We start from the raw sequence: 144,179 nt of genomic DNA, 5'->3' as shown, positions 1-144,179 counted from the left end.
TCCGGATGGACCTCTTTTGGGTCCTTGCCGGATGAATGCTAGATGCAAAGGATCATTTCTAACGGCTGCAAAATTGTTTTAGACAAATGCCGTTGAGTTATTGGATCGCTAGAACAATGTTCCACCCAGAAGGGAGCTGTTCTCTCCAGTGATTCACCCGGATGGACCTCTTTTGGGTCCTTGCCGGATGAATCCTAGATGCAAAGGATCATTTCTAACGGCTGCAAAATCGTTTTAGACAAACGCCGTTTGAGTTATTGGATCGCTAGAACAATGTTCCACCCAGAAGGGAGCTGTTCTCTCCAGTGTTTCACCCGGATGGACCTCTTTTGGGTCCTTGCCGGATGAATCCTAGATGCAAAGGATCATTTCTAACGGCTGCAAAATCGTTTTAGACAAACGCCGTTTGAGTTATTGGATCGCTAGAACAATGTTCCACCCAGAAGGGAGTTGTTCTCTTCAGTGATTCACCCGGATGGGTGTCACCGGATGACTGCTCTTTTTGGAGCAGTGGTTTTAACAAGTGTTCTTCCATCTGTGTTCTTGCACTAGACAGGTGCAAATACAATTGTATGAATGGAAATTATATGCTTTCACATTTCAATCCTTAGAAGTAGTACTTTTTCAAGTTATCTACATTCCAGGTACGAGGCAGCCGCATTCCGTCTGGGGTTTCCAGGCGGTATGTGCCGTTTCTAACTTCTTCAAAAATCCGGTAGGGTCCCTCCCAGTTTGGGGTTAGTTTCCCTTGTTCGTATGCCCTACCGGTTGCTTCAAGCTTCCGTAATACAAAATCTCCAACTTTGAGGGGGCGTTTAAGCACCCTTTTGTTGTAGGCCCTCGTCATTCGAAGGCGGTAGATTTCATGACGCAAGGCGGCGTTGCCCCTTCTTTCTGGAAGAGTATCCAGAGACAGGCGCATGGCTTCCCAATTTGCCTCTTCATCATACAACATGATTCGAAGTGTTGGCTCATATAATTTAATGGGAAGCACCGCCTCTGTGCCATATGCCATAAGGAATGGAGTTTCACCGGTTGACCCCTTCTCAGTAGTTCTGATGGACCAAAGAACGTGAGTTAACTCTTCTGCCCAAAGCCCGCCTGCCTTCTCGATCTTTTTCTTTATGCCGCCTGAGATGAGCTTGTTGAAAGCTTCAACTTGACCGTTTGCTTGCGGACGGCCAACGGATGCAAAGTAGTGGGAAATCCCTTGATCTTGCAACTAAGTCTTTAGGACAGGCGTTTCCAACTGGGGGCCATTGTCAAAGACCATTGACATTGGTACACCGAACCGGGTGATGACATTTCTCCAAATGAAGGAGATGACATCCTTAGTTTTGATGCCCTTTACCGCCTCGGCCTCAACCCACTTGGTGAAGTAATCAACAGCCACTAAAATGTATCTTCTGCCGCCTGGGGCAGGAGTGTATGGCCCCAAAATATCCATGCCCCATTTTGCAAAGGGAATTGGGCTGTGAATAGCTGTCAAATCAGTTGCCGGCTGCCTTATCAGCCGGCCGAACCTCTGGCACTTGTCGCATCTTTTAACCAGATCTAATGCATCCGCCTCTAGTGCAGGCCAAAAGTATCCTTGCCGCCGGGTTCTTTTGGCGAGGGTCCTCCCGCCAATGTGAGATCCATAGAAGCCGGCGTGGAGATCTTCCAGTATTTCCTTGCCCCGTTCTGGGGTAACACACTTGAATAGCGGCTGCAAGTAACCCTTCCGGAACAGTTCACCTTTGTGCATTGCGAAGCTTAATGCTCGTCTTTTAAGAGCAGCTGCTTCGGATGAGGTTTCCGGTAGAGTGCCGTCTACCAAGTAATTCCGGATGGGGTCCATCCAAGTGGAGCTTCGATCTAGAACTCCAATGGGGTCATGTTCAATGCTTTTCTTTTCCATGACTTCCCAGAAGACTGATCTAGGCGTATCACATGTGGCGGAGGATGCAAGTTTGGATAGTGCATCCGCCTGATTATTCTCGGATCTGGGTACTTGACTTAGGTTGAATTCATCAAATGCCCCAGCCTCCTCTTTGACCGCCTGTAGATACATAATCATCACCGGATGGGTGGCCTCGTAGTCACCGTTGTACTGGCTAACGATGAGTTGGGAATCTGAGCAGGCATCAACTTTCCTTGCCCCGACTGCCTTACACATGCGTATACCGGCTAGCAGGGCTTCGTATTCAGCTTCATTATTCGAAGCTTGAAACTTGAATCGTAGAGCATACTCGTATTTGTCCCCCTTCGGAGAGTGAATAATTACACCCGCTCCGCAACCATTCAGCGTAGAGCTCCCGTCTACATAAACCCTCCAAACTTGATCAGTTTTATCCGGCTGTATTGGCCTTGTCATTTCAATGATGAAGTCGGCAAACGCCTGACCCCTCACTGCTCGCCTGGGTTCGAAAGTGATTTCTAAGCTTTGGATTTCCACAGCCCATTTAATCATTCTTCCGGATGACTCTAAAGTGGTCATAGGCCTTTTGAGCGGCTGATCAGTGTAAACGGTCACCGGATGTGCTAAAAAATACGGTTTCAGCTGCTTGACTGCTTTGAACAAAGCCAGACCGAATTTTTCGATCATGGGATAACGAAGTTCAGCATTCCGGAGGACATGGCTTATAAAGTATACCGGGAGCTGATTGCCGTCTCTCTCAGCAAGGAGGACGGCGCTCAAGGAGTGATCCGAGACGGCCAAGTACATGTAGAGAGCCTCCTGGGGTAGGGGACTCACCAATCTTGGCAAAGAATGCAGGTGTTGCTTCAGCCGTTGAAATGCCGCCTCAGCCTCTTCACCCCATTCAAACCTTGACCTCTTTTTGATTGCTTGAAAGAAATACAGGCACTTGTCACCTGACCGGCTGAGGAATCTCCCCAATGCCGCCAGGCAACCGGTAAGCTTTTGAGCCTCCCTGACGGTACGTGGCGACTGCATGTCAATCACCGCCTGTACTTTGTCCGGATTGGCCTCTATGCCCCTCTGATCAATCAAAAATCCAAGAAACTTCCCGGACTCAACTCCAAAGACGCATTTTTTTGGATTTAACATGACTTTATGCCGTCTGAGGGTGGTGAGAGTTTCTCGGAGGTCGGCTAGATGATTCGCCTGCAGCTTTGATTTGACAATCATATCATCAATGTACGCATCCACGTTCCTTCCAATCTGATCATAAAAGACCGAGTTCATCATTCGCTGGAAAGTAGCAGGCGCATTCTTCAACCCAAACGGCATCACCGTGTAGCAATATAGCCCTTGATCTGTGACGAAAGCCGTCTTCTCTTGGTCTTTCTTCCACAAGGGTATCTGATGGAAGCCGGAATAGGCGTCCATGAAACTCATCAGGGCATGGCCGGCTGTAGAGTCTACCAAATGATCTATCTTTGGAAGCGGGTAGCTATCTTTTGGACAAGCCCTGTTGAGGTCCGTGTAATCTACACACATCCGCCAGGTTCCATTCGGCTTTTTCACAAGGACGACATTGGCTACCCAATCCGGGTAGTAACATTGCCGGATGAATCCAGCATCCAAGAGTTTCTTGACCTCGGTTGCTGCCGCCTGGGACCTTTCCTCGCCATGGTTCCGTTTCTTTTGCCTAACCGGCTTCTTCTTAGGATCCACAGCGAGTCTATGTACAGCAAGATCCGAACTTACACCCGGCATCTCTTCTACTTCAAAGGCAAACACATCTTTGAACTCCTTCAGCAAAAGGAGCAAATCTGATCCCAAACTTTCAAACGCAGCCGTTCCAACCTTGACGGTTCTGTCTGGCCGGCTGTCTTCAAGGACAACATCAATTATTTCTCCAGCCGGCTGAGGGCGAAGGACGTTTGTCCTCTCCCCGGACAGTGATTGCTATTGTTTCTCCTTCACAGGCGCCAGTTGGTCCGCCTTCCTCTTTTTACCGGCTGGCTTTGTAGCCGGTAAGCTTTGATCACAGTCGTCAAGTTCAACAATTTCTTTCTCTTGACCGCCTGTGTCAAGCGTTGGTTTGATGTCCGAGAGGTAACACTCTCTCGCCATCTTTTGGTCCCCACTCAAGGAACCGACTGTGCCATCATCCCTTTCAAACTTTATCAACATTAGAGATGGGATGATGACTGCCTTTGAGAGGTTAAGGGTTGGACGGCCAATAATCAGATTGTAGGCAGTCAGCTCTTCTACAACAAGAAACTTGACAACCATATGCCGGCCCTTACCCTTCTCTCCGAACCGGATGGGTAGATCAATCATGCCCACCGGATGTACTACTCCTCCCCCAAAACCTACAAGAGGGTATGAGGCCGGAAGCATGCTACTGGGCTTATACTTGAGTTTCTCCAAGCACCGGTAGCTGATGAGGTCGGATGAGCTCCCGGTATCAATCAAGATCCGGCCAACTCTTTGATTGGCGATTTTGCACTCGATGACTATGGGGTCATCATGAGGCCGCCTGACCTCGCCCCTATCTCTCTCGGAGATGTTAACTTCCGGAAATGAATATTCAGACGACTGGCCCTCATCCACTGAGTTGACCAGTTTCCGAATGTTGTCTTTTGTGCCCCGGATGGTAGGCCCACCTCCCGCAAATCCACCAGCTATGGTCAGGATGTTTTCCTCATCCGTATCCGATTGAGTAGCCGTCTTCTTTGGGGGTGGTCCTCTTGCTTGTTTAGGAGTACCCCTTGACTTGGAAAGATAAGATTTGAGAGCCCCCTCATCAGCGAGCCGGTCGAAGAGCCGCCTGAGGCTAAAGCAACCCTCAGTGTCGTGGCCAATTTCCTCGTGAAAAAGACAATATTTGCTCTTATCCCGGGCTCTTAGAGGACTCTTCATAGGAGACAGTTTTTCAAGATTCAACCGGTCCTTTACTTCGTTGAGAATGGAGGCACAGTCCTTGTTGAACTCGTACTTTGGCACATACGGATCCGACCTCTTCCTTTTCTGGAAAGGTTGTCCGGATGAGTCTGCCGCCCATACCCCCTTTCTCTTGTCTTCCTTTTTGGCCGACTGGGTAGGCCGACTCTCTTTTTTATCGGATCTTTTGTAATCCGTTGGAAGTTTAACAGCACACAATTCCACTGCCTGAATGTAGGCCTCCGCCTTCATGAGCGCCTCGTGAAGAGTGGAGACCCTCTTCCTAACCAAGTCAAACTTAAAAGTTGATCCATCTTTTAAGCCTTTGAAGAAATCAGTATAGGCAACGTCATCAGACAATCCATGGATTTGGATCCTCATCAGGTTAAACCGCCTGTCATATGACCGGAGCCCCTCTTTGTCTCCCTGTTGTATTGCCCCTAGATCAAGGCTTGTTTTCTTGGCAGGGATGTTCATAAAAAAGTTGGACGTAAACCAGTAGGCCAAGGTCATGAAATTATTGATGCATCCGGCTGGGAGGTTACCAAACCAACGTTGAGCAATCCCTTTCAACGTAGCCGGGAAGCACCGGCACCATGAGGCGTCATCCAAACCCTGCAAATACATCAGGTTGGTGTATGCCATAAGGTGATCTTCCGGGTTGGTGGTACCGTCGTAGGCGCCTACCAACACGTTTTTGATTTTAGACGGCTGGGTCATCTCGGTGATTTCTCTGGAGAACGTCGTTGGCTGTTCCCCAAGGTTGAGCAGCCGGAGCTGCCAGTCCATAGGCTGGACGGGCGGCTGATGCTGCCCCCCGAAAATACCTGCCTGTGCATAGGGGGATCCAAAGGGCGTATACGGTGTTCCATGCACTGCCGGTTGGATCATATGGGGTCCGGATCGAGCGGAAACCTCGCTCGTCCGGCTGTCATTGTTTGTTCTCGAGTGCCTTCCTGAGGTGGCATTGAAGCTGTCTCGAAAGGTCGATGTTGATGCCGACTCGGATCGCTGAGTCTTTTTATCTTGGATGAGCGTCCGGGCGTCAGAATAGACTTTCTTGGTTCCATCCGGCTGAATGTGCCGACGGGCTTTCTGACTCCATCTATAGGAGTGTGCATCTTTGAGAAATCAAAGATCCTAGCCGGCATGTTTGACTTCGGATGCGGGGTAGATGCTCTACCCTTTACTGTTTTGGCTGTCTTTTTACCGTGACGCCTTTCTTCCGCCTGACCCTTACGGGGGCCGGCTGTATAGTCCAGAAGGCCTTTGATCTCTCCTTTGAAGCTCATCATCATATTCATGAGCTCATCTCTGGAGACTGGGGAGTCTCCAGCGGTAGAGGTTAACCCAAGCGGCCCCCTAGTTGGCTTGCTAGGAGCCGCCTGGTTCCCTTCCCGTTCTCTCTTATCTTTGGAACGGGTGTTCTTGGTCCTTAAAGAGCCATCCGCAGCAGTGTAGGCTTCCAAGTCATAGTTATCGGCTGTATCTTGGTCCGAATGGACCTCAACCTCCCCAGTAGGCAGATTGCCTTTACCAGGTAGTATAGGCTCAGATGTCATCTAGAAAGTACTCTCCCCACAGACGGCGCCAGATGTTTGGGGGTAATTTATGTCCTTCGGGAGAGTTACAATTTCCTAGCAGACTTCCTTCTTACGCCTGTACCTGCACAAGTAACGGAGACTCCGGATGGGGGTGGGAGTTCCGCCTCCGAAGATTAAGTTAGTATCTTTTCGAAGTGGAATAAGAACAATAAAAGCTTCTTGGTTCGAGAGCGTTTCAGTAGGTTTGGGCTTTGTTTGTTTTTTGTGTGGTTGCAATTAATGTGTGTTTTTCATAAATGAGGTCTACCCTTACTATTTATAGTAAGGGAGAACTGTACCTCAATTAGGGTATAAGGGACACGTGTCGCAAAGGGATTGGGCCTTTGCAGACCGTTGAAAGATTGACACGTGTCAAGCCTTTATTGGGCCACGTGTCTTAGGGTATTTTCACCCTAAACAACACCCAACGCCACTAGTTATAATTGTGTAAGGATGTGAAAGAAGTGTGTGGAAAATTCTACACACATGCTCTTTAAATTGCTCATAAATCTAGAATCTTTATGACTATTCACCAACGCTAACGCTAGATTCTTCCACAATTTTCTGTAAATTTCTCAACGTATTATAGTTTTCTAGAAACCTTGATATGTAATAAGTTGGGTTATGGAATTGGGCACACTAACCCAACAATCCTTCTTATTGGGTTTTCTAATTTAAGACGTATTTGTTACTTTGCTAATGTGATGGATATAAGATTTGGTCGGGCTTCTTCGATCATCATCACAAGAGAAAGTGTAGCTCATAAGATAGATCAAAGAAAATTCCACATATATAGCATTTAAGGCTCCTAACAATTTTATTTATTTATTTATTTTCAATGCTAGATGTTAACATATAACTTTTTTCTTTCTTTTTTTTATTATTTTTTTAATGGAAAATCCGAACAATTATTTTTACTTATTTTATGAATGTGATTAAATCCAAACTATTAGTTTAACTTATTTTTCTAAATAGTTCCTTTATCAATTAGAGAAACACCAAACACCCAGTCAAACTAGAGGTGATCATTGAACGGGTCAGATTGGGCCGAAGTCAAAAAATTAAGCCCACTTCTTGGGTTGGGCTAGGTCGGGCCGATTTTTTGTGTCGAAACCCAAACAAAATGGTTGGGTCATACGGGCTTTTCGGGCCGTGCCTAAAAAAAACTAAATATACATTAAAACGCATTTACAAACCCGCCCAAAAAAAGGGTCGGGTCAGATCCAACCCGATTTTAGACTGAACAATTATGTCCGAAACTAGCCCAAAATCGGGCCGGGCTACCTTTGATCACCGCTAAGTCAAACATACATGTTTTCTACCCAAAATGGGAAAATAAATAAATAATACTCCGTAATACTAATAATAACCTTACTCAATTTATCATCCGTGGTTATGTGAAAAACTTTGAATTGGTGAAATTTGTTAACCTTAAGCACACGTATTTTCCTAGTATTATTATATATTTTTATAATGTACAATATGGCACATGCACGTTATTTAAATTTCATAAATTCAGGTGCGTGGATGACCAGATAGGCTGATTTGTTTGATACAAGAATACGAAGTATATAGCCTTACTTCGTTTAACATTTATAACTTGGGATTCAAGGAATCAAGGTTGGTACATTGACTGGGCTATCAATGCTCTTTTAAGCCAATGGAATTAGATTAGTTGACTAATGTTTTGAGATGATTTCGTGATACTGAAAATCTCAGATCAAAATTCTCATTGACATTACTTGTCCGCTTGAATATAAACTTCATATATGCGCCAAAAATTTATACGAATTATTCAAGATTGTGTAAAAGCGAATTAAACCTTTCTTTATTCCTTATTTGTTTTCTTGTTAAAGGTAAAGGTAGGGGTTTTTTTTCCTTCTTTTCTGATTGGAAAAAACGATAACCAAGAGTCATTTCACATTTACTGAACTGAATTGAACTAAACTAAACTGATTGGAGCTGAACTGAACTGTAATAAGCTGAAATGAATATTTTATGAGAGAAGGAAATTAGGAGCTGAATTGAATTGATTGGAGCTGAACTGAACTAACTAGAATTGAAATGAAATTAAGTAAATGTGAACAGGCTCTAAGAAAAGTTATGTGACCAAACCACATATATAATTAGTGTGATAGTAGAGTTGTGATATGCTACAATCAAAATTATATAGAGAAAAATATAAATAAGAGGATCGGATAGGCTAAAAGAAAAGTGACGCAAACATTATTAAAAGACGAAGAAGTAATAAACAAAATACTCTGCCCCACGAATGAAGGCTATATATGGTCTCTCAGCCCCACAATAAATGCCCTTATTATGTAATTACGTTGCAATTCTTCAAAACAAAAAATGTAATTACGTTGCAACAGTGTAATTTCCTATATTTGGCAATAAATTCTATAGGCTATAGCAGTTGAAAAAGGTTCAAATTAGATGACTACATAAGGCTAAATAACAATGGTGAGCTAAGAATTATTTTTATTCAAAAAAACGATGGTGATAATGATTTTTAATTAATTATAAATTCTTGGTATTTGACTCGGACTACTTCATCTTTCAAACTTGTGAGCTATGTGAGTCCACATAATATTATTTTATATGTACAACAACTATATTATATTATTAATAATACACAAAGTATTTAATTTATCTATATATAAGCCTAAGGTCTAGAGCTCAGAATTATAACATAAATTTATAAACTAAGCTATAAAAACACATGCATGCATTTTTTTTTTCTCTCCTTCATTCAACAAATATAAACTAAGGACGACTAATAGATCATCTTCATCCCTACCAATACTACTACATATTACGATTACGATCATCTTAATGTCGAAAACTCGATATTCAAGGGTATGTCGTGATGAAGTTGATCGTAGAAAACATGAAGTGAGAAAGGGGTACGTGCCGGTTATGGTACGGAAGTGTGTGGAGGAAGAAGAGAGGTTTATGGTGCCTCTTGGATGGATGAACCATCCTTGCATTGTTAATTTGCTTCAATTATCGGCTAATGAGTTTGGGTGTCATCAACAAGGTGTAATTCAAATTCCTTGTGAGCCAAGTTACTTTAGACTTGTTTTGGAGAATATTTCTTCCAATTCAAAGGGATTTTAAGATTTGTATTAGGTTAGTTTAATTTAATTAAATTAGTTATTTAATTAGTTACTAGTTTGTAAAGTTGAGATAATTAGTACTAGACTACTAGTGTTTTGTATAAAAGATGGGATATATCAATCATTGAATTGAAAACCATCTTTGTAAATTGCATGTTGTATCATTATACATACATGCATATATGTATTCCTATAGCTAGTCATATGTGTAATTTATATGGAAACAAATTTATTTATTATTATTGTTACTATTTTATTTTTCTCTTTCAATAATTTAATTTCTTTTAGTTTGTAAGGCTTGTAACATATATATATGATGGCCGACCTGGTGAGTCTTTTCTCTTATAATATTAATATACGAGTAATAATTAGCTTATTTTACATCCTGCGTTTCTAAATAATTGATACGCACGGTTTTCAAGAATTAATATATTATTAGATGTATTACTAGGCAACTTTATAACTTAGAAGCTGTTTGATCGGTCTTATAAAATTTTAAAAATTTTGACCACAAATTCTTAAGTAATTATACGAGTACTATATATATATATAATATTCATTTTAATGTTACTTTTTATCATATTACATTAAAAATACTTATTAGTACTCCGTATATATTAAAACGGGTTGTCTCGAAGATGATGAAGACAAATGATACATCTTTGAAAGATGGAGGGAGTAGTACTAGGGAGTTGCCAGTCTTGCCACACATTTGTCAGGTATGTAGCAAATTTCCTAGGTTTAAATTCATTAAAATCTTTGACTCTGACTTCAAACTTGAAACAAGAAATACATATATGCATAATATTACTCCATATTATACTCCGTAATTAATAATTAATTATATAATATATTTCCCCATATATTTAATATGGACAAGATAAAGACAACAAAGAGACTATTTTGACGGCTATATGACAAAAATTCAAGAAATTTACATTAAGCTCCTTATATAATACTCCACTAGGAAGTAGGACCACTACAAATGCAAATACATTAATTTATACTGTAATAAATTTGGAAACAGCCCAATAGGCCAAAATAACCTACCCATTCATTCTTCCTCTCCTCCATTATTATCAAGGTGTGCATACTAAATCTATTCTCATAACGGATTCAGGAATTTAGGTATGGGAATTCGAAATTAGGTTTGTTAAAAAAAATTTATAAAACATGATAATCGAAATTTGATCATGACAATCAGACATGAAGCCCGAAGAGGGTATATATATGCCTATTATTTTAGGCAAGCTAATTAAGTGTGAGGAAGAAGAAGAGAAGATCAGATTAGTGGTGTCTCTTGAATTTAATAAATGAACCGTCCTTGTATTATTGTTAGCCTATGCTAGTTTGCTTCCGTGTCATGTGGCCTAGCTAGCTGACACACACCAAGTAACCCCTAACTGACTTAGGAACCCAGATCGAATGAATAACCCCTAAACGATTGAGTAACCCCTAACTGACTAAGTACCCCTGAACGACTCAATAACCCCTATACACTAACAAAGTAATTAACCCCATAATGATTGGCCACATATAAAAGTTTGTGTTTTGCAACAATTTTTTTTTTAAAATCTTTATTATCTAGTGTGATTGGATAATACATATATATATATATATATATATATAGAGAGAGAGAGAGAGAGAGAGAGAGAGTATGGATCATGTGAAAACAAATGTTAGGGTGAAAACTGAAAACGATTCATCCTAGCCGTAGATTATAATCTAGCGGATGACGTCTAACGTTTATATACTAATTTTCTCTCTCCTCCCACGAAAACAATTTCTCTCTCCTCCGTTATTTTCTTCTTCCTCCACTCTCTTACTTTCTCTCTCCTAATTTCTCGACATTTTTTTCCCCAATTTTCACGCTACTTTTTTCAAATTCAGCTTCAATTACTTTGATTTTCAGCAATTTTTCAGCTCTACGATCTATTATCAGGTGAGTTCTTTGTGTTAATTTCGCTATATTTTGCATGATTTGAGGTTTTAAGGTTTCTGAAATTTTCATCAATTTTGTTCGATTTTGTTTGATTTTGCGATTTTCTGTTCGATTTTGTTCAATTTAGTTCGATTTCCTGTTTTACTAATCGATTAATTTTAGTTTTTTCCTTAATTTCATTGATTTGTTCGGTTCAATCGAGTTTTTCCACCATTGTTAACTAATTTGAAGTTCAACTTGTTGATTTGATTGATTTTTGCAGTGGAAGAAGAAGCGTATGAGGAGATTGAAGAGGAAGCGCCGAAAGATGAGACAGAGATCTAAGTAGAAGAAGATCTATAGCTTTCATGATTTTTTCAGTGTTGTTGAAGCTTTTTTCTGGCGCCCATGGCGAATCAACGGCGGCGCCACCACCACCTCTACCACAGCAACACCAGCATCAGCCGCCTTTCTCACCGATTTCTTCCCGCTGTTACCTCCATCGTCGACGTCTTCGTCCTCCGCTTCTTCGCTTTCTCGCTCCTCGTCCTTCTCGCCTCCTTCACCATGGCCACTCTCGCAGCTCATCTTCTCTTTGGTATTCTCTCTCTTTCGCTTTCTCTCTCCTCTGACACTGTAATTACAACAATTTGTTCTATAATTTGTTTAATTACTATAATTTCTTCATATATGAGGTTCTGTTTGTTTAATTAAGTGATGAATTATTGTCCAATTGTTTTGTTTTTGGATTTTACTTTTGTTCAATTGAAATTAATGATTTTTTTTTTCTGAATCATTGATTTGTTTTTCGATTTTTAGATCTTTGATTTTTTAATCTAGAGTTTTGATTGTTTTAATGTTGATTTGTCTCTGTATATGAGAGATTTGAGTTTCAGTGATGACTATTTTTTTAGAAATTCTAAATGTTTGATTTAGGTCAGAAAATGTATGATTTGTTAATGTTGATTTTGTAAATTTGGTTGATAATTACAAACTCACGCTTAATTGGAGTGTTGTTTTTTTTAACCCTTTGGTGATGTTGTGACAATTAATTGAAGTGAGTTGATTTACTGTACATAGTTTGGTATTACAGTAGATTGATTTAAGATTGGATCCAAAATTCTCTTGTTCAGTTTGTTTATAGAATCACCATGTTTATGGGATCACCATATTATGAAAAGTGATTTAATCAACATTAATTTATTGTGACTCCAACAGTTCCCCTTAGGAGCTGTGAGAGGGGTACATGATAGAGGCGAGTAAAAATCTTACTGTGAGTAACAACACCCTGTGTTATGCAGTAAATGGCTAATGTCGTTATATGTCATTATCAGCTCATGCTGTGTTTTAAGATCTAAATAATATGCTTTGTTTTGCTTAGGTTTTTGTTGTTCTCTTTTACTAATTATCAAGGGTTTATGCATATTAATGAATTAGTTGTTTTTATAGGACTTAATAGACGTGGTAAGAGTTACATGCTTAGGTGTACTAACTACCTGAGGCCTGACCTTAAGCATGAAGAATTCACAGAACAAGAAGAGAAGCTCATCATTCAGTACCATGCAGCTATATATAGGCAGCAGGTGGATCTAAAGTTTAATCTAAAGTTTGTCGCATTGGATCAATTTTAGTTAATTGATTACTCACATTGATTGCTCTAGTTGTTAATTGATTTTTGGTAGTTCATAGTGTGATTTAGTCAAAATTAATAATAGCTAATTATTTTCTTAGTGTAAATTTTAATGAGCAGGAAGTTATCTTATGATAAGGAGCAGTAGGATGACAAGGAGGAGCAGGAGAAGTTATCTGATGACAAGGAGGAGAAAGAGAAGTTATCTGATGATAGTTACCTTATTTTTGTAAATAGTGACTTCTATATCAATGTGGTCAATGTTGTCAAAATTGATATAATTACCTAATTTTTATATATAGTGACCTTCGTTATTTTTATATATAGTGGCCTCTGTAAATTGATGTAGTTACCTTATTTTTGCATATAGTGACCTTTATGTAAATGTAGTCAAAATTGATATAATTACCCTATTTTTGTATATAGTGATCTCAAAGTAAATATTGTAAAAATTGATATAGTTACCTTATTTCTATATATAGTGACCTCGGTGTAAGTGTCATCAAAATTAATATAACTTGATATAATGACCTTATTTTTGTATATAGTGACCTCTAGGTTGTTTCACACCATCAGATGATCTAGTGAACATTCAATGGCTAAGATTGCTTGTTTTTAGTTTTCACCATAAGCTCTGTTTTCAGCGGAACCTCCCCGTATATATATATATATATATATATATATATATATATATATATATATATATATATATATATATATATTTCAATTTTTTTTTTTGAGGGATTTTTTTTTTCAATTAGTGCTTTGCGATATAATCTACAAAATTATATTTGTATCATATAATTTAATGTATTTGGTTGTATATGTATAAATTACAACAAAGTAAATTATTATGAAAAAAATACATTGAAATGAATACAACAAGATCTTATATAATGTACTGTTGTAGGTATTATTTCATTGGTAAAAAAGAAATTATAGTTAAAATGTTTTCAATTATGACCTAAAGAAAATCCAATGACAAAATAGTTTAACGATGATGCAGGGAAAGAAAGACAAAGACCATAGGCAACTTACATATACTTCACTCCGTTGCTATTAGAAGAGGGTCCCAAACCCTAGCTAGTCCAGTTTGGAAGGAAATGGGAAAGAGTTCGAAATAAAATAATTTGATGATTAGCAGTCGAAGCATGTTATTTATGACTAAATTAGGAGGAGATGTTTGTATAAACACTTTCTATTAATAATATTCTAAGTGGTCCAATCTTGTTTCATGAAAAATTATTAGGATCGTAATCAAAGTGGTCCTGTCGTGTTACAATACAATATAATCTGTAGCCCGTCTTGTGTCTGGCTGATCACATCGTGTGACCATTTATAAAATACGGATTAACAAATTAACCTCTATAATACTGATAAGTAATAGCTCCTGTAATAGTAAATGGGTAACCCCTATAACATCGACAGAGTAACCCCTTTAACACTGACCAAATAACTCTTATTACACTAACGAAATAATCCCTATAATAACGGCTGAGCACATCCACATATAATTAATCCGGATTCCAAGATTTCCAAAGGAACAAAAGGTAGAGTTGGTATCAAGATTATTTATTTATTTTAATTTTGTGTGTAGATAGAAGGCAATTGTCGTCAATAATTCAATTAAGTAGACACATTGATTAAGATTTTATGCACACCTTGAGTTCTGATCTTGAATCTTGACTAGTCCCCAAAACTTGGACAACTAATCTACTTGATATTCAATATATATGACTATGTATTTACATATTAACTAGTGTTAACGCTTTGACTTTTTTCAACATATTGTTCACCCATCTAGTTCATTTTGTGGGTTGTGGACTTGTGGTTATATACAACACAATAAAACTCGAAATTATTTCTCAAAAAAAAAAAAAAAAAAAAAAATCTAATTTAACTCAGATTTATTTGTTCAATAGAAATATTCCTTTTGATTGTTTATTTATGCTAAGTTGCTAACACACCATTAGTAGTATAACGAATTGAAATTAGAAGTTTCTATTTTAGCAACCGGGATACGACCCTTGTCTTTTGATTGGCTTCGGTAGAATTTTGTTGACTATATTTCAATGCTCTATCTTTGACTCAAATATATATTTTCAAACTAACTTTTAACCCACACGTGTCCACTAATGCAAGAAAACGACAACCGACTATCCAATAAGGAGATACATATCTAAAACCCTTATATATATACATGTACATAACTTGCATTATTATTCAAGCAATCTAAAAAACATTACACACAATTACTTTCCCTCTTTCAAAATTATTGTTAATCCACAACAATAATAATAACAATGAAGGGTTTGATCGGAAAGATAGTAAGGAAGAAGGAGCAATCTTCATCGTGTTCGCCCCCTCGATACTCAAGATTATCATCATGTTGTGAGGATGATCATGAAGTGAAGAACAAACATCAAAGACATGATAAAGTGGCTAAAAAGAAAGGGTACGTGCCTATTTTGGTAGGGAAAAGTGAGGAAGAAGAAGAAAGATTTATGGTGCCTCTTGGTTGGATGAACCATCCTTGTATCATCGAATTGTTACGAGTATCTGCTAACGAGTTTGGGTATCATCAACAAGGTGTTCTACAAATTCCTTGTGAACCGCAACATTTTAGAGTTGTTATGGAGAGTATTTCTTGCAAATAGAAGTTAAGGAATCTTTAATGTAAATGCTTTAATTTTTACAGTATTATTCTTTGTTACCTTGATTGAAATTAATTTTAGAAGATGTAGTATCATTTGTTTGTTGATTTAGGTACTTTTTGTGTATATAAAGCATTGATACATGTATAAGAAAGGATTTTAGTTTTAGAATTGAATTTTAATTAATACTATGTACTACAAGAACGATACAAGATTATCGGTGATCAAATTATATATATATATATATATATAATTATTTACAAGTAATTTTGTTAACTTTTCTTTGATTTTTATTTTATACATTGAAGCTGAATTAATTATTCATTGACTTTTTTTTTTTTTTTTTTGGTTCTTTGAAGAATCTGACCTATACGACATGGAAAAACAAATCCCTTTGTTTTCCGATTAGTTGACTAATTTAGAATGACTAGCTTATTTTGACGAGCATTGGTGATCAATCTTGTTTTGTTTTTCCTTTTTTGTTTTCTAATTTTTTATTTGTAAATTGAGGATTATTATTTACAAGTAATTTTTTTAAACTTTTCTTTAATTTTATATTAAAATACTGAATATTAAAATATTAAAATACTGAATAAGTTTCTTTATTTGCTAGTGGATTATCGATCTCTATTATTAGGGCAAGCTCATCCAAAGCATGACTTTGTGTAATTGCGTAAGCCTAAGGCAACTTTAATTTAATTATACACTAGCCCCAAATTTTGAACTTAAAGGGAGAATTTAGATTATATATATACAAGCTCAAAGGACCAATAACTCTAGCTTTGAGCTCATACTAAGTTATTTCATACACCTCTAGACGACTAGACGACTCTAGTCAAATGTGCGTGGCTTGATCATGGATGCTAATAATCAACACTATCGATATTATTGTAGGAGCATAAAAAGAATTAGTCGTAGTATGACTCGACGATTATGCATCGTAAAATCTGATGAAGACAATTGAGGGGGGATATACAATGAAATTATTTTCATTATGAAATTTCAATTAATACTCATGAAAATTTAAATGATTAATTAAGCTAATTGACGTAGGGCAATTGTCAATAAATCAATTAAGTAGCACATACATTAAGATTTTATATATGTAACCTTGAGTTCTTGAATCTTGATTAGTCCCTGAAACTTTGCCAATTAATCTACTTGATATTCACCATTATTTACAACATAATAAAACTCGAAATTATTTCTCACAAAGTTAACTAATTTAGTACCAATGGCTCAAAATTAGAAGTTTCTATTTTTAGCAACCCTTGTATTTTGATTGGCTTCGGGAGAATTTTGTTGACTGTATTTCAATGCTAAATCTTTGACTCAATTATCTTTTCAAACTAACTATTAACCCACACGTATCCACTAATTCAAGAAAACGACAACCGACTATCCAATAAAAAAAACCTATCTTATTTTAAACCACTATATATATACATGTACATAATTATTGCATTATTATTCAAGCAACCAAAAAACTAAACACATACTTCGTAATTACTTTCTCTCTTTCAAAAATTATTGTTAATCCACAACAATAATAATAATAATGAAGGGTTTGATCGGAAAGATAGTAAGGAAGAAGGAACAATCTTCGCCGCCTCCTAAATACTCAAGATTATCATCATGTTGTGAAGATGAAGTGATGAACAAACATCAAAGACACAATCATCAAGCTAAAAAAAGAGGGTACGTGCCTATTTTGGTAGGGAAAAGCGATGATGAAGAAGAAAGATTTATGGTGCCTCTTGGTTGGATGAATCATCCTTGTATTGTTGAATTGTTACATGTTTCCGCCAACGAGTTTGGGTTTCATCAACAAGGTGTTCTACAAATTCCTTGTGAACCACATCAATTTAGAGTTGTCATGGAGAGTATTTCTTGCAAATAGAATTAAGGAAACTTTAATGTAAACGTTGTAATTTTTTGTTTTTTTGAAATTAATTTTAGAAGATGTAGTATCATTTATTTGTTGATCGATTAAGGTACTTTGTGTATATAAAGTATTGATATGTGTATAAGAAAGAGTATTAGTTTTAGAATTGAATTTTGATTTATTTTTTTAAGGAAGAATTGAATTTTAATTAGTACTATAAGATACAGTGAGCATTGGTGATCAATTTATTTATTTTTATTATTATTTACAAGTAAATTTTTTTCTTGATTTTCTTTAAATTTTATTTTATATATTGAAGCTAAAATAATTACTTGTTGATTTTTACTTCAAACTTCTTTGAAGATTTTGAACTATGTATGGAAAAAAAGTTCCTCCGTTTGCAAATTAATTAACTAATCAAGATTTCTAAAAAAACCTAATCAAGAATTATTAGCTTATTTTGACAAGCATTATTTTTTTATTAGGTTCTTTATTTGCTAGTGGATTATCTTCATAAGGGCAAACTTGAAGCTCAAAATTTGGGGCTAGTGTATAATTTAATTGCCTTGGACCAACGCATAGTCATGCTTTGGATTTTTTTTAAGCCCTTGAGCTTCAAGTTCGCGAAAATATTGAAAATGGACTACCAAAAAAGGATTCGGAGGGGGAGAATTTAGGTTATATTGTGTTTTTTTTATATATATACAAGCTTAAAGAACTGATTTTATTTTCACGTTATAAAACCAATACATAAATCTGTATTATCAATTTATAGTAGTTATTTCCAACTAGAAATAAGTAAATAACTGACGTTTTCCCAATTCCCAACTAAATAACAATCAAAATAATTAAAATATATAGCAATACAAAAATGGAGTAATTTTTTCTGGCTCGCGAAAACTGATTAATTAAGGGCTTGTTTGACATTGTTTTTTGTTTTCAGTTTTTATTTTTTTTAAAAACAAAAAACCAAAAACAGGAAACAAGAAAAAAGTGTTTTCACTTTTTTGTTGTCAGTTTTCAATATTATCATGATTTTCATGAGTTTGTCTAATTTTTGTTTTATTATATGACATATATCATATGAGTTTGAAAACCAAAAAACAGAAAACCACAACGATGCCAAACGAACCCTAAGTTAATTAACATAAAAGTTTCTAGTTAGCGAGTCAAAACTTGGACCCAATCAAATAATAACGACTTTCCATAATCAAAAGCAGTTGGTTTCAAAAGAAATATCACATGATAATCATTTTCTACTTGACAATATTATATTAGTATTAGTATCTAAAAGGTTAACAATTTTAAAAAATATTTGTAAACTTAATTCCTACTTCCTAGTATGAAAAGAAAAAGGAGGATACGTCAATAAATTGATTAGCAGTCGAAGCATGCATGTTAATTTTGACTAATTATGAAAAGATCTACGGAGTACTACGTAAACCCACTTTATACTGGTATTTTCCATAAAGCTACACTTAGAAAAAGTCTTAATTCATATACGAATCTTGTTCGGAAATATCATGATTACTAGATGAAGATCGTGCGATGTACGGTTTGTTTGATTTTTTTTAAATAATGTTTTTTTGTATTTATGAGCCTAAAATTTGTTATATATTTAGATAAAATTCCTAATATTAAAAGATAATATATAATATTTAATTAATTTAAACTTAAAAATCTCATTCGCCAATTTTGCTTACATGACATTTAAATTATTTAATTCTAAAAGAAATTAATAATCTCTTATTTAATTGGCTACTACTAAGATTTATAATCCTACATGGCGCGCTGAGAAAATTAGATCCTACGTGGCTCTCTAAAAACTCGGGAAAAAACTCCCCTTTATATATATAATATTAGATTATATATTAGTAGTATGATTATTTGTTTAGTGCACCATATTTATCTAATTCAGGGCCGGCCCTGAGGGTTAGGCCTCGAGTGCGACCGCCTAGACCCACGCTAGAAAGGGGCCCAAAAATTTATTTAAAAAATAATTTAGTTTGCATAGCTGTAGAATTTTACTATGTAGTTTTTCTCGTTAAATAAAAGCCCTCCGTTCCCTAATGTTTTTTAGGTTTGGAATTATGCGCGCTTATTAAGAAATTGTGTAAAGTTGAGGTATATTGGAATATTTCAATGATTGAAAGTACAATTTTATTTAAAAATACAATGTTGAGCATGTGGGGTGAAGAAGTTAGAGGAGAGAGGAGAGAGAAAGTAATAATAAGTGTTGAAAAACTATTAAAATAGTACAAAAAGTACAATAGCACATGATAAAGTAAGGACTTTTGAGTAAAAAATTATAAAACAAGGGCAATTTTGTCCAAAATTTATGACTAAAATAGGAAAGATACTAAATGTAAAGAATAAAAAGGAACACCCTAAATGGAAACGTAAAAAACATTTAGGAACGGAGGGAGTACGTACTTTTTATAAAGATAATTACTGCATTTAGTTAACAATTAACATTCCCTCAAAAAAAAAAAAAAAAAAAAATTAATTACTTAGATGTCAATTAGGTGGAGATATCAATGCAATATAATCTCTTCACTTCTTCTTCTAATCTTCCGATTTCTATGAGTATTTGCTCTAAAATATTAATCTTTTCAACTACACCGTTTCACATTAATTCAATTATCAAAATATTATGCAAAGTTATTACTCCAGTATTGTGTATGGAGGCTTACCATTCAAATAATATAAGCTATTTTCATTATCTTATATTTAAGTCTATTGCGTGTAAAAAAAATTTATTATGTAAGGGACTAAGGGGCCATTTTTTTACATTTTGCCTTGGGCCCATAAATTTCCAAAAACGGCCTTGATTTAATTAAGTGGTAGAACACCAATATATATTAAATTATGTTGTAGGGACGTATGCATGTATAACCTAGAGCTCATATGGAGAGTATGATTAGAATATAAGATTTTCTTCCAGATGGTTTGACTAATGTTATATTGTTAGGTCATCTAGAAAATAGACAAATACTACAAGTAGCTAGAAAAATATTTTTATCCAAATGAGCATAAGGGCAACACAAATTAATTATTGCAAATAGGTCAGAATAAGGGAATTTGAATTTGTGACTTATCGTCCAACAAGCTTTCAATCTGCTATTAAAAGAAAATTAAATTGATACAACAAAAATTAAAATTATGTAGTAATTAGTAGTGTACGTAATATTGAGTTGGATAGATTCCACTTTCATCAAACTTTATTAAAGGTTTAAATTAAATTTTGTTCAATTCAATTTTATAATAAATCATGCATCATCTTTGACTAGGACTTCCAACCAAAAGTTAATAAACCACGAGGGTTCACATATAAAATGCAACCAATGAGCTATATTATATTAGGACGGCTATATATAAAAGCGTTATATTGTGAGCATATATATACACACACTAGCTCCACTAGTCCACTACACATATAGAAGCAAATATTTACAAACAACCCAATAACTAATTCAAACATAAATTTTCTCATCTTAGCTCCCTCCAACTTTATTCAATATCATCTCCATACTACTAAATAAAATGAAGGATTTGTTAGGAAGAATAGTTAGGAAGAAGGAGGGATCTTCATCGATGTCCCCTCCTCGATATTCGAGGCTAGGTTGTGAGGAAGTGAATAATGATGATCAAAGGAAAGAAGCTCAAAAAAGAGGGTACATACCTATTATGGTAGGCAAGTGTGAGGAAGAAGAAGAGAGATTTATGGTGCCTCTTGGTTGGATGAAACATCCTTCTATTGTTGATTTGCTTCAATTAGCCGCTAATGAATTTGGATATCATCAACAAGGTGTCATTCATATTCCTTGTAGGCCACATCAATTTAGAGTCGTTATAGAGAAAATTTCTTGTAGATAGAACAGAGTTAGCTTAGGGTACCGCGAAATCCTATAGATATTAAAGGAGTAGGGATATTTGAACTTGTGATTAGTGGTGAAATAATATACGTATTTTAGTAGATGTTTTGTCCTATATAATTTTAATTAGAAATTATTTCAAGCTTTACTGCAATTTTGTAAAGAAAAAGATTGAATTATTTGTAAACATTGAATATACTATGTATGATCTATGGTGGTACCAACAACAATTGAAACAAATGAATAATAATCACTTAATTTTTATTTTCGGATTTTACTTATACTTTTAATTTTCATCAATCTCTTAATTACTATTGTAATTGAAATGAAGAAACAATCAATCATTTTAATTTGCATTTGCAAATTACAAAAGTAACGAAAAGCTACACAATATTGTGATAAAAGAGGAAAAATTTACTAATCAAGTAGTACAAGAAATAATCAGGCTCATCATCCATGCATGTCATGTAAACTCTTCGCTTGAAAGGGCCGGGTTTAGATGATGACTGGTTAAAGTTATTGATCCTAGTGATTAACCCGGGCTTGCTCAAATAAAATCATGAGATTAATTCAGATGTTGAGAAATTTGAGACTAAACTAGAGAGCACTGTACTACTAATGATAAAATTACTCCATTTACTACAATAGAATGACGGACAATTTGCCAATTCATTTGCATTCCACTTTGATAAACACCGTAATTATTTGATAAACCCATTGTATATTTTATTTAATTTTATTCATTAAAATGCAGCTACTCATCATGTCATCATTTGACATCACATTTGGATTTTGTATTTTTATGTGACAGTTTCTTACTACAAATCATACTTCGTCTCATCTTATGCGTCACGAAATATTTTAATATAAAATTAAAAAAAAAAAGTAGAGAGAATATGAGGAGGGAATCTACCTTGGGAGTAAACATGAATTAGAGTATTTAAAAAAATTACCATTAATTATAAATGTTGTAAATTTATTTGTATATACGACAAATAATTTAATTAGAATGAAGGAAATAATAAAAACCAAGCATTATTGGTTTAAAGTTGATTCATTCTCTGAATTCTCATTATTATGACTGACGACATTATCATATAATTAACTTTAAATCTCCTTTTTTATGCTGGATTATTGTCAAATTAGGAAGGCTACTAGATTAATTAAGTAGTTTGGATTATATAAATTGCTCTTTAGTCAATCTAGAAGAGTGTAGGTAAAGGAATTTGGATCACTTGTGTTGGTATGTATAGAGATTCACACAACTAAAATCGAAAAAGTAGCTAGACAAGATGAATTTTAAGTCTTCAATGTCGTCTTTAAAATTTAAAACGTCAGTAATTTTAAGGTTATTTCAAAGGTTGGTAAATTTAATTATCATCCTTCACTTGATGCATGGTAGCGTAAATTTTGGCCAATTGACATTATCTATAGCTATTATTGTTTGTAAGAGTAGTCGATGAGGGCATGTAAAGTGACCAATAATAGTAGACCCTTAATTTATCAAATTATATATTAAGAAACCCCGCGGCCCAATCCAAAATATACTCTGTTTATAATGTGTGAATATTAGTTATATATGTATGTCCTAATCTCCTAAGCTAATCTCCTAAGCATAAGTTACTCACTTACTTATAATGTCGTAAATTTAATAATACAGCATTAAATTGATAATCATAATAATGTGTAAACTAGGAATCATCAACAAAGAAATGAATGATCATCTCATGCTTCCTGAAAAATGGTTTCTAGATTAATTTTAGAAAATTGTATCTTTCAATTTGCATGTCTAACTAGTCTTTAAGTACTGTATTAGACAATGAAGGTACCCACTAGTGTAAAACATGGACATTTATTTACAATTTCATTGAAATTTCATAAATTGAGGTGATTTGGTGTTTAAGAATATTAAGATGACATGATAAATTGATGCATTATTTCATAATTTATGTTGAAAGTACGTCAAACACATCTATCCTATTTCGCTCACTAAAAAAACTACTTCGTAGATTTTTATTAAATTCTTGTATCAATAAAAGTATTGTAAAGATGTGGAAAAAAAAAGGATCATTTTGTTTTATATATGTCTATATCCCTAGAATTGAAAAAGGATCGTTTTGTTTTATATATGTCTATATCCCTAGAATTGTTCTTAATAAGGGTGCATAATTTGTGTTTATGAAAACTGATTCACTTAAACTTGAACTAGAGAATTTAGAGAGAGAAAATGTAGAAATTAATTTGGGGATTTATTATTCTGATATCTCTCTCAAAATAATGTACAGCCTGTAATAAATATTTATAGCCTAACTCCTAACTAACTTGCTGACTAGGAAAAGCTATAAATATAAAATACAAATAATATCTGAGCTGTACAATTCTGTTATACAAGCCTAACAGAATATAGAAGCTTCTAGTGGAAGCTGTTGTGTATCCTACATCCCCCCCTCAAGCTGAAATGGTGTGACAGAGGAATCAGGAACAACAATTCCAAGCTTGAGAGTCAAATTCAGGTGTTGTTCTGCACCAAGGGGTTTTGTCATAATATCTGCCAATTGCTCTGCAGAACAAACATGATGAATCTTCAGGAAGCCAGATTCCACATTTTCCCTTACCTAATGCACATCAATTTTCAGGTGCTTCGTTTTGTCATGTAGACAAGGATTTTCTGCAATTAGCTGAGCAGAAATATTGTCACAGAACAAAGGAATGGGCAGAGGTAGAGGTACTTGCAAGTCAGAAAGCAAGTTATATATCCAATTAAGCTCACTAGTAGTGTGACTCATGCTACGATATTCAGCCTCGGTAGAGCTTTTGGAGACTACCTTTTGTTTCTTGGTCTTCCAAGAAATCAAGGAAGGACCTAGGAATACACAGTATCCTGTAAGTGATCTAGCAGAAAAATCACAGGAACCCCAGTCTGCATCACAGTATGCCTGTACTTTCATACTTGAATTTGCAGAATAGAACAGTCCATGATGAAAAGAACCCTTCAGATACCTCAAAACATGCTGAGCAGCCTGGAAATGAGGAACCCTAGGATCAGCAAGAAACTGACTTAAATGTTGAACAACATATGAGATGTCAGGCCTTGTCATGTTGAGATATAACAGTTTGCCAATAATTCTTCTATAAATCTCAGGATCTGAAATTTTCTCACCAACAAGCTTGTTGAGCTTCAAACCCTTAGGTAAAGGAAACTTAGCAGGCTTACAGTCCATCATACCAGTATTTTCCAGTAAGTCTAGAACATATTTTCTCTGATTAAGGAGAATACCAGAAGAAGATCTGGTAACTTCAATGCCAAGAAAATACTTAAGTGGTCCCAAATCTTTGATAGTAAACTGAGAATGCAACTGATCCTTCAAAGCTTGAATCAAAGACAAATTTGTACCAACAATGAGTAAATCATCCACATATGTGACCACAACTGTAAAATCAGAACCAGAAGAAGTAAACATTGAGTAGTCATACTTGGATTGTGTGAAACCAAGAGACTTAAAAAATCTGCTAAGTTCCATGTTCCATTGTCTTGAGGCTTGTCTTAAGCCATATAAAGACCTTTTTCAATTTGCAAACCTGTCCAGGTCTGGCTTTAGAATACCCAGGAGGAGGCTGCATATATAATTCTTCATCAACATACCCATGCAAAAATGCATTATTAATATCCAATTGATGCAATTCCATGCCACAAGCTGCTGCAAGAGCAATAACAAGTCTAACAGTTGTGAACTTTGCAACTGGACTGAAGGTGTGCTTATAATCTTTCCCTTTGATCTGTCTATCACCCCTGGCAACAAGTCTCCCTTTGCATCTTTCAACTGTTCCATCTGGATTAAACTTGGTTTTATAAACCCATTTACAACCAATAGGTTTAACATCTTTGGGACAATCAACTAAATCCCAAGTACCATTCTTCTCCAAAGCATCAAGTTCCTTGTTCATTGCTTCAACCCAAACAGGATCCTGTTTAGCCTGATTATATGAAGCAGGATCAACATGAGACAACAAGTTAGCCAGACTAGGAAGTTGATCTTTATAGAAGGAAGAAATAACAGGACAAACATAAGCATTGAAGCTTGAAGAACCAGAAGAACTAGCCTGACCAGGCAAACCAGTAGAAGGAACAATAAAACCTTCCAATTTAGAAGAAAGATTAACAGGCCTAGAAGATCTTCTCAATATAGGTGGATCAGAATGAACTAGATCAGAAACCTCAAGAACAGGAATAGATACAGAAGAATCACTAAGATCCTTCAGATTATTCTGAGTATTAGAAACAGAATCTGAGGAAGAAGAAACAGTAGCTTCAGAGGAATCTTGAATTATAGGGAAAGGTGGAATATCAGGATGATAAACTACAGGATTGACCATAGATCCATGCTGAAAAGAATCAGAAGATTCTATTAGACTTGAATCTCCAGATTTGAAAGGAAAAACCTCCTCAAAGAAAATAACATCCCTGCTCAAAATAATCTTCCTACTTTCCAAATCATAAAGTTTGTATCCCTTTTGACCATAAGGATACCCTAAGAAGATGCATTTCTTAGCCCTCCTAGCAAACTTGTCTGAAGTCTTATGAGCAGCATAACACAAACAACCAATGACCCTCAAATGATCATAAACAGGTAACTTCTTCATTAGAACTTCATAAGGTGTCTTCCAATGTAACACTGAACTAGGCATGAGATTAATCAAATATGTTGCAGCAAGAAGACAGTCACCCCAAAATCTGATAGGTAAACTAGCATGAAATTTTAAGGCCCTAGTAGTCTCAAGAAGATGTATGTGTTTGCGTTCCACCCTACTATTTTGCTGAGGTACCCCAGGAAAACTTCTATGATGAACTATGCCTTTATCAGAAAACAGAACAGAACAGGCATCTTGAATGATCTCAGTCCCATTGTCACTTCTAATAGTCTTGACAAAAGAAGAGAATTGATTTTCTACATAGGCTAGAAAACCTTTGACAATAGCAGGTACTTGAGTCTTATTATGAACTAGATGAGTCCAAGTAACTCTTGAAAAATCATCAAGTATAGTAAGAAAGTAATGAGCACCAGATAAAGTAGAATGCCTATATGGTCCCCAGAGATCAACATGTATTAACTCAAAGGCACAAGAAGCATGAGAAGAAGAGATAGGAAAAGGATGTTTATGAGCTTTAGCAAAAATACATGATTCACAACCAAAATCATTGATTTTATTTGAAGCAAAAGGAACTGTCAATTTGGAAAATTCTGTACAGAGATATGACCTAGCCTAGAATGAAGTAAACTAAGCTTAGGTCTAGAAGAACTAACATGACAAGAAACAGAAGAAGAGTCTTCATACAAAGGTTTATTTGAACTAGAAAAAGAAGGTGAAGTAAATTTGTACAATCCAGCTTGTTTGACTCCAACAGCTTTAACTTGACTAGTGATTGAGTCCTGAAAAACATATGAATCATGCTTAAATTTTGCAACTAATGTAGGATACACAGTAGGAAAAGGATCCATATTGATGATATTAGTCTTAGCAGCATCATAATCTCTATCTAGACCAGCTAAAAACTGAATTAACTTCTGCTTTTGATCAGCAGCAAGAATTTTCTTCAGAATTCCACAAGTACAATGAGCTAAAGCTCCACAATCACAATCTGGAAAACCTTCCAATAGTTGAATTTCATCCCAAACTCTTTTCAATTTAGAGTAATATTGGACAATTGAATCAGAATCTTGTTCTATAGAAATCAACTTCTTATGCAAATCAAATAACTGAGGCGCATTAAATTGGCCATACCTTTCAACAATTTCTTCATACAATTGATTAGCCGATTGTTGAAGAATGAAGCCTTCAGAGATTATCTTCTCCATAGAATTCAGCAACCATGACTGAACCATATAATCGTTTCTAATCCATTTTTGCAAATCCGAAGAATCTGCATCAGGTCGTCTACAAGTTCCATCAATGAAGCAGAGCTTGTTCTTCGCTCCAAGCACAAGTCTAATCGCACGATTCCAGGTAAGGAAATTGTCGCCATTAAACTTGTGAGCTCCAAGATGTTGATCAGGTTGATCACCAGATCCAAGGAAGTACTTATCAGTGTAACCAGCAGCAGAAATTGATTGTTGATTAAGAGAATCTTGAGCCGCCATTATAGTATAAGAAGAAGAGGAAGAAGAATCAATCAAACGATTGAAATAATCGATGAATCAAGTTCGATCGATCGCAAAAAATTCGCCTCAATTTCAAGAAAAATTGAATCGAATTAAGGTAATTTGTCAGCAAAATGCTGAATCAAAACAAAATCTAGCGAAAAACAAGCAAATCAAACCAGAAAATCAATCCGAAAGATCGAAATCCTTCTGCTCTGATACCATGAAAATTGATACACTTAAACTTGAACCAAAGAATTTAGAGAGAGAAAATGTAGAAATTAATTTGGGGATTTATTATTCTGATATCTCTCTCAAAATAATGTATAGCCTGTAATAAATATTTATAGCCTAACTCCTAACTAACTTGCTGACTAGGAAAAGCTATAAATATAAAATACAAATAATATGTGAGGTGTACAATTCTGTTATACAAGCCTAACAGAATATAGAAGCTTCTAGTGGAAGCTGCTGTGTATCCTACAATTCACTTTGACATTTCTTGCCATATTTTACCAATAAGTTAAATAACTAGTTACATTGTTAGGAGATTTTATTTTCCAGATGATACGACTATACGAAAATGATTGACAATAATCTATATGATAATTTATTATCATTACTTTGAACGGGATGTTCATATTGTTGATCGATAATTTTTAATCAATTGTTTGTGTTCATAAATTCTTGATTGCCGTTGTAAAAAAAAATAAAAATAAATAAAGATAAAAATAAAAATAAAAAATAAATTCTTGATTTGTCAATCACGTTTACAATAGTGAAATCATATACCAAGTTATTGGTTTTTCGCTCATTCTCAACTGATCATCATAATTCGAATGAATGTATCCTTGCAGAAGAAAAATGGCAGAGCGGGGATAGGTTTCTCTACAAAGTTCAACACTTTATTCACCACCCCTTTGGGCACTCTTGTCTTATTCTCGATGTACAAGCTAGCTAGTTTAAGTTTCGAAAAATGAATATTTCTTATACTTTTTCCGTTCTTTTATTTTAGTATTGCACCTTATTGACTTTTACGTTTTTTCATATGCTATGCCAATGACTATCTATTGTAATTTATAAGTAACGAATAATATAGTCATGCGGAAAATTGTTTGAACCGTCTTGATTTGTACTTTCAGTATATCATTTTTTTTAAAAAAATTATTTATTAAGAGTTAAACATATAAACAATTAAAGATTATGTGTATTGACATGTTGAAACTCATTTCATCCCACTTGTGAGTGTTCTATATTGAAGAAAGAGAGAGGTGTTTGCACTTTATAAGGTAGAGAAGTAACCCATACTATTGTCAATAATTAGTTTTAGTATGGAAGCTCATAAGTCTTGTTTGTGGACCAAACTCTCTTTCTTATTATTTGGATTGCCCAGACCCATTTCATATTGTTTCGAAATTTAACATGGTATCAGAGTCACCTAGATTTGTTGGGCCGTTTATAGTTAGGTATTTGTCAAACTACATATTGAACAAGTCAATAAGTCATGCCTATTTAGGACATGTGCATGATGATTTGATTTATAGAGATCGACTGATATGCTATAAGGTTCGTTGATTATTATGTCTTATGCTCTCGAGTCTTGAATGTCTTAATTCGTCATCTTTGACTTTGAATTATGTTGAATCTTCAAATGCATGTTCTTTTACATACATCATATTATGATAAAAATAATATATACTTCGTGCTTCGTTACATTTACTTGATAAAATAAAATAAAAAATACTCACGAAAAAGACAGCCGAGGAGCAACAACGACTATATAAATCATAAATTTGCAAAATATATATGCAAAAAATAGCCATGCATATATAATATTTCTCTCTATCTTCTTCAATGTTAACCAAAAAACCAAGGAGTAAATTTTACGTACTACACTACTCTTTACAATAATGGGGTTGATAGGGAAGATAGTTAGGAAGAGGGAGCAATATCTATCGATGTATTCACCATCTCGATACTCAAAAATATTTAGTGACGAAGAGAGTATACATAATAATAATCATCATAAACGTGAAGTTAGACGAGGATATGTGCCTGTTTTGGTAGGCAAGTGTGAGGAGGAAGAAGAGAGGTTTATGGTACCTTTAGGATGGATGAAGCATCCTTCTATTGTTGATTTGCTTCAATTATCCGCTAGTGAATTTGGGTATCATCAGCAAGGTGTTATTCAAATTCCTTGTGAAACACTTCATTTTCGAGTTGTTATGGAGAAAATTTCTTCCCAAAAGAAAGGTCTAAGATTATGAAATTGTTGCAGACTTGATCCCTAGATTTCAGGGATACGAGGTGGGAGCGATGTCACTACTCCATCACCTCAACCTCAAAAAGTGGGATTTTTTCAGGGTGAGACTTGAACCTTGCATCTCGAGGATGCGTGGTGACCCTTAGGCCACTTCACTAGGTTGTCTTCCTCAATTGCCTCCTTGGTTCTTGGGAAGATCATTTTCATAAAATATTTTGTGTAGGACGATATAGTATAGTAAGTTATATTAGTTGGTCTTACTTAAAAGAGAGAATTTTGTTATTGTATTTTTTAGTGTACAGAATACAAATAAGATCATGATTTTCACCTATTAAGCTAGGCCTTGTTTTCTCTACAACTTCATATTATGTATGATAAACGACAATTATCATATCCATTGTTTCACCCTTTAAAATCGAGGAGAGGTGTAATATATACAATATAGAACAAGGATATGTATGATGGTAAATTAGAATCAAATTTAAATCCCTTAGTTATCGGATGAAGTACTGTAATGGTGTATTCTACGGATAATGTAAATATTGGTCTTAGCTTGTTACTTATTGGCTAGCTTGGAAGTCAATTTTAAAGATATTCAGATTACTAATATCGTTTATAAGTACTCCATCTGTCCCCTTTTGATAGTCTCTTATGAGCATTTTTCACAGGAATTAATAAACACAAAAAAAAATAGTTAAAGTACATTGAAAAAGTAAATTGACATTGGGTATGCAAAAAAATAGAGAATGAAAGTAATAAAAGTACATGGAAAAACAAAATTTACATAAAAAAGTTAGATTTGCACAAATATTGTTGCAAATTTGAGGGAATTTTGGTAAAAAATTAATATTAATGGTGGTTGGAAAAAGCAAATGGGGTGAACATTTTTGGACTAAAATTTGTCCATAAAGGATTATCAAAAGGGGACGGAGAGAGTATGTTTTAAACTACCTCCGTTTCATATTATTTGTAACGATTAGACATTTTTTTCTATACTTTATGTCAAATCATTATAGATAATATAAAACGGATGTAGTAAGTGAGTTTGGACCGTTGGAACTTTGGATGTAGTAATTGAGCCACATGAAGACTATATGATGTTGATTTATTCAAATTAAGATAAAGACTCGATCATTATGATAACTTTTTTTTTTTTTTTGCTTGTAGGAAGTATGTCTCTCCTAATTTTCAAATTTATGTATTAAAATATTACCCATTCCATTTGAAATGTTAAAATCTTCAATAATGGTCATGTTCATGTGATTTGAAAATCATATTCTTGTATATACTACATATATCATCTATGATATGATATTTTGCTACAAAATATCTATCGCTAGTCACTAGTCAAGCCAAGAGTGCCACGTGGCATATGATGACTTTGCTTGACAATTTTTTTTTTTTTTTTTGGTCCTTTGTTGCATTATTATAAAGATAAAAATCCGTTAACCCAGAGAAGTATTTTTTATGTATTTGGGGAACTGGAGTGGCTACTTACAATTGTTATGCTGATGATTTATTATCCTCGAATTATTTTGACTTTCAATACATATAAGTTTAGGATAAAAAAATGAATTTAAATAAGGTATGTTCAAACAAAGCAAGTTTCAATATCAAACGCATTAAAAAATTCATCAAAAATAAATTTAGATTAGAAAAATTCAGCTCATCAAAGCAATTACAAACTTAAAAAAAAAAAGCAAATACAAACCTTAAATAGTCCATATTTAGGCATTTTTTTTTAAAAAAAAAGGGGAGGGGTGTACAACTAATAAATGATTTTACCTCGCCAACTCGTCATGTGCCCTATTGGCCTCATTTAGCACTTAGCAAATGAGAATGAATAAATGATCACTTTTGTAACAAGTACAACAACTATAGTTTTCCATCTATTAGGGCTCACAGTCTCTTTATTTTATCTGCTTCAAGGAAAATCGTTGTTAAGAGAAGAAGTAAATAAAGTAACAATTGACATTTAAGGGCCTAAGCTGAATTGAACTTATTAGAGTTAAACTGAACTGAATTGAAATTATTAAAGCTTAACTGAACTGAAGTGAAATGAATATTTTATAAGAGAAGGAAATTAAGAGCTGAACTGAACCGATATTATTAGAGCTGAACTGAACTTAATAGAGCTGAACTGAACTGAACTTATTGCAACTGAAAATAATCGTATGAGAACAGGCCCTTAGCCTAGATTTTAAACCGATAATAAATTTCCTCTTTAATTATCAATTCATGTTACAGTTTATTTAAAACTATGTGTCAATATTTTTGCAATGAATGATGAATAAAAAACAAAAGCTCTGAACTTGCTCTTTAATAAAAAACAATAATAATCACTTCATTTCATCATTTTCATACCTTGACTTGATTAATCTTTTTTTTTTTTTTACTTGACTTGATTAGTTGATTGTTTTAAACTTTGTGAGTTGCTACACTTTTGTACTACTAGACGAAGAAGACTAGACTAGAGTAGATCATGTAGATGGTAGATGTTCATGTACATGTGTAAAACATGTTGCTAGTTATGGAGGAGTATTTGTTTGACAAGCAAGTTAATAATCTTATTTAGTCTATGTTCGCTTCACTTTATTTGGATAAATTAATATAAGAAAAAAAAATATTATGCTTCGACAAGTTTAGCTATGAAAAATGGAGTTCAATTTATAGCTAAATATGTTAAGATAATGCTATAATATCTTTATGTCAATGACATTATAATTTATAAGCTCCAAATAAATAAAATTAGATGATTCAAATTAGTTGATTATACAATGAATACACTCTTAAACCCCCATTTTGACTTGCATAGTTTATAGACAATACTCATTGTGCCTAGCTTGAATGATGTCCATAGACCACACATAATACTCATGGAGATGGTCCATCAACTACCATGTCTCACTCTCACATGCCCGTGCAGGGTTATGGTGAGCTCAAGCTAGCTTGATTGACTCATGCCAACTGCATCATTAATGCATTAAGGGCCTGTTCTTATTGACTGAACTGAGCCGAACTGAACTGAATATTTTGAATGAAGTTAACAAATGAACTGAACTAAACTGAAAATAAGTTGAAGAGAAAAGTTTTAGAGCTTGTTCACTTCAACTTAATTTCAGTTCAGTTCAGCTCTAATCAGTTCAGTTCTTAATTTCCTTACTCGTAAATATTCATTTCAATTCTATTCAGTTCAGTTCAGTTCAGTTCAACTCCTGTATTATCCAATATTTTTATCGAGAGGCAAATCACGCAATAAATTGAATTACTAATGTGGGTCATTTTGTTTCTTATAGCATGAATATTATTGTTTCTAATAATTCTAATTTGTTTTCTATTTTTTCAACTAATACATTAAGATTTAGGAATATCCTGTGCCTGTTTTGGACGATAGAACGGGGGGAGGAGGAGGGGAAAGGGATTTCGAAAAGAAATTCGAGCCGTGCAAGGACGCGGGGATATAGCAAGTAAGCCGAGTAGTCATCCGATACGACGGATGGCTGACCCCTACAAGAAGAGGAGGCGGGCGCTCAACCCAAAAGGTTGGGGGGTGGTGAGGACTTTCCTAATTATCACTATATACAGTAATTTTTTTTACCGACGTACGGAAGTATAAAGCAATTTATCAAAACACCTTCTCAAACATCTCGTATAATAAACCATCAATTACAATTTACAATCGTCGGAAAACCCCAAACCCTACTCCTAGAAAAATCCCCAATTTCTCTTCTGCAATTCCCAATTCTTCACAACCCTAACCCTAATAAATGTCGATCAGCTTGAGGAAAGCCAACACTCGTCTTCCTCCTGAGGTGAACAGAGTTCTCTACGTTCGTAATCTTCCCTTCAACATCACCAGCGAAGAGATGTACGACATTTTCGGAAAGTACGGAGCAATTCGTCAAATTCGCGTCGGAACTAACAAGGATACTCGAGGAACAGCCTTCGTAGTGTACGAGGATATCTACGATGCTAAAACTGCTGTCGATCATCTTTCTGGGTTTAATGTCGCCAATCGTTATCTTATTGTGTTGTATTACCAGCCTGCTAAGATGAACAAGAAGATTGATTTCAAGAAGAAGGAGGAAGATCTTGTCAAATTGCAGGAGAAATATGGTGTTTCTACTAAAGATAAGTGAATTTTTTTTTTTCTGGGTTTTAGGCTTTTTAACGAATTGTATGTAAAATGCGGTTGAATTGATGGTATTGTATTTTCTGAGAATTAATACTGGTAATACTTAATATTTTAGTGTTATATTTTCGAGGATTGTTAATTTCTGTGTTATTGTTTGATAATTCTTGTTTTGATTAAATCAGTGACTTGCGGCATTATAATTTGAATAGTTGCAAACTAAAGTTAAGGAATATTAATGATGAGTTTTAGGAAAAAAGTTGAAGACGGAGGCAGTCCGATGAGAAGGGAGAACTGTTATTCTCTAGTGAAATCACCCCTGTAGTTTGCATTAAGCTACTATATATTTGTTATTGTACATGATGTCTTTTAGGAGCGTTTATCGCGTTATCTCTGTTTTGGGATCATCTGTTTTATTTTTGTTCCTATTTAGTTTTTGTGGAGTTTGATGGGGTTTCGAACATATAAGCTTTGTTTGGCTGTGATTGCTTATGGTTGTGCAAGATGGTCTAGCATGTCGTGTGTTATTTTTCGGGTTATAATTTATCAAGTGATCAATAAGTGATAGAGGATGAGGTTAGGATTGAATGGATTCATTAAGGTACACCATATGTTTGGGTGGACATTTTGCATTGGTACCTTATGGCTCATGCTAGTGATTAACTTTATCGTTTATTTTGTTGCTTTTGTCTAGATTGTTTCATGTTTTATATTCGAGGCATTTTGAAGTGATATTATTTTGAGGGCTTAGATCATTTTTTGGTATCTCTACTCTTTTGGGAGTAAATCTGTATGAAATTATCGGATATTTAGCTTGATATAGTTTGTGTGTCTTTTAGATTTAGGCTATGTACTTTACTTAGGAGTAATGAGTGTACATCTGGACCTCCCTAGATCTTGGTTTAGTGAGACATGAGAGTCATGCTGTGTTTTTGTTGCAGTAGTTAGCTCAACATTAGTTACAGAATTCCTAGTGCTTCTGAAAGAAGACTAAAAGGCTTACTTGTTTGTCCAAGTTGGGAATTTCAATGTTTCTGGAACCAAAAACAACTTTTTTTTTTTTAAACTAGGGAAGATACCTTTTCCCCTCTGTTTTAGGATCATGTATAGTATAACATATCTAATTCAACCTTTGAAATCTCCAAACAAAAAGCTTTGCATTTTAGTGGGATGGATGACACTTTGTCCCCGTGAGTGTTGGAGTTCAATGATGATGATAGTTATTCACTCTTGTTATATAATTATTGAGAAGTGTGAGAATGGAGGGAATAGGGTTTAGAATTGAAGTACAAAGCATCATTTTTGTAGTGATGTTCGAGTGCTCGACCCCATGATGCCAAGTTGGTGATTTTTGGCAACATAGCTAAAATTCATACATCTATTTGTAGACTAGTTATGGACTTATGGTTCAAAATCAATTTATATGGCATCAAGGGACACTCCACACATTCATGTCAAATTTTGGAAAAATTTCTTACAATTGGCCAAAAAGCGTGGATTATAGCCTTCAATTTTGGATTTTTTTGGATTTGGAAAGAAAATTTGTCGGGGTGCTTCCTATGTACCCTATGTCACCCCAGGATGCCATTTGCCTTCAAAAATTTAGCCATTTACAATTTACGCCTCCTTTCATAACCTAATTACCTAAGGCCACCATTAGACTCTATATGGTGGTGATATTGAATTACTTTGAATAGTAAAGATGTTTTTACGATTTAAAATGATATCGATATTGGCTTTGCCCTCATCAAGAATTCGCAAATGAAAGGAATATGTTATGTGAAAAAAGTGGTACTTCAGATTCTATGGAATTTTATTTTATTTTATTTATTTATTTATTTTTGTTTTTGGTTTTGTCTAAAGAATTGTTGATTTAAGTTTATGACTGAGCTGTGAAAACCTTTCTCTGTTCTATCTGTAGTTTTTTTTTTTTTTTTTTTTTTTTTGATAGGGCTTTTGCCTTTCTTTCATTAAGCAATGAATTTTAAATTCAGTGTCATGCATATGAATGGATTGGTGTGTGAAGGGTTTACTACCTAAATAATTTGAGTGGAGGGATTTTTTTTGGAGTAATAAGGTAACTCTTCAGTTTCTGTAAGATCGTGTTATTGTAAGTTATCCCCCAAAATTAAACTGCAGTGTTGCTGAATCAGATACTTAGCTCACCACTGCCCAATTCCATCCACACCTCCATGGCTCCATCCCTATTTACCCCTTTGTTGTTTTAGACCATATTGCCCCTTGAATTATTCCCCATTTCTCACCGTTCCAGGCTGGACTTTCTGTTAATTTTATTGTTATCATGTTCCATACTAGTAATAGCAGTAGGATCTTCTGAGTTTCTCATGCAATAGTTTCTTTTTTTTTTTCCGCATTAGTAGTCTCTGCTAATTTGCAGATAAATTCACATTTTACCTTGAATGTTAGGTCACTCCGTCACTGAAGGTTTTCATCATGGAATTATATGCTATTAAGCATCAATATGAGGGGTAGGGACAACATATCAGTGTAGCTAAGTTTTTAGTAGCTTGAAGAAAAAGAAAGGTTTATTTAGGGTGGAGCTTCTATAGAGTTACTTTTGTAGAGAATCAAGCCCTCAGGTAGAGCTGTCAAAAGTTGACCCGACCCGAAATACCAACTCAAACCCGTTTATTACCCGAACCATTTGAACCCGAAAAAATGGTAACCCAATCCCGACCTGAAACCAACCCTAGACCCGAGTTGACCCGAGTATGTGAGATCCGAACCCGAACCCGAACATGAACTGACTTGAAGATGAACCGAATGTAACCCATAAATTATTGACCTGAATCCAACCCGACTTGAACCGAAATTGACACAAACCCGTTTTAATCCGTTAAAATCCGAATTTAACCCAACTTTTTACTAAACTGACAACCCAACCCGAATTTAACCCAACCTGTTACAAACACGACCCAAAATCAACCCGACTTGTTATTAACATGATCCAAATTTAACTCGACTTGTTATTGACCCGACCCGAATTTTACCAGACCTATTATTAACCTGACCAAAAAATTTAACCCGATCGGTTACTAACCCGACTCTAAATGAACACGACTTGTTATTGACCCGACCTAAATTCAACCCGAATTGTTGATCAAAGCATTTTGTCTAGGTAGACCAAGTCGATCCAGGCCAGCAAAAGAAAGCAGCATCATCCTCAAATTTAAGAGTTAAATATAGTATATATTTGTTGTATGGTTAAAGGAGATAATTATCTTTCTAAATTATAGAATATATATTGCCATATATATTATAGTCAAAGGAAATAATTAGCTTGATAAAAATGATAATTATCTATTTATAGTTATTTGAACCCGAATATGACCTGACATGGAAATGTCCCGACCTAATTGTAACTTGCAAATTATTGACTTGAACATAATCTGACTTGAACCTGAGAATGACTCGACTTGAAATTTGACCTGACCTGATTATAACCTGCAAAGTGTTGACCTGAACCGAACCCGACTCAAACCCGAGATTGACCCGACCTGATTCTAATCCACAAATTGTTGACTTGAACAGAACCCGACTCGAATTCGAGAATTATCCTAACCCGTGAAAACCCGAATTAAACCTGACCTATTGTTCACCCGACTCGAATGTATCCCGACCTGTTAACCCAATCCAAACCCGATAAGAAGTATGGCCCGACGTGACCCGACTCAAGCATGACCCGACCCGACTCGCATAACTTATAAAATTAATCCGAAATTGACCCGACCCGAGTTGACCCGACCCACTCTTAGCGACCCAAACCCGACCCATTTACCAGAATTGACAACTCTACCCGAAACATCCAAAATTTCTCAAAAAACGTGGATATTAACCTTTAATTTTGGAAATTTTTTGACTTTTTCACCCTAAAATAAAAATTGCCAAAATGTTTACCATGGACCCTAATATCCTTCGGGAATCCAATTGGCTGGGTGGAACCATCTAAACGACCAATTTGCAACTTACACTGATTTCATTAACTCAAGCCTACCACGAACATTTATGACCACATATAATGATCATATATGGTTCCAAACGGCATTATATGACCCCAATATGTATCCCCTAAAATCTGAATTCTTTTTTACATCGGGCCCTAAAACATTCAAAATTTCTCAAAAAGCGTAGATATTCGCCTTAAATTTTGGAATTTTTTGACTTTTTTTTTTCACCCAAAAATAAAAATTACTGAAATGCTTACCATACTTCCTATTCCCCAAGGAGTCCAATTAGCTAGGTGGAACTATTAAATTTGCCTTTAAACGACCAATTTAATGGTTTACAACTTGCACCAATTTCGTTAATTCAAGCCTACCACGAACATGTATGAGAACATATAATGACCATATAATGTTCTAAACGACATTATAAGACCCTGAGATATATTCCCTAAAATCTCAATTCTTTTCAACACCGGTTCCGAAACATTTGAAATTTCTCAAAAAGCATGGATATGAACCCAAGATAAAAATTGCCGAAATGTTTGAAATTTCGTTAATTCAACCTTTAATTTTGGAATTTTTTGACTTTTTTTTCGCCCGGACATAAAAATTGCCGAAATGTTTACCATAGTCCTTTATACTTTCGGGAGCCCAATTGTTTGGGTGGAACCATCCAATTTGCCTTTAAACTGCCAATTTACCGGTTTACAACTCGGGCCGATTTCATTAACTCAAGCTTACCACAAACATTTATGACAACATATAATTATCATATATGATTCCAAACGGCATTTATATGAACCTGAGATATATCCTTTAAAATTTCTCAAAAAGCGTGGTTATTAACCTTCAATTTCGGAAATTTTTTACTTTTTTTTCGTCCAGAAATAAAAATTACAGAAATGTTTCCATGGTCCTTAATACCCCCCGGAGTCTAATTGGGTGGGTGGAACCATCCAATTTGCCTTTAAATGACCAATTTACCGATTTATAACTTATACCAATTTCATTAACTCAAGCCTATCACGAACATTAACGGCAACAAATAATGATCATATATAGTTCTAAACGACATTATATGACCCCAAGATATATCTCATAGAATTTCAAGACTTTTTGACACCGGGCTCAAAACCTCCAAAATTTCTAAAAAAGGTGGATATTAGAGTTCATTTTTGAATTTTTTGACATTTTTTCGCCTGGAAATAACAATTGCCGAAATATTTATCATGTTCTCTAATACCCTACGAGAGTCCAATTGGGTGGGTAGAACCATCCAATTTGCCTTAAAAGGCTAATTTAATGGTTTACAACTTGCACCGATTTCATTAATTCAAGCCTACCACGAAAATTTATGACAATATAATGGTTATATATGATTCCAAACGGCATTATATGAGCTCGAGATGTATCCCTTAAATTTTAAGACTTTTCAACACCGGGCCTCGAAACCTCCAAAATTTCTCGAAAAGGTGGATATTAGTATTCAATTTTTGAATTTATTGAATTTTTTTTCATCCGGAAATAAAAATTGTCGAAATGTTTACCATGGTCCCTAATACCCTCCAAAGCTTTGTTCTCTTCAACTTATTTCAAATACTTATTACTTAATCCTTAATAAATTCAGATCAGATCAGACCAGATCATAACTTTTGATTATCATTTACTTATTGCTAAATATCGTTAATTGCGTATTAATTTTTTTTTATAAAAATTAAATATTTAAAAAGTTCATAATGAGACTAATCTAACAAGATCCATTTTGATAATATTTTTCTTTACAGATTAGTATTAAAATGCGGTCAAAATTTAGTGTTAAATCAGATCAGACCAGACCAGATCAGAAAAATTTCGATCAGACCTTAAAAAATTCAGACCAGATCTATTTGTTTTAGGTGAAGAGAAAAGTCCTTAATTGGTTGGGTGGAACCTTAAATTTGCCTTTAAATGACCAATTTATCGCTTTACAACTTGTACTGATTTCATTAATTCAAGCCTATCACGAACATTTATGACAACATATAATGATCATATATGGCTCTAAACGACATTATTTGACCCTGTGATGTATCCCCTAAAATCTCATTGCTTTTCGACACCAAGTCCCGAAACATTCGAAATGTCTACAAAAACATGGATATTAGCCTTCAATTTTGGAAAATTTTACCTTTTTTTTACGGGATCGTCGAAATATTTACCATGGTTCCTAATATCCTATGGGACTCCAATTGGGTGGGTGGAACCATCCAATTCGTATTTAAATAGCCAATTTACCAGTTTACAACTTGCACCGATTTCATTAACTTTATCCTGCCACAAACATTTATGACACCATATATGATCCCGAGATGTATCTCCTAAAATCTCAAGACTTTTCGACACTTGGTCTCGAAACCCGAAAAATTTCTCAAAAAGCGTGGATAATAACCTTCAATTTTGGAATTTTTAGACTTATTTTCGCCCGAAAATAAGAATTGCCGAAATGTTTACTATGATCCCTAATACCCTGCGGGAGTCCAAATTGGGTGGTTTGAACTATCCAATTTTCCTTTAAACGGCCAATTTACAGGTTTACACCTTACACTAATTTCATTAAATCAAGCCTACCACGTACATTTATGACAACATATAATGATTATAAATGGTTCCAAACGGCATTATATGACCACGAGATGTATTCCTTAGAATTTTAAGACTTTTCGACATCGGGTCTCGAAACCTCCAAAATTTCGCAAAATGTGTGGATTTAATTTTAGAATTTTTTGAGTTTTTTTCGACCAGAAATAAAAATTGCTGAAATGTTTACCATGGTCCCTAATATCCTCCGTGAGTCTAATTGGGTGGGTAGAACCATCCAATTTGCCTTTAAACGACCAATTCACCGGTTTATTACTTCCGCCGATTTCATTAACTATAGCCTACCACGAACATTTATGACAACAAATAATGATCATATATGGTTCCAAATAACATTATATGACTCCGAGATGCATTTCCTAAAATTTCAAGCCTTTTCAACACCGGACCCCAAAACCTCCAAAATTTCTCAAAAAACGTGGTTATTAGACTTTAATTTTGGAATTTTTTGACTTTTTTTCAAAAATAACCAAAATGTTTACCATGGTCCCTTATACTCACCGAGAGTCCAATTAGGTGGGTGGAACCATCCAATTTGCTTTTAAACGGTCAATTTACCGTTTTACAACTTGCACTAATTTAATTAACTCAAACCTACCAGAACATTTATGCTAACATATAATGATCATATATGGTTCGAAATGACATTTTATGACCCCGGGATTTATCTCTTATAATTTCAAGACTTTTCGACAATGACCCCCGAAAACTCCAAAATTTCCCAAAATGCATGGATATTAGTCTTCAATTTTGGAATTTTTTGACTTTTTTCGCCCGGAAATAAAAATTGTCGTAATATTTACAATGGTCCCTAATATCTTCCGGGAGTACACCTGGCTAAATGCAACCATCCAATTTGCCTTTAAACAACCGAGTTACCGGTCTACGACTTCCATCGATTTTATTAACTGAAGTCTACATCTAACATTTATGACAACAAAAAAGGATCATATACAGTTTCAAACAACATTATATGACCCAAAAATGTATTCCCTAAAATTTCAAAACTTTTCGACACCGAACCACGAAACCTCCAAAATTTCTCAAAAAGCGTGAGTATTAGACTTCAATTTTGGAATTTTTTAACTTTTTTTCGATCGGAAATAAAAATTGCCGAAATGTTTACTATGGTCCTTAATACCCTCCGTGATTCCAATTGGGTGGGTGTATCCATCCAATTTGTCTTTAAACGTCCAATTTACCGATTTACAACTTGCAATGATTTTATTAACTCAAGCCTACCACAAACATTTATGACAACATATAATGATCATATATGGTTCCAAACGACGTTATATGACCCCGAGATATATTATCTAAAGTCTCAAGACTTTTCGACACCGGGTCACGAAACCTCCAAAATTTCTCAAAAAGCGTGGATATAAACCTTCAATTTTGGAATTTTTTGACTTTTTTTCAGTCGGAGATAAAAATTCCCAAAAATTTTGCTATGGTCCCTAATAACCTCCGGGAGTCCAATTGGGTGGGTGTATCCATCCAATTTGCCTTTAAATGGCCAATTTACCGATTTACAACTTACGCCGATTTCATTAACTCAAGCCTATCACGAACATTTATGACAACATATAATGGTTATATGTGGTTCCAAACGGCATTATATGACCCCGAGATGAATTCTCTTAAATCTCAAGACTTTTCGACACTGGGCCACGAAACCTCCAAAATTTCTCAAAAAGCGTGGATATAAGCCTTCTATTTTGAAATTTTTTTGCATGATTGCTAAACGCAACCTCTAGTTACTACTATACACCCCTCCTAAATACCATAAATACCCTTCTAAGCTAAAATCATCTTCACGACATTTTTGTCTGCTTTCCTTTCCACCTTCTTCCACATCTTTTCCAGAAATTTATACCTTTGTTTATTCGAATTACTCACATAATCAATTAGCGAACAATATTCCGAGATCTAATGAATATGAACACGAATTGGATGAAGTTAGGTGACACACGAAATAGGCTCAATCATTTCATACAATTTGAACGAAATATTAAAAAGTGGTTTTATTTTTTTTATTTTTTTTTGAAGGATGAAAAGTGGTTTTTATTGATTCTACACATAATAGATTTGTATGATTCTTATCAAATTCGAAGAGGATAATGTAAAAATCAATACCCATTGCAAATTCAATGTATTTTAAGTTAAATTAATGCACTCTTGTTATTAGAGATTACTTGAGAGGGAAAAAAAATAAAATAGTTATTTTCTCCCTACATCTAATAAATGAGTGGAATAGAGGCTGCGGGAAATAAAAATTTTCGAAATATTTACCATGGTCCTTAATACCCTTCGGGAGTCCAATTGACTTGGTGGAACCATCCAATTTGTCTTTAAATGACCAATTAATCGGTTTACAACTTGCACCGATTTTATTAACTCAAGCCTACCATGAACATTTTTTAAACCAAATAATGATTTCATATGGTTCCAAACGACATTATATGACCCCGAGATGTATTCCGTAGAATTTCAAGACTTTTACACACCAGGCCCCGAAGACTCCAAAATTTCTCAAAAAGCGTGTATATAAGCCTTCAATTTTGTAAATTTTTTGAATTTTTTTCGCCCGGAAATAAAATTTGCCGAAATTTTTACCATGGTCCCTAATACCCTCCGGGAGTCCAATTTGGTGGATGTATCCATCCAATTTGCCTTTAAACGGTCAATTTACCGGTTTACAACTTGCACCGATTTCATTAAATCAAGCCTATCACGAACATTTATGACAACATATAATAATCATAAATAGTTCCACATCCTCAGTAACCCACACCAAACTGAGGTAATTATTGTGAGTTTGGAATGAAAAATACATATCCTTAGTTACTTAATTAACCCATTAATTTGACCTTAATATAACAATCACAAATTGAGAATCTTTGTAGACTAGCAAAGCAACAAGATTTAGGTTGGTAGATAGCACTGTAGGTATCAAGCCCTGTAATTTGATGTTTTATTATTGCCAATTAATTACAATTGTCGTGTGCTTAATTGCATAATATCCCAATTGGCTATGACGTAATCACATATTTTCTCGATTATATTATTAATAATACCTGTATATATATTACTCAACTTAATGTAGATGCTGTAAATTTATTTTGTAGTCTAAACTAAAGGCCTGTTCTCTTACGTTGAAATTAGTTCAGTTCAGTTCAACTCCTAATTTCCTTCTCTTATAAAATATTCAGTTCAGTTCAGTTCAATTCAACTCAGCTCAGCTCATTTCAGTTCAGATCAGCTCATTTCAGTTCAGTTCAGATGAGTTCAGTCAATGAGAACATGCCCCAATACGAGACATATAATAATGGTTTGATTCGACGACTATACTATGGTTATGCAATGAAAGCTACTATATGTTTGTACGATTTTGGTTTAACTTTGATGTCAAATTATTATGAAAATCGTCTTGCAATTTTTAGTTTTGAATTTTACTTCTAATTAATCTCTCAACTTTGTTTCCTACCTCACACGATAAACAAATCGAGCTACGGTGTACTTGGTATGATCTCACCTATATCGGGTATGTAATTAACGCCTGAACGGCGTAAAGACAATCTCCTTCACTTAGGATTACAACAATCATCATGCAAGGATAGCAAGAAACTTGGCTATTCTTCTTCCCTACTAACAAGTACAACAATTATATCATGCAAAGAAAGCAAGAAACTTTGTAACTCATCCATGTAAAAAAGCATGTCTCTCCACTTTGATGTAAAACAAACAACCTTAGCAAAATTCATATCTTTTCACAACATAAAATGATCAACAATATGAATATATCAATATGATCATAAAAATTACAACTATAGACAGTACAATACTTTATCAAAATAACCAACCACTGCACAATATAACCTATAACATCCTCACTGATTGGTCCATTCTCACAACAAAGTCAATTTCACAATTAACACACTCACTTTTTCCCCTTAGGTAAAAAATACCTGATTTTTTTTCACTTCTCAGGAAAAAACAGAGTTTTCTGTACTTTTTTTTTTTTTTTTTCTAACTAAAAATTACTAAACTTAAAAAACTAAAATTTACCCTTGATTTTCCTTACCAAAAGGTTGAATTCCTGTAAAAGAAACCCTACCAAAACCCAAATGACCAACTTGGTACAACTCAAATAATACTTTATCAGCTTCAAATGCAGCACAAAAGCTTCTTCTTTCTTCCAACTCTTGATTATTATTGTTAATATTATCACCTTCTTTACCAAATTCAAAGATAATATCTGATTTACTCTGACTTAATCTCCCTGAAATCAGACTAATATCCCTGCTGTTGATATCAATACTAGTTCCATTTTCGCCGATTTTGCAGCATTTTCTTTTCCTGTTCTTCCTTTTCCTCAGACACCTCCTGCCTACTAAATAAGGTACTTTAACAAAGGCAAGAGCTAACAGACTGACAAGCGCGAGAGGGCAGCAACAGACAGCAACACAGTCAGCAACCAAGGCTGCAGCACATGATCTGCACTGCTTCCCTGAACACTCCACTGATGAATCCCCGGCCTCTTCGGATGTGAAGCGAGGCCGGGGCCGCCTCTTTCCCTTGTTCTCTTCCATTTAATGAAGGTTACTGCAATATTGCGGCTATATATAATCCTGCAGGAATCAGGAAAAATACTATACTGCTAAGTAAAAAAAATGGGTGTTTTTTCTAGGGAGTAGAAAAGTGTTTTTTAAGGATGTTGTAATCAAACATAACATAACATAACATACAATAAGGAATGAAGGAAAGACTCATTCTTTTTTACTACCCCTCAAAGTAAAAAAAAAAAAAAAAAAAAAAAAAAAAAAAAAAAAAAAAAAAAGAATAAAAATTAACCTTGGTAATTCCAAAAGGGTAGGGCTAGAAAATATTTATGATTGAGGATGAGGACACAAGTACGAGTACATGCCCACCTTAGAATGTGGTTAAATGATTTCTTCACAAATAAGGTTAAGAAAGACAATGCCTTAAGTCCCACACCAAATACTTGTAGAAATGGAAAATTAAACTATGAAAGCACATGTATTTTGGTTATAAAAAGGGGTAATGAAATAAAGTGGCAACTAGCTCAATTATTTGAGTGCTCATTTATTATGTATATGTGTATTTAGTGTGTGTTTAATGTTTTCTTTATGTTAATAGAGAAACTTTTGTTAATGATGATAGTGTAGTTATCATTTCTATAGTAGAAACTCAACCTTATTCTATATGAAAGGAGGTCCTCAGCTCGATCTTAGGGATTAGTAATAAAATAGTCCAGTCTCATATTTTCGTGGTATATTGGGGGATTATTGTAATAATTCAAAGACTTGCACGGTGATAGATTACTTTTGGTACTATTTGGCGGTTGTAATTTAATTGACTCGAATCATACTTTAGGGAGTATAATTTTGCCGATCTTTAAGATCAACTTATCATCCCTTATTCTTTATCAACGTTTGCTCAAAGTATCATATTCCAACAAGAAGTTAAACAAAAAGGGCTTATTACTCTCATTTATAACCTACAAAGTGAAAGTGTTCCAATTCAATCTTATATTCACAAAAGCAAACTCTAATACCTAAAAGAGCTTAATACTCTTACACAAAGTTGAGTGTGACTTCGATGTGAAAAAACATGAAAAAAGGTGAATATTATAAAGGCATGAAAAATGGAAATTTCATGGAATACTATGATTACTGAACCAAGATATGTTATCATACAACAAGTTTTTCTTCTTGTTTCATAGTTTAAGTTATCTGAAGTAAGATTTTAAGACAAGGGTTAAGAGTCCTCAAAAGGGTAAAGGAAATACAAACAAACAATATACTCTCAAGTCTTTAACAAGAGGGGGTAAAAATGAAGGGTGAAAAGAGAGAACATGAAAAACATGAAATTTTTAATTCAATGCAATGTTTATTAACTCTATGAAAAACCTAATAAGACAACTTTTAAATGAAATGAAATCAATCTTTTTTTTTTCTTTTTTTTTTTTTTAAATTAAAAACCTTATAATATTAAAATTCTATAAGGGCCATGGATATGTAATTATGTATGTATATATGTTAGTGTGAACCAATAGTAGACCCACATACAACTTGGAAACTCCCTATTTTATGATAAACTTCCCAAGGATGGTAATTTCATCCATCTCTTCATGTCCCTTACCCAATTAAGCTTTCCTACAATTCACTTCACTTTCTCCTTTAATTCTATTTAAACCACTGCTTAATCCCTTTTTTGCATCTAATTATTTATGGGACATTTTTTTTTACCCAAGTTATTTGTTTTTCTGTTCTTAAATCTTGCCATTTTATTTTCCTATTATGATCATCATTTTTTTAAGTTTTACTGTCTGTTTTCTGTAAATAAATTTTTAAAAAAGTAATTTTTAAATTTTTACATTGCTTAAATGATTTTTTTTTAAAATTTTTAAATTTTATTTTACTTTATTATATTTTTTTTAGGCTCAAGTGATGAGTGATGACATTGATGATTTACAACAAATGTGATTACAAAGGTGAAAGGTAGCTAAAATAAGTATGAGGCTATACTAATTTGTCAATTAGTTAGCTTACTTTAAAGGTTCTTGGTTAAATAATAATTAAGCTAATTAACTAAAATAGGGCTACAACAATAAAATAAGTCAACAATTCTTCAATTTATAACAAATCTCAACCAACAAAATTGTCTTTCAATTAATTTACCCTTGTCCATATACTTTGATGACAATTTAAATAAATAACACAATTATTTGAGCAATTGCTTTACCTAACATTTCTAATGCCATTACTTCAATTTTCCTATAACTATCTTCTTGTGATCTATTTTGAGATGTGTTAAAAATATATTTTCTATTACGATCTTGCTAACGAGCGCCCCGAGGCGTTAGATAAGGATAAATTATATTGGTTGAAATGGTATTAAGTTAGGAATTCATGACAAAATCACGCATCGTTCGGTGTAATTAATGTTAATTTTACTCTAATATTTGCACTTTAATTCTTTTATCTAACGCCCCGAGGGCGCTCATTAGCTTTGCCTTTCTATTATTATAAATAGTAATGAAAATAAGCTACTCTTTAGTTGTGCACTTTGGACCCACTTTCTTCTATATCAATATTTCTTCTCATAATTACCACAATATTTCTTGTTAATTTTAGTTCTCTATTCACTTTTAACTCATTATCTTATATTTTTGCGACAAAATCTAATCGACCCATGTTAAATGATTTTTGGGACAAAGAGAGCAATCACCTTATCATTTATTAACATGACATTAAACTATCAACATGTTACATGTTAACTTTCAAATAGTTAATGAACATGGATAAATTGGCCCATACTCAATGACATGATCTAAAATAAGACCCAAACTTCGAATACATGACTTGATTTTGACCGGACACGGAAATTAATGTGATGATTTATTTATTAATTCATCGTAATAAGTTAATCAATAATAAACCCAAATATTCATTACAACACGATTCAAAGCTAAATAAGCATTGAATCAAACTAGTAATTTTTTGGAACTTGAATCAAACAACCTGTTTATCATCTCATATCATAAACTTCAATTTCTTCTAATAAACCCAACAATAAATGGGAGCATTACTTAAAATTTCCACTTGCATTTATATGAAAATAAACCCAAAGTGGACCCACTTAGTATTTTCCTACCAACATTGTTAAAATTTACCATAAGTAGAAACTTGAAAAATCGACAAATGCAAAAAAAAAAAAATCCATCAATCAATAAAATGATAGTCACACTAAAAAAAATACAACAAATATAACTGTTACTTAAAAATAAATTTGATAACATTATTTAATTTCTAGTGTACTTACTTACCTTTCACTCTCACAAAAATGTTCAACTGCATTTAAATCACTGTCACTGTAGCTCCTGCTGCTATCACACTCATATCATGCTTACAATCATAGAATGTCTTCCCCTCAAGTCGTCGTCGTTTCGCAAATCAATCACCCCTTTAAACCCCGTTGTAGAATGGTTAAAACGAAACGACAACGAAGAAGATACGAGCAAAACACTAAAGTAATTTCAAAGCGAGGGTACTAACTACAATATCACATCGAGCTCAAAATCTGAGAAATCTTAAAGAAGGGTATAGAGAGAAAAGTAAAAATTAGATCTTGTAATAACATAATTTTGTGGGGTTATTTTCTCTCTCTTTGGAATACAATGTGGGAAGATGCCTCAAGTACTGAGAAAGGGGGACACTTTTTAAATGGTGAAAATTGCTGCTTGCATAGTAACTCTAATACTACTGACTCTTTTTCTAAAATCTGTGATTTATTTTTTTAATTTAATAAATCTTCATTAACAACAAAGCATTTTTTGGGAATCTTCCAATTAGTTTAAACAATTGGGTAGAAATTAAAAGAGAGAGAAACAAAAACTGCATGTTTTATGTTTCCCAATGACACCCATTTCATTTTTTTTTTCCTCTATTTTTCAACTCACTCACACACCTGTTTTTCTGTTTGTTTTACCTTATTTTTTTAAAAAATATTTTATTTTTCTAATTTTTTTGGCAACCCTTTTTGGTCAATGATAGTTGATGAGGAATCTTGCTCAAATTTGACTAATTTTTTTATGCATGAACCAAGCCCCAGGTATCTTCTGATTGTTTGTCTGCTATTTTTGGCAAGTTTTTTGATCTGGGTTTTTAAAATTTTAATGTGGGTTCTAATTCTTTTGGTGGGAAATTTCCTTGTAACTTAATTGTTTATGTATATATTTGTAATTGAATGTAGTCTACTTTATAATACAGTACATATTTTGTTGATTAGTGGATTGCTTTTATTTTTACTGAACTGTGATTGATATTGTCATTTACAGTATATGTATATCAGTATTACACACCTCTTGTTGTGTGCAATTCTTGATGCAATCCTGATTTCGAATTATAATTAATTATTGCTGTTATTGGTGTAATAGTTGGAATTATGAGTAAAGTTTACCTTTGATCTTAGTCTTACATGGGTTTTATTGGATAAAGTAAGATTATTCTGAACTTAATGATGGAAATTATAGTTATAGGAGAGTCTGAAGCAATCATGTATATCTAGTGTAGTTGTAAGGCTTGCTGTGTTGCGCAATGATAGGCTGCGGATTTATGTCATGTAATAGAGGAAAGTGTGGGATTACATGTGGTGCACCAGTTGACATTTGAGGGTGATATTAGATGCCAGGAATTCGTCGAGTTTGATAATGGTGTATATGTTTATTTGGATTACTAGTGAGATGCATATTCGAGGGCTAGAAGATTCCATTGACTATAAGTGAGTACAACTGTTGTCAGATGGTCTAGATTTGGGTTTTGCAAAACAAACAAGTACATGTGAGGGAAAGTTATGGCAGTATTTTTATAATTAGTCAGTGTCAGATGCTTGTATATTTCTTGATTAGTTGGCACTTCTTGTCTATTTGGTCTTTGAGTGTGTTTGATTACAGGAATGGATTTGAGAGAAGTGATCCGATGGAGTCTAGGGAAGTGTTTGATGGCATAGGTATACCGTATTCGCTTGGATGTATTTGAGGATCTAGATGCAGTACATTTAGTGGATGCATCTGCTGTGGTACTGTGATTCCAGGGTGTTTCTCGAAGTGAATGATCTGAAGCATATATGGTTTTAGGATAAGCGACAGACTGTGATGTGCATAATCTTAGAATGGACATTTTAGTATATGCTATATATGATAAGATTACTCGAGCTTGATGGTGGTTCCATTTTGTTCCGAGATTCTAATTGTTGAGAGGTGTGAGTTAGAAGACAAATGGTTACTAACAAGAGTATAGTTTTGTGTTAGATTAATTTGGTAATTTTGTGGGTTGTACTAGTAATAGTGTTTTTATTTAACATTCTGTCACCTGGTTAGCTCATTAATCAGGTTCATCCACATCTATTGGAATGAAGTTTGAACGAAATTAGAAATTTGACCCTCCCAAACACTCTTCTTTGTGCCGTACATATGAAGAGCAGGATATCTTATTCTCAAAGTTATGTCCTTTTTGTAATTCAATGCCTGAAGCGGCTCAATGAATTCTGCAGGTTAGCAGATTAGGATGGAGATATCTGGTACTGCAGGTACCATCATAAGAGAGAAATTTCAAAGCCTTGGAATGGCTTGGATGAAGTCATGCTTTTGCTATTTAGGAACCTGAATATAAGCTTAAGAAAATTTTGAGGAAGAGGAATCCCGTGGTATGAGGGAGTTATTTCGTAGAAATCCTATTCGTATATTCCCTTTTCCCTTGGTTGACCTTGTACAATAGACTATCTTCTAATAATTATCTTCATTTACACCATCTAAGAATATAAAATTTTGGCTTGCATACAATAAAATTATATTAGCCCTGCTTGTTTAGTGCTGGAAACTCTGGTAAACAGGCTATGCTGGTGTCAAAGACTTTCAGCTCGACCCCCTTTATATCAATTGTCCTCGGATCTTCATACCTGATAGAATTATTAACATAGAAACTGCTGCAATTCTACTATAAAACTTACTGCGTACATGGTATTGTTCTTGTGGTTTTTTCCAAAAGAATCAAGGGCAAAAAGTAATGAGGTAATTAACACCTGTAGGGCACGTAAAGGTACTTGTAGAATCATCATAGGCATAGCTATAAGCTTGAGGGCACCGGTTCTTGAAGTATAGTGACTGATTTGTTGGTGGGCATGTTTGCGGTGTCTTGTATTCCCCTGTACAACAATATTGTGGCTGGTTAAATGCCAAACATGCACTCTTACAACCTATGGTACTCCCTTTAGTATCCTTAAAAGACAGTGTTTCTGGGCACTGAATGTTCAAATTGGCTGCACAACTTGTAGCAGGACACTCATTAGTCCCGCCCTGTGGGACCACTGATAACGGTAAGTTGAAGCCATCGACGAGGCTGATATCATAAAAGTCCTTGTTCGTGCTTCCTCCTAAAGTGAATTCTGCTAGGGTTGCAGGTGGAGCTCCTCCTTTTCCGTTACATGATTTCTCACCAGAACCACAATCCCCTGTGCTGCACCTGGAAAACAATGACACTGTAGATTTAGCGCGGGTTAATAAAATTAGTAATGATTATTACAAAGATAATCTCTTTAAGAGGAAAATCAACATTGTCCCATAGGAAGACTGATAATATACGTAGTAGAATATCTACATTATTGCTGAGACCTAATATTATGTGTGTTACATGTAAATTGTTACATCAACTGGCTGTGAAATTCGGGCTTGTAAGGATTTTTGTTGAGACACTATCATGTTTGTTTTTGAGATACTTCTTTCAGTGAAGCAGTGATGCTGTAGGATATGCTTTCAGTATAGAGTACATTCAAGTTTTACTCGGATCAAGTTTCAATTGAGTTGATATTTAGTATCTTGTAGTTGCCATAACTTATTAATGATCATATTATTTCTTCTTGTTAGATAACTTGGTTGAAGCCTGATGATTTGGTTTTGGAAGTTAGGCATCGATTCAAAAAATCACAGATTACTAACCTGAATTTGCCGGTGGCATCAGACTGGCAAAGTGAGCGTGCCCAGAACCTGCCAGACCAAGGAGTCGGTGCATCAAGAGTAAATGTGGCACCATTAGGAAGCTCAAATCCTGTCGAAGATAATATTGGGCTGCCTGCGCCAGAGAGAGTCCCCGGCCATATAGTATATGGGCAGTTGTTTTTAAATGTAAAGGCAATGGACTCTACCCCTGCATTTTGCATCCCAGAATGAGAAAAACAGTTGTAAATATAAATGTAATTAGTGAACATTAGTAGTGCTTTCCGGCTTATAAAATGACAATTACTGTACATCGGAATAGTGCTTTCCGGCTTACAAAATGACAATTACTGTGCACCAGACTAACCATTATAAGAACAGTTGTTATATCCCCTAAAGATAACGACTAATGGACTATATACTTTCACTTTCACGTGAAAGCTTCAATTCACAGACCACAACCACTTAAAGTGTATGTTAATAGGACACAAATAATTACTCGTAATAGTAATATCATGTGAACTTATCAAACACCAACGTTAGTTTAATTGTTCATGCAATTTCATTGAGAAAATGAGAACAATATTCTTATACTGTAGTCTTTAACAACAAGAACAAATCTTAATACATTTGTGATTTAGAAATTAGAATGCATTATTTGATAATGATCTATCACCAAACACCTCTGTAAAATATATATTTTCCTTTAAAACACTATCAGTTTCTTGGGGGGACTCGAGTAGTCAGAGTACTCGACAGTCGACATACATGCTGTTTAATCGTGCAAAAGCGAGTAAATATGATACATTACAAGAAATAGACATGTCTGGATAGGAAAGAAAAACACAAAGGAGCAAAGAATATGAAGAAGATTGAAGCATGCATCAAATGATTAAATACTAAACAAAAAAGTGCAAAAAGTTACGGAGTACAATTTTTTCAACACCCAAATATAAGATTACCTCTGAGATTGTTGACAGTAATCAGGATTAAGATGATGAATAATACTAGCAATGGTGCTTCCATTAGCAATAATACATAAACCAAATCTTTGGTTGTTGCCTCTTTCTTTCTACCTTCCTTAGTAGTTAGTAATAGAGATGGAATGAAGTGAGGTTTAGTGAGGAGAAGTGTTGTTTTCTATGTATTCGTACTATATATGTTTCCAGGACGAATGTAGTAAAGCTGGTTTTAAAAGTTTAGTGTTAAACACAAAAGTTTTTCTAAATGGGGTGCAACTTATAAAATCTACCATTCCATTCTCAACCACTATTGATAACAAATTTCATGTGATGGCAACCTATAAAAGTAAAAAATTCGTAGATGGGTGTTCTATTAATAAGCTCATATGTGGTCTATAAAAAGTTTATCAGGTGAACCCAAGCTCAATATACTGGTTAGATTGGAGCACCGCTGGAATCGTGAAACAGAACTCACGTCGGCCTCCTTAATATTCAGAAACCAAAGATAACCGAAACTACACAGCAGAAACATATTACATAATTTATTGCATCATGACGATAACAAGAACAACTGAAGAACAATCACTTTAAGAATCTTGCACCATGATTCATTACAAGAACACCCTAATCTCCTTTGATTGCAATGTAACATTGAATTTAATGCCACACAACTATCAGCCGAAAACCAATGCCTACCTTGTATTTTTCTCCTAAATCTTTCCAAACAAATTTTACAACTCGTATAGTTTTTACAAACTCCCTGCAAATCTTTCTGTCTTTGAATTGTTTAGTCTAATAAATTTACAGCTTCCACTGCTACATACTTTGTATTAAACTAGTCTACTGGGTCACTAAGAACATAAGATTCATTAGCTAGAAGACATATGAAGACACTGGATATAAAATGCTACAAACAGGACTTGTTACAAGTCTCTGAATTTGCAAGCGTCATCCATGCAACCCTATACACACAAGATCCTTTCTGCACCGGCCAACATCAAGTCACTGGCTGAAAACCTGGAACCAAATAAATTAACCATCGTATCACAAATGAATAGAGTAAATTTCAAATATAATGAGTATAAAGGTATACCATTAATGGGATTGATAAAAGAATATACAAGAGCTCATGGGGCAGTCATCTTTGCTGCTCAAGTAGACGCTCAAAGTCCTTTAATTGTGTTTTCAAAAAAACGTGTTCATGTCTCATCCTTTCAAGCTGAGCCTCAACCGCAAGCATCTCATCCTTCAGCAAGTTTGCTCGTTTTTCCATCCAAGCCATTGTTTCTGCAGCTCTATGACCAACCCCTATTCCTGCAGAACTTGTGTGATCTGCTTGAGGAATTACATACACTGGCTGCGGTCTACTTAATAGCACAACAATGCTGAGCTGCAGTGAGACGCAGTAAAATATCAACAAGGAGGGGGAGTTGATAAGTGCTACTCCAACAGAACAGGCATACATAATAAATCTCTCATTCGTATCAGAATAGCTTCGAGTGAGTCTAAAGGTGACTAGTGCTCAGTGCTGACAGTGAATTTAAAATATAAGGAAAAAGTATGAACATTATTATACCTGCATTAAGAGGAGGATAATAGAAAATGCAATCACCAAAATTGGTTGGAGGTTGCCTTTACTTCTCAAAAAAGTGCAAAACTTTACTGCAATCTCTCTCGAAGTAGAAGTTATTGCTGTAGTAGCATGAAGCAGATTCTCACGTAAGCTATTTCTAATTTGTTCACGAGTGCTACAAGAGTTAGCTACAGTATCAATTATCCCCTGCGGCTCACTCTTCCCATGAAAACTTTCTGAGTGATCTGCAGATCCTCCAGTGACTTGTTGATCACCTTGGCCATCCTGGATCGTGTTAGGTACAGCTCCTTCTGCACAAAAGATGTCCACAAATGAAAAAAAAAAAAAAAGGGGGGGTGTGACTGTAATTGGACCACTCGATGCAGAAAATTAAACTGGTTGCTGGTCAATGCTAAGAACTGCTTCATATTAAAATGTCATTGTACCTTCTGGTTTCTCGATGTTCTTCTTCTTTAATAGTTCATGTGCCTGAGAGAAATTATAAAAATAAATTCTTCACTGGGAATAAAAATGTAAGGAACTCCAATAAAAAAAAGCACAACACAGAGAAAGAGATAATACAAGTTCTATCCAGGATGCAAAAACTTCTCGACACTCTTCCACAGTTGATTGCTCAATCTTACCTATATGATAATAGCAAGGTAAATGCAACTAGCATCAATCAAATACATCCAGACAAAGTATACAAGGGGCAGAGAAGGGGCAGAGATCAAAATCTGCATCCCAATCAAGGAACACGATGCTTGTAATACACAGGGAAAAAAATATATTAACTCCATAAGTCAACCAATACAAGGGCTCTGCTGCTCCAGTTCACACACACACACAGAGACAGAGAGAGTCAACAAACCTTTCCACATGGTCTTCTTAGAAAAAGACACATTTATATAAACTTGCAATATACAACTTTCTGATTCATCACTGTCTTTCTGAACATCCCATATTCCCTGAAAAGACATTTGAAAATAAGATTAGTAACAGAAGATTACTAATTTGAAAGAAAAAAAATATGAGATAGATTCCCATAGCAACCCAATGGGATTCATAATAATGGACATATACCAGTAACATCGGAAACAAAGCCTCATCTCTTTAGAAGTTATATTTTCTTTTCAAATTCAACAGCACACCTCAAAGCATACAGCACAAGCTTGAGAGGATTTCGGAGTAACTACACACTAGTACATCAATGTCTCAAACAAAGACTAGAACAGAAACTATACAAGAAGCTGGCCTACTGGCTTCACCTTCTCAAAAGACTAAGGATATTGTGTCATTGACTAGTTGACTACACCTACCCCAAGGAAGCTCCTAGCAATGGATGACCGCGAGTTCACCATGTATACCACAAAATATTAATCAAATATACTGTTCTAGACTATGCATGGTATCCTTCTAGGACTATAACCTCTAAACCAGCAAATTTAAAAATTGAGACAATTATTCTGAAGTATATGGATTGAAAAAAATCAATAACATAAACAAAAGACCAAAATCAAAACCTAATGTCTCTACAAAAAATCAGGACACAAATATTAACATCTAAGAATACAAATACATGGAAAAAATTATTTAACAATGAAGACTGATCAGTTGAGTAAAAAAAAAAATCAGCAGGAAGGTTTACCTCAACAGTAAAGTAATCTGCGTAAGGAACATCACTCACTTCCTGTGAAGTTCTGATGACAAGATGGCTGGCAAGATGTTGAGAAAAATTAGTGTCAAAAACAATGGCCTAGCACATTACTAATAATTGGCAATCCTTAAAAATCACTTATTGCAAGACAAAATTAAGCAGTGACAACCCTAGTCCCAGTGAATATAACATGATTTGATTGGGTAAAAGTGAAATAATCAGCTTTTCTTCTTCTTCTTTTTTTTTTTTCTTGTAGACAAACCCAATAAATTTCCAAGTAAATATAGTAATGAACTTCAAAAGAAATAATTTGGAATGTAAAGTCAAGAAGTTATAGCCTTATAGCCATTCAGTGTTTAGTGATGATGACACAAACATTCCAAGAAACATGCAGTGTACAGTGTACCTGTCCTTGTAAACCTGAAGATTTTGCGTCTCCTTGCATCCACCACATTTTGCCCCTTAAGAAACAGAAAAAATCAGCATCTTAGGCCATACTCAAAAAATCTGTTCAAGTATGATACTGGTTCAATAGAGATGTAGCTTACCAAAATATATTTTCACCGGATGCTGAAAGCTTTTTTCACGAGTATATCCAAACTTATCATGAGGCAACCATGAAGTGCACCTAAAATCTGTATTCATAGAAGCAATAAGCAACCTGCTTCAGACAAACTAGGTAATTGAGTTCTATAGCCTATCTTCCTTTATTTTTCATCTTTTTCTAGCCAGAGAAGCTCTTAAAAATTACCATCACCCAAATCCCTCCTATATTGAATAATCAGGTTCCCTTCATATAAGGTTCAAATATACTGAGTAAAGTTCACATATACTGAGAGGAATACCTTTATCTCCGCATTTGTTGTGGAAAGATTCAACAAAACCAACAGCTTCGTCAGATATAAATAGATTGAAGAACTGCTCAACATTTATCTGCATTTCACAGGCAGATTTGATGTTATATCAAATTAATAGAAATCAGCAACATATAACTGCTATAGATCACCATAGCACCACACAACAATTATCGTAAGGAATGAAAATAAATACTCTTAGGTTGTACGTAAGAATAAGAGCAAAACATACCGGAAACTTGGACTCTGCAATCTTAGTGTAAATTTTAGGTACTGCACATTGGAAAGGCACCATCAGAAATTATAAGGGATCATGAAGTGTGGATTTATACAAGGTAATCTATGCATAATAGTACAGAAATATAGCATAATAACAACAAAAATTGAAAACAGTGCGCACATATTAACCTTTCAGTTAAAGATTGACAAGAGGTGAACAAAGCTTGCGTCAAACATTATGTTACATTTGTTGTCCTTTCACTATGAAATCATTCACTTCTAAGTTCTTACTAATCAAAGTTATCTAGTTCACAAGCACGAAATTCAATTCTACATAATCGAGTAACCTGAATCAACTCTTAACAAATTGGACAGGATTATCTATTATCTGCCACCAAGCTCTTTACTTAAAAAGAAAAGGAAGCATCTCTAGCAAACTAATCAACGTATTTTATTGAAGGAATGTAATATATTTCCAGGATCTAACAAATTTGAAGCGTGCAGCTGGAATTGACAAAAAAAGAAAAAAGAGTGATTTACTTTCAGGAGCATCCTGAGTTTCCAGGTTCCAATTGATAGACCGCAAAGAAGAAGAAGGTCCTGCATCATCTTGTTTCTCTTCTATCACATGAGGAACTTCTGAGGAAGTTGGCTTAGCATTATCAAGCACATAATCTGGAGAAGGTTTGGTATATTCTGATGTAGACTCCTCCAAATTCCTGAGATAAGTCAAAGTAAGAAGGCCAAATAGCTGCATATCAAAGAGAATTTCTAAGAGTTGCTCACAAATTACCTCTCATCTATATCACAATCACTCGCAGGGGAATCAGAGAGGTTGATGTTTTCAGCTGGAATATCTCCATTTACCTGGGAGCTGCTCTCGGATTTAGAATCCTAATTGTTGACAGGGGTGCCAAAAGCGTTAAAATACAAATTTTTATTGAAAAACCTGAGGTTCATATACAAATCCACAAAATTTGATAGCTGCAATAAAGTTGTATTTTAATTCCAGATAGTCATCAAAAGCAGCAGTGTATGACATTGTTTTTAAATGATCATAAAAGATAATCAAACAGTCTTTGACGTTTGAAGGCAGGGTCAAGCAAAAACAGGTAGTTGGAGTAAGATCATCTCCAATGTTCTAGATCTCTGAAGCATCAATTTCCAATTGTCTCTCAGAATCACTGTTTTTTTACCATTTAAATTATAACAAACCAATATTAAAATAGCTCGTTAAGCTATAAATGCTTCTTATTTATTGTGAAGTAGGTATTGCTGACTTGCTGTTGTATAAGTCACTTGAAGAACTCTGTGTTATTATAGGAATCACAAGATCTTTCAAAACTGAAAATTAGTAACTAAATAATGAATAAATGAAATTTACACAGTATATCCGAATCATAGCTAGCATTAACACCCAATTTCACCTTAAACCCCATCCCCCAAAGGATAGAGAGAGAGATGATTTATTTGGAAATATATCACCCACTTGAATTGGACTTTCAATCATACTGACAATTGATTTTTTTTTTTTTTGGGGGGGGGAGGCCAAATCATTTTGGGACTAAGGCTTTGTTGTTGTTGTGTTTTGTGGGGTGGGTGGGGGGGGGGGGGGGTCAGCCATTGACATAATTCAATCACATATGTGACTCAACCCAAACTAGCTACACATCAGATTTTGGAATAACCAATTACAAACTGCTCCCTCCTAAGAATTGAAGACTATTCACTCCCATCCCATCCCATGATTAACATCAAGCAAAATTTCACACACAACACCACCCCCCCCCCCCCCCACATCCTTCCCAAAAAATAAATAAAAACTACCAGACTCTCCAGAAGGAAATGTGTCACATGCAAAAGGCCTGTATATAATTTTCAATAATGGTAAGTTTTAAGATGATAAGAAGGGTATATAATTAAGCCCTTTTCTGGAAATACAGCATGCTTATATTTGCCATTGATGGGACAGAAACAACAGATCACATTGATAAAACTATGTAACAAGATATCAACATTAATGAAATTCCTGCATAATATGATTATGGAATGTGCTAGAGTTTGAAAATTCTCAACAATTAGTCTATTAACAATAGTGAATAAGTATAAATATAGTAATACCTGTTGATCTAATATCCTTTTAGAACCATTACTCTGATGTGACCATCCATCATCAATAAGCTTAAAAGCTTCATCACGGGACAAAAAAGAAGCGAAAAAGTGCTGCCAAACCATGAGAAAACATATAAAACAATCAAAATCGAGACCTCATCTAAGTATCAATGTTCTAGCACCATAGGCCACACATCATGATAAAAATTGTTACCTTCTTTCCAGCAGCCACAATTTCAATTGCATTAGGAAAGATTCCAGCAGTTTTTGCTCTTCGTACAGATGTGACTTCTTGAAGAGAGATTATTTTCTGAAGCAAAATAAAGTCCAACCACAAAAAAGCCAAATTCTTAGTGCAAATGTGAATAGTGAAACAACAGTAGAAAATGTGACAAAAGAATAGTTATCTCCTAATAATATCAACTGGTGGTACTACCCCCAGCTCCCCAAGACATCAGCATGAATACTGGGTAAGAGCATGATTTTAAATGTTAGACATGTCACGGCTCGAATTTTGTATAAATGGTGACAATGGACACAGGTTTAGTAAAACTTCAATTATACAACATATTCCAATTTGAACAGACTATTTGCATTTTCACTATTTTTTTAACCTTTTTTTTTTCTCTCTGCAATTCCAGGCTCAAGAAAATGGAAGGGGCAGTTAAGGATTTCATCCACATGTCCGAGAATTGACTGTCTGACATGGGTACATAAAATCATAGGTTGCCCATTTGTTGTTTGGAATATGTGTCTTAAAGAGTATAGGCAAAGTGGTATAACCTGTTAATAAACACCTATTGAATTATTGATACGAATGTGAATCCTCAAGTAGAGAAAGACAACTGTCAATTGCTCGGATTTCTAAGCTGCTCCAATTTATTCAAATTTGTGATGTTTTTAAGAAATCGTATGCCACATTATATATCACATAGCAAGAGGTAAGAAGAGCAGGTTACCTTAGTTTCAAATCCAAATATGTTGGAGTAAAAGCATATGTAGTTCTCAAACAAGTACATATGCCCCTGCACAAACAATCATGGTGGCAAAATGTAAGGATAAGATTAGACAATAGTTTTATCCATTTTTTATGCAGAAATCAACTAAAAACCAATAAATGATCAACAATTGAGATAAAAAGACATATATTCACTGCACCCCAGATGGGAAAAGCAATGTAGAAAATTAGAAAACTATCAAAAATTATTTTTTAAAAAATAAATAAATAATAATAATAAAGAAGGTTATACAATCAACCTTACCTGAAGAAGAATGTTTTCTTGTAATGCACAATTAAAATCCTGCAATAGAACCTGAAATAAAGGAAGTATCAAATGAGCTGTATATCGCTTATGTATATTGGTGAATAAAACTTACAATTAAAGAATATAATCTGCAATGAAAATTTATCATGGTTCAATTATAGAAGTTGTAACTATCGCGGAGAATCATGGATAGGAACAAATCCAAGTACACAGTCATAGACCAATATTGTTCCTCCATCTCAATACCTTTAACCTGGGGTGGGGTGGGGGAATTGCACATTAGAGTTGTATGTTGCAACCTGCCCCATAGTTTGTCAATGTAATACTTCATGAGTCACATACACCGACAAATCTCGTTTGTCAAGACCAAACTCAATATATGGTGGCTGCGCCTTGAATATCAAATTAAGATGGGCAAGGACCTCAAGGTTTAAAAGTACAAACTAAGGGGGATTTGAACTATTCTTCCATAAATGGCACAAGCACAATTACAAGTGTACAACCTTGTGCTGGTTCAATGCTGAGGTCATTTGTTGTGTGATCTTTGGCTAAAGACCATCATCGTTTCTAGAATCTGATTCCAAATACTCATAGGATTTGTTTCCTATCATGTACACTTAATAGACATATGAGAAGAATGTTTTAGGTGTAAATTTCCTGAAGCGTGCGTTTAATTTGTTGGCATATGCCAGGATACTAATTTTGGCCAGAACGGCAGAACCCCAATCGGAATGCAGAATAGGCAGCAGCAGAGCGCATAACTTACATTCCTTTTATGCAAGTACACAACTAAGAATTCGATTGCTTTGTTAACTTAATTCCTCCATAATCTCTAACTTTAGTTAATTCGGAAAAGGATGGTGCATCTCTACAATTAGAAAAACTGAAAGTAGACATCCATTGTATATTTGTTCGTTGAATCCCCAACTATTCACGGAGCTGTGAGGTTCGGGCGCATTCACACTCAAAGTGGCTCAACAATGTGACGCAAATGTGGTTGTACAATCATAAAATACTTTTCATACTCAAGCATTTATACACAATTCAACAATTCCAAACTGATAATATTGATGATATTATTAACATATGATCAAAAAAATTAGGTTTGATCGCAAGTGATTATGATTTTCATGTCAATTAATATACAATTTTCTTCCATTTCAATAATTGATACCAAGCTTATATAACATTATTTCCTAACAATAGCATGAACATTCAACACCAAATTTCCTCCCAGTAAAAAGTGAGTTGACTTACTTCTTCAGAAGGCAGACGAAAAAGCTGGCGATACTCTTCACTTTTAAGCAAATCCAAAGCCTGCCAAAATCAATCATTCAATATTCAATAATTCAACATCAAATTCAAAAAAATCATCCAAAATTCAACAATTAAAAAGCGTTGATCAACTCCAAGCAAAAGCAAAATCGCAAAAAATCAAGTAAACAAACCTGAGAATCGGCATTTCTGGAGAAACTGGAAGCTCGAGTGATACGATCAGAGAGGTCGGAGGAACTTCCGGCGACAGCAGATTCCGACGAGTGGCGCGGAGGAGAGAGAGCAGGAGAAGACACCATGGTTTGAGACGAAGGTGGACTGGCCAAAGCGGCCGCCATTGGAGGAGAGAGGAGAGAGAAAGTGAAGAAGATGATGAGAGAGAAAGAGAGAGAGAGTAGTAGCAGTGAAGGAAGAAGGTTGGTTGGTGATGAGTATGAAGGTTGTAGTTAACCGACAAACACAGGTGATGAATTTTGGTGATGGTTCAAGAAATTAGGGAAGAAGGAGAACGTTTTTCCAATTTGAGCTCTAAATGTAAACTAATGACAAAAATGATTGCGTGGCAAAACTATTTACCAAACTAAGCTTCCAGGGTAAATCGCTGTCTCGGACAGCGTTTTACCCCTGGTTTTTTTTAAAAAAAAAATTCAACTACAACTATTTTATATGTTCAACATAAAGCGCTGTCTCAGACAGCGCTTTATGCTTGAACATAAAACGCTGTCTCAGACAGCGCTTTATGCTTGAACATAAAGCGCTGTCTCAGACAGCGCTTTTCTGCTGGAAACAGCAACCAGCATCCAGGCAGAAAACAAGCTTCAGCAAACAGCTTGCATGCTGCAGTCCTCCAACAGCCACCACAACAGCCAGCTCCACAGCCCTACCCCACCACCGTCGACCACCAACTCCGCCACTCCCCACCACGTACCACCACCATATTCTGGGAGTTCCGTCAACTTTAAGCACTGCAGAAAACTCGAAACAGCCCAACAACAGTCCAACCACCAAATTAACTTCAAAGCACACACGGAGTCATTCAAAAAAGATTTATTATATTAATTTCATAAGTGTTATGTACATCATTACACAAAATAACAGGGAATACAACAGATAATACTAGCCCGACTCATTTATTCGGGGTAAAGGTCCTGCCTCCTGAGTGTCGGCCCTCCGTCTGACACGTCGCCGCCTGTAATGAGTGACGGTGGTGAATGGGTCTCGGGGCGGTGGGGGAGTCAGCTGACTGGACGAGGGGTCCTCCTGGGTACCAGAGGGCGCAGTACTGTGGATGTTGTAATCCTCTGCGTGTCTGGGTGACGTAGGATCACATCCACCGCTGCTCTGGCCGAGATCGAACTGTGAGTTGCCATCATGACCGTCCCGCCGGTGGGCGAGATGAGCGTGACCATATCTCCGTAAGGTAGCGACGCCCATATCTCGCACCTGCTCGACCTGGGCTCTAGTGGGTCCGCACTCAAGGGAGACTGATAGCGCATCAACCATCGCCACCATATCCGCCGCCTGCAGTAATCATCGATCAGTCAGATCTATGGCATACAAATATGGAAATTGTTGAAAAGGAGTAGAAAAATAATAACTCACATATCCGCTAATGATGTCATATGCTGGATGGTAATGTGTGGATGGTGGTGCGTAGCTGGGGTTGATGAAGCGTCGTGTGATACGCCTGTACCACACCATGTACGGATCGTCGGGATCCATAGCCCCCTGCATTAGATCACCTCCAACGATGAACTCCAACCGTTGCTCCCATAGCTGAAGGAAACGCCAATGCTCCAGCGCCCAGCTGGTCTCCCCCTTTCCCCGACGATCAATGCCGTGAAGCTGTACACTAGTGTCACACCCCTGTGGGATAGTCTGGCGTAGTCCAAACTGCCTCATGACTCGGTCGGGCAGGTGACTCTCCACAACCTCGAAACAGATCAGGGGGACCCTAGCACGCCACTCCGCCTGATGGTCTAGCAGATGTGGAGGCATGGCATCTACCAAGTCAGGTACATACGGGTCCCATGTCACCTGTAAATACACATCAACAGTAATATTATGAATATGTTAGTTCGCAACAAGTACAATGTTAAAACAAAAAAGCTAAAACTGTATTTTAAATTGTTACCTGGTCCTCGGTGAGTCGGTCTAGGGCGTCTCGGTAATACGGAAGACCCCTCGCCGCATGAGCATGTGTCAGCCTGGGTACCACCCACCTAATATCGAACAATGTTTCAGTTAACAACCCCGCGCATTAAATAAAGCCTAACTCAATGAAAGTTGTATCGAACCTGCAACCATATGCCTCATCCGGTGTAGGGAGCGGGGGAGCATCGTACGCCTGGTACTGGTCGTCCTGGTCCTGCTCCCCCCGACGGTGTATCGCAGGTCTGCCTGGTCTGCCTACATGGATATGCTCCCAAGCCCAGAACTGGCACACAGAGACACAAAACTAGCTTCAGTATGAAATATGTAAGTGCGTGGTGAAATAGTTTTTTTGGTACAGAAATAAGTGAGGTACCTGGAGGACAATCAGGGGACCTCCAATCTCGTTAGCACCTACGTGGGATGCTCTGCACAGCTGGCGATACAAGTTAGAAGCTATGTGGCGAACACAAAATCTGTGATAGGCTCGCGGCTCGGTAAATCCAACGTTCGGATCAGTCATTGCTGCAATGATCCCAGGATCGTCGTGCAGCATTCGACTGAAAGATCCCATCCCATATTCAGTTGATGGAATGTCGTGTGACGGCACTTGAAAGGGCTCTGTGTTGTACCCAGAAATACGTGTAGATTGTTGTTCTGGCCGAGTACTTTGTTGGGTACATATAGGCACCGTTTCCACATATATTTCAGTGGGAACACCCTTCATTGCAACAACGTTCCTTAGAGCTGTCACATGCTTATTCGTAGAAACCGGTAACACTTGAACCCCATTGCCGGTCTCAAACCTCATTTTAATGTGTACGTCAACGGTCATCGGGTCTGAACCAATACTACTATGAACCTCATTCATCAAATCATTCATAGTCATGTTCGGTTCTAGTGTTAGTGGTTCCATATTTCCCCCACTATACTCGACCCGGGGTCCATCAAACAGAATTTCTCCTCCCCACCGGCATAACAAAACTACATTTTGTGACGCCATATTCTACATAACCAAAACACATTTTAGGATTATCGAAATCTAGAGCGAGGTAAATTATCAACACTGAAATAAGACTCTTCTCACCTATAACAACTTCACTTTCAACAACTTCACCAATTTCAACAATTTCATGAACAATTTGAATTATTTCAACAATTTCAACCTAAACTATTTCAATAATTTCAACAATTTCATCTCTTCTCACCAATTTCAACCATTAACAACTTCAACATTTTCACCATCATCAACTTCACCAATGTCATGAACAATTTCAATAACAATGTACCACATCACCATCAATAATTATCAACAATGTACCACATTTTCATTAATAATTAGCAAAAATTACATGCAATTGACATGAATTAACAACAAGTAAGAGCAATTACATACAATTCACAATAATTAACCACAATAACTATGCAATTACACTAAATTCAGTTTAGGGCTAACCACGAAATTGAGTGAGTGAGTGTGAGAGGGAGGAGGGCAGCAGCAAGGTGGCGGCAGCAGCGGTGGCGCAAGGGTGGGCGGCGGCGGCAATGCGGGTGTTTGAGTACGGTCGTGGTTTAGTGTGAGAGGGAGGAGGGAAAGCGTTGAGGTTAAGTTCTTGCGCATTCTGCTGAAGTGAACATGCTGATATATGGCCATGAAACGCTGTCCCGGACAGCGTTTCATTTAAAAAAAAAAACAGGGCATAAAACGCTGTCTCGGACAGCGTTTTACCCATTGAATTTTTTTTAAAAAAACCCAAGGATAAAACGCTGTCCGAGACAGCGTTTTATGCCCTACTGAATTTAAAAAAATACAGAAGGTAAAACGCTGTCTGGGACAGCGTTTACCAGTTGAATTTTTTTTAAAAAAAAAACCAGGGGTAAAACGCTGTCCGAGACAGCGATTTACCCTGGAAGCTTAGTTTGGTAAATAGTTTTGCCACGCAACCATTTTTGTCAATAGTTTACGTTTAGAGCTCAAATTGGAAAAACGTTCGAAGAAGGAGTTTTGTTGAAATGTTGATGTTAGACTTCGTTTGTTCGTTGTAATGGTGAACTTCCTTTTTTTTTTTTGTCTTAAGGTTGGAGAGTGTGCGCAAAGTCTATTTGGAGTAATATTTACACGAAATAGAGTATTTGCATATAATTTGGGCACTTATGTTGTTATGATTAGTTGAGCATGTTTTAAAATTTAACTAGTCTTTTGACCCGTTCGATACACGGGTTGTTACTTAGATAAATTATTTTCAAATATAGGTATACTTTTCATATATTGAAACTTTTTATATAGTATACAAAGTAATTGTTTCATTGCTAAAACTTAAAAAAAAATGGTTAGAGTAGAATTTTGAAAGAAGATGAAGGATTAAGTATATATACATGAAGATTGTGGAATATGAAATGACGTATTAGTTTAAGTTATAATTTAAGTGTAGGAGATGAAAAGACAATTTTGATTATAATTCATACTATATTTTATTTAATATGTACAAATTATGGTGGAAATGAAACACTTCATTTTCTTTCAAGAATTTCCAAGTTATAGAATGCATAAAGACTTAGAACAAAAAAATTAAGGGAGGTGACATGGGGCATATGGGATAATGAGTGACTTGTGATGACATGTGTCATGTGAAAATATGTGGTTTGTATTTTTAAATACTAAGTATAGATATTAGATTATATGTAAACTATTAGATTGAAGGTTATGTTTATCATATCATATGTTACGATATTATTTGAGATTGAGGCAGCCCCCATTAATCTTAATTATAAAAAAAATTATTTATCTAATGGTGATATCGTAAATAAAAGGAACAGTGGCACTAACGTATCAGATTGATGGTGCTCATGTTTGCTGCTTAGTTGTATTGTGTTGCTGAAATGGACATTCCACTGACATAAGCTCCCTCCACCATTGAAGCTACCTCCTTTTCTCTTCCCCGAACTCTACTTCCACTAACACTTCTATTGACAGCCCCATCATCTCTAGAATAAAACGAAAATCCTATGAAAATTTGTGAAATTCAGGGCATGGACAACCCCAAAGGGTAAGGGTTACCATGTACTCCATGTTGCAAAGCAGTGTTTAAGGATGTGCTTCGTGGTGGTGGCGGCGATGATGGATTTCGATGAGTAAATGGGAAGATCAGTGGTGGTAATGGGTTTCATAGAGGAAAAGGGGACATCGGAGGAAATTTGTCGACGGAAAAATACAGCAAGGTGGTAGTGGTGGTGGTTGGGTAGGAGAGGAGAGGGTGATGAAGCTTGTTTTCATTCGGGATAATGGAGTAAGGTGGTGGTGACTCATCAAATGAGTGATGAGTCAGCAGTTATGTTGTTTTTATTTACAATTCGACCACTAGAGATATATCCGTATATAAGGATGTTTGGATTTTTAAGAGGTGTTTAGACTTTTTTTCAACTTAAAATATGTTACGATATATTCTATATTAAGCTTTCAATTAAGGCTCTGATTATGATATGTTCTATGTATAATTTCTTTTTTTTTTCCCCATGTTATTGCTTAGAAAAATAAAAATCATTTTAGACTGATCCAAACCCTCAATCCATCTTTTGGATTATGTTTACCAAACTTGGTCCAACCATCATTAACTCGATCTCCATGTCTTAAACCGTCAAATTTTAGTCTCTAGTTCAATATGAAGTTGGACTCGATGAACTAATTTAGTCATGTATATCAAATCGACCCATGAGCCAGTTATGGTCAATCATCATAATAGGTCGACCCAACACATATTACTACATTATCATGTTGGGCCAACCCAATAATACAAAGGGCTATGGATTGGCACTTGGCACAACCCATTCCCATATTTGTAATCAAGTCATCAAGATGATTAAACAAAACAAGCACATAATTAGCATAATAGAGGAGAAAAAGCGTGATTAATAAGTTAATTAGCACTAATATCCCTAACAGAGACTTTTGATGCACAAAACCCAAAATCCAAGTGTAAAAAGAATCATGAAAAAACCCACTCCACTCCACCCCACCCACCACTCTTGATTGCTTTTGCTTCCTTCTTCAACTTTTGCTAATTCCAACAATTTCTTACTTATATTTTTCCCGGCTACTTTCATTATTCAAACCTTGTCTTTGCCACTTTTCTAAAAGCTAATAAGGTAGGGAAGAAATTTATGTCCCACCCAAATCAAATTAATTAATTTAAATTAAAATCATAATAATTATAAATAAAATAAAATAAAACACTTTCCTTTTTATGGGAATGTGAGTTGATGACCTATAGTTTTTGTAGTAAAATACTTTGAAGCTAATCATTTGAATCACTAACTCTTTTGGTTTTATGGGATTGAAGAATTCTTATGACCCACATAACAAACTTTATTTTTCTTGATCTTGATCATCATCGTTACCACCAATTGTAGGAAATTTATACTTATATTTTTGGACAATCATATGATACTATATTGTTATTGTTTTTTTTTTATATCATCCCAATAATATGCCACATACTAATATTTTAGTATTATACTCATTCCATATCACCATTGACTTGACCATTATGGAAACACTCATATTTTCTTTGTTAAATAATAGCAAGAGGTATATTATATGTAGGTTAAAAGGAAAAGGTTTTGAGTTTATAATTAGTAAGAATCCCTTTATATATAAGGTCTAAAATGTGTAGCTAGTTTGTGTGAGTTGGAAGCCACCTTCTACCGGTTCCTTCAAACTCAACTTAGATGGGTTTGCTTCTTTCATATTGCATGTCTACAATGACAATATTAATAAAAAATGTGTCAATTTAGCAGCTATGGCTAAATCTTGTCCTACGTGATTTTAGAATCATCTAATTATTTTTTTGCTCGATGAATTGTGGATACTTTGTAATGGTGGCCGGATCTCATATTCATATTAAAGACAGTTCAAAAATAAGATAATATTTGAGGAACATTTGAAAAAAAATACAATTAATATAAGATATCAAAATTATTTCCTCGTTGATTTGAAAAAAAAAATGGATTCATCACACACGCATCTGTACAAAGAAGCTCATAATCAAGTGACAAATTCTCTTTATTATATTAATGGTAAACTAATTTTTGTAGTACTTTTAATTATGCAAAACAATCGTTTTCTTGTAATAATTTTTATTCCAAATACAACAAACCTATCTTGGCTATTTATGAGTTTTTGCATGTTATGTATCAAACATTTTTACAGCCATAAATTAACAGTAAATAACAAAAATGAGAAATTTGGACATTGACATATCATATGACAATGCCTAACTGCACGCGACCATGTCACTTTGCTAGTGAATATGACTTAAACAGGATAATTGTACTCTTCTTCCATGCTTCCATATTACAGTTTTTGTAAAATTCCCAATTCTATTAATTTTTCCTTATTATTTAATGTATTTGGTCATTTACTGAGCATAATACATAATTAAAAGATTAAAATTACTAACCTAGCTAGGCTAAGAGAAATAAGTTCGATTAATAATATTTATACAAAATTAGGAAAGATAATATAAGGATAAGGGACTCAAATTATGATTGTACGAGGTTTTATATACTACGTATTTTGTTTTGGGAGGCAATCTTATAACTTGTAAAAATTAATTGGATTGGGATGCAGGTTGTTTCATACGAAATATGAAGTATTATAAATTTCCAAATCACCCTCCATCCCTGTTTCTCATGATTTTTCAATCCCTCCATTCTTTGCTTAATTAGGTATGTAATGCAAAAGCCATACCTAGCTTACTAAATTTTGAAGTTTAGGGATGATAAATAGACATGTGGCAAATAAGTTTTGGAGGATAATTATTTTACTTGATGCTTTGATTGTTTTCTTATGCATTTCATGGTTATGAAAAAGTAATCATGTAATGATGTAGTTATAGTAACCAATGGATCAAAATAATTCAATATCCTTTTCAAGACAATGAAATCTTATTGCCATAAAAGCATCTCCATTTTGTAATTTTGCAAAACATAAAGCCAAATAAAAAAACAAATAAAAAAATCAAGGGGATGCAAAAAAAGCCACGCTGATTGAACTCGATCAATCAGTCAATTTCCTCAACAAACATCGTACAACGATCTTAACTCCTAATCCAAATCCAAATCCAAATCCAAAACAATCCCTCCTCCATCGATATCAAAAATTACATCACTACCCTTATAAATGCATCACCACCCAAAATACATTACTAGCTTGACTCAATAGCTACATGAAAGGAAGTTAATTTTATAAATAAGGAATCTAAGAATAACATACCTAAAAAAAGTATTGTGAGTTAGGGTGGTGATCGATGGAGAACAAGTTAGAGTCTGTTCTCTTCAGCTTAATTTCAACTTAGTTCCTAATTTTCTTCTGTTATAAACAATTAAGTTCAATTCAGCTTAATTCAATAAGAACAAACCCTTAATCGTATAATTGAGTTATCTCAACCCCTATCCCATTCCCTTCTCCCATAACATTGAGAAAGAGAGGGAGGAGTAATTATCTACATGAAAAGAAGTGTAGCACAAAGAAGAAACATTAATGGGGTCCATTTACCCCACAATGGATGGAATTCCTTCCTTTTCTCATACTGGAATCACAATCACTGATCCCACTTCTCTTTCCTTTTTTACCTTTCTCTCTCCTCCATTCTTGTGCTGTTAGAATGAACACATGACCACCTTCTCTCCCTCCTTTTGCAGCTCCTATGAAAAAACAATTCGAAGGTAAACATTTTATAATTATTGTTATTTATAAATTTTCAAATTATTAAAAAAAAAATCAAATTTAAAAAGCAAAAGGAGCTTGTTTTGTAAGTACTGTTTGAGTGTGAGTTTATAGCAGCAGTACCCAACACAACAACAACTTCAGCTTTTCCTTTTTCTTTGTTTACATTTCATTCACATTTTTTAATTTTTCCCAATTTTCTCTTTCCTTTTCTTTTATGACTTCAATTATCTCTCCAACTCTTCAAAGTTGGTTTTCTCTGAATTTATTTTCTCTAAATTTGTTCAGGAATTCAAGTGGGTTTCTGTAGATCCACATTTTGTGAAGATAGCAGCAATTTGAAGGGTTTTGATGTATGCCCACTTCACTAATCATTGATTAAGCTTCATAATTTTGTTTAATATTTGCTAATTTTGAGTTTTTGTTTGATATAGTTTTCTGGGTTTTTTTGGTTCTGATTTTAGTTTTGTGTCAGCATTTTGGGTTTTTAACTGTATTCCCATTCCATTAATCAGTAATTAAACTTGATAATCGTGTTTAGATTGTACTAATTATGTGTATTTGTTTGATGGGTTTTTCAGGGTTTTTATTTTATTTTTGTTTAGTTGGTAATGTATGCCCACTTCATTAATTTCTAATTAAGCTTGATAATACTGATTAGTTTCTGCTAATTTTGTGTATTTGTTTGATGGGATTTTTTGGTTTTTCAAATTTGTGTCAGTATTTTGGTATTTTATTCCTTTTGTTTTGTGTGTAATTTTATTTGTGACCTAATGGTAGTATAATCAGAGAATCTGTCACTTTTTTCTCTTTAAAGAATCATGGGTTTTGCTTTTTTTTGCATAGATTGTTCTTTCTGCAGTGTGATATTCATAGTATATTATTATGTCATGATTGTGATTTGTGACTCAAGTTAAGCATTTGATGGCCTCCTACCATGTTGCTTTAATCTGTGTTCTTCTTTTTGGGTCAAATTGGAAGTTTTAATGTTCTTATTAGAGTTGGATATTGTGGTTTTTGTATTGTGTGCATGGTTATACATCACAAATCTAAGTAAGAATCTAAGCTTTAGTATCAGAAAATTTTCTCCCCGTGTTTTTGTTTGGATTTTTATCTGGCTTTTAGCATCACAAGTAAAATTGCTAGTTTCCAACTTGCTAAGTATAGATGATTATGTCTAAATCTGGTTTTTTTATGATAAAATTTTGTTTTGATGTTTTCATGGTAAAATTGTTGCTGTATGCAGAGCTGGCTTTGCGGTTGTAGCTGTTTGTGATGGTATTTGCTCATCCAATATGGAGAGGATCCCGGAATTGAAGTCGCTTCCAGTTCACTTGTCTTCTGCTAGTGTGATAGTAGGGAATAAAGTTATTTCTGCTAGAGAACAGTTGAGTCGATCCAAGGGACGAGATGCTCAGGACTTGGATTTTCCTGTGCCTACGAGACCATGGAAGGGAAAAATATCCCTGCAAGAACAGGACGATCTGATGTTAGATGTTATCACATCAAATCACAGTGTTGATTCTGTTGATGATGGTGTTGGCTCAAGCTCCTTTTCAGGTGCTAGTCATCCTCCAGAACCTGTTGATACTGATTTGATGAGACCAGTGTATGTGCCAATCAGTCAGAAGAAGCCAGATGCTGGATCCTTGGTGAAGAGCATGTCTGTGAAGGGTCCTTTTATTGATGATCTTTCAATCCAGGCTCCTCCAAAGAAACCAATCCCAGCTGCTCTCTCTCCTACTGACAGCTTGTCAGAAGAACCAAATGACTTGAACACAATATCTTCTCCTTTTTTGGTCCCTCGTGCTTCACAAAATACAGAAGCATCTCTTCCTCCAGATAACGATGAAAAAGAATGTGTTTGGGATGCTTCATTGCCACCAAGTCCACTAAGTAGTGTTGATAGTTGTGTAGTTAGATCTATGAGCATTGCTAACAGTTGTGCTAGCACTTATAGGAGTGATGGCATTACCAGTGATGGAATGCTAAGCTTTGAAAGGAATTGTGAGAGTACAAAATGCAGTATTCGAGGCGGAGATTCTCTTGAAAGTGCCAAAACTAGCATGAGTCGAGCAAGTGATAGTAGTGGCCTCAGTGATGATAGTAATTGGAGCAACCTTACTGGAAGTGCTAATAAGCCACACAAAGGGAATGATCCTAGATGGAAGGCTATCTTGGCCATCAGAGCTCGGGATGGAATCTTGGGTATGAGCCACTTTAGACTACTCAAGAGGCTTGGTTGTGGTGACATTGGAAGTGTGTATTTGTCTGAGCTGAGTGGCACCCGTTGTTATTTTGCTATGAAGGTAATGGACAAAGCATCTCTTGCTGCTAGGAAGAAGTTGAGTAGAGCTCAAACAGAAAGAGAGATTCTGCAACTGCTTGATCATCCATTTTTACCGACTTTGTATACACATTTTGAGACTGACAGGTTTTCCTGTTTGGTCATGGAGTATTGTCCAGGAGGTGACCTTCACACCTTAAGACAACGTCAGCCAGGCAAACATTTTTCCGAGTATGCAGCAAGGTATGGTTTAAAACATAAACACAATTGTTGTGTAAATATTATATGGTTCTACTACTTCAAGAATGATATTGTGCTATCTTTTTTGCTCCATGTGACAACACTATGCTGCTGGTACAATTCCTTGTATTTGTATATATTTAAAAGGCATTTCTCCCTATTCCCCTCTTATCTTTTTCTGCAAAAAATTCGCCAAGAGGTACCACTGCTGTAAGACTTTAATATCTAGGGGAGTTTCAGTATGATTTAGACTTTTCATAAATTCAATATCAGTTGTTGAAATGGATGGTTTTAAGATCCAGTGATTGTATGAGCTAATCGCAGAATCCATGAAAACAATGCATAAAGAGGGTTCTGATAAGTAATTAGAGTCTCTTTGAAGTATGCCTTCTTCTTTGGAAGATTACTGTTATGGATGTTACTTGTGAGCTAGAATGGGTCTTCTCTTCTCTCACATCGATGCATCTTTTCTACTTTCCCTGCATTCTGAAGTCAGTTGAAGGGACTTGAATTACTTGATCAGTATATTATTGCTTTCCATTATAATTGCAAATTCTATCTTGCTCATGAAAATGATCAAGTTTTCATGAGAAGAAGGGTTCTTGTTTTTGTTTCTTGGAGTTTCTGGTTTCTTACTCTGTTCCTTTTCTTCCCAATTGTATAGGTTCTATGCTGCTGAAGTTTTGTTGGCTCTTGAGTATCTGCACATGCTTGGAGTTATATACAGAGACTTGAAACCAGAAAATGTCTTGGTTCGTGATGACGGGCATATCATGCTTTCTGATTTTGACCTTTCCTTGCGTTGCACCGTTTCCCCAACCCTAGTGAAAAGTTCCGCTGATTCTGGCCCTCCAAATGCATTCTGTGTACAGCCAGCTTGTATTGAGCCTTCAGCAGTTTGCATCCAACCTGCGTGTTTCCTTCCTGGAATCTTTCCTAAGAAGAGCAAGAAAAAAACCAAACAACAAAAAAATGAGCCTGGATTTCTATCCAGAACTCTTCCTGAGCTCGTTGCTGAGCCAACCCAAGCCCGGTCCATGTCTTTTGTTGGAACCCATGAATACTTAGCCCCAGAAATTATCAAGGGAGAAGGCCACGGAAGTGCTGTTGACTGGTGGACATTTGGGGTTTTCTTGCATGAATTACTCTATGGAAAAACCCCCTTCAAGGGCTCAGGAAATCGTGCCACTCTTTTCAATGTTGTGGGGCAGCAACTGAAGTTTCCAGATTCTCCAGCAACAAGCTATGCAAGTCGAGATTTGATTAGAGGATTGCTTGTGAAAGAGCCACAAAACAGACTTGGAGTAAAGAGAGGTGCCACCGAAATCAAGCAACATCCATTCTTCGAAGGGGTTAACTGGGCCCTGATACGCTGCAGCACACCTCCAGAGATACCAAGACCAATGGAGATGGAGTTTCCAGGTAAGTTTGGGCCGGTTGACACCCCAGGTGTAGGTGCAGGTGTAGGACCTGGTGTTGGTAGTGTCAGTAAAAGAATGGCCAATACCGACATGAAGCCAGGCGGCGGTAAATATTTGGACTTTGAATTCTTTTAGTGTAATGCATACAGGACAAACTTTGGCTGTGTTTTGGTAGATCTTTGTATTGTCCTGTGAAAATTTGCACGCACATGTTTTGCTATGTGCATTTTGAGCACCTAGTTAGGAACATTCCAATTCCAATGCCAATCATCTGGAAATCTATATAATTTTCAGTTAGATCGTAGTACATTATCTGATGGCCAATATTATTGGATAACTAACTAAATACTTTGGAGGTCTCGAGTTTGAGTCTCACCGTATACAGAAACTCGTGTGGGAGACTCACCCACCATAAACCAGATGTGCTACCCGAGTCGGATTCAAATATAGTCGGAGCTAAGCTTTGGTGAACCAGGTGGGCATCCTAAAAAAAATAAAATAATACTCCGTAATAAGTACTTCATCATATATCAACTAAAGACCGTCATAGTTCATTTCTTCTCATCATCATGCTATGGTATTCTGCTGTACATGTTTAGAAATGCATTATAAAATCACTCATCAATTAGTGTAATTACACTAATTATGATCGGAAAAGTCAATAACATAATACTTCGTAAGTTCATATAGAAGTCCAACAACCCAAATAACAAATTTATTACCAGAAAGCATATACCATATACCATGGTCAAATAGCTCAATCTTTAGATGCTCGGCCCACTGCCACACTGACAGTATTATTGCAATACTTTTCCCGACCAGAAGTCCACAACTGCAAAACTATATTTTACTGGCCCTGTGGCCCTGCACCCCATTATAAGAAAAATAAACTTCCTCCACTTCCTATTTTATTTTGACTTTTGGCATTATTCACATACTCAGTACTTACTTGGTTGATTATTGAATATACTTAAGGCATGTTCTCATACGTTTATTTTCAGTTCAGTTCAGTTCAGCTCAGCTCAGTTTAGTTCAGCTCCTAATTTCCTTCTCTTATAAAATATTCAGTTCAGTTCAGTTCAGCTCAGCTCAGCTCCATTCAGTTCAGCTAATTTCAGTCTATTAGAACAAACCCTTAGTATACATGTTCACCTATTAGTCAAAACACGAATAAGAACAACAAAACGCTAGAGTGAGACAAAATTACTAGAGTTTTAATTTTGATATACGTAATTTATTTTCAAGAGTCGTATTTATTTAAACTTATTAGAATTTAATTGAATTGTAAACTAATCTTGATAACCCATTTCTTATACTTAACTAATTTCCTTTGAATTTCCTTATTTAAACTTACAAACACTTATCTAAACTTACAAACATAGGTCAAGCTGATCATCGAGACATCGACTAAAGTTGAGATTAACGTGATATGTGAATGCTTATGGAAGGTAATATTACTAATTAAATCTCTTAGTGGAAGCTAATGATGATCCACATAATTAGAAGAAAGATCCAGAAAATGAGCTGTGATGTCTTAATTGGATTTAAAAAAAAAAAAAAAAAAAAAAAAAAAAAAAAAAAAAAAAAAAAAAAAAAAAACTCTATTCATCCACAAACTGGTAAAGTAGCCAAGATTCTCCATATGCTTGGTATCTTCTAAGTTCTAACCAAGAAACAAACAAGACAATACCCCATTATATAAATAGATTGGAAATTCATGTCAGCGGCCACTTTCCAGTTTAATTATCTAAATTAATTGAATTTCTAGAATAAGGGTAATTAAGGTCCACCAACACTTCTTAATTATGATTGATGATGTACTAATTTCTTTCGATTTCTACTGTACATTATTAATATATCTTGCACATGGTACAACTAATACTATTTTTAACCATTAGCTTTCAAACCATTTTACAACTTAACAAGTTCAAACAAATGATCAATCCTTATATACACATTAATCTTATAAAAAAAACATCAACGTGGTTATGTTTATCATGTTAATAAACTTTATCACTACTCGCTAGCAAATACTTCTATTAAATTAACTATTCCGTAACTTCATAAGAGGGTTATAAACTTATAATGTCCGATTTATAACGTTTTCACTCCAACCACTTTACAAGTTCAAACAAATAATAACCCCCTAATCCACTAACAACTTCTATATTCCCTACCTTTTTATCCCCAAATTCTTTACCTTGCAATATGTACTGTTGAAGTTTATCCTACCAAATACCACATGTAAGTGTTATACATTGATAAAATAAGAGAGAGTTAAGGGGCTACTCCTATTGTCATATGATTTTGGGATGGAACCTTCTTAGACTTGTAAAGTGGACTATCTCTCTTAGTTTGCGGATACAGACCCGCGTTTAACATGTACAAATAACATAATGTATGCAACATAACAAAACAATGCAGTGTTAATTTTGTCTGCAAGTGAAAACAAGCATGCCTTAAATCAGTAAAATGATGGACCACCAAACAATGAAAGAGGTTAAAACATAAAATTACAGAGGCATTTATAATGGAAAGCTGAAAAATGAACCAACCAATTCTTACAAAAGGCCAGGGTTGGTTGCTGGTTTTTAAGTGTCCAAATTTGAGACATAATCTGCATCTTCTTTGGACCTTATTCCTTTAAATAGTGTCCAAACATTTTGCTCCATTTTTTGCATTCTTGGCGTTTTTCTCTGACATTCTGCATAATCCTTGATTTTCGTAATCTTCCTTGATTTGGGTTGATTGTGATTCAACTCATATTATACACATTTCACATTGTTTACCTCGTGCTTATATTAGAGTTAATTAAGCTGATTAATCATAGATTAAATGGGTGTAAGCGCGAGCTTGCTATGTGTTAAGTATATTACACCTCAGCATAAGTTGTTATAACAACTTTGCCACATCAGACGTTTTGTTGAAGTTTGTTACACTATGACAGCTCATCAACTCCTCTGTAATTAAGTTTGTTAGCTGGTATTAATATGCCATGCAATTTGTATTTCCTTCAATTAATTCATTTCAGTTTTTTCTCTCTCTTCATTCAATGATGTGAAGACTTTCTCTCTCTAAAAGTTCATCAATGAAATCCGTCCTTCTACCTCTATTCTGCTCTTCATTGTTCTCTGATTTCTGGAGTTTTGAAGTTTAATCTGGAATTCTTATATGGTGTCAGAGCAGGATCTTCGATTCCTGAGTTGATTTTCTGGTATTTCTACTTCCGCATTTTTCTTCGTCGATTTCATCTGTTTTTGGATTTTTCTCTGGTAATTTCGATCTCAGTGTAGTTGTTTTTTATTTTGGAGTTGTTGATCGATTTTCTGGTTTTGTTGTTGTCTGAAACGATTATTTGTCGATTGTTGCGATTTTCTTCTCCTAATTGTGAGGAGATTCTTTGTTTCTCTCTGTGATTCTTCTGCTTGTTGTTCATTGTTTGATATTCTGGTACTTTGTGGTTTCTTCGATTGAGATTCTTTGTCTGAATTCTTGAAGTTTTCTGGTGATTTTTTGAGGTCTTTCCAGTTCTACATTTTTTCTCGTAGTTGATTGATAATGGCTGTGAACGAAGGTTCTAGAACTTTAGAGCTAACTCAAGATCCTAGCACTGTCTATTATATTCATCCTTCCGATAACAACAATTACAAGTTTATCAATGAAGTGTTTGATGGAGAAAATTATAGTTCATGGAAGAGGTCAATGATTATAGGTTTATCTACTAAAAACAAAATGAGTTTTGTTGATGGAACACTTCCTAAACCTGCTTCTGGAGATGATACCTTCAAAGCATGGGTTCGTTGCAATGATCTAGTCATTGGCTGGATTTTGGGGGTTCTAGGACCAGTCACAAAGAAGTCTGTCTTCTTCTATAAGACTGCTAGGGATATGTGGAAAGACCTTGAGGAGCGTTATGGTCATGTGTCATCTGCACAACTTTACGCTTAACAAGAAGAGATCAATGATGTTAAACAGGATTCTGATGAAATTGCTGAGTACTTTACTAAACTCAAGGTTCTTTGGGATGAATTGGATGACATAAGTCCTTTACCTATATGTGAGTGTAATGGTTGTAGGTGTAATCTCACTGCTAAGTTTTTGAAGATCCAACAGGATCAGAGGTTATTAAGGTTTCTTATGAAACTCAAGGAAGGTTATCAACAGATCAGGAGTAACATACTTATGATGCATCCTTTGCCTCAAATGACTGTAGCTTACAGGATGTTGCTGCAAGAACAAAAACACAAGCAGTTGAGTGATATTTCTGCTTCATCACATGATGTTTTTGGCTTTTGGGGCTGACAGAAGGCGTTTCAATGACAACAACACCAAGTTTGGTTATCACAACAATGGAGGTTACAATTCTCAGTCTCAAACTCATTATTCTTATCAGAATAGGGGAGGAACTGGTAATTCATCATCCTTTGGCAGACAAGGTACTGGTGGTCAACAGTTCTTTAGTGGAAAAAGACCTTTCTGCACTCACTGCAAGATGAATGGTCACACCATAGACAGGTGTTTTCAGCTATATGGTTTTCCATCCGAATTCAAGAATGGGAATCAGAGTGGAGGATAGAAAAAGTTTGCTCACTTGGCACAGGGTGATGAATATCCTGAGTCAGAGGCTGGAGATGATTCTATCACAGCAACTTTCACAAGAAACCAGTACTCAAAGATCTTGAGCCTGATTGGAGAGCAGATGTCTGATACAACAATGACTGATCCTCAAGCTCTTTCTCAAACTGATGACAGAAATAGCAGTGCTTACTTTGCAGGTAAAATCTGTCTTTTCTCTCATTCCAATCTTGGATGGATTATAGATAGTGGAGCCACTGACCACATATGTCATGATCTTAAACTGTTTGATTCATATAAACTGCTCAATAGTGCTGAAAACACTATCACTATTCCTGATGGAAGTCAGATATAGATTACACATATAGGGACAGTTAAACTGAGTTCAAACATTATTCTGAATGATGTTCTTTATGTCCCTGAGTTTCAGTTTAATTTGGTGTCAGTACACAAGTTGTCTGAAGATATGAATTGTAATGTGTTCTTTACTTCTGCAAAATGCATGATACAGGATCTTCACTTGAAAAGGGAGAGTGTTCTTAGTAAGTTGAAGTCAGGCCTCTATTATGCAGTGGAAGATACTCTTTCAGATGATTCTCATACTGAACAGCATCTTGCTTCTGCTGTCAGTAACAATAACAGTTCTGTATGTCCTGTAGATGATTCTGTTAAACTTTGGCATCTAAGACTAGGGCACTTGCCATTTAGTCAATTAAAGCATGCCATTCCTTTTGTAAGCCACAAGGGTATTCCTGATAATATTTGTCAGATTTGCCCCAAGGCAAAACAATGTAGATTGCCTTTTCCATCTAGTGAAATAAAAACTGTGAGACCTTTTGAGATGATTCATGCAGATATTTGGGGACCCTATAAATACAAATCTCACAATGGTTTTACAATGTTTTTAACTGTAGTAGATGATTACAGTAGACTCACATGGGTTTATTTGATTAAATTCAAATCTGATGCTGTTGACATTTTGGATAATTTTGTTGTTTTTGCTAAAACTCAGTTTGATTGCACTGTCAAATGCATTAGAACTGACAATGCAAAAGAGTTGTGTGAGGGTAGGATTTTAGATGTTTATCAGAAGTTTGGAATTCTACACCAAACTAGTTGTAGTGGGACACCACAACAGAATGGTGTTGTGGAGAGGAAACATAGACATAGAAACAGCTAGGGCTCTCTATTTTCAAGCCAATTTGCCTGAGAGATATTGGGGGGGATGTGTTCTTTGTGCAGCTCATCTTATAAAGAGGATGCCATTTCCTGTTCTTCATAATATTTCTCCCTATGAAGTCCTGTACAAGAAACCTCCCTCACTAGAACACATCAGAACTTTTGGTTGTCTCTGCTACACCTCTACTTCTAAAGTTCATGGGACCAAATTTGATCCTAGAGCTGATTCTTGTGTATTCATTGGTTATAGCCCTACTTAGAAGGGTTACAGAGTCTTACATATTTCTGACCTATTTATAACCATCAGTTGGGATGTGGTGTTCCATGAACAACACTTCCCATTTCATGTTTCTGCTTCTCAAACTGGACAGCCTTTCCAGTTCTTTGTTCCAAAGAACAACTCTGATCATTTCTTCTCTGATCCTTTCATTGAAGACTATCCTTCTCCTTCACCAACCACTTCTTTTCCTTTCTCAAACACTTCTTCTTCTTCTTCTCCAAACACTTCTTCTTTTTCTCCAAACACTTCTTCTTCTTCTCCAAACACTTCTTCTTCTCCAAACACTTCTTCTTCTCCAAACACTTCTTCTCCTTCTTCTCAACCAGAACAGTCTCAATCATCCTCTCATATTCAAGATATCACTTCTTCTATTCCAAACACTTGTCCTGTTCCAGATTCTGTTCCTCCTAGGGAAAGAAAGGAACCTTCTTGGATGAAAGACTATGTTTGTCATGCTGCTTCCACCAATGTTTCTACGACACATTGGTGTAACCTAGTCAGTTTTCAGAATCTATCTAAGTCCCACAAGGCTCTAGTTGCTACTGCTACCTCTTTTTCTGAACCAAAGAGTTCTTCTGAAGCTAAGCTTGATCCCAACTGGATTTCTGCTATGGACAAGGAGCCGGATGCTTTGATGGTAAACAACACTTGGGAAATTGTAGATATTCCTAAAGGGAAGAAACCCATTGGTTGTAAGTGGGTTTATAAGGTTAAACTGAGAGCTGATGGTTCTATAGAAAGACTTAAAGCCAGATTGGTTGCAAAGGGTTACACTCAAAGGTTTGGTGTGGACTATGAAGAAACCTTCTCTCCTGTGGTAAAAATGACAATTGTAAGGGTTGTTATTGCTCTGGAAGCTGCTAAGGGTTGGGATTTGTTGCAATTGGATGTTAATAATGCCTTTCTTCATGGTGATTTACACGAGGAAGTATATATGAGGGTACCTGAAGGTATGGATGGCTGTGCTGGGAAAGTGTGTAGATTGACCAAGTCCCTTTATGGTCTTAAACAAGCTTCTAGGCAGTGGTTTGCCAAGCTGTTTACTGAACTCAAGGCTCAGGGTTTCAAGCAATGTCAAGGTGATGCTTCTTTGTTCATAAAACATTCTGCTGGTCTCATTGCTATTGCTGCCATCTATGTTGATGACATTATCTTGACTGAAAATGATACTTCTACTCTACTTGCTCTCAAGCAGCATCTTCATGACAAATTCAGCATCAAAGATCTAGGGCAGCTTAGTTTCTTCCTTGGTATTGAGGTTGGCTATCAGTCTGATGGGATTGTTCTTACTCAGACAAAGTTCACTAAGGAGCTTTTATCTGATTGTGGCTTACCCTCTTTCAAACATGTTGTTACTCCTCTGCCTATAGGTTTGAAACTGCAGGAGTCTGAAGGAACTCTTCTCTCTGACCCTTCTCATTATAGGTGTCTTGTTGGTAAGCTGAATTTTTTAACCAACACTAGGCCTGATCTTTCCTACTCAGTTCAGGTGCTGAGCCAGTTTATGCAACATCCAAGGTCTTCTCATCTTTCTGCTTTGTATCACACTTTGAACTATGTTTCTTCTACAGTTGGTCAAGGTATTCTCATGAGTGCTGGTCTTGGTATCACTCTTCAGACATTTTCAGATGCTGACTGGGCTGCCTGTCCAGATTCTAGACGTTCTGTCACAGGGTATGTCTTGCAATTTGGCAAATCTCCTATTAGTTAGAAATCTAAGAAGCAGCCAACTGTTTCTAAATCCTCTTCTGAGTCTGAGTATAGAGCAATGGCTAGTGCTTCTGCTGAAGTCACTTGGATGGTTAGATTGTTGGCTGAGCTTGGTGTGACAAATTTGCTTCCTGTGGTGCTTCATTGTGACAATCAATCTGCCATACACATTGCTAAGAACCCAGTCTTTCACGAGCGCACCAAGCACATTGACATAGACTGTCATTTCACTCGAGAAAAGGTGTTGGAAGGCCTGATCCAGCTTACTTATCTGCCTACTTCCTCTCAGTTGGCTGATGTTTTTACCAAGATTCTTCCCTCTGCTCAGTTCAAGGATCTGTTGTCCAAACTTGGCATGACTTTGCCCTGCCATGTTTGAGGGGGGGTGTTAAGTATATTACACCTCAGCATAAGTTGTTATAACAACTTTGCCACATCAGACGTTTTGTTGAAGTTTGTTACACTATGACTGCTCATCAACTCCTCTGTAATTAAGTTTGTTAGCTGATATTAATATGCCATGCAATTTGTATTTCAGTTTTTTCTCTCTCTTCATTCAATGATATGAAGACTTTCTCTCTCTAAAAGTTCATCAGTGAAATCCGTCCTTCTACATCTATTCTGCTCTTCATTGTTCTCTGATTTCTGGAGTTTTGAAGCTTAATCTGGAATTCTTACACTATGCTTGTTACGAATTATGTCTTCTTGCGCAGTTAGTTTGGCTCTTTTCTCAGAAGTCGTAAGCTGATATGAGGATGCGATTGCAAGCATGTTGGTGTGTAAATTTACTTAATTGAATCTCATCTACATTGCTGTCCTTTGTGATAATCCAGGCAAGAAAAATCTTCTTGTTGCATCCTGATTTTCTGATCTTGCATTGGCCAATGGCCATCAAAGAGTTTGATTGGTGTGTATGAACACAACAAAAGTAGCCTGATTATTCTGACAAAATAAAACTATAATAAATTACAGAAGTAAGTCACAGGCCAATAAATTACAAGATAAATGATTGACAGATCCGTAGGACATTTATTGATTATAAAATATTGAATAATTTATGTAAATCCCCAGAAAAAACAAACATAATGTAAGCAATTTTCCTGTACAAAAGAGAGAAATTTCTATCCCTCAGCCACTATCAAGATGATGAACTTTCAAAATTCCACATATCTACAACAAAGAACTTACTACAGACAACCCACCAGAAGGAGAAACAGGTAATGCTAAAGAAATGAAGGGCCACAGCCAAAAAAATTCCAAGCCCTCTCCAAGCTAAACTTACCTTAAGTCCAAAAAATTATCCCCCCAAAAGGCAAAGCGTTATTAAGCGTTTTGTCTTTCTATTTGATGGCGTAGGAGCGCGTACACACTGCTTCCAGTCCTTCCATAAATAGTAAGGAGAAACTTGTCAGTGCCTGAAAAACTCCGGGCAAACCAGTCTGTATGTTGTTCAATGTCATCGCTCTAGTTACCTCCACTGCTTTAGCGTGTTTCATCATCTCGTCTTCTACTCGCCTTTGGCACGCTTGGAGCTCGAATTTTTTCTCAGACAGTGGATCACGTGCATCAAGTACCTGTCCATTGTCGGGTCCATCCGGAAAATTAAGGCCTACCATGGAATATGAGTTGTAATACTTCTTCTCAAGGGTTCTGACAGCCGTAGATTTCTTCTCAAGTTCTTTCGATATAGATTCTGTTCTCTTTTGGATCTTAAATTCCTCTGTTTGCTTCGCTGATATCACATGGACAACATTAACAAAGCTTTTCATGGCTTCTGAAGTGACAGTATCAGGAAGACGATCAAGGGCATTTTTCCACTCATCAAAAAAGGGATATGCATCTGAGTGCTCCGGCATCATGTTAGCGGATTCATGGTCAACAGGAAGAAGGCTTAGCTTGAACCAACCATGAAGTGAACGGACGAAGTCCCGTTGGAATTTAATAAGGCGACAGAAACTCGAGTGCCAGGCAGAGACAGCTGATTCTAAGTCCCGAGTTGCTTGCCGATGGAGTTCAGAGGTTGATTCACCTTTTGCTATACGGTTTATCAGACCACGTACTTGCTGAACAATTTGGTTCTGAACTTCATGGAACTGATTCATAGATCTCCACATATACATCATCCTGCATTCAGCAAAGTGGGTTTGTGTAAGCACAACATATTAATATCAAGCCATTCTAATGAACTTAAATTGCTAGAAATGCAGAAAAGAAAGACCATAACATTTCAAGGAAGTGAGCTCATTACGCCCTAGGGCAAAGCAAAGCTGATAGTGTCAAGAATCATACCTTACAAAGCATTGAATACAGAGAACACCAGCTAAGACCATATTGCAATATGTGCATAACAGCACTACGAGTCTCCGATTTCAGGTAATAATTTACAAATTTGATCAAAGATTTTGTAAAATATTTACTCCAATCCAGATCTAATCCAGTACAGTAAGCTAGTGAAGGTCTAAACTTTAGCAGGCAAGCACGGTCTTTAAAGAAGAAAGGGACAGCAAACAGACCCAACATATAGTCTACGAGCTTCAATTAGAATGAAAAAATAAAATCCACTTGATTCTAGTAATAAATTTTTTATCATAGTTAATCCTTTTAGTGTCTGTAGCAACTGCCACTAACTCAGCACTGGTAACCTATCTATGCCGGAACCCAACTGATTTAATGGGAAAACAATCCGAACTTTTCACCAGGTACCCTAATCCATCCTTCCAATCCGTCTACTCAAAACTAGTTAGTTCCCGTGTTGAAGTTTAACAAGCCACAACAACCACCAGGGTTGTCATCATAATTGTCAATGATATGCACCACTACATTGATAGATCCAATGACAATCATGCTAAAGTGCAAACTAATTAAAATCTGCATATCTATACTCATTATTGGATCATGACAATCAGGGGCCTACAATGCTATTTTTCGGACAAAACATCATTGATCAATACAAATATCCATCCCAATTCCCAATCTGCTCAAACAGTGCAAAAAATACTGAATGATCAATACTTATGTCAAAAGATTATACTCTAATTAGATCCAGATCTCACTATTACTATTAACTAGGTCCCATAAATATAAAAGCAAGGACACCAACAGCAGTCACTTTAACCAAAACAAATCGTTTCTAGATTGACTAGGAAAAAACAAGGGTGGGCCCAGACACAATAAAAACAATCTACCAAATGCCACAACATCAATCATATCATGAAAGAACTTGTATTTAAGCCTAAAAGGGCCATGTTATGAATGAACTAATTGCTAGGAGGCAGCCCAATAGGACAACAAGACACCTATTACTACAAGATGGTTGCAAGTTGCAAGAGCACATGGTTTTTTTTCCTGTACTTTTTCCATGCCACTTGCCTTGACAATTCCATTCCCCCCCTCCCCCTTTTTTTTCCTTTCACACTTAGTATAAACAAGAGTGAATTGTTCCCTCTAAAGACATTCTATGTCAGGCAGGAACCAGCATCAGCATGAAATGATGCAGGAATATAGTGAATCGGATGATTAAACTATCAAACTCCACCGACTTTGATGAGGAAGCTTAAACCTAATTTTTCTTTTAATTTTCTAGCTACCCGGAAAATGCAAGGTTGCCTGTAAACTAATGGAACAGAAATTTCAATTTTCAAAACCACTAGAAGGCTCAACATGAATGTGTCTGCACAATGGCATGAAAGTTACTGATAAGTGAAGGCTGATCCAAGGAGAGCAGATAAAATGATTATGCAATGAATCTGTTTGATAGAAGATTCTAAACCAGTAAGGTGGAACAGTTAGTGGTACTGTAGCATTAAAGTAGACTAGGTCTAGACTGTGCCATAATACAACACTCATTCTGGTGCAATATAAACAAATTAAAATTAAATAAGCAGAAATACATTCAATTGACAATTTCATGATGCTTACCCATGACAAAGTTCAACGAGTTGTGGGATAAGATCACTGTCCCTTAGTCCAACAATGGCAGACGATGTCGTATTGACAGCTTGTGAAGTCACAATAATTAGAGATTGCAGTCTCTTAATTGAAGTCTTTGTTTTGTCCAACTTGACCTCATCACCTTTGTATTCCTGACTCTGAAGTGTTGCCAATTTTTTCTCATGCTCGATCTTCACACTTTCTCTAGCCTGCAGCTCATTCACAGCAACAATTAGAATTGCAACCAAAACTTATACAATACTAACTCAGCATTTTTTATAATCAAACTTGACAAGAGAAACCATTTTTCCAAGATTAAATTTCCTAATTAATCAACTTCAGGAAGAATAAAACTGGGGTTACAACTTACAAACAATAATAAAAATATATATATAATTCAGATACAAGTCTTCTCAATGTTCTTATAGCATGCTTATATTGAGATTTTCTGCATCATCATAATAAACCACACCAAACAAGCAATGACAACTGAATGATGTCAGCATTTGAACATAATGCAAGTCTCCACATTCCACTACTTTTTCCTCCTCTACCGTCTTCTAATCCTCAAAAACATTGACACAGATGGTTGGAAATGATCCACAATGAGATGCATCTAGGTAACAAACTAGCAACAACATCCCCGTCAACCAAATAGCTCATAATCATGACTCACCTTTGTTCTCTTAGCGTGTTAAACAGCAATAAGTCTAAAAGTCATACTTTGCCCGTGTCACTCTGACTGTCCTAATTGACACATTAGCATATGAAAAAGAAACCAATTGCAGTACATGGCTTTAAATGAGATAATGTGCTTTACAGGCAAAGAGAAAATAGAATTGGGGCCAGATAACTTAGAACCGACCTAAACATAATAAAGTAGAACCATCTCGAAACTGGAGGGAGTATCAAATTCTTTCAACGAGAGTCCAAAATGGAAGGGACCATTGCCTAATAGAGTTAACTAATAAAATGGTATGGTACACAACATCCGGAAAAAAATAGAGGCAAAACTACGATAAGCATTGCCATCTTAATCACTTTGTTTTAGCTAGAAAGTGAAAACAACTGTAAGACAATTTGCTGGGATCAGAAAATGGGTACTTTAAGAAAAGTGGGATCTCGAAATGTCAAAATCAAACACCACTGGCCATGTTAAACCGTTCACTCTCTCAACCAGGGATCCACACAAGAGAGAAAGCAAGCATTTACAGGTAAATTTAATCTTACAGGAGCTTTATCAAAAAGCCAGAAAAAAGGGCAAAGATAAAGATAGATGTACAATTGTTCAATAAAGCAATATATCATCACCTTGACTTCTTCATAAAGCTTCTTTTCCCACGCCAGAAGGCGTTCCAATGTAGAGCAGAGACTCTTAGAACCTCCGGTTGCTTCCAACGCAGTGGTATCAAGCCGATACTTCACAGCCAATGGAGGCTTTGAAGTCCAGCTCGAGCTTAAGGTACTCAACACCCCGCTTGAATGATATACAGTTTCTGCAACACCCAACAACAACATATATAAATGCCCAAATCCATACAACATATCCGAAAACAGATTCAAATTCTAAAGCACCACTAGGCATCTTATCCAACATCCTACATTTCTACTCTATCCAATCCAACAAAACACTAAATATTCCCAATTCTAATTATCCCAAATTCAATCAAATTTACTTCAGATCACAGACAATAGTATGATTCTATAGTAAAAAAAAAAAAAGATGCCAAATTATACAATGAACATGTGTAAAAATGGTTCAAACTACTTGCACATTGGATCACAAGAAATCATAAGTAACAATTATAATAATCTTCAAACAAAATTAAAGAACATAAAGATGCTAAAAATAGGAAGAGCATACTCTTTAATTGTCTAAAACTGCGATCAAGCTGAGCTCTACCAGTCTCTAACATCTCAGAAACCTGATCACCAGCAGCAGCAGCTTTATCAAAATACTCCTTAAGAGAAGCCACAATTTCCTGAAGATCCTTATGCCTTACAACAATCCTCATCTCTTCACTCCCACAAACTTCCCTCCCATTATTCTTCCAACTCCTCGACGACGAAGCTCCATCCTCAGATCGCTCCTCAACCTTCTTCAATGGCGGAGCCATCCCCACCGGCTCGCTCCTAACCGAGGAAGACCCGAAATGGGACCGGGTTCGGAGCTCGGAAAACTCTGATCTTGTCTCCCTTTCATCATCCCCATCTCCATCAATATCCCCATCATCTTCCTCCTCATCAACATCGTCTGAATCAGAGGAATTTGAACTGTAATGATCACCCCACTCACTGCAATGAACTTCCTCCCTTTCCCTCTCACTCTCTCTTTCTCTCTCCTCCCTTTCCTCCAACCCACCACCCAAATGACGATTCTGCCCTTGGTGGTTGAAACCCTGGTGAACATGGTGGCTTGAAACGGTGTCGCTTTTAGCAGAAGGGTGGAAGAATTCCGATTCAGGAGGAGAAGGAGGAGGGTAGAAATTATCCCAATTCCAAACGGAAGAAGCCTGAGAAGGGGTAGAAGCGTAATTATAATTAGGAACACCGACATAAGTTGTCTCCATTTCTCCCGGAAAATCGAATTTTCCGGCGAATGATTTGGGGGTTGAAGATGAAACACTAGAATCCGACAAAATATGCGGCAATTTCGGACCCCTTTTCACCCTCCCCTTTTCAACAATATTACCAGATTTAACACTCGAATCAGACAAAATATGGGGAACTTTCGAACTCCTAATCGTCGGAGAATAATCCGGCGGCGGAGGCGGCGGTTGCACAACCGGAGAATAGGGGACAGTTTTGATCGGAGGAGGAGGTTTAGGGAGATGGGTAGCAGAGGAATTGGAGGAGAGAGAAAATGGCGATTTGGGTATTGAAGGAATTCGGTTGTTCTGAGAATGGTTGAGGAGAACAGAAGGGGTTGAAGGGGAGACAACGAGGAGGGGTTCGCCGGCGGCGAAGTCGGTGAGAGCGTCGCCGGTAACGCGGAGTGAACGGCAGTAGTCTGCGTGAGCGGCGGCGAGGTGGTGGCGGGCGAAGACGGCGTCCTTGATGAGTCGCCGGCGTTCTTTGCAGCGGCGAACTGTGTCTTCGTTGTCGAGCTTTGAAGCTGTGCACCCCATTTTAATGGCGGTTTTAGAGAGAGAAAGTGGAGGAGAGAGAAAGGGTGTTAGTAATGGCGGTTTTGGAGTGATTTCATGGTGGTTTTTTTAGAGAGAGAGAAAGGACGGTTGAAGAAGGAAGGAAGAAGAAGAGTGGAGTGTAGTAGAGTAGAGAGTAGCTTACTGGTAATAAGAGATAACTGTTGCCTTTTTCTTTTTAATATTTTATTTTTTTAAGCATAAAATATACTTGTATTTATGTCTTAATTCTAATTTATATTTATTTTTGATAGGATATGTCTTAATTGACTTTTCTATACGAGTATAGTTAAAAAAAAAAAAAGGTGATAGATAAGGAAGAAGAAAGGGGCAAAGATGATAAACTTTTGTCATAGCTTTAATTATGTGGTTAGTTGAGAGTGATTATGGATTTATGGGAATATAGAGTTTTATTGAAAAGTTTATTTTAAAGTTTGTTTATGTTTGAATTTGTAATTTGTTTAGATTTTTGAATCAAATGAATTTTTAAATTTTTGTCTTACTCCTACTTTTATCGTTTTTTAACAATGTTCCGTAAATAATTTTGAGTTGCCTCTTAAGATTGGAGGGAAGTTTGTGTTGGGAGAGTAATGAATTATGTAAAGGTTTAATTTTTTTGTGTAATTACTTCGTATTTGATTTACTACCGAGTAAGGCCCTGTTCTTTTGAGCTTTTGGGTAGAGCAGAGCAGATTTCAGCAGAGCAGAGCAGAGCAAATTTCAGCAGGGCAGAGCCGAGCAGAGCAGATTAGATTTGATTATTATTATTATTATTATTATTATTATTATTATTATTATTATTATTATTATCTCAAAAACAAAAGTCATACAACCTACAATAAATTAGTGGGAAGCCGAGATACAATCTGGGCCCCCACTCCTCTAGCTATTGCAAATCCTACCCTAGTGAAGATATGAGCTGCAGCACGAGCCCCAATGTCTTGCGTCGTCGAGAACCTCTGAATCCGCTTCAATAATGCAACAACCTATTTCTCTAATTCCCCAAGCGAAGAAAAAGAGAAGGGAATGAAACCATATCCAATCGCCTGACATCGAGCTTCACACTTAACCCGCTTCCGATGAACTGCATCAGCCACAACCCGCCCAGGAATGAAGTCAGATAGCCCTGACTGTGTCAAAGGAGAAGACCCTGTCAAATCAACACAGACATCGCGACCACGATCCCATGAATAAAGTAACACATCCGCGGGTCTGAGGGCCTCGTCGTTCCCTCCGGCCAACCCAATGTCAACCTCTTTTCTCGCTGAAATCTCAGAACGATAACAAACATCAACAAGGGTATCTCGAACAACATTATGCCGATGTTTAATACCCACAATACCAGCACAAGACACCGCGTGATCACCGAAAATATCTCCAGCAAAAACCCTCGAACAAGCAGAGCACAACGTCGAGATAGAGAACAATGGAACACCCAACCGATAGGACAACACACAACGATAAGTCTTGGCGTTCATCGTCTAACCCAACCCTGAAATAGGAACCGCCCGAAGTCAAGCAGAGGTGTGATCACCTTGCTGTGATTTCCATAATGCTGATTGTCGAGGAGTTAAAGAATAAGCAGATTCTGCAGAAGCGGTAACCTTTGTGAAATATATATCTGCCAATTTCTTCATGAGTTTAGGGGCAGCGACCTCACTAGGATTACTCAAAATGTCAGACTCCACTGTTTCATTAAACAGACCCAACGCACCCCAAAGGCTCGTCCAAGACCAACAATGCCAGCATGTCGAAGAAGTTGTGTCTGCAACCCAGCAGACTGTAACCGAGAAGCAAGAAAAGCATAGTGACGAACATCACCTGCAGAATAAACACCAAGCCCTCCAAACGCAAATGGTAAGGTGGCAAGTCGCCACTGCCAATCACCAAACCCAGGCCCCGAAGCAGTAACAATACGCTCCATGGAAGATCGAAGAGCTGCATCAAAAGTGCGTTGAGCCACCTCAAAAGTACTAGGAGGACAAGTACGCAATGCAAAGTAGAGTTTTGAAACTCCAGTACATGCCCTAAGTAACAACAGCTCACACTGAGGATCATCGAGCATAGCGACCTTATCCATAAGGGCAATGGTCTTGGCCACCCTCTGCATCACAAGCTCACCACTAAAACCAGAATCAGAACTAGCGGGACCTCCAAGCAACCTAACACCACGCAAAGGTCGAGCAATATTAGGTGGAAAGACACCCACCAGCCTGCTTCGAGGGTCTTCTATAGGCCAGAAAACTTCAGTTTTTTCCACATTAAGACATAACCCAGAACGAGGTCCTTCCTCCATAATCAACTGCAGAACTTGCCCCACCACCAAAGTGTCACCAATAATCGTGTCGTCATCTAAATACCAAGCCTGAAGACATACATCAAAAGTCTCTCTGATTTTACACACCAGGGGTTATAAAACCAAAGAAAAAAGCAACTTAATGCAACTCTGTATTATTATTATTATCTCCTCAAATATCCTTCTCTTTTAAGCCTCAAATTAATGCAACTTTGTAAAAAAATAAAATAAAAAAAAAATCTAAAAATACGCTTTTCCTCGATCAAAAAACACAAAAGCAAAAAAAAACTCTATATACTTTTTCGAAAAATACAATTAGATGCACGTAGCCTTGTTGTACATCACCATTTTTCCAAGGGAATACACTTTTCTATTTACTTTTTACATTTTAGCACAGTAGTTTCTTCCCACTTTCCTTTTTTCGATTTAACAATTCAACAAAATCAAATTAATTAATCAACAAAATTAAGCGAATAAACTAGACGTGAAAAAGACACGCGGATTTAATTAACATAATAACAATAATAATTAATATTCTATGCACTAATTTGGAACAATATTGTTGCTTATATTTCACCAAATCAGAGACGACAGTCTTTGATTAAATTAATAATTATGTATAAGTAAGGTAAAGATAATTTATAACTTTATAAATTTTGGTCGGCAATAGTTAATTAATGGTTAATGATATGGTGCAGATTTTATCATAGTAAAATAACTATAAGGCTAAGTTATGGAAGGCTGTTTGTAGCCTGTTGGTTTGCATAAAAAGATGATTCTCCTATGTAAGAAGGCTGTCATTTGTTTGTACATTATAGGCATTTTAAAATTAATTTAGAGGTTCCAACTTCACTAATTTTTTGCATACTAATGCAAAATACTAAAATAGGTATGTGCCGAGTCCTAACCATAAAATGAAGCGTATACCTGTTTTACATTTTTATGGCATTATCATGATATAATGGTGCTACTCAAGTAAAGAATGGGAGTTATACGGGTGATTTTGAAAGATAAGATATTAGAGTTATTACACCAGGTCAAATTATTTTTAAGGATGTTACGTGCTTAAATCAGTTAATAAGCGAGTTATCCTATCTTAATCAAAATCTCAAGTTCAAGACCTTAAACTTAGGGATGCAACAACACTTGTTAGAAGAGCTTTCTACCCAATTAACACCTATTTCGACTATAATTCAAATTAATCAGTGTCTAATAGGCTTTAAATTACCAAGATTTTTGCCTTAAAAAAAGTTGTTTTTGAAGACAAAACAAATGTGTTGTTGGGCAGTGCAATTGAACCCAGGTTCTGGGTAATCTATGGCAGCATGGAAAAGAACACCTAAGCCCTTTTCACACTACATTTTACAGTGGTAGTTTAATTAATTAGTGCTTAATTAAGCTACACGCTTGTGTTATTTAGTGTATCTATACGATAGGGACATATGAACATTCGGTCCAAAATAAATTAAAATACAATAAAAAGGGTTTAGAAGCCAAATATTGGGAGGTATATCAAGAAAGCCTACAATTATATATTTGTATTGGATAACTCGATAAATCCATAGCTTATGGAGTTATGGGATTGTAATTAACACATTACATGCCAAACTTTACAATATTCCTTTTTTTAAAATAAATAAATAATAAATCTATCTTAATTTGGAGAGGATTGATTAATTAACTAAAAGATTGATCGAACCACTAAGTTTTGTATTAAGACATTGATTAAAATTACTCATTATAACACTACACTTCATATATACCATGTTAAATTCATATTAATAACTTAAGAAGTGGTTTTAAATATAACATTACATGCTATATTGACGTTTATTGTTAAATACTTCAAAAGTAATATAGTGCATTTTTTTAAAAGAGAATCACAAAAGACAAATGTGACAAAGTTCATTCAAGACATCCACCGTAATAAATGCGAAGTAACGTAGTAGACGTAATAAACTTGTCAATTTCCACTCTCCAGCACCGAGCAAGGAGCAATCCTAAACGTCACGTCCTCCATGCAGTGCAACAGCAAAATGGTTGTGAAGCAATAAATTAGTGACACACCTCATTGTAATTGTAATTGTAATTTCATATTAAAGTTATTCTGTGGCTATTTTTCCTCTTTTAGCATCGAATAACTAGTTTCCTTTTTGAGAAAAAAAAAAGGAAAAAAAAGTGATGGGAGATTAGAAAAGAGACCACGATTAGATGTCTCAAAAACCTAAAAGATTAGTACTATATGACAAACATATTAAAGAGCAAATACTTCATACTCTAAACCATACAAAGCATACACAATATTCCAAGCGTATGATAGAATTTACATCTGAATATTAACAACAAAATTTCGAAATGAATTATCTTAAATGGATAACAAACTTTATATTGCTCCGAAAATTATTAGCACAACATATTTATTTAATTACCTATAAGTTTAGTTTTTAAAATTATTGGAAAAGAAAACTAGGTTAGATCATACCCACAAGCCAACTTATAAGAACATCCTAATAGGAAAAAGAGTGTCTTTTAGTTTGCGGCTTAATTTGCCTCTTGATAACAAAGTTCTTTGCTAATTACTATTAACCTAATACTCCGTATGAAGTAGACCCCTTCACTAACTTTCTCGTTCTCGTTCTCGTTCTTACCTACTCGGCTACTCTCATAGTATCCATAGTCTAAGGGCCTGTTCCTATTGACTGAACTCGGCTGAACTGAACTGAACTGAGCTGAGCTGAACTGAACTTATTAATTAGTGATTTTTAACTACGGATTAGTGATCTTTGATTATTTATTGATTATTTATTACTATACATATGTGTATATAAAAATGTACATATTATTATTATTATTATTATTAATTATTGATTATTATTATTTATTGATTATTATTATTATTATTGTTATTATTATTATTATTATTATTTATTGATGATTATTATTATTATTATTATTATTATTATTATTATTTATTGATGATTATTATTATTATTTATTGATTATTATTATTAGTATTATTATTTCAATTATTATTGTTATTATTATTATTATTATTATTTTTATTTATTGATTATTGATTATTATTTATTACTTATTGATTATTATTATTATTGTTATTATTATTATTATTATTGTTATTGTTGTTGTTGTTGTCGTCGTCGTTGTAATAAGAGCTTAAAAGAATGAAATTTGGCTTTATATCATTAGCAATATCATTAGACGTAAATTAAGGGCCTGTTCCGATTGACTGAACTCAGTTGAACTAAACTGAACTAAACTAAACTGAACTAAACTGAACTGAACTTATTAATTAGTGATTTTTAACTACGGATTAGTGATCTTTGATTATTTATTGATTATTTATTACTATATATATGTGTATATACAAATGTACATATTATTATTATTATTATTATTAATTATTGATTATTATTAGTATTATTATTAGTATTATTATTATTATTGTTATTATTATTATTATTATTATTGTTATTGTTATTATTATTATTATTATTATTATTATTTATTGATGATTATTATTATTAGTATTATTATTTCAATTATTATTGTTATTATTATTATTATTATTATTTATTGATTATTATTATTATTATTATTTATTACTTATTGATTATTATTATTATTGTTAATATTGTTGTTGTTGTTGTTGTTGTTGTTGTAATAAGAGTTGTAATAAGAGCTTAAAAGAATGAAATTTGGCTTTATATCATTAGCAATATCATTAGACGTAAATTAAGAGTTGAACTGAACTGAAGTGAATTTCAACGGAAGAGAACAGGCCCTAAGAGCTGAACTGAACTGAAGTTCAACGGAAGAGAACAGGCCCTAACATGATGAATTTTCATGGATGAATTATAGATAGAGTAGTTAAACACTCAAAAATTGAGTCAAAATTGAGTCTAACCAAAATTCGAAGAGCACTGTACTGTCCTCCAAATATTCCCAAAATGTCCTTTCACACTTATAAAGGAAACAACGTTAACGGTGGAAAAGGCTCTTTGTAACTTTATTTTACCCTCATTTTTCAGTAATCAGACCTTTTTTTTTTTGTACTGGACCATCCACAAATTTGTTGGTTATCCTGTTGAATAACTCAGACTTGTGAGAGTATCCGATTCTTTTCTTTACAATAGTAAAACATTCATGTAGCAAACTAATAAAGTTGGTTTCTAACGTTACACTACCACTACATTCACTTTTTTCAGTTTATGAGTTTCCTTTAAAGTAAAACAAACTCTTGTTATACATGAAATAATCACCAAATTTCATACTCCCTCGGTCCAAAATCTTATCGTCACAATGCTGATTCGGAGCACACGAACAATAGGCTAGCTATGGAAGTATAGTATCAGCCCTCCCCATCCCCCATGCGCACACGTACACCACCTAAAAATCTTACAACCACACTTACGCTTATTCTTAACCCAATAAACCACTCGTAGTGCAATAAGCAAATGGCTAACCTTTCAATTATTATTACACAACGCTAATACGAAAAAAACTTAATGGTCTACTGTAATCGGAGTACTAAATGTATAGGTTCACACCCAATTGTACGCACACAAACTAGTTGAAGCTTACCTAAAATCTCATGCCCCAGTCTAAACTCAAAATAGGACTAGGAAGTAGGAAGGACATCCCAAGAACCCAAAACTCAAGGCATTGAATTTTCATACCCTTAAATTTGGGGATTAGCAAAACGCCAAAACCCTGTGATAAAGTAGTAAAACTACAAGCAAGACAGTTAAAACAATAAGAAGATAAATTATTATAAAGCTTCGAATCCAATGCATAATCCAAAGTTAAAGTAAATAAGGAGTATTAATCCAAACAATATTTTTTCTTCTTCTTCCTCAAAAGGTTAACCCAAAATATATATGGTCCACTTAGCTCAGTTCAATTCAGGAGCAGTCCAAAATTTCCAACATGATAGTATGATACTGGAGAATACCAATATTCAAATCTTCTGTAAAAGAAATCTTTAAGTGGGTCCACTTTATTCTATAATTTCCATTAACATGTTCCCACTTATCCTGAAACTAGGTTGCTAATTCAAAGTTTTTCAAAATAAAAGGATCAAAATGTTAAGATCCTAAGGTACAAACTGTTAAGTGCTTAATCAAGTACGAGTTTTTCTATCATTTGTAACTACTAAACATGTTACACGTCATGTAAATAACCTAAACACAAGTACACAACACTTTTAAATGAACATTCAGATTTTATTGAAATGACTGCTTTCTGATTTCACTCTTTTCTCCCATGTCTTACAAGGATAACCCGCCACTAATAGAGGCTTTGGGGCCATGCCTTCAGATGGAAATCGCTATGGTGTATCATTTATCGGAAAATCTATTTCTCTTACTCTTCCTTTGCTTGTTCTAAAAGCAGCACAGTCTAGATGAACGCCCAAGGATTCTTTTTGAAGAGAAAAAAAAAGGATAAAAAATTTCTACTAACTATTATGAAAAAGAGTTTCCAAGAAAAATAAAAGCTTGTGAGTCTGTCCTTACTCTGACCGTCTTTGACAAACCCTTTGTAACGCACACAGATGCATCGGACCATGCCATGATCCATTTAGATAACTATATAGCTCAAAGGAGCGGTCGCATGGAACGAGAAAGGAATCTAACTAGCTAAGGCATCAGATTTTTTTTTTCTCATAAGAACCAAAAAATCAACCCGTCCCACCACTATACCTTCAAAATCAAATGCTAATCCTCACAGATATTTTCCCATCTAACTCGCCAGGTGCGGGGTAGTTTTCAACGAGATATGAGAGTAGTGCCCAGGAGAATCAGAATTCAGAATCATATCCAATCAAATAATGCAAAACCACAAATACAACAAAATAAGGCCACCATCAAATGTGCAATAATCAAACACACGACCAAAAACAATGTGCCATTTGGGTAATTATGAAAGCGGAAGAATTCCAGAACCACCCAAACCAATGGCATACTAAATATTAATCACCCAAGAGAAGCCAAAAAGATTAAAAAAAAGAAGGGGTCAGATTAAGAAATAACAAAGACCCAAACAAAGTCCCCACAAGTCCATGGGTGACACCAGTTATGTGGTTAAAGAAAGGTCCCTACCACGTTCGTTTGCGAAAACAGCTAAGCAAAAGAATAGAAAGTGTAGATCTTCCTATAAGTCAAACATCATACATGGACCACATTATACTACATGTTATCATCCTTTTGTAGACTATTGCTGAAGTTATTTTTATATTTCTCGGGTTTTCATTCTCAGTCTAATCTAGTGCAAGTTGGGAGCAAATTAACATGCCCATTTCATGAACTTCTTCATTGTACCAAACTTACTGAAACTGATTTTGAGCTATTGTAGTTGGCATCCTTGCTTTGATCATGATCCGGTTGGAGTGGAGCTGGCTTTTTTCTCATCGTTCTCGTGAAAGCCGTAATTCTGAAATATGCCCTGAAGCATGATTTTGAGAAGGCGGGTAGGTCAGATATTTAAGCAGCAGAGTATAGTAGTACCTGTATTACTGTATATGATTTGCTAGATATATTGCACTACGATGTACATATGCAAGTGTAAGGAACATCTAGGAAAAGAAGAAAAATATTTGATGAAAATGGGTGAAGTAATCCTCATGCAGTCATGCATTTATTTTGTCAGATTCTCTACGTACAGCTATCAGAAAGTGATAGTTGAAGGCCGACCAATTTTTTTATGGGTTTTTATTTATTTTTTTGAAAAATGTACAAGCATTATCTATTGATAAAAATAACACATCCAAACTCATTTTGTGAGAACTTGGTTGGGTGGTACAAGAACATACCAGAGCATCATTCATAGCAAGAGCAACACAGTAGTGTTCCTGTAGAAGAAATTGAGATAAAAATCGTTAGCAATTATAACTATGGAAAAATTCTGAATCTCAGGGACACCTACAGGTAAAAAAGCAGACTCTGGGGGTTTTAGAAAATGATACTCCGTAATAAGAAATTTGAAAATAATATCCAAGGAGCAACTTCTTGCAGTTGAATCCAGCACATGTACTGAACCATGGATCGAGGATATTTTACCACCCAGATAAACTCAGCTTAATGCAGCCAGCTGAAACCATCTCCAGACACCAATATTCTACCAAGAGTTTACATCCAAATGGATCTTAATAACAAGCAACATTTAGTTTAGTAACTTCATTTTGGTTGAAGGGAAAGTACTAAAAATAACCACCTTTCAATTTATGCACACAGACTAATAAATAGAACCTAAATTGTCACATGCTTTTGAAGATCATGAAAACGCATGCCAAGCATAAAAGGGTAAATAATTAGTTAGAGTTGTCTACAAAGACAAACTCTTGGAAACCATGAACTCAAGTCCAAAAATTGTATATATATAATTCATCTGTTTAACTTTGTAGGCATCCTTGATCCATAACTTTCATGTGTATGGCTAAATGTTTGTGTATAGAAGAAATGTGTTTAAGTCAAAGAGTAATTTTATCAGACATTTGGGACAACAAAGCTACTTAAAAACATATAGCATATTAGTCACTCTCACTAAAACATCATTAGCAGGACAACAATTAAGGAAATTTATCCCATACACAGATGTTGAAGAAAAGCCCTCATGGTCATTGGACGAGTAGGTCATCACATTAGGGGGACCAAATCAATAGCCCATCTCTTATGACATTACATCATAGAGAACGGTTGAAAATTTGACCATACCCCAACCCTGAACTCCTCCACCTACAAATTTCTTCCACACTGCCACTTACTTCTACCTAGATTTTCACGGTTCACCCCACCTTCATTTCCGGGACCACCCAATACAGGCCGCTCCTCACCCAGTCACCCCCTCCCCGCCCCTCAAACTCCAACGTGCCCAATTGTCCATTATAGTGCCATACAAAAAGCAAAGAAACAAACTCACTACATACAGCTCATTAATCTTGGTCTAACAAGTTTGCTAACCGACAGCAAACAAACTTGATCAAAGCTTGTGAGTTTAAAAAATAAAACAAGCTCAGACAAATTCAATACATCTAGAGCAAGATGAGCTCACGTATCAAGATCAAAAGCACTAGATTTTATATTGAGTCTCAAGGGGAAGATGGTTCCACTCAACTTGTATGTTTAATTTACAAGGACCATAATTGACATAATGAAACAACGAAATAAAAACTTGCCTGCATCATGTGCCACTCCTCAAATTCATCGAATAACTCCAGGCGCTCAATCCTAAATACAATATTACGAAAGAGAAACTTTAAGTGGGTTACCTCGGAAGGGTGCATAATAAGTAAAGCAGATAAATGAATATTTAAAAAATTAGACAAGTGCAACATAGAAGTCGAAATTTAAATACTATTAACCTGAAAAGGCATTCTAGATAGAAGAAAATATTATGTTATTTCTAAATCCATCTGAAATATCAATATCCCATAAACAACATGACCACAATTCAGTACACCATGATAATATCGAGCCATCACCTCCTTGACAAGGCATGGAATATATTCACTTCTTGAACCAACAAGAAGAAAATGCACCTTCTGATCTGGAAATGCAAGTAGGTATCCAAACACAGTATAACCTTTTCCAAATGACCCAGCTCGATAATAACATTACTATCCACACGCAAAAAAGAAAATGCAACTTCATTACGAAAGAAGTTATAAAGAATCTACCTGCGTCTTTTTTGGGAATCTATAAATTCACTGTAAACTCTCAGCATGTCCCAAGCAGTAGCCCTCTGAAACATCGCATATATTTTAAAATATATAATTAGGGCAAACAAAAGAGAAACTACATAGATAGAGTACACCAATAACAATCAAAAGCAAAAAGGCAAGCTTAGTCATTGTATACATGTAGCTAACCACATATGTGGAATTCTAGTAACAAAAACTCAATAATTGCTCATCAGTTGTGAATAATTATATATGCCAATCTCATCAGTTGACTTTAGATGAACTATCACGTCCAAAGTACCCATTAACAGTCTTGGATCGCACACTGCAGGCTTTACTCATCTTCGGGTGACTTATTCCTTAGGAACGAGGTGCTTTCAGGGGAATATCATGTAATATAAACTCAAAATCTAAAAAAGACATCCCATAACAAAAATTTAAACTTTGGAGGTGAAGAAGCCAAGTAATTTCAGAAAGTACAAATTATACCTGCCATCCCTGATCAAGGAAAAGCCTTTCTTTCGCTTCCAAAGTTGGTGTAGCACGTATGCCTAAGAGCCCACAACCACGGCACTAAAAGAAAAGCAAGAGATTATCATACACTAAGTAGTGGAAGACAAAACAAGCGGAGGTAAAAATGGAGTATTAGAATAATTTCTTCAGGAATTGCAAGGTAAAGCCAAAATCAAGTGCAAATAGGGTAGCAGATGCAGATAGAAAAGGACTTGAAAAGAAAGATGTATTCAATCATATTGATCTCATAGAAATGAAAGAAAACTTGAGGTAACATACTTATCACAAGAAGAGTAGAAGATTGAAAGAAAAAAAAATTAAAAATAATTACCTCCAAATTAAGAATCATTTGCTCTCCAAAAGCATCATCTGGATGAATCTGTAAAAAACAAATACAGAAATAAGCACATCGTACAAAGGGGTGACTCCAAGAAGACAAACAGCTGTGAATCAAGGATGTACAACCTGCTCATATAGAAAAAATACAGCTGTGGAAAATGTTTTTGCAGCCCAACCAACTATAGAACGGCTTGACTCAGGATCCAAGTATATCAAAACGCACTCTGCAATTATAAATGTTGGCAGACTGATATTGTCATCAGAATAAGCAGTATCATCTAGACACATCTTTGCTAATTTAAGCAAATGTATATGGATGACAAATTAAATTTGAAGAGAGTTGGGCGACCACACAGGGGAGCATGGGATAAGATGTATTCAATCTGACCAAAGAACTAGTTTACTTTCATCGGGTTGACAACAAAAAAATTGGCACACAATTTCCCCTTTTTTTATCTTGACAAATTTTCTGTCCATCCTCTACTTCTTAAGAAGCTAGAACCAAATATTGAACCCATAGAATTCAAACTTTAAAACGACAGAGCTTGCAGAATGAGAATCATACTTAGGATATTATCCCTTCTCCTAATCTCCTATCCTGAAGGTCAAGGAAATACAACTGCTGAACTGGAGGGAATCTCCACACTTCACCAACTTTAACAATCACTTACTTAACAGAACTAGTGAATAAATCCTTAGTGAAACAGAAAATTTCATGCATACCTGGGATCAAGGTTAGCTAAACCTATAACATCATTTAAATTTTGAATATCCCTCAAATCAACAGGAAGCAGTTTGTAATGATCTCCATGCACTTCTCCATTTTCTGCACAGGCCAAAAGATATCCAGTCAGCAGCAAGCCAATGTCCAATTAAGTGGTAGCAGTCAGGAAGGCTACTAAGTGGTACAGATGGAATCCTCATAAAACAACCAGAATACTTCAATTCAATTGCAGTAAGTATACAATCGAACATAAACCCGCCATGCAACACATGCGCACACAGACACATACACACAATTAAATAATAATAATAATAATAATAATAATAATAATAATAATAATAATAATAATAATAATAATAATAATAATAATAATAATAATAATATATAATATATAATGAAAAATAAAAAAATAAAAAAATATTGACCCACAGGCCACAGGGGTACAGATGCCAGCACTGAAGGATCTATAAAGGCTTAGAGCAATAGGCAGTATACATATAACACCAAGTATGCGCCTCTAATAAGATGTTGATGATGACATTTTAAATCATTAAAAAAAAGGTAATCAATTGCATGCTATCAAGCACAAACATAAGTAAAAGTAGAAGCTCAGTACGACTACATACACAAGTGTCAAGTGTTCTGAATCAAATGATTTGATTGTAAAGGCATGTTGACTTACAGAAATCTAACAATAGTTATGAAAGTCTAACCTCGTGAAATCGAAGCTGTTGGACCAAGTTTTTCTTTCAGCTCATTGTAAAACTCAATTAATGCAGCCTTCTTGCTAGTCACCTAAAGATTAATATGCAATACGACTTTGTAAGTTCATACCGATCCAGAAATGAAATAAAGAAAACAAACATTTTCTACAGATAATTGGGATACCATGAAAGTTTACTAAACAGAAGTCCCAGAAATGTCAAGTATTTTATATGGTAGCAAACGTGATCTATCTTCTAAGTATCTGTAGCCGATTTGAATGCCTACAACTCTATAAGTTCCCACGACCTTGACAATCTTGCTTGATAATTACATAATATAGTATAAAACTCTCCCACCTTTCACCCACACATAAAATTGGGGGGGGGGGGGGGGGGGAGTATAGACCATATAACTATTACTAGACAAATGGTAGCAAAGTCTAAAGCATCACAATCTTACCTCCTTAAAATCCAGCTCCACGTATAGGTATGGTGCCTTTCCTTCCGCCTATTAGAAAGAAGCATCACACATGAATCAATATACATTCCTACTAGTACAATAAAGACAATCATAATTATTAGCATATCATGTCAAATTGTCTAGACAAAGCTAACTATGTTCCAGATTATAATCCCCAAAATTTTGTAAAAGACCTAAAGGCTGAATCTTGTACCCAATTAAAGCAACGTATCATACTATGATAATTGCCACATGTAGCAGATAATCATTAGCTTCAAATTTTAGAGTTTATACCAATGTGGGAGTTATGAATTATAGTAGCAACCCAAGAACTAAGAAGCAACCAATAAAACATGTGTGATGTATATTTAGTGTGTGTGTGGGGGGGGGGGGGGATCAGCCTACTGCCCAAATGAACATTATATATCAATTATAACTCCGAAATTAGTTCTAACTTAAAATAACACGCAGCCAAGAAGTTCATTAATGAGGATACGAGGGATCATTTGAGGGTTTAAGGGATAAAGGGAAAAAATGGGGGGAACCCTCTTGCTCGAACTGCATAAAACATCTTATAATATATGGACTAATACATATATGCAACTCCAGGTTGAGGTGGACTTTGAATATAGGAAATCAGAAAGGGAACAATTGCTGGTAAAGTTCTAGCATCCATTTCAAACTACAAAATCATAAAGCAAAATGTACCTGCAACTGAAAATATGTTGTATCAAAGCCCGCTCCAAGTGATAGAACTTGCTTCCTATTCTGATCATCAGTATTGAGAAACTGGAAAAGAAGCTTCCGAAGAGCAGCAAAACGGGCAAAATAACCTTTAAAAGGATAAATTCATAAAATAAATAAATAAGATAAGTGGAGAAACATATTGCAACTGTCAAATATAAAATAAAATTAAAAAATAAAAATATATATATGTTACAACTAAACCTACCACGATTAATTATAGGAGATCTCCTTACAGGCCTTCTCACAAACAAATGGATGTAGTCATCTCTCATGTATCCCTTTTTCACACAAGACCTAAGACAATTATTAAGGAGAGGAGTAATCAGATTCACATAGAGCTAGGTTAACAACAAACAATAATTGCAAGTCACCTGCAGGTCCAGATTATTTTCTTCTAGATACAAAATTAAAGTCTATGCATTCATACAGCACAAAATAGTAAATGTTCTTTAGGCAAAAAATATATACAGTATAAGTTAGTATGGTTCACCAGTAAGTCTTCCTAAATCTCCATGATAATAAATTAAAATACTCAACTAACGACTGAAGCCCTCTTTAGAGGAATTGGGGTATAATGATGAAAAAATGTGAAGATTGAAGGCAACATAGTATTTCTAAAGAACTTGTGGCGGACAACTTACAATAAGTATTATCTTAACCTTATCTTAAAGACTTGATAACATACAGTTAAAATCTACACATAAACATATGAAGTTAGTTACTCTTTTAGCTGTTGAAAGTTGTCGTTACCTTCAACTCTTCTAGGACAATCAAATTTTGAAAATTACAACAAGGGCATCATGATCTCATTGTTTCTGCAAGCCTTCAAAACCTAAAAAACAGATAGTCTATAACATCTTCCTTTTGCATGTCATCTCAATCCTCATCAGTTGAAATACTCACAGTTCTGTCTTCTTTTTTTTCTTCCCCACCCCATCCTAACGTTAATAATACAATTAATTTACAAGCAAATTAAATCTGAAAAGATTTCCTCCGTTCCTTTCTTCCATTCTACTCACTGCAGCCAGTCAAACAGCAACCTCTTGTTCACACAATTAGCAAATATTAGCCTCACAGCTCTCAATTACCACGCATAGCTTAATTTCTATAATCTCAAGTTCTGTCAAATAAGAGACCTTGCTAGTAAGTAGCCCTCATCACTAATTCACTATTGCAACCACCTGAGTGAATTACTCTTATCATTTTGATAACGTGCCAACTAACTTCATTCATGTACAGGCCCTTGATTAAACAATTCCCATTTTACACACTGCTGGCCCCAAACTCATGCATGATGCATTGCCTCCTCGTTAAAGTGAATGATGCAACGCCTGCAAGGGCTGAATCTCCAAACAATGGATCACATATTCTCGGGACTAATAATGCCTCCTTTATGACTAGCAACCCCATGTTAAAAAATCAGTAAAGCTTACCTCCCCCGTCCTCACCTCACCACCCCACCTCACCCCCAACAACACCCCAACCCCCCCCCCCCTCCATCAAAAAACCAAGCCACAACAAGGCCATTATCTAAACCTAAATTTCTTATCATCAGTGTCAAAACATCAAACACGATACCCGTGAATTTCCGTAGCAATAGAGTTGGGTTCTTAAATTGCAGTCCCCCATTTCAATTACTCTAAACATTTTGATAGCATGCCAATTAACTTCATTCATGTACAGGCCCTTGATTAAACACTTCCCATTTTACACACTGCTGGACCCAAACTCATGCATGATGCATTGCCTCCTCGTTAAAGTGAACGCTGCAACGCCTGCAAGGGCTGAATCTCCAAACAATGGATCACACATTCTCGGGACTAATAACGCCTCCTTTATAACTGGCAACCCCGTGTAAAGAAATCAGTAAAGCTTCACCACCCCCCTCCCCGCCGCCCCTCCCCATCTCACCCCCAACAACCCCCCTCCCCAACTCACCCCAAACAACCCCCCCTCCCCGCCGCCCCTCCCCACCTCACCCCCAACAACACAAAACCAAGCCACAACAAGGCCATTATCTCTAAACCCAAATTTCTTATCATTAGTGTCAATACATCAAACACAATACCCGTGAATTTTCGAAGCAATAGAATTGGGTTCTTAAATTTCAGTCCCCCATTTCAATTCTTACAGTTTCAACTATCTAAATTAGGAGTAAATTGCAAAATAAAGGCCAAGGTGGAGAAACATAAAAATAAAATCGATTCAACACATACGAAAAAATTAATCGATCATCCAAAACACATTCGAAATAACATAACTAAAACCGGGTCAATTATAAACAGCAAAAAAATCCCAAAAAATTCAATCTTGCATCATGTACAAAAATATGCATAAATATTGCTGAAATAAATAATTAAAAAAATTAAAAAGGGGATACAAAGAGATATCGCTCACAATTTGCTAGCAGAAGCGTCGTCATTGGTGGCTTGAACAGCAGCAGTGTTGCTGCTTACATCAGCTGATTTTGTCGCCATTTTCGTCCTTTCTCAAACACTCAGATTGATTGAATCAAATTATGAATGACAACAGTTCGTGGAAAAAATAGGCGCTACGCAATTGCTAGCTTGTTACTATATCTGTTTTTTTTATAGTCTAATGTTTAGAAAATTTGTCATTTTGTCAAAATTCTTACCAATCTTAGTCATTTATTAATTATGTTTTTTTATGTAGTAAAATTATATTTAATTGAGATAAATTAATTCGTGTCTTATTAACTAAAAAATGTTTATATCATTACTTAAACTCGAAACCAACAAGTCTTACTATCTAAATAGTCGAATTTGATTAACAAATTAAACAAGTACAAACTAGCAACCCGGACAATCTTAAAGTTGTTTTATAAGAGAAGAGTAATACGAAAACCTTGTTTGGTTGAACAAAAAAATTGGGGGAATTGAAAAATCATGGAAATTTAAAAATTGGGGTTTTGTTTGGTTGGCTAGTGAAATATGTAGGAATTGCACATTCATGGGAATTTCCAATTCCTAAAAAATGTGGGAATTAAATTAGGCCTTGTTTGGTTGGCTAAATATTTTGTGGCCTTGTGGGAAGTCAAAATTCCCATGAATTTCATTTTCACTATCTTGTTTGGTTGACACAAAAAAGTGAAAATGGGGGCAATGTAAATTCATGGGAATTTTGAATTCCCACAAAACATGGGAATTCAGGAGAGTGAGGGATAGCTCAAGTGGTTAGAATCTCACTCCCGGCTTCAGGAGATCTTAGGATCGATTCTCACCCCCGCCCATGTGGCTATCTAAACACCAAAAAAAAAAACATGGGAATTCACTTACCTTACCCCCCTTGGTAAGTTGTACTTCCTCCATTCTTAACCAAACAAATTTGTTAAATTCCCATGATTTTGATGATGGATTTTATTTCCCACAAATTGAAATTTCATGGGAATTTACACTTCCCTAATGAACCAAACAACCCCTTACCAAGGGTCCTCCCGGGTAACTCAAAATTCTCATGAATTGCAATTTCCTTTATAACAACCAAACAAATTTGTGCAATTCCTAGGAAATTGAATGTGGAATTTAATTCTAATGAAATGCAATTGCCTATGGAAAATGAGTTCCCATGTCAATCAAACAACACTGAAGTATTAAAGAATATGTAGAATAACAACTTAAAGAGCTACGAAGTGTTATTTTACTTCTTATGATTTTGGTATTGTCATATAGGTGAATTTGCATGGTATTTGTAATAGCGCAAATTAATATTTTCTCCCTTTCTTTTTAGTTGACAAATTTCTTTAGTCACGTTTGTCAATGCACAAATTTAACCATTAACATCTTTAATTTCGGATAAGTAAAATTATAAAAATTTAATATTTAGAAAATATATATATCGTGACGATTCTAACAAGATCTCACATTACTATATTTTTTACATATAAATCACAAAACACGATCAAAGAAAAGTGTGTAAATAGTACTAAAGTCAAAACGTGTCAACTAATAAAAAACGGAAGTAGTATTGCATTTTGGGTTACACCCTTAGGCCATATAAGTGATAAGAAGGGTGGTTAAACATTAATATCAATCTTTTGTGCTCCCGAATGTACCTTCCTCTCGATACACTCAGGGGCGTATTTGTAATTTTATTATTAGTTTGTTTGGCTGAACTTTCTTCCTCTTTCGTCCTCGTTCAAATCAAACTTCCAAACTCACTCGCCAAATCAACTTCCTCATATCATGCCAAATCAAACCAGTCTTTGCGAGAATCAAACCAAATCAAATTATTCCTCATCTCATGCCAAATCAAATTCCTGATTACTGATGGAATTCCTACAACATCACCGACGACTAAGGTATTAGGAGTGAATGTAAAGAATACTTACATGTATACCTTAAGTTATCCCCCACTCTCAAGCGAACAAGCCATCAATGTTCCGATATTAAACATTGAATATTACTACGTAAATCAATAAGTTGATTAGTAACATGCTACTTCATTTGTCCCCAAATTATTGTTGACTTAGGACCTGTTCACTTCAGCTTAATTGCAGTTCAATTCAGCTCTATTCAGTTCAGTTCAGTTCAACTCCTAATTTCCTTCTCTTATAAAATATTCATTTAAACTCTATTCAGTTTAGTTCAGCTCCAACCAGTTCAGTTTCAGGTTAAGCTCCAATTAGTTCAGTTCAGTTAAATAAATGTGAACAGACCCTTAGTATATTGCATTTTTAGGGTCAAAATTTTACAAATTATTGAACCACAAGTAAAGTCATAATCTTGTCAAATTCATTTTTAAGCATATTTTTTCAAAACGCTCTCTCTCTCTCTTTTTTTAATGCATCACTCTGACTCTTACACTATTCACATTTTATGGTTGACTTAAATTTTTAACCTCTATAAAATAAATAAATAAATATTATTATTATATAACGTATTATTAGATTAGTCACAATGTCTAATTTTATAATAAAATTTTGCTACATTTTTTGAGTACTAGTCAATTAAAAATATATAACTTTGACTCTTACACTATTAATTAGTCAAAGTTGTATATTGGCAAATATATTGATTAAATAGAGAGAGTATCAAACATGGATTTTGGCGATAGTTAATTTTTTAGGGATGAAGGGAAAGGTGGAGGAGACCAATATAAAAAGAAAATTCTAGAACACTTATTCGAACTTCTAAACCCAAAAAATAAAAAATCATACAAAAACTTTTTTTTTTCCCCTCTCTCACCACCTTAATCTCATCATCAATTTCTGAAACCCTAGATTATTATCACTTGTAATCATCACAATTCAATTGCAGAAAACTCCCAATTTCTTAAATTTCATCAACAATGGATATCGAGCAGAGACAAGCAGAATTAATCGAACACTTCGTAAAGCAAGCGTCGGCAAATAAGGGTTCTTCCCTCGTTCCAATCATCGTCGAAGCTACTTCCAACCCTTTGCTCTTCGCATTCTCCGAAATTCTTGCTGTTCCCAATGTCGCCGAGGTTTTTCTCTCTCTTCAATTTGATTGATTTTTAGGTTTTTGTTGATTTTATTCATATAATTAGGGTTTTTTTAGCGGATTTCTATGTATGATTTGGGTTTGATTTTGTAGTTAGGTTTTTTTAGGGTTATGGAATTTGAATAAGTATGTATTTTTGTGTGAAAATGTATTGATTAGTAGAATTTGATAATCGTTCGAAATAGTATACTGGTGTAATTCAGTAATTCCTAATTAATATGTGAGTGGCTGGTGAAGAACACAAGGATGATGGTTTGATTGTGGATTTAATGGGGGTGGTAAGGTACCTAAGTTCTATGAATTTGAGCAAGTGGAATTTGATGAGAACAATAGTCTATTACTGTTCTACTTAATTCGACTTGTCGAGCATAATGCTGCTGGCATTCTATATGACCAAGTGCTTAAGTTGGTGAAGTAAGCAGTGTTGAGTGATGAATTGGTATTACAAATGAAAAAAATTTAAATTTAGCTGCATTGTAAAATAGTAAAATAGCTCGAGATACAGATCATGTTGTAGTAATTAAGTTGAATTATCAAATACTGGTTACTAAACTAGTAAACTGTCATGGCAATGATTAAGGAATAAGGTTGGGGCAAAGATTTAAAGATTAAGCTCGTCGTCGTGTAACTTTTGTCAGTAGCATCTTTTAATTATTTGAGAATTTTTCATTTTTTTTTTCCTTATTGTTTGATCTAAACTATTTACATTCCCTTTGTATGTTTGTTTGTGTTTTCTGTCTTATTGTTATCCTTGATGCAGCTCCAAGGAACCGAACACTCTGAGTACCTTAATCTTCTCCGTTTGTTTGCTCAAGGAACTTGGAGTGATTATAAAAGTAAGATTTTCTAGTCCTTTTGGTTTTATCTGTGGCATTTTGTGGTTTTGTGAATGATAGCCCCACTTCCCCTTCCAAATGTTATTTTGTAAAGAAGAGTCCAATACGTAGTAATGCTTTTAACATGATGTATAACACTGAGGTTTACTGGTGTTAATTGTGATATGGGTAAACTTTCCAGTGCTCTAATGCTCTTATTGGTTTATTTTTTCCCTTTCATTTTCATTGATTGATTGTCATTGATCTGATCGTTATCTGTAGAACTCTTAACCTTGGTCTTTATGATTGGGTGCATGAAATATTATGAATTTATAATGTGCAGGCAGTGCCGTATCTCTACCTCCGCTGGCTGCTGACCAAATACTCAAGTTAAAGCAACTCACTGTGCTTACATTGGCTGAGACAAGCAAGGTACTTCTGCCCCATTCATATATATATATATATATATATATATATATATATATATATATATATATATATATATATATATAGATATAGATATATATATATATATTTCCTTTTAAAGTCTTTGTCAATTTTCAGTGTCAAAGCCTAGTGTTTTGATATTATGTGCTGAATTTTATTACACGTGTCCTGTGCCAGTGTATTCCCTTACTAGAATTTTTACTGAATTTTTTATTTTTCTTTTTATTTTTTTAATGAGAAAAATGAGACTATTTTAGTAAAATGCACTCTTGGTGTTCCATGCTACTTTTGAAATTGGAGAATGTGGGAAATGGATATCTCACAATCTAATATTACTTGCTGATAAGCTTAGATGCTTCATGAGACGAGTATTATGAGAGACAATATAGGGTTTTGAACAAATGATATTTTTTTCTTTGAGTAATCAGACGGTTCCTTTCTTTATACAGTTAGGATGTCATTTTTTTTTCCCCTGTATATATTGTTAACGAGGACCTAGTTTGGTAAACATCAAACCACAATGATACTATGTCACGTCCAGTTTTCCCTTTCAACATGGGTAATTTGAACCACAATTGACATGCTGCAGTCGTCATGGGCTCATGGCCACCTTTGTCTATGATATTAATGTTCTGATACATTTTCATACGTTTCATCTACAAGTTGAGTCATCCAAACTTGTGAGGGTTCATATGGACAAGACCAGAGGTTCTTACACCTTATTTGTTTCGATGTGCTATAATAAGCTGTGGTTTAGTAAAATGGAACAACGTTTATAAATTCTTGTCCTTACTTGACTTAAGTTCTTGTAACTGGTGATGGCATGTAGCTTTTGAGTTTGGGAAACACAGAGAGTTGCTCTTTATTTATGTAAAATAAATTGGTTACTATGTATAAGATAATTCGATGAAAAACCTATCTGTTGTATTGTTGATAAACAGTGCATTATTGGTTTATGGCTCCATGCTTCATTCTCAATTTCGTTGCTGTTCTATTTTTGTCTGTGCTGTTTTCAGGTATTACCATATGATCATTTGATGGAGGAGCTAGATGTTACAAATGTGCGTGAACTGGAAGATTTTCTTATCAATGAGTGCATGTATTCGGTATGTATTCTGGTAACTTATATTTTCATCTCCAATTAAACTTATGGAGCTGATCAGCTGACTGATTCTCTTCTTTATTAGTAAATATGTCTATCTTGTTTCTTGTGTAAATATTCCTTTTTATTCAGGTCATGTTTCCTTTACTTTTCTTTCCCATGAGATGTCGTTAATATTTCTACGGCTCAGCTTTGGACTTCAGGCCTGCGTTCCATTTCAATCTTGTCTAATTTTGGTTTTCATGGTGTATTGTGATCATGTATGGTTTATATGGATGTCATGTTGAGTCTCTTTGTGAAGTTGTGGTTCGAGTTTCAATTGTCAGCATAATGCTGTAGCTCTGTTGCCTATTTACTGGCGAGCTCCTTATTTTTAACAATCACCCAAAAAGAGGCTGGACATGTTTGAGTTAAACACAGAAACGCGAAATCAAAGTAGGTAATAAAGTGGCTGGTCGAACCCAAAGCTAGCTGGTTCTCCTCGAAATGCCCCCAATTCCAACCAGGAATTCGTTTGGTTCGTTACGTGTTACTCACCATAAGTGCAAACCGTTTTATAATCAAATTATGATATGGCTTGGTCTTTTTTTTTTTTTTTTTTTTTTTTTTTTTTTTTTTTTTTGGTTAACAAATACAAAACATTGGCCTCTAATTCTGTAAAGAGGTTTATCTTAAATTTTTTTGCGAGGGGAAACTTTCATGTCCGGCTTTGAATGTGGGCCGGCTTAGTAATAGAAGCGACATTAGGGTTTAGTCAATGTGACGATTTTGGCAACTTTGCGAATGCAATAGACAGTGCTCCTTTTGAATTTCAGCCCTGACTTCTGGGTTGTGGTCTATCAACTTCTATGCCCTGAGCTACAGATATTAATATTTCTTTAGCATTTCCAAACAAAATAAGTGATTCTTTTAACGTGACTAGCTTTATACTTTCATCAAACTATTATCCTCTTTCTCGCTCCAGCCCCTAGACAGTAGACACTTTCAGTTTCAAGCCTGCAACATTATGTTATAATTTAAATTTGAAATCATCTGAATCAAACCAGTTTTATATGTACCTATCACTCTTTTAAGACTCAATTATGTCGTGCTATGGTGTTATGTCACAGGATGGAAGTGTTTTTTCAATGTACACGTGTTCTTGACCCCTAAATATTTGAGTGATCTTGGGAAGGTCCTAAGTATTAGGATGTGGTTATGTACGGAGTGTAAACTGACATTTACTGTTGGTTGACAGGGCATTGTTAGGGGAAAGCTGGATCAATACCGAAGATGTTTTGAGGTGCTATGATTGCACTTTTTACCCCACCTCGTGATGAATGTTTAAGCCTGTTGAAGTTTGATACAGTTGTCATTTGGATGCAGGTAGTGTTTGCTGCTGGAAGGGATCTTAGACCAGGGCAATTGGGCAGTATGATACAGACATTGACTAACTGGTATTTTCGACTTTTGCATAAATCCTTTTTTCTTTGAAAGTGGATAATGTGCCAACAATGATTATCTTTGTACTGGATTTGTAAATTATGTGATCTGATGGGATGTCATTCTGAGTTTCTGACTGATTTTTTCTCCTAATATTTGTGGATTCTTCATTCTACTTCTTTCCCCACATTTGTGCTGTAATTAAGTTATTGGTTTCTCTTCTCATCTGATATCATTAGCTGATCTGAGAGGAGATCTTGTGGACAAATACTCTGTTAGGTCACATCCTAACATGTTTAAGACTCTTACATTGGCCCGAGTTTTATAACTTGTCACTTTTAAGTTATAAGAATACGATTTGATTTGATTTTATTTTTTATTTTATTTTTTTAAATATATATACTTCCTCCGTTTTTTTATTATTGCACCATAGGGGTTGGGTACAAATATTTTGGTAGTGGAGAAAAGTAAGAGAGAGAAAGGTAAAAATACAAAATTGCCCATGTGACATATTAATAAATTAAAAAGTAAATGTGAAAAAGCAAGGGTTTGTTTGGTATTTATAGTGTGAACACAAATAATTTTTTCCCTAAAGAGGAAATGGTGCTATATTTGTGAAATTTCCTAAAACGGCAAATGGTGCAATAATAAAAGAATGGAGGAAGTATATATATATGATTTCCTTAGACTGTATCCAAGGAATGCAATGTTTTTTTCCCCTCTAAGAAGTAAGAACTGGAGTCCGGTGAACGTTCCATGAATCATTGTTTGACCCTTCCTATCTAGACCACCTAGCAGCTGGGAATTTGTAGCAGTTTTTGTTTCCTTTTTTTGTTTTAATGTTGGGTGTTGGGTGCATATCAAGCTTTCTGAGTAATCAAATTTGCTTTGTCACGTTTATTGGTTATTTCTATAGAATTCTTTTGTATTGCCAGCCATTGCAAATCCTATATAATGGTTTATATTTTTGTGTGTACATGTTAAAGGCTGGCAACTTCAGACAACTTACTTTTGACAATTCAAGAGAAGATTAAATGGGCTGATACCATGAGCGAGGTGGACGAGAAACATAAAAAAGAAGTTGAAGAGAGAGTGGAGGAAGTAAAGAAGACCGTTTCCATGAAGGTGTGAAATTCATTTTTTCTGCTTTTGCTAGTAATTATCTCCTGCAAAACATGCCTACTTGTCATCTAGCAATGTGTATTTCGTGTAATTAGCGTTCGCTTTTGGTGCTTGCACTGTAGCAGTTCCACTGACCTGGTTGCATAGTAGTATTGGGAAATCTGGTATAGTTTCAATTTACATGCTACTCCCTTTGGTATTTTTTTTAGTGCTATAGTTCAAATGCGTGTTTGTCAACACAATTTTGATCTTTAATATCTACGACTCTACGAGTATTGTTTTGTTGGTAAAAATTATTAAATAAATTGATAATATGAATATATACATTGTGAGTTTGTGACTAATCCAACAACATTTTATACGATAATTATAATTATTAAATAGTACATTCTTTAAATGGAAAGGTTCTAGAACAGGCAAAACATTTTGGGCACCCCTAAAAGGAATACCGACACAGTAATTAAGGGATGGAGGAGTAATATATTTGCTTAAAATTCACAGATACTTTCAAATGACAATTGACCCTAACTCCTTTTGGGATTAAGGTTTTTGTATTTGTTAAATAGTAAGTTGAAATTTAGCATTAGTAAGAGAAGTCAAACTGTAGCACTTAACATAAAAAAAGAGGGGAGTATTCGCTTGTGCTGAATGTTTTTACACAACATTATAATGTCGATTGTCTTGCAAGATGCTGTAATTTGCATTCAGCTGAAATGGTTTTCTTGTGTGTGATTCTGACAAATCGTTTTTATCATGATTTGGATTCAATGAATTGGTGGCAGTTATTTGCAACAACTATAATTTTTTGTATTCATTTAGCACGTAATGGTATTTAGGTTTAGAGAGCGCATTTATTTTCTTGCTTTTGTCATGGAATATGTTCGTCGATGGTCTTACTTACATTGTGGCAGAAGCTACACACTGTAAGCAGGCCGACTTGGACTTCCGAGGGCACGAGGAGATCTACGCTGAACCTGGCGGAGTGATGGACTTCGAGGAAGATAGAATCCGACCTAAGAGGTAGTTTGCCTGTAGTCAGCCTTACTATGCTGCACCATTTTATGTATTCACTATTAAGTAGTACTCAATATAGTGGATTTTTTCTCTTGACATATGTTTTGACTGCAGGAGGCGGCATCCACTACATTGAACAGTGGGAGATAGAGTGTTTATGAGGTGACTGCTGGTTTGGACAGTGGCAAACTGCACAGATTTCTGCTTTTGGAGATAATACACCTTTACTTTTGGACCATTGTCGCTGATCTTTGACCTTTTGCAAAGTTGGCAACTATACAAGCCCCCTGAATCCATGTTAATAATTTTCATTAGAGTAGGTGGTCTATTTTGGTGTTGAAGGGTTGTGTTTTTCATGGGTGGATCTTGGGATTGTAATAGTTACAATATATTTTCGAGGTTTAGTCAAGAGTCGTAGTTACTATAATGTTCTTAATTGATCTATGGCTATTACGTGAAAATTTTGGTGCTTTTATAGCAAGATGAAGTGAATTTGGTGCAGTAGATTTCATCGTCCATTGATATCTGTCTTCTGGTTTGCCTTTTTTGTCATTATGTATTCAACATACATGTTTCGTTTTGTGAAATCGGGATTTTTTTTGGTTTGGCTTGCAATTTGGCTCAATCTTGACTCTCAGGCAAAACAGTTAACCTCTTTGTCATAGACATGTTGCAAAATAAGCACACTCTGTCCTTGTCTAGCTTTCCCTATTTCTCACAATCTTTAACATGTCAATGACAAGCCACAATAGTGAGAGAAAAATCAAGACATCTCAAATTCTCAATACTCAAATAACGAAGTTTGTTAAGAATTACTCAATAGTTGTTGAAAAATTACCCAGTTATTGACATATCCTAAGAATTGTCTTTGGTTTTTTTTTTTTTTTTTTTTTTTTTTTTTTTTTTTTTTTTTTTTTTTTCTCTCGACGGGTAAGAATTGTCTTTGTTAACATCATACAAGTACTCAAGAATTATTCCTGATTTTCAAGCTTTCAAATTCTAAAAGTTGAAGAATTATTTAAAAAATTGGTCAAAATTTTGTTGATCTTCAATGATGTTTTCTATTTTTTTTTTTTCTTTTTTTCTGAAAGCATGATGTTTTCTATTCTAAGTAGGATGGTAATGGATCTGGACCCGACCCGGATCCGTGGATCTAGATCCGTTTTTCACGGATCTAGGTCTTCAAATTTTGGACCCGACGGATCCGGGTCTTGCTGACAAAAACAGATCTGGATCTGGGTCTGGGCCCTAGACCCGGATCTAGATCCGTGGACCTGTTTTTTTTTTTATTTTTTATTTTTCCTATTAAAAAAAATTAAAATTGTTTGTTTTTTTATTAAAAATGTTGATGATATTAGTAATGATAAAGATTAACCCTTTCAAGAGATGAATTTTGGATGCTCATATTATATACATCATCGTTGGTTTTTCACTAGCTCATATGCAACATCGTATTTTTTTTTTTTGTTTATAATTTTAATTCAAAATATGAGTGTATAAGTTGGTTAAGTTGGGGTTGAACTTAATAACCAACAACGTAAGTTTGAAATAAATTTTTTGACCCGAACATTACATTTATTGCAAAAAATTAGGCAACATATTGGACCCGTTTTGAATCCGGATTCGGGTCTTCATTTTCAAGACCCGACGGATCCGGGTCGGATCTGGATCCTATATACAAAAACGGATTTTGATCCGGGTCCATCCGAACCCGGTCCAGATCCGACCCGTTGCCATCCCTAATTCTAAGAAGCTAGTATCAAAATAACTCACTTTTCTAAATTCTAATTAAGATTCAAGCATTGCCAACATTGTCTACACAATCCAAACAAAACTTGAAATCCATTTAATTTTCGAAACCAAACTACATAAACAATACAATACTGTATTTTTCCTTTTGATTCCTTAGTACTTAAAAGGGCGCGTGTAAGACTATAACATACACCAAAAAAAAAATTCATCAAAATACGCACACAAAAAAAAAAAAATCAGTACACTGTGCATCCGGGTGTGTATCGGAGTTTAATACTTCGTAATCTTTACCATTTTCCGGGTCAAGAAAGGAGGATCCATTTTCTATAATAAAGTACTCCGTATTCCATACCATTTCAATAAACTCCAAAAGACACAGCTGAAAGCCTGAAACCCCCCTCCATTTTCGCTCTCTTCTTTCTGCTAACTGAGGCAATCATCAATGGCGGAAGAAGATGAAGTAACAATGGAAGTCGAAGCTGCTGAAGCTGTTTATGGCGACGACTGTATCGTCCTCAATCGATTTCTTCCTCATCTTCGTCTCCACATCAAACCTCGTACCGCCGACGTCGATTCTCAACAGGTCTCTCCTTTCTCTCTCCTCTTTCTATTCCCCATTCAATTATTCGCTATTTATTTATATTCTGGATTTAATTCTTAATTCGCTTCTTAATTTAGCTATTTTTCTACTTTTTTGATGTTTGAATTGTAATTATTGAACTTAATATCAGTACTAGTATTTGAATTAAACGTTATTCAGAACATAATAATTGTCAGACATTTTTGAACAGATTTTTATGTTAATTTCTTCGAAAATATGATCATTTACTATGATTGCAGCTTTTACATTTCAATTTCTGTTTCATAAGCTGAACAAACATAGTAGATTGTTGATATGAAATTATGTGATTTTGAAGAAATTACTAAAGCCCTAATGTTTAGGGCTTGAAGGAAATATAATTGTATTAGTAATGCATAACAAGATTACGACGAGAAAGACCTGTGATTCCCCCCCAATTTTGTACTGTTAAGTTTTCTTGGCCAGACCTTGTGTTTTACCTTCGGAACAATCAATGAGCGAATGGTAGGAATTTACGAGGATTTTGTTTAGTATAAATGCTTTTATCATTATATTGCCAGGCATTGTGTTTTATCTTCGGAACAATCAATGAGCGAATGGTAGGAATTTCCGAGGATTTTGTTTAGTATAAATGCTTTTATCATTATATTGCCAGACGTTGTGTTTTATCTTCGGAATTATCAATGAGCGAATGGTAGGAATTTTCGAGGATTTTGCTTATTTAAAATAAACACTTGATTTATCATCATACTTGTTTTAGTGGAGCTAAGGTTTTTGTGATTTTTAATGGAAATTGAGATGCCTATTTCAGCTGTTATTGAAAACTGGGTTTCCCTAAAGGTAAATTGAAACTAGTACGTACTAATCCTGAAACTTTGTTGTTTACTTGTTTGTTGTCTCGGATTGTAGCAACACCATGAGGCAAGTAGTAAACGAAAGACAAGATCAGCTTATTGTTCTTGAGTCTTCATAAAATTGAGGCCTAAGACCTATATTGTCATTTGACTCGTTTCTGTAGAAGTTTATTATAACTTGCTTGCCTTGACTTATGCAGTGTCAAAACTTAACAAAAGTGTTTTTTCACCTTTTCTGTAGTTTGTGGAAGCAACAATTGAGTTACGGGCTGGTATGCAGGTAAAGTTTTCTATATATATTTTTTTATGTAATTATCTCCTCTCTAGTTTTGGTGAGTCAAGGGAATGGGATAGCCTGACATATCAATGTGAAGAAATTTCATGTTTTTATAACCTGGTTTATTTCCAGTTTCCCCTGTTATATTTCGGAAGACATTTTAAGAGTTTCCTTGCTTGGTTTTGTACCTCTTTTCTGTCTAATATTCACCTTCAATTTGTCGCAGTATCCCAGTGATCCACCTTATGTTGATATTATAGGTTCTAAAGGACTTGATGAGAAAAGGCAAAAGCATCTGATTAATGGTTTACATGAGAAGGCTCATGAACTTGCGTCTTGCTTAATGCTTGTGGCGCTTTGCGAGGTTAGCTCATTCAATTTTCTTGTGAATATGTGATGCACAAAATAAAATATTCCCTTTTTGACTTGGGTATAGAGATTTTTTTTAAACAAGAAATAGCATATCATGTAGTTCTGAACTTGCCAACATTAAAGTGGTCAAGTTAGTTTTCTTCTTTTTCTTCTGCTTGAACACCTTAATGTCGTAAGTGGGGTCGGCTATATGAGCCAACATGACGACTTCCCAGGAGGTCACCCATCCTAGTACTACTCTCAATCATTGTGGCTCATGTCAAGCGATGTGACAAAGTTTTACACTGGTTGTCACTGTCCTATCGTGACCCTCCTTTATCCTGACTTGGGACTGACAGCGAGAAACCCACTGCAAGGAAACCAACATTGAAGTGGTCAAGTTAGTACAAAAGTTTTATTGTAATTAACATTTTGACATTACTTATTTGAAAAAGAAATTGAGAGAGTGTTGGTTTGTGTTGTTTTCTACATGCGAGTAGTTGATTAGGATGCAGGATTTATACTCAGCTGCTATTGTTTTTGTTTCACTATAATCCTTTTTTTAAATTTTTTTACAATGAAGGTTATTTTACAAATTGGGCCTCTAAACACATATATTTCTCGTTGCAATAGGAAGCTGTGGAAATTCTTACCAGCATGAACCACCCTGAAGGTGATTGTCCATTGTGTTTGTATCCTTTGGTAACAGAAGATAAGCACAGTGAAGCCCAGCCATTTATGAAGTTGATGTCTTGCTTTCATTGCTTCCACTGGTAAAGCCTAAATCCTTATTCTGTAATATACTAGTATGCATCAAATGGCATATGTATATTTCTCTTAAATGGTTGTTGTCTTGATTTTGCCTGTGTTGATGTAGTGAGTGCATTGTAAGATGGTTGAAATGGTTCCTGAAACAAAATGAAGCCTGCCATGGAACCTCAAGTACTTCGTCATCTATTGTCCATGAAGAAAACAATCTGGCTTCAGGCAAGACATGCTGACCAATATAGTTACTTTCCATTAAACAATTGCGTCTAGCTGTCAAAAAGTTTGTGCATGTTGTTGATTATTCAATAGTTGTTCAGGAATCAGGATTTATCAAATAGTATTTGGTCTTGCATTGGCTAGATCTTCTTAGCAGTATTTCATGTGCTACCTCTACCCATGATTTACATTGTTTAACATCTGTTGTGAAACTCCATTAGCACTCTGTTTTAAAGAATGTTAAACTAAAGTGCAAATCAGCAGCTCTAGGATTTTAATGCCCCCCTACCCCCCCCCCCCCCCAAAAAAAAAAAAAAAAAAAAAAAAAGAAAAGAAAAAAAGGGAGAAATTTGCTAGGAAGACAACAAATGAACCAAAGGCCAAAACAACTCTGCAGACCACCACTGTGTAGAGTTGTAGAATCGTCAATCTGTTGGCTAGCTACTCTGTATTAAACAGGAAATTTCTACCTTGTTGATTTATTATGCTTGCTCTGGAGGCTGGAACTTTACTTAGAAAGAATCTAAAATTGACCTTACCCCTAAACTCAACCTGGATTCATCTGAAAGTATGTGTTCACAAACAAGATTTTGGAACAAAAAAAACTGACAAAACTACTTATTAACTGGTCTGATCCATATCTAAAATTACCTGATCTGAAACCTGTCTCCTATTGACAGGTCTAATTCTGATGATGCTTGACAGTGGATTTTTCTCTATGCCACTTATGCTTTGCATTTGCATGTTAATAGCTTTGCGTGTCACCTAAGCCCTTGACCACTCGATGAGAGAATCTAAGCTATCTTGGCTGAGATTATTAGTTTTGGGGAAACTGTGGCAATTATACAACTCTTTTAGTTAAACCTAGCCCTTGAGATTTGTCCATGGCATTTATCATTGACACTAAGTTAGCAATGATAGTTGGAATAACGGAACTGATCTAGCTCACTTGAAGTGATATGTTACTGATTGAGTACTTTTGAGTCTCCAGAATTTGACATGTTGTGCAAAATGATCTGTGAATTGCAAGTTTACGCTGATGCTTTACCAACATATTTAAGCACCTAAATGATTATGGAATTGGTAGCTTTGTAAACTTGTTAAGAAACTTAGGCAGTCATAATTGCTCTGTCAATCTTAGTGGTGTTCCTCTGCTTGTTTGTTTTTCACTGATTCCTTTAACTAATTTTTCAACAGATTTATGCAAAATGATGGGAGATAGTACAGGAAACTGTCCTGTCTGTCGTAAAGTCTTCCTTGCCAAGGACATTGAACATGTGCTCAACTTGGTTGGTTCTCATGATGCAGAATTGGTATGTAATAAGAGATTTCCTATTCCCAGCTTTTGTTATTTTGATTAACAGATTTCATGGGAAGACAGTCACTCTAGCAGTGCTGTTTTTTATCAGCTATGTAACTTTAGCTTATAAGATAAAATTTATCAAATTGATCAATGTTTTCCTCTTGACAATTCAGTGATGCTAGCACTAGGACTAGGCTCACTTCTACAGATCATGACACCTATACACGGTTGATGGTTTGTAGATAGAGAGATCCCTGAACACGATGCTCTGTATAATCATATCCTGATACTAAAACTTTTACTTTGGGAATAATCTTCAGGATGTTTATGAGAAAGAACTCGTGGAGAAAGTCCTCCAATGTGATCTGGAGACCAGTAGAAGACAGAAGTTTGAGACAATCTTGGAGCTGCAACAACAGCATGGTGGCTTGATAGAACCCCCGAAAGACAATGTATTATTTTCGCGCCTCTCTCTTCAAGACTTGGTCAGTGAAGATGCAGAGGTGATGAATGAACAAGCCAGCGATCAACAACATAACAATCAAATTGCTAGAGAAGAGCCAGAGTCAAGTAATTCCTCAAATGGTACCCGTGAAACAAGGAAGCAACGTCCTAGAGGTCATAACGCCGTGGTGGAACCTGCATCTGGTGGTCCTCCAACTAGGTCTAGTGCTGCGCACCGCAGGTACTCTGACCCAAGAAAACATAATAACAATAATTCCAGATGGCAAGCCAAACTGTGCCCTAAGAAGGAATAGGATACTTCTGGTTTGGGAGAATTTAGTTTCCATTTTCTTACTCTGTTCCGAATCTTCCCTTGGTTGTTGGGAAAAGTCTGTAATACGGTATTGTAACTTATCTATGTGCATAAGTCTTGTGAATAGGAAAATAGGATTCGAATTATGGCCCTGTTTGGTTTGATATAAAATGTTTTCATGGAAAATGAATTTTTCATTTTTTTTCATTTTCCTTTGTTTGGTTTGTTAAGGAGTGGAAAACAATTTTTCAAGGGTGGAAAATTTCATCCTTAATGATGGAAAACATTTTCCTTCCAAAAACAAAGGAAACCACATTTTCCTCTCTCCTCCTTACCTCTTTTTTTACTTCCCTCTCATTCATCCTTACATTTCCACTCTTATTTTTTTATTTTTCTTGGACTTTTCTTGTATGCAACCAAACAAAGGAAAACTAATTATCAATTGTGTTTTTTCTTGAAAATATGTTTTCCATGAAAACTAATTTTTCATTGAAAATGTTTTACATCAAACCAAACGGGGCCTATTTGTCCCAATTCGCTATAGTTTTTTTTTGCTTTCACCCTCTAGCTTCCCTAGTATTTGTTGGGGCGAAGGTTGGAACATGTAGAGGATACATGAACGTAATATAATGGAATAACAAACTTGTGGTAAATTTGGTATGAATAATACATGAACGTTCTTCTGCAGTATCCAAAGTGTAACAGAAGCAATTGTATTATTCCCTTAGGTTTTACAAACCAACACAAAAATAAAATGCCGAAGATTGGTTGATTATCATCAAATACTTTCCTGTGCAGGGATGATGAACCAACCTTGGAGTTTCAGTTAAAGGATCGCGCCAAAAACATAGTGGCGCGAGCAACGAGCATTCGACAGTGCTAAACTATCAAACCCAAACAGGCACACAAAACTGTAATGGCATCAATCACTTCCTTCAAGAATGTATATGATGGCACAAATGGTCGAGCAATCCCATGCGTGCAAGCAGCACCCCTACATTACGAACAATTCTCTAATCTCCCTGAACCACTGGCAGTGTAGGCAATCACGCTCGCTCAGCCGCCAGGGGTAGGGGGGATATTCTTTGCTCTTAGTCATCATAAGATGTTCCGATATAGGTGTTTTAGGTACTAGTATTACTTATGGGAGTTATGGTCCTTGAGTATTAAGGACCTTATGTCAAGCACTCAAGCATCATTTGGAGCAAACTTAGTAGTATTTCTGTTATGTATTTGTTTTTCTTGTTGTTCTTCATCCGAGATAGAAAAACTATTAGCTGCTTTTTTTTTTTTTTGGTATGACAGAGAGTCAAAGAGACCATTAGCAATCGTGTACCTTAACTCTATTTGAAAAAATATATATATCATAGTAAATTTGACATTGGAGTTGATTCGACTTCCCACTACTTATTATTTATTTTTTTTTGAAACAGACTTCCCACTACTTAAAGACATTTAATTAGTTGGTTTTTTATGACTTATGCAAAAAAATTGAGTTATTGACAATTTGACATATTTCATACAAAATTTGACCAAAATTTATATTTTTGTTTAGAGTAAATCTTTAGGACATGACTTGTGCCAGTTGTGCCTTTTGCCAATAGGAGTCAACATTATGTTTCAATCATTTACAAAAACTGTTTGCTATTGGACATTAGAAGACTTATCCCTTACTTTATTTTCGCAAATTTCATAATCCTTTTGTAAAGTCTTATAATGTTATGATTTGTGAGATTACAGCTTATTGATAATATTATGTTTTAATTAATTTATAGTCTGTTTACTAATGGACATTAGAAAACTTTTCCCTTAATATATTTTTGCAATATTCATGATCCTTTTGTAAATTCTTGTAATGTTATGATTTGTGAGATTATAGCTTTATTTGAAGCTCATTCACCCTAAGTTAATGGACAAAAGAACAAAATCTTATTAACCGGTGACTTTGTTTGTAAGCAAAGCTTTTAAAATGAGGCTTTTAGAGACTAAGTAAGGATTTAAATTGAATTACATAACTAATCGTAACTCAAAGTATATAATCTAAATTAAGAACAATACAGTTTGTTACATCTATCCAATAATTGAAGAATGGCGAAAACTGGATAGTCATAGTGGTTGAAAATTAGTTACTCGTATCCCTCTTATAAATCACTATAACATTTAAAAATTCCTCAAGCGCTTATAAAGTATAATTATTGACATTGATAAATAAATATTTAAAGAATTCAAAGAAAAAGAATTGGTTACCAAGTGATGAAGATTTTTTATAAATTTTTTCCTAAAGAGGCCCACGAATAGAGTAAAGGGGGTAATACCTTGGAAAAAGTACCAAAAGCAAAATTGGTCCGGCCACATTAGCCGTCAATGTCAAGGTCAATATCAAAAGAGCATTAAACAACATCATTTTTATTTGGATTTTAAATATTTCCTACGTGTAAAACTAAAATGTAATGCTTGACAATATGGAAACCAATAGTTTGTGTGGTTAAAATTTTATTTAGGAATAATACTCAAATTTTAAAGCAGTATTACACAGTTACACTTACACCTACATGCATTTGTATTATTATTATCGGGAAATAGACAGTATCACTTTTTATGCGTTTTACGTTAGAAATTTTTTTACCCAACCTGTATGCGTATGATCATAAAACACTTTAAGACAGTTGCATACATTATCACTCTTTATCAACTATCTTTTTACACACGAATTACTCCTAAATAACTACTCGTACTTGAAATAAAACAATTACTTATTACATTAAATCTTTGTACAATTACTCCAATCAATTTAGAAGGACGGGATGAAGTTAACTTTCCATCTTTTAGTACAAAACAAAACAATATTTAGGTAAAGACGTGTCAATTAGATAAAGATTAGAGTAGTTATTGTTGTACTAGTAGTAGTATGAGCTGAATTTGAGCGTTTTTTGCACCACTCTATCTAGCATCACTCACTACTCATAAGTCCTAATCTCGGCCCTTTTCCCTTTTTGCAGCCTTATACGCAAATTATTCTAAGGAAAAGTGCATGAATCATATAGTATATGATTGCAACCAATTGGCCTATAATTGACCGTGTAAGAATTTGATGTATCGTTTAAAGTATTTATTTGCATGATCAATACTTTCTTCTTTACTATCATGATAACAAATTCTTTAGCATTTTTCACAATTTATACACCAATTGCATCATAGTGTTTTGAGATCGGGGGCCTAATTAATTCACCTAAAGTTCTAGTGACATTGGCATTGGCAATGACCATGGCCACTACCAATCAATTAAATGACTTTTGAGAGGTATCTCCTTTCGTCTTTGAAATTATCATTTATGTGTAGAATAATCCTTCGATTGCAATTAGATGAACCAGCCAAATTTTTTTCACGATTTCAACAGATCGATAGACCCCTTCGTCGAAAAAAGGTTATAAATCACAACGATGTGAAAGAGGGTATGAACAATGAACGATTTGTAACAACAATCGTAGTTTTGCTAAAAGGATGTTTTTATTTGATTCAATTGTTAATCAGATGGCATTTTTGTATATATTGAAAAAACAGTGTCATTTATTCAGTATTTTTGGTAAGCTGTCCAATTATTGTTTGCCTTTTGCTTTTACTGTTTGGTGAGAAAATTACACATGTACCCCTCAACTAGTATATGAAAAGACGCATATACCCTCCACTGGTACTTGAAAAGACAATTATACACCCAGATAAACAAAATTTTGTTTATCTGGGGAATTGACTGGGTATTGCTCATAACTTTTGGGTAAATCCAAGTTAATCTGCCACATAAACGAAGGGTCTGTTCATATTTACTTATTTTCAGTTCAGTTCAGTTCAGTTCAGCTCCAATCAGTTCAGTTCAGCTCAGCTCCAATCAGTTCAGTTCAATTCAGTTCAGTTCAGCTCCAATCAGTTCAGTTCAGTTCAACTCAATATGAACAGGCCCGAAATTTTGTTAATCAGATGGCATTTTTGTAAATATATTGAAAAAACAGTGTCATTTATTCAGTACTTTTGGTGAGCTGTCCAATTACTGTTTGCTTACTTTTACTGTTTGGTGAGGAAATTACACATGTACCCCTCAACTAGTACATGAAAAGACGCATATATCCTCCACTGATACTTGAAAGACAATTATACCCCCAGATAAACAAGGGAAATTGACTGGGTATTGCTCATAACTTTTTATTTATGAATCAATCATTATTAAAAAAAAAATTATTTTAAGTACTATATAGTCCGAAAGGTAGTCAGAAATGTAGGCATATGATTAGTAGTAGTTGTTATAAAGATTTGGTTGGTTGGTTGTCTCAAATTGAAAAGCAATAAATAGAGTTGTGGCTAAAAAAGAGTGATTAGTCGGTTAATGAAACCATGGAAATGTGTCCAATCATTTGAATTAGAGTTTATACATCGCAATTGTACGAGAGTAGTTCACACTAAATTTGAATTTGAATTTCAATTTGACTTGGATCCGATCCTAGCTTGTTTGTGACCCCTCTCACTTTGCCGTCCAATTTTTTTAGATGGAGTGTCCGCATCACCTTATTGGGTCGGTTTTGACATGGTTCCGGCTCGGTACGAGCATGAGTTATGTTGAATAGGCACGATTCATTTCGAATAGGGGTGTTAAAAAAAACTCGAACTAAAATATAAATTTTTGAAATTGAAAAATGATAATCTGCATTAATTTTGATACAAGCTTTGTTAATTGGTCATTTACGGTTTTAGGTGGTTTGATCCGTTGTTTGTATTGACTTTTTAAATTACCTCTTTAAGTATATGTTTGGTAATGTTAGATGTCGGTTACTGGTTGTGAGCATTAAAAACATTAAAAGCCAACCATCAACACACAAAAACTAATTTTTGGAAGAATAGCTACCTTTCTGGCTTTTTAGCCAACAAAAAACCAAATAACTAAGACCACTCTCACTCATGGGCAAAAAATAAAAATGCCACTCTCTCTCTACTCACTTTCTCACTCCTCTTTTTCATTTTTTTTTATGGGCATTTTATTTAAGAACTCTTCCCACACTCATGGGCTAAACAAAAAAAAAACCACACCACCATCTCTCCTATATTTTCTCTCACAAACACTCATGGGCCCACAGGTACTGTAGCAATTTATTTTTGTCATTCCTATGGGCATTTGATAATCTCCTCATGGGCATATTTTTTTTTTTTTGCTCATGAGTGGGATAACATTTTTAGCATTTTTACCATTAAATTCTCTTCATAGGCATTTTTTTGCCCATGAATGAGAGTGCTCTAAACATATACAAGTATTTTGGTTGTTTAATTTCATCACATCCATAAGCCATAGGAAAAGCCGTTCATCAGACAAGCCCAAAATTTAACATCGGTTCCATCAATTTTGTGAGTTAATGTTTGAATAATATTTCAACAATAAATTTTGATACTAGACATAGTTGGAATTATTTATTATTTTATATAATATATAACTAGTGTGTGGTACAGACGATGCCTCGGTTTACTAGTTTGTACTTGTTTGATTTGCTAATCAAATTCGACTATTTGGATCGTAAGACTTTTTTATGTAAGGGAGATGTGTACCACACATTACCTTTATCATTTTTATTACCACGCATAATAGTTAAATTCATACTTCATCTAAGTTTTTTTACTCATAAATTCACTTGAATTAAATTTAATAAATCTTGGTAGGAGAATATACAACTACTTGTATTAGTTTTATTATTAAAATTATACGGTTAAAATTGATGAGCTGTATTTTACAGCAAACATCATTTAGGGGCTGAAAGAGTACGTAATAAAATTAGTTGGTGCACCGGGAATTACTACTGTAGCAAATGAATGATACGCAACTCCAAAATAAAGATATGTCACAGTTCATCCCCAGCATATTCCTATTGTTGAGCCTAAAGTATTGATAAGTCGTGTTTTGTGCATATTTTGTTAGCTTATTTTTAGTCGATTTTTTTAGCTTAGTCGAGTGTTTTAGTCCATTTTGGTGTAATTTGGTTTAGTTTCAATGATTCAATGCTTTTATGGGTAGTTTCGTTGTTTTTGATGTATTTTAGGATTAACGGAGCTAATTTGGAGATTTTACGAAGTCACGAAGCTGAGCCGAGGCCCACGAACCTTCACGAGACCTTACTCGTCCACTATTATGACACCTGTTTACTATTATGCTCATAACTTTTGATATACAAATGATAATGGAGTGATTCAAATTGCATTGGAAAGTAAACTTAAAGACCTTTCCAACGATATATTACACGCCTCAAACGGAGCTCCGGATATGAAGTTATGACTGATTTAAGATGAGTGATACGCGCAGCAGAGCAGGCACGTCCGTGCCCATCACCAGGCACATCCGTGCCTGAAAGACAGACTCAGCAGCGTTTTTGTTTTTAGAGAGGCACGTCCGTGCCTCACACTAGGCACGTCCGTGCCTCCTGGGATCCTTGTGTGCCAAGCTTTTTTGCCGACTTTCTTATCTTTTCTAGGGCTATTTATATACTAAGTGGTGTTTTATTAATTAATTAAGTTTATTTTATTTTTCAATTCCTATTATTAAGAACTAGTTCTCTATTTTTATTTCCTTTACTTTTGTAATTCAAGATTCAAGCTTTCTACCTTCAATTCAATTCAAGATTCGGTATTTTCTTTTAATCTCTTTATTTATTCATGTTTTCTTTATTATTTATTGTTCTTGTTTTTTTTTTTTTTTTGTTAATATGTTAGAGTAGATTGTTGTTCTAGATTTAGGTTGAACCCTAATATGGTTAATACTTGATTTATTCTTTTAAATTCTCAATTAATTATTTATATTGTTCATGCTTTATTGATTGCGCTTATGCCAATACTAGATTAGAGATAATTAGTATTGTTATTATTCCATTGTTTTAATCGCAGCGAGAGTTGGGTTTTAACGGATTTGAATAGATCAATTAAGGGTTTGATATTCATCACGAGAGTAGTTGAATGGATAATTAGGAAGTTAGAGTAATGTGCTTAATGTCTCTAATTTACATGATTCCATGAGAATAGGCTTGATTGTGGGTTAGAGAATCCATTGATACTCGAGAGAGGTCCTTGGTATAATTTAGGGATTACTTTTCCTTGTGAGCATATAATTAATTGATTGGGGTAGGAATTTATCTTGTATTGATTATATTAGCGGTAATACTTAATTCTAGAGTCTTTATTATTATTAGATTTATTTTGTTAGTTCATAGTATATATTATTCAACTCATTATTTTATCTTGATTCGGCTATTGTAATTCATAGAAACCATTGTTTAGTCCAACCTTCTCTGTGGGATCGACCCTGACTTACCCTACTACATATTAGGAGGTTTAGTTAGGTTTTTATTATTTTTGTTAGGTGTACGACCGCCTACCAAGTATCTTCTAAGCATGTTGAGTGATTTCTGATATTTGTTAGCATGTTAGATCTAGTGAACATTCAATCTTGAACTTAGGATATGTTCGTGCTATTGTTCAAGAGCATATTAATGTTGTAGCCAAATGTTGCATGCATTGGAGGACAAAAACGACTTTTCCAATAGGGTATAATATCAAAAAAAGCAAGAAGAGGAAATCATTATCATATGTTTGTTGGTTTATTTCTTCATTTCTTTTTATCTTGTTCACCTCTTTTATGAGAACATATAGAAAAATCTTAAGGAAATTAAGGTGGGCCATATAATAGATTTTTGAATCATAGATGTTTATGTCTTCTTTGAAATTTAATGATTTGGGACATAGATGCTTTAGCTTGATGGTTCCATTTTTAATCTTGATATTTACCTTATGAAGAATATGGCTTAATTTAACAAAGCAATACCTCTAAGAAAATGAGGGAGAGGATAATTAATAACACAATTAGAAGATATTTAATTTATATTCTGTTTACAGATGGTATATAACTGCAATACATAATAAATTAACAACTTGATATGTGGAAAGAAAAGTGTTTAATTAGTTGAGATCTACAATATAGAGAAACTATTGTATGATCCGGATACACGATGTGGTAGACATAAATTATTAAACAATTTATATAAGTTTTTGAATATCTTAACATTTAATACTTATAAAGTTATATATAATAAGTTTTGCACATTTTATATATGCTTTTGATATTTTCATGTATGCTATGAAGTATTAGATACATCGGTTTTTGAAATTTTAAGTTTTGGGTGGGTGCACAATATTGTGTGGACAGTATATAGTTACCCCCCTTATCGAAGCTTGTCCATTCATTAATTAGATTACCCTTAATCTCATATTTAGTGTAATTTGCTAGTCCTTTAAGTTCGCGCAAGAGAATTTTATTTATTACTTGGAATTGAATCATCTTGGCATATACTAAAAAGGGCAATTGAAGACATGAATAAGATTTTTGAAACAAATTGAAGAGAGTAAGTTCATTCAATTCCAATGATAAAATAATAAGAGCCATCATTGTTTTCTCTTATGTTCTTTTATGTGCATAGCTAAGGAGTTACATCAATGAAATTTGCTCATAGGATGAGCAAATTTCATGATGATTAGTAATCTCGTGGGCACCAGCATTCATCCAAAATTGATGAGCAAAAATGATAGAAACGTTACTACATCAATGAGCAAAATAAAATATGCTCATGAGCAATTCAATTATTTTTTGATCACTAGTGGGATAAAATTTCCTCATCAAAAATGCTCATAAGCAAACTGGTTGGGAAGAGAGAGAAAGTGGCTAGAGAGAGAATGAGTAAAAAAAAATTTGCTCACTAATGTGGGTGCTTGGAGAAACTTAAAGAAATCATTGAATCCAAGGTTAGTTTCACATGTTATGCGTTAACGATCAACAAATTAAAGTTAGTTACAACAATGAGAAATACTATCTCCGATTTTTTTTAGTTGCAACTTTGAAATATGTTATATCTCACAAATAATATCCTCAAGTTGAAACTAAAATAAATCGGAGGTAGTATATCTTTTGGAATAAATCTATAAAAGTTAATAATTGCAATGTAACGGTTAGGTTATAGGTAAATTACTCTGACAGCCAATAATCAAATTTAATATTGTGATTTTGTATCTCTATTATATTACTTTCATAACCATCATAACTAGAGCTGTCGATTTGGGTAAACGGGTCGAGTTTGGGTCGGGTAAAAGTGGGTCGGGTCAACTCGGGTTGGGTTAATTCAGATTAATTCCATAACCTATGCGACTCGGGTTTTGGTTGTGTCATGCTTGAGTCGGGTCATACTTCTTATCGGGTTTGGGTCGGGTTTAGGTCGGGTCAGGTGAAAAATAGGTCGGGTTTAATTCGGGTTTTCATGAGTTTAAACGAGTTAGGGTAATTCTCGGGTTCGAGTCGGGTTCGATTCAAGTCAATAATTTGAGGGTTAGAATCATGTCGGGTCATTCTCGAGTTTGAGTCGGGTTCGGTTCAAGTCAATAATTTGCGGATTATAATCAGATCGGGTCTTTTTCAAGTTGGGTCATTCTGGGATTCAAGTCGGGTTCGGTTCAAGTCAATAATTTGCGGGTTATAATTAGGTTGGGTCATTTCCAAGTCAGGTCATTCTCGCATTCAAGTCGGGTTATGTTCAAGTCAATAATTTGCAGGTTACAATCAGGTCGGGTCATTTCTAAGTCAGGTCATATTCGGGTTCAATAACAATAAATAGATAGTTATCATTTTTATCAAGCTAATTATTTCCTTTGACTATAATATATATAGCAATATACTAATAGGGAACTATAGTCTATAATTTAGGAAGATAATTATCTCCTTTGACCATACAACAAATCTAATATATATATTATATATAAAGGGGAATTTTTCCCCGAGTTTTTAGAGAGCCACGTAGGATTTATTTTTCTTGGCGCGCCATGTAGGATTTTGAATTTAAGTGTAGCCAATTAAATAAGAGATTATTAATTTATTTTACAATTAAATAATTCAAATACCACGTTAGCAAAATTGACGAATGAAATTTTAAAGTTTAAATTAATTAAATACAAAATATTATCTTTTGAGATTAGAAATTTTATCTAATATATTAAAGCTCATATAATATGTAGTAACAAAAATCACATAAATATGAAAAATATGGCGATGTAGGATTTTGAATTTAAGTTGTAGCCAATTAAATAAGAGATTATTAATTTATTTTACAATTAAATAATTCAAATGCCACGTTAGCAAAATTGACGAATGAAATTTTAAAGTTTAAATTAATTAAATACAAAATATTATCTTTTGAGATTAGAAATTTTATTTAATATTTTAAAGCTAATATAATACGTAGTAACAAAAATCACATAAATATAAAAAATATATTTTTTAAAAAAAATACTAACAAACCGTGCATCACACGGGCTTCATCTAGTATATACTATATTTAACTCTTAAATTTGAGGATGTTACTCTTTTCTTTTGCTAGCCTGGACCAACTTGGTCTCCCAAAACAAAATGCTTTGATCAATAATAAGGTGGTCTAAATTGCATTTAAGGTGATTTGAAATCGAGTCAGGAACAATTTGGGTTGAATTTAGGTCGGGTCAATAACCAGTCGTGTTAATTACGAGTCGGGTTAGTAACAGATCGGGTTGAATATTTGGGTTGGGTAAGTAATAAGTATGGTAAAATTCGGGTCGGGTAAATAAAAATTTGGGTTGAATTTAGGTCAGGTCAATAACAAGTCGGGTTGATTTCGGGTCGAATTTGTAACAGGTCCGGTTAAATTCGGGTCGGGTTAGGAACGAGTTGGGTTGAATTCAAGTTAGGTTCGTAACAAGTCGTGTTAAATTCGAGTTTTGACGGGTTAAAACGGGTTTGGGTCAATTTCGGTTCAAGTCGGGTTTGGTGCAAGTTAATTAAATTGGTCGTTGTAAATCAAGAAATCGGTGTAAGAGGTAAACCAGTAAATTGGCCGTTTAAAAGAAAATTGAATGGATCCACACATTCAAGTATATTGGACTTCCGGAGGGTATTTGGGAACATGGTAAACATTTCGACAATTTTTATATCCGGGTGAAAAAAAGTCAAAAAAAACTCCAAAATTGAAGGCTAATATCCACGCTGTTTGAGAAATTTTGGAGGTTTCGGGGCCTAGTGACGAAAAGTCTTGAAATTCTATGGAATACATCTCGGGGTCATATAATGTCGTTTAGAACCATATATGATCATTATATGTTGTCATAAATGTTCGTAGTAGGCTTGAGTTAATGAAATCCGTGCAAATTGTAAATTGGTAATTAAATTAGCTGTTTAAAGGAAAATTGAATAGTTTTACCGCCCAATTAGACTCCCGGAGGGTATTAGGGGACATGAAAACCATTTTGGCAATTTTTATTTCCGGGCGAAAAAAAGTAAAAAAACTCCAAAATTGAAGACAAATATCCACGATTTTTGAGAAATTTTGGAGGTTTCGGGGCCCGGTGTCAAAAAGTCTTGAAATTTTAGGGGATACATCTCGGGGTCATATAATGCTGTTTGAAACCATATATGATCATTATTTGTTGTCATAATTGTTCGTGGTAGGCTTGAGTTAATGAAATCGGTGCAAGTTATAAACCGGTAAATTGGTCGTTTAAAGGCAAATTGGATGGTTCCACCCACCCAATGGGACTCTCGGACGGTATTAGGGACCATGGTAAATATTTCGGCAATTTTTATATCCGGACGAAAAAAGTCAAAATTTTCAAAATTGAAGGCTTAATATCCACGTTTTTTGAGAAAATTTGGAGGATTCGAGGCCCGATGTCAAAAGTCTTGAAATTTTAGGGGATACATCTCGGGGTCATTTAATGCCATTTGGAACCATATATGATCATTATTTGTTGCCATAAATGTTCGTGGTAGGCTTGAGTTAATGAAATCGGTGCAAGTTATAAACCGGTAAATAGGCCGTTTAAAGGCAAATTGGATGGTTCCACCCACCCAATTGGACTCCCGAACAGAATTAGGGACCATGGTAAACAATTCGGCAATTATTATTTCCGGGCGAAAAAAAGTCTAAAAATGCCAATATTAAAGGCTAATATCCACGGTTTTTGAGGAATTTTGAAGGTTTCGGAGCCCGGTATCGAAAAGCCTTGAGATTCTAGGGAATATATCTCGGGGTCATATAATGTTGTTTTGAACAATATATGATCACTATTTTTTTTCATAAATGTTCGTGGTAGGCTTGAGTTAATGAAATCGGTGGAAGTTGTAAATCGGTATATTCGCCGATTAAAGGCAAATTGGATGGTTCCACACTTCCACCCACCCAATTGGAGTACTGGAGGGTATTAGAGACCATGGTAAATATTTCGGAAATTTTTATATCCGGGTGAAAAATAGTAAAAAAAAAATCCAAAATTAAAGGATAATATTCACGCTTTTTAAGAAATTTTGGAGGTTTCGGGGCCTAGTGTCGAAAAGTCTTGAAATTCTATGGAATACATCTCGGGATCATATAATGTCGTTTGGAACCAAATATGATCATTATTTGTAGTCATAAATGTTCGTGGTAGGCTTGAATTAATGTAATCGGTACAAGTTGTAAACCAGTAATTTAGTCGTTTAAAGGTAAATTGGATGGTTCCACCCACCCAACATGACTCACGGAGGGTATTAGGGACTATGGTAAACATTTCAGCAATTTTTATTTTCGGGCGAAAAAAAATCAAAAAAAATCAAAATTTAAGGTTAATATCAACGCTTTTTGAGAAATTTTGGAGGTTTCAAAGCTTGGTGTAGAAAATTATTAATATTTTAGGGGATACATCTCGAGTTCATTTAATGCCGTTTGGAACCATATATGACCATTATATGTTGTCATAAATGTTCGTAGTAGGCTTGAGTTGATGAAATCCGTACAAGTTGTAAACTGGTAATTAAATTGGCCGTTTAAAGGAAATTTGGATGGTTCCACAAACCCAATTAGACTCCCGGAGCGAGGGTATTAGGGACCATGAAAAACATTTCGGCAAATTTTATTTCCGTGCGAAAAAAAAGTAAACAAATTCCAAAATTGAAAACTAATATCCACGCTTTTTGAGAAATTTTGGAGGTTTCGGGGCTTGGTGACGAAAAGTCTTGAAATTTTAGGGGATACATCTCAGGGTCATATAATGCTATTTGGAACCATATATGATCATTATTTGTTGTCATAAATGTTTGTAGTAGGCTTCTGTTAATGAAATCGGTGCAAGTTGTGAACCCGGTAAATTGGTCGTTTAAAGGCAAAATTGGATGGTTCCACCCACCCAATGGGACTCCCGAACGGTATTAGGGACCATGGTAAACATTTTGGCATTTTTTATATCCGAACAAAAAAAAGTCAAAAATTTCAAAATTGAAGGCTAATATCCATGCTTTTTGAGAAATTTTGGAGGATTCGAGCCCCGATGTCGAAAGTCTTGAATTTTTAAGGGATACATCTCGGGGTTATTTAATGCTATTTGGAACCTATATGATCATTTTTTGTTGTCATAAATGTTCGTGGTAGGCTTGAATTAATGAAATTAGTGCAAGTTGTAAACCGGTAAATTGGTCGTTTAAAGGCAAATGGGATGGTTCCACCCATCCAATGGGACTCCCGGACGGTATTAGGGACCATGGTAAACATTTTGGATATTTTTATATTCGGACAAAAAAAAGTCAAAAATTTCAAAATTGAAGGCTAATATCCACGCTTTTGAGAAATTTTGGAGGATTCGAGGCCCGATGTCGAAAGTCTTGAAATTTTAGGGGATACATTTCGGGGTCGTTTAATGCCGTTTGGAACCATATATGATCATTATTTATTTTCATAAATGTTCGTGGTAGGCTTGAGTTAATGAAATCAGTGCAAGTTGTAAACCGGTAATCTGGTCGTTTAAAGGCAAATTGGATGGTTCCACCCACCCAAATGGACTACCGGGGGGTATTAGGGACTATGGTAACATTCCAACAATTTTTATTTTCGGGCGAAAAAAATCAAAAAATTTCAAAATTGAAGGTTAATATCAACGCTTTTTGAGAAATTTTGGAGGTTTCAGGGCCCGGTGTAGAAAAGTATTAATATTTTAGGGATACATCTCGTGGTCATGTAATGTCGTTTGGAACCATATATGATCATTATATGTTGTCATAAATGTTCGTAGTAGGCTTGAGTTAATGAAATCCGTGCAAGTTGTAAATTGGTAATTAAATTGGTCGTTCAAAGGAAAATTGGAAGGTTCCACCAACCCAATTAGACTCCCGTAGGGTATTAGGGGCCATGAAAAATATTTTGACAATTTTTATCTCTGGGCGAAAAAAAGTCAAAAAATTCCAAAATTGAAGACAAATATCCACGATTTTTGACAAATTTTGGAGGTTTCGGTGCCCGGTGTAAAAAAGTCTTGAAATTTTAGGGGATACATCTCGGGGTCATATATAATGCTGTTTGGAACCATATATGATCGTTATTTGTTGTCATAAACTTTCATGGTAGGCTTGAGTTAATGAAATCGGTGCAAGTTGTAAACCGGTAAATTGGTCGTTTAAAGGCAAATGGGATGGTTCCACCCATCCAATGGGACTCCCGGACGGTATTAGGGACCATGGTAAACATTTTGGCTATTTTTATATTCGGACAAAAAAAAGTCAAAAATTTCAAAATTGAAGGCTAATATCCACGCTTTTGAGAAATTTTGGAGGATTCGAGGCCCAATGTCGAAAGTCTTGAAATTTTAGGGGATACATTTTGGGGTTGTTTAATGCCGTTTGGAACCATATATGATCATTATTTATTTTCATAAATGTTCGTGGTAGGCTTGAGTTAATGAAATCAGTGCAAGTTATAAACAGGTAAATAGGCCGTTTAAAGGCAAATTGGATGGTTCCACCCACCCAATTGGACTCCCGAAGAGTATTAGGGACCATGGTAAAAAATTCGGCAATTATTATTTCCGGACGAAAAAAATTCTAAAAATTCCAATATTAAAGGCTAATATCCACAGTTTTGATAAATTTTGTATGATCATTATAATGCCGGTGTCGAAAAGCCTTTAGATTTTAGGGGATACATCTCGAGGTCATATAATGCCGTTTTCAACCATATATAGCATTATATGTTGTCATAAATGTTTGTGGTAGACTTGAGTTAATGAAATCGACGCTAATTGTAAACTAGTAAATTGGTCGTTAAAGGCAAATTGGATGGTTCCACGCACCCGCCCAATTAGACTTCCGGAGGGTATTTGAGACCATTGTAAACATTTTGGCAATTTTTATTTCCCGGCGAAAAAAAGTCAAAAAACTCAAAAAATTGAAGGTTATATCCACGCTTTTTGAGTTTTTTTTTTGGAATTTTTGAGGCCCAGTGCCGAAAAGACTTGAAATTCTAGGGAATACATCTCGGGATTCCCGTTCTTGAAAATACGCACTTTTCCAAACCTAGAAGACGGACGGAATTCTAGGATTCTGCCTTGGAGCAAATACTTTTATGCATACCTCTTCCGGTTGATCCACACCGTACTCGATTCTTGTAAGATGATACACACTAGCTAACAGCCCGCCCTGTGCGACATCATAAGCACACTGAGAACGTAAATAATTGTAACCATATACATATAAAATAACAGCAATGGAATGCCAATCTTCGGGCTTTATTTGTAAAGTTTCTATTCCTTGGTAATCAAAGCCCAACGATCTATGAACTAGCCCGTATTTGACTAGCCAAGCGGACAAACGACCCTGCATTTTGTTTCTATCTGGTCATATAATGTCGTTTGGAACCATATATGATCATTATTTATTGTCATAAATGTTCGTGTTAAGCTTAAGTTAATGAAATCGGTGGAAGTTGTAAACCGGTAAATTGGTCGTTTAAAGGCAAATTGGATGGTTCCACCCAGCCAATTGGACTCCCAGAGGTGACAGGGTAAAGTCATATCCCCTAATCAAAAGTAAATACCTAAGTCCTCTAACTAAAGTAGATAGGGAAGTAGGGTCGAATCCACAGGGAAACTGGTCTTTCTATTCCTAATTAATCAATTATAATCTAAATTATTAAAGTGACCAATTTGTTGTTGTTAAAGGAATTATACTACGAAGAATAAGTTTAGGGAGAAAAACAATAATAAGAAGGCCTAGGGTCACAGGTTTACCAATAATTAATATTTCGGGATAAAACATAATAATTAATAATTAACATTGCACAAATAACATGATTAACAGACTCTCGCAATTTATTAATCAACATAGATCTAACAGGCTCTCGCAATTTACTAGATCTAAGTTTCTATTAAAAATAGCCTTTAATATTAAATTAACTTCTGCTCGATTCATCAATTCAATATTGCTAAACATTCACAATCAAATTACATCTGCTCGATTCATAATCTAATTGCAAAGAATTAAAACAATTCAATAAGAAATTATCATGCAATACCAATAATCAATAATAACAAATTATCCCTTCATATTAATTATGGATCCCCATAAACCCTAGAATTAAACTACTCAGACATAATCATAACTAAACTAATCAAAGCAATAAAGCAAGACATGATTGAAGGAATAAAATAAACAACTAAGATTAAGAGAAGAGAAATCGTTACCAAAATAAATCTGGAATTAAGAGTAGATTAAGAACAAAGGTTTAAGAGAAAGAAATCTAAGAAAACAATTAAGAGAGTAAAGAGAGAGTAAAGAGAGTAAAGAGAGAGAGAGAGCTAAAAACGTATTACGGAGGAGTATTTATACTCCGTACAAATCCTAAACTAAAACAAACTAAAACAACGTTAATCGTCAACTAATAAATACACGCGCCCGATCGGGCGCGCCCGATCGGGCGCGCCCGATCGGGCGCGCCTTTTTGCTCCAATGATGAATCTCGCGCCCGGCCGGGCGCCAACCTTAGCTCCTCCCGCCCGGCCAGGCGTGCCTCCGGGCGACAGCCTCTTTGGTCGGCGGCTCTCTTGGGCCACTATTTGGACTACGATTGGGCTCCAATTCTTCGAGCCAATCTGGGTTTCCTCTTCGGGTCTTGAATACTCGGTCCAAATGCCCCGGTATCACCTATACCGAGCCCTTAATCACCGGTTCGATGGCTCTAACCGGCCCTGGGCTATAAAATCTGGTCGTGCTTTTCAAATGTTCGTGATTGCTCCAAAATCTCTCGGGAAAATACTCCAAAATTGTAAATCCCTGCAAAAGTCAACCAAATCTACAAAAACACTAGAAAACACCAATTAGTAATAAAAGTGGCTCTAAAGAGCCAAAAACACTACTAATTATGACCAAGGGACGGGGATAAAATACTATATAAAATAGACACATCAGGAGGGTATTAGGGACCATGGTAAACATTTCGACAATTTTTATTTTCGGGTGAAAAAATGTCAAAAAATTCCAAAATTAAAGGCTAATATCCACGTTTTTTGAGAAATTTTGAAGGTATTGGGTAGAGTTATCAATTCAGGTAAACGGGTCGGGTTTGAGTCGGGTAAGAGTGGGTAGGGGAAATTTGGGTCGGGTCAATACAAATTAATTCCATAACCTATGCGGGTTGGGTTTGGGTTGGGTCATGCTTGAGTCGGGTAACGTCGGGTCATTCTTCTTATCGGGTTTGGGTCGGGTTAATAACAGGTCGGGTTACATTCGGGTCGGGTGAACAATAGGTCAGTTTTAATTCAGGTTTTCACAGGTTAGGGTAATTCTTGGGTTCGAGTCGGGTTCGGTTCATGTCAATAATTTACGGGTTAGTATCAGGTCGGGTGATTCTCGGGTTTGAGTCTGGTTCGGTTCAAGTCAATAATTTGCGAGTTATAATCAGGTCGGGTCATTTTCAAGTCCAGTCATTCTCGGGTTCAAGTCGGGTTCGATTCAAGTCAATAATTTGCGGGTTATAATCAGGTTGGGTCATTTCGAAGTCGGGTCATTCTCGGAGTCATGTCGGGTTATGTTCAAGTCAATAATTTGCAGGTTACAATCAGGTGGGGTCATTTTCAAGTCAATTCATATTCGAGTTCAAGTAATTATAAATAGATAATTATCATTTTTATCAAGCTAATTATTTCCTTTGACTATAATATACGTAGTATATGACAACATACTAGGGAACTATAGTTTATAATTTAGGAAGATACTTATCTTCTTTGACCATACAACAAATATATACTATATTTAACTCTTAAATTTGAGTATGATGCTCCTTTCTTTTGCTGGCCTGGACCGACTTAGTCTCCCTAGACAAAATGCTTTCATCAACAATAATAAGGTGGTCTAAATTGCATTTAAGGTTATTTGAAATCGGGTCGGGAATTATTTGGGTTGAATTTAGGTCGGGTCAATAACAAGACGTGTTGATTTCGAGTCGGGTTAGTAACAGATAGGGCTGAATTTTTGGGTCGGGTTAGTAATAGGTCTGGTAAAATTCGGGTCGGGTCAATAACAAGTCGGGTTGAATTTTTGGTCAGGTCAATAACAAGTCGGGTTGATTTCGGGTCGGGTTTGTAACAGGTTGGGTCAAATTCGGGTCGGGTTAGGAACGGGTCGGATTGAATTCAGGTAAGGTTAGTAACAAGTCGGGTTAAATTCGGGTTAAAACGGGTTTGGGTCAATATCGGTTCAAGTCGGGTTCGGTTCAGGTCAATAATTTACGGGTTACATTCGGGTCGGGTCATCTCCAGGCCAGTTCATGTTTAGGTTCGGGTCTCACATACTCGGGTCAACTCGGGTTCAGGGTTGGTTTCAGATCGGGTCAGGTCGGGTTTGGGTCACCATTTTTTCGGGTTCAGATGAGTCGGTTAATAATTGGATTTGAGTCGGTATTTCGGGTCGGATTAACTTTTTACGGCTCTAATCATACCTCATAGCATATACCATTGAAAATAATAAGTATGATGCTATCTAGTTAAAATCAAAATGACTTACACAATTATATGTACAATTTTTCACATTGTAATACTATCCACACTACTCCGTATATATATTAAAGGTATGTTCTTGAATTGAGTTGAACTGAATTAAATTGATTGGTGCTGAATTAAAGTGAGCTGAACTAAACTAAGTTGTTTATGAGAGAAGACAATTAGAAATTGAATTGAAGTAAACTAATTGAAACTGAACTGAATTAAATTTAAGATGAAGAGAAGAGACCTTAAGTACGTTGTTACTCCGTATATCATTTCACCACTCTATAATATACGAAGTATCTATATGCAATAATTTTCAATTTATTTCTCTTTAAAAAAAAAAAAAAAAAAAGTATCATACGGGATGATAATAAACTAGTGTAGACGTGTAGTCATTGACAATCTTGCTGACTTAAAAACAGAGAAAAAAAAAATAGAAAAAAAAAGAGAGAAACTTCATAGTTGCAACAGAGTTTGTCGTCTAAGAAAAAGACAAGCCGCAAATACAATGCCTTTTTCTACCTTTTTCTTTTTTCTCTTTTCACCTTCTTGCTTTTTTTAGAACGATTTCTCATAATATTGTTGAAATAAAAATCAATTCCCATAATATATTGATTTAAAAATAAATTCCCTACATAGTGTTCACGTAGGATCTTTTTTTTTGCTTTTGGTTCAACTTAAAACGCTAATGGTAATAGCGGTTTTAAAAAAGAGACCTCCTCTAACAATAACAGGTCTCTTTGCGTCCTTGGTTAATTCACAAGGCATAGTCTACGGGAAAATTATTTCAAAGAGACCGCCTTGCAATACGACAAGTCTCTTTGTGTCCTTGTTAATTCTTAGCCCACAAAAAGAAAAGAGAGCGCTGGCAATTACACTTATAACTTCAAAGAGACCGCCTTTCAATAAAAACAGGTCTCTTTGACTTTATTTTACAAAATTGCAAAACCGCTAATACCGTTAGCGGTTTTAAGTTGAACCGAAAACCAATCCTACGTGGACACTACTTTGGGAATTTGTTTTTAAAACGAAGCATAATGGGAATTAATTTCTATTTTAACAATATTAAGGGAAATCATTCAGTAATTTATTATCAGTAATTTAAAATTTAAAATTTAAATACAGTAATTTATTTTTATGACTAATTTTATTTTATTTTGTTTATTTTTGTGAGTGTAAAATTGTGTGCAAAAATCATGGGGAGCAAGTGACTTAAAAATAGATTAATCATAACGCATAAGAAGGTTTAATAATAATCTTTAAGTTCTTAACATATTGACTATTAAATTAGTTTGTATCATGATCTTCAATTCTTCATGATGTCTTACCAACAACCATTTTATCCAACTTTTATGTAATTATGTGAAATTTTGTTGGATTTATTTCAATTTATTGTTTAAAAATATTGTTTGTTACTATATGAGACAGTTGAACATATTAATACTCAAATAAATTCCTGCATAAAAACTGTGCAAAAAGTAAATAGGATAAATAAAATAATTCCCGTAAAAAAATAAAAAAAATAACCGAAGAGAAAATTATCAAACTACATATGTAGTGTAAATTAATAATAAATATTACTTAAAAATTTAAGGTTTTCACAATACTCACAAAAAAGCATAATTTTTAAGATAAATTACTTACGACTATTTTCATATATTACCACAATTTAAAATAAAAAGTACAGTATAGTTTTTACTAGTTTACTAAATCATCAAATTGAGCTTATATGTAATCAAACTTTCTTGTGACGAGCTTGCATGTAGTCAAACTTTCTTGCGATGTGACCTCGGCATATCTAAACATAAGAAAATTTTGGTTAAGTATGATTAAAAAAAATGGCAGCATGTCCTTAGGTACTTATTATTATATTAGCAATTAGTAGCCATTGGTAGACAAGGAGTTATATATCATGCATGAAAGCGTCAAATCATATGGTCTTAGATTATTACTCGTATAATTAAGTATGTAATCTCAATTTTTATATATAAGGCGGCTGCCTCTTTCCCCATTACTAGGAGGAAAACAAATAGGTAAAAAGATTATAAAAATAAATAAATTATGAGAGGTTAATTACTTAATAAATAAGAACTTTTTTAAAAAATATATATATTTCTCTTTGTTTCTCACAAAAGAAACGAAAAGTTGATGTGATTGTGATGTATAGGTAAATAATACTCCTACATTAATAATTATTATATGGAATAATCCAATTAATACCCAAATTGAAAAGAAAGTTGGAATCAATTTTCACTCCCGTCCTTGGGACTCTCTAAATACAATATGATATAAATGTTATTTGGGGTTTAACAAGTTTAATTGGAATAAATTGTTTTTATGAATATTTTTATGAAGTTTCTTAGGAATATATTTAAACTTTGGCGAAACTTGATTTGACTTAATAGTATTTCCCGTCTTTTCTTCATAAAAAAATTAGGAATATATTGCCTCTAAGTAAATGTACAAATTGACCATTATCCTTCCAAAGATTATATAATTAAAAGAAAGATTTGTTTGAGACAAAATGACAAAAATAATGGCAAAAAAGTGAAGCAAAAGTGCTAATAACTTGATATAGGTAAAAATTAAAATCAGACAAAATTGCATAAATTTCGCATAAGAATTTTAATTTTAATTTTAATTTTAATTTTTTTATGAAATTTTAATTGGACGGAAGCTGAAAATGTAGCACTAAAAAACTTTTAGTATCCAATAAAAAAGAGTTGAAAATTTGAGAGTGATTTTCATAGAAGGAAATTAAAAAAGTGGGGTTATATCAATCTGAGTGCATCTTGACTGTGACTTAACTCAATTACATTTACATGGGCAACGTATTTATCGATCGAATTAGCCGA

At 35.1% G+C, this 144,179-nt stretch overlaps 11 protein-coding genes across 14 annotated transcripts; 5 read left to right on the top strand and 6 right to left on the bottom strand.

Annotated features, from left to right (window-relative positions):
- The first annotated feature begins 29,551 nt into the window (after positions 1–29,551).
- LOC110720316 (auxin-responsive protein SAUR71-like) lies at positions 29,552–29,908 on the top strand. Its single transcript, XM_021899319.1, has one exon. It carries the CDS (start codon positions 29,552–29,554, stop codon positions 29,906–29,908), a length of 357 nt encoding a protein of 118 aa, XP_021755011.1.
- A 3,618-nt stretch (positions 29,909–33,526) lies between these two features.
- Positions 33,527–34,178, top strand: LOC110720512 (splicing factor 3B subunit 6-like protein). The gene has a single exon (XM_021899552.1). It carries the CDS (start codon positions 33,672–33,674, stop codon positions 34,041–34,043), a length of 372 nt encoding a protein of 123 aa, XP_021755244.1. The 5' UTR covers positions 33,527–33,671; the 3' UTR covers positions 34,044–34,178.
- A 10,472-nt stretch (positions 34,179–44,650) lies between these two features.
- On the bottom strand, positions 44,651–45,745 carry LOC110720511. The gene has a single exon (XM_021899551.1). It carries the CDS (start codon positions 45,228–45,230, stop codon positions 44,703–44,705), a length of 528 nt encoding a protein of 175 aa, XP_021755243.1. The 5' UTR covers positions 45,231–45,745; the 3' UTR covers positions 44,651–44,702.
- Positions 45,746–50,772: 5,027 nt separating this feature from the next.
- LOC110720510 (thaumatin-like protein 1) lies at positions 50,773–53,365 on the bottom strand. 2 transcript variants are annotated; one of them, XM_021899549.1, is made up of 3 exons: positions 53,116–53,365; positions 52,157–52,364; positions 50,773–51,683 (listed from the first exon to the last, which is right to left on the bottom strand). In XM_021899549.1, the coding sequence occupies exons 1-3, from the start codon at positions 53,177–53,179 to the stop codon at positions 51,212–51,214; spliced, it is 744 nt and encodes a 247-aa protein (XP_021755241.1). In that variant the 5' UTR covers positions 53,180–53,365; the 3' UTR covers positions 50,773–51,211. The 2 variants fall into 2 exon arrangements, with proteins under 2 accessions (XP_021755241.1, XP_021755240.1); XM_021899548.1 differs by lacking the exon at positions 53,116–53,365 and having other exon boundaries at positions 52,157–52,498.
- Positions 53,366–53,648: 283 nt separating this feature from the next.
- LOC110720507 (protein VASCULAR ASSOCIATED DEATH 1, chloroplastic) lies at positions 53,649–62,575 on the bottom strand. The gene is made up of 19 exons (XM_021899546.1): positions 62,244–62,575; positions 62,053–62,112; positions 60,793–60,843; positions 60,490–60,555; positions 59,745–59,840; positions 59,540–59,641; positions 58,212–58,312; positions 57,959–58,137; positions 57,432–57,472; positions 57,191–57,278; positions 56,894–56,980; positions 56,752–56,806; positions 56,337–56,403; positions 55,560–55,656; positions 55,271–55,332; positions 55,135–55,177; positions 54,692–54,999; positions 54,209–54,505; positions 53,649–54,132 (listed from the first exon to the last, which is right to left on the bottom strand). Exons 1-18 carry the CDS (start codon positions 62,406–62,408, stop codon positions 54,254–54,256), a joined length of 1,920 nt encoding a protein of 639 aa, XP_021755238.1. The 5' UTR covers positions 62,409–62,575; the 3' UTR covers positions 53,649–54,132; positions 54,209–54,253.
- A 196-nt stretch (positions 62,576–62,771) lies between these two features.
- LOC110720509 lies at positions 62,772–65,946 on the bottom strand. Its single transcript, XM_021899547.1, has 5 exons — positions 64,598–65,946; positions 64,368–64,507; positions 64,205–64,292; positions 63,673–64,107; positions 62,772–63,591 (listed from the first exon to the last, which is right to left on the bottom strand). The coding sequence occupies exons 1-5, from the start codon at positions 65,222–65,224 to the stop codon at positions 63,187–63,189; spliced, it is 1,695 nt and encodes a 564-aa protein (XP_021755239.1). The 5' UTR covers positions 65,225–65,946; the 3' UTR covers positions 62,772–63,186.
- A 4,820-nt stretch (positions 65,947–70,766) lies between these two features.
- LOC110720506 (serine/threonine-protein kinase D6PKL1-like) lies at positions 70,767–75,190 on the top strand. The gene is made up of 4 exons (XM_021899545.1): positions 70,767–70,944; positions 71,234–71,298; positions 72,192–73,475; positions 74,137–75,190. Exons 3-4 carry the CDS (start codon positions 72,241–72,243, stop codon positions 75,026–75,028), a joined length of 2,127 nt encoding a protein of 708 aa, XP_021755237.1. The 5' UTR covers positions 70,767–70,944; positions 71,234–71,298; positions 72,192–72,240; the 3' UTR covers positions 75,029–75,190.
- Positions 75,191–83,646: 8,456 nt separating this feature from the next.
- Positions 83,647–89,993, bottom strand: LOC110720505. Its single transcript, XM_021899544.1, has 4 exons — positions 88,432–89,993; positions 87,879–88,063; positions 86,556–86,776; positions 83,647–84,761 (listed from the first exon to the last, which is right to left on the bottom strand). Exons 1-4 carry the CDS (start codon positions 89,693–89,695, stop codon positions 83,978–83,980), a joined length of 2,454 nt encoding a protein of 817 aa, XP_021755236.1. The 5' UTR covers positions 89,696–89,993; the 3' UTR covers positions 83,647–83,977.
- Positions 89,994–98,025: 8,032 nt separating this feature from the next.
- On the bottom strand, positions 98,026–106,765 carry LOC110720504 (tRNA wybutosine-synthesizing protein 4-like). Its single transcript, XM_021899543.1, has 13 exons — positions 106,589–106,765; positions 104,397–104,485; positions 104,153–104,277; positions 103,445–103,492; positions 102,994–103,075; positions 102,280–102,382; positions 101,683–101,803; positions 101,549–101,596; positions 101,194–101,277; positions 100,702–100,766; positions 100,201–100,252; positions 98,839–98,877; positions 98,026–98,471 (listed from the first exon to the last, which is right to left on the bottom strand). The coding sequence occupies exons 1-13, from the start codon at positions 106,666–106,668 to the stop codon at positions 98,400–98,402; spliced, it is 1,008 nt and encodes a 335-aa protein (XP_021755235.1). The 5' UTR covers positions 106,669–106,765; the 3' UTR covers positions 98,026–98,399.
- Positions 106,766–109,319: 2,554 nt separating this feature from the next.
- LOC110720503 (COP9 signalosome complex subunit 7-like) lies at positions 109,320–116,211 on the top strand. 3 transcript variants are annotated; one of them, XM_021899542.1, is made up of 9 exons: positions 109,320–109,657; positions 110,435–110,510; positions 110,833–110,921; positions 111,953–112,042; positions 113,276–113,320; positions 113,404–113,474; positions 114,447–114,585; positions 115,497–115,602; positions 115,711–116,211. In XM_021899542.1, exons 1-8 carry the CDS (start codon positions 109,499–109,501, stop codon positions 115,566–115,568), a joined length of 741 nt encoding a protein of 246 aa, XP_021755234.1. In that variant the 5' UTR covers positions 109,320–109,498; the 3' UTR covers positions 115,569–115,602; positions 115,711–116,211. The 3 variants fall into 3 exon arrangements, with proteins under 3 accessions (XP_021755234.1, XP_021755233.1, XP_021755232.1); XM_021899541.1 differs by having other exon boundaries at positions 109,323–109,657; positions 115,494–115,602; XM_021899540.1 differs by having other exon boundaries at positions 109,325–109,657; positions 115,514–115,602.
- A 1,118-nt stretch (positions 116,212–117,329) lies between these two features.
- Positions 117,330–123,123, top strand: LOC110720502 (E3 ubiquitin-protein ligase RNF25-like). Its single transcript, XM_021899539.1, has 7 exons — positions 117,330–117,931; positions 119,024–119,062; positions 119,286–119,423; positions 120,044–120,183; positions 120,288–120,397; positions 121,592–121,707; positions 122,018–123,123. The coding sequence occupies exons 1-7, from the start codon at positions 117,791–117,793 to the stop codon at positions 122,453–122,455; spliced, it is 1,122 nt and encodes a 373-aa protein (XP_021755231.1). The 5' UTR covers positions 117,330–117,790; the 3' UTR covers positions 122,456–123,123.
- The last annotated feature ends 21,056 nt before the right edge of the window (positions 123,124–144,179 follow it).

The sequence above is a fragment of the Chenopodium quinoa genome, unplaced genomic scaffold (genome assembly GCF_001683475.1).
Source record: "Chenopodium quinoa cultivar QQ74 unplaced genomic scaffold, ASM168347v1, whole genome shotgun sequence".
Lineage (NCBI taxonomy): Eukaryota > Viridiplantae > Streptophyta > Magnoliopsida > Caryophyllales > Amaranthaceae > Chenopodium > Chenopodium quinoa.
Note: the sequence above shows the minus strand (reverse complement) of the source record. Positions and strands in the feature narration are given on the sequence as shown.

Bases quoted from the DNA above. Each gene is read 5' to 3' on its own strand.
- LOC110720316 (XM_021899319.1), top strand. From the start codon at position 29,552: ATGGGGTTGATAGGGAAGATAGTTAGGAAGAGGGAGCAATATCTATCG.
- LOC110720512 (XM_021899552.1), top strand. From the start codon at position 33,672: ATGTCGATCAGCTTGAGGAAAGCCAACACTCGTCTTCCTCCTGAGGTG.
- LOC110720511 (XM_021899551.1), bottom strand. From the start codon at position 45,230: ATGGAAGAGAACAAGGGAAAGAGGCGGCCCCGGCCTCGCTTCACATCC.
- LOC110720510 (XM_021899548.1), bottom strand. From the start codon at position 52,467: ATGTACAGTAATTGTCATTTTATAAGCCGGAAAGCACTACTAATGTTC. The intron at 51,684-52,156 runs GTTAGTAATCTG...ATTGTTTTCCAG, and splicing joins GATGCCACCGGCAAATTCAG to GTGCAGCACAGGGGATTGTG.
- LOC110720507 (XM_021899546.1), bottom strand. From the start codon at position 62,408: ATGGCGGCCGCTTTGGCCAGTCCACCTTCGTCTCAAACCATGGTGTCT. The intron at 62,113-62,243 runs GTTTGTTTACTT...TGATTTTGGCAG, and splicing joins CCAGAAATGCCGATTCTCAG to GCTTTGGATTTGCTTAAAAG. The intron at 55,333-55,559 runs GTTTGTTGACTC...ATTATCATATAG, and splicing joins TAAGAAGACCATGTGGAAAG to GTAAGATTGAGCAATCAACT.
- LOC110720509 (XM_021899547.1), bottom strand. From the start codon at position 65,224: ATGGCGTCACAAAATGTAGTTTTGTTATGCCGGTGGGGAGGAGAAATT. The intron at 64,293-64,367 runs GTTCGATACAAC...GTTCGATATTAG, and splicing joins GATGAGGCATATGGTTGCAG to GTGGGTGGTACCCAGGCTGA. The intron at 64,108-64,204 runs GTAACAATTTAA...GTGTATTTACAG, and splicing joins ACCGACTCACCGAGGACCAG to GTGACATGGGACCCGTATGT.
- LOC110720506 (XM_021899545.1), top strand. From the start codon at position 72,241: ATGGAGAGGATCCCGGAATTGAAGTCGCTTCCAGTTCACTTGTCTTCT. The intron at 73,476-74,136 runs GTATGGTTTAAA...CCAATTGTATAG, and splicing joins TTTTCCGAGTATGCAGCAAG to GTTCTATGCTGCTGAAGTTT.
- LOC110720505 (XM_021899544.1), bottom strand. From the start codon at position 89,695: ATGGGGTGCACAGCTTCAAAGCTCGACAACGAAGACACAGTTCGCCGC. The intron at 88,064-88,431 runs GTATGCTCTTCC...TGGGTGTTGCAG, and splicing joins CAGTTTTAGACAATTAAAGA to AAACTGTATATCATTCAAGC. The intron at 86,777-87,878 runs GTGATGATATAT...AATGAGCTGCAG, and splicing joins AGCTTTATGAAGAAGTCAAG to GCTAGAGAAAGTGTGAAGAT.
- LOC110720504 (XM_021899543.1), bottom strand. From the start codon at position 106,668: ATGGCGACAAAATCAGCTGATGTAAGCAGCAACACTGCTGCTGTTCAA. The intron at 101,804-102,279 runs GTATGCATGAAA...TGACAATATCAG, and splicing joins TTAGCTAACCTTGATCCCAG to TCTGCCAACATTTATAATTG. The intron at 98,878-100,200 runs GCAAGTTTTTAT...TTTCTTCTACAG, and splicing joins AGGAGTGGCACATGATGCAG to GAACACTACTGTGTTGCTCT.
- LOC110720503 (XM_021899540.1), top strand. From the start codon at position 109,499: ATGGATATCGAGCAGAGACAAGCAGAATTAATCGAACACTTCGTAAAG. The intron at 112,043-113,275 runs GTATGTATTCTG...GTTGGTTGACAG, and splicing joins TCAATGAGTGCATGTATTCG to GGCATTGTTAGGGGAAAGCT. The intron at 114,586-115,513 runs GTGTGAAATTCA...CACTGTAAGCAG, and splicing joins AGAAGACCGTTTCCATGAAG to GCCGACTTGGACTTCCGAGG.
- LOC110720502 (XM_021899539.1), top strand. From the start codon at position 117,791: ATGGCGGAAGAAGATGAAGTAACAATGGAAGTCGAAGCTGCTGAAGCT. The intron at 119,424-120,043 runs GTTAGCTCATTC...TCGTTGCAATAG, and splicing joins TGCTTGTGGCGCTTTGCGAG to GAAGCTGTGGAAATTCTTAC. The intron at 120,184-120,287 runs GTAAAGCCTAAA...GTGTTGATGTAG, and splicing joins TGCTTTCATTGCTTCCACTG to TGAGTGCATTGTAAGATGGT.